We start from the raw sequence: 128,467 nt of genomic DNA on the forward strand, positions 1-128,467 counted from the left end.
CGCCATAGAACCCCTCTAGTGTGCTCTGGACCCCTCTTTTCCACAGAATGCAGCCCCCCAGCTATCTTCTGGCCCCTTAGACCCCCTCTAGTCTCCTCGCAAGTCCTTCAGATTGCTCCCTTCTTCCCCAGAGGCATTTCTTGACCGTGTCGACACCTTAGCACCCCTCTACTGCGCTCTGGACCCCTAAGGTGTTGACGTGGTCAAGAAATGCCTATGGGGAAGAAGGAAGCAATGTGGAGGGCTTCTGCGGAGACTACAGGGTGTCTTGGGGGTCTGGGGACCAAATGAGAGGTGGGGTCCCCACTTTGTGGAAAAGAGCACCCCTCTAGTGCCCTCTTGATCCCTCTGTTTAACGGAATAGGACCCCTAGCTCTCTTTTGGCCCCCCAGGCCCCTTAGACACCCTCTAGTCTCCTTGCCACACCTCCAGATTTCTCCCTTCTTCCCCAGAAGCATTTATGGACAGTGTAGAGGCCTTAGCACCCCTCTAGTGCGCTCTGGACCCCCCTTTTCCACATAATTGGGCCCACCAGATATCTTTCGGATCTCCAGACCCCTTAGACAGCCTCTAGTCTCCTTGCAACCCCTCCAGATTTCTCCCTTCTTGCTCAGAGCCATTTCTTCACAGCGTAGACACCTTAGCACCCCTCTAGTGCACTCTGGACCCCTCTTTTCCACAGAATTGGGCCCTCCTGCTCTCTTCGGGCCCCCCAGACCCCTTAGACACCCTCTAGTCTCCTCGCAACCCCTACAGATTTCTCCCTTCTTCCCTAGAGGCATTTCTGGACCATGTAGACGCCTTAGCACCCCTCTAGTGCACTCTGGACCCCACTTTTAAACAGAAGGGGGCCCCCCAGCTCTCTTTAGTCCCCCAGACCCCTTCTAGTCTCCTCGCAACCCCTCCAGATTTTTCCCTTCTTCCCCAGAAGCATTTATGGACAGTGTAGACGCCTTAGCACCCCTCTAGTGCACTCTGGACCCCTCTTTTCCATAGAATTGGGCCCCCCAGATATATTTGGAATCTCCAGGCCCCTTAGAAACCCTCTAGTCTCCTCGCAACCCCTCCAGATTTCTCCCTTCTTCCCCAGAAGCATTTATAGACAGTGTAGACGCCTTAGCACCCCTCTAGTGCACTCTGGACCCCTCTTTTCCACAGAATTGGGCCCCCCAGATATATTTGGAATCTCCAGGCCCCTTAGACCCCCTCTAGTCTCCTCGCAACCCCTCCAGATTTCTCCCTTCTTCCCCAGAGGCATTTTTTGACAGTGTAGACCCCTTAGTGTCCCTCTAGTGCACTCTGGACCCCTCTTATCCACAGAATGGGGCCCCCCAGCTCTCTTCTGGCCTCCCAAACCCCTTTAGGCAGCCTTTAGTGTGCTCGCAACCTCTCCAGATTTCTCCATTCTTCCCCAGAGGCATTTATGGACAGTGTACCTTAGCACCTCTCTACTTTGCTCTGGATCCCTCTTTTCCACAGAGTGGGCCCCCCCAGCTCTCTTCTGGGCCCCCAGTACCCTTAGACACCCTATAGTGTGCTCGCAACCCCTCCAGATTTCTCTCTTCTTCCCCAGAGCCATTTCTGGACAGTGTAGACGCCTTAGCACTCCTCTAGTGCGCTCTGGACCCCTCCTTTACACAGAATGGGCCCCCCAGCTCTCTTCTGACCTCCAGACTCCTTAGACCCCCTCTAGTCTCCTCGCAACCCCTCCAGATTTCTCCCTTCTTCCCCAGAGGCATTTCTTGACAGTGTTGACATCTTAGCACGTTAGCCAATTCTATGCCATGTAGATGCTTTAGCACCCCTCAAGTGCGCTCTGGACCCCTCTTTTCCACAGAATGGGGCCCCCCAGAACCCTTAGCCACCCTCTAGTCTCCTGGCAACCCCTCCAGATTTCTCCCTTCTTCCCCAGAGGCATATCTGGACCATGTAGATGTCTTAGCACCCCTCTATTGTGCTCTGGATCCCTCTTTTCCACAGAGTGGGGCCCCCCACCTCTCCTGTGGCACCCCAGAGCCCTTAGACACCCTGTAGTCTCCTCGCAATCCCTCCAGATTTCTCCCTTCTTCCCCGGAGGCATTTTTTGACTGTGTAGACGCCTTTGCACCCCTCTAGTGCGCTCTGGACCTCTCTTTTCCACAGAATTGGCCCCCCAGCTGTCTTCTGGCCCCCAGGCTGCTTTAGACACCCTCTAGTCTCCTCGCAACCCCTCCAGATTTCTCCCTTCTTCCCCAGAGGCATTTCTTGACTATGTAGATACCTTAGCACCCCTCTAGTGCGCTCTGGACCCCTCTTTTCCACAGAAATGTGGCCCCCCAGCTCTTTTGGTGCCCCCCCAAAACCTTAGCCACCCTCTAGTCTCCTCGCAACTCCTCCAGATTTCTCCCTTCTTCCCCAGAGGTATTTCTGGACCATGTAGATGTCTTAGCACCCCTCTAGTGCGCTGTGGACTCCTCTTTTCCACAGAATAGGGCACCGCAGATATCCTTGGGACCTCCAGGCACCTTAAACGTCCTCCACTCTCCTCGCAACCCCTCCAGATTTCGCCCTTCTTCCCCAGAGCCATTTCTTGACAGTGTAGATGCCTTAGCACCCCTCTAGTGCATTCTGGACCCCTCTTTTCCACAGAATGGGGCCCCCAGATATATTTGGAATCTCCAGGCCCCTTAGACAGCCTCTAGTCTCCTCGCAACCCCTCCAGATTTCTCCCTTCTTCCCCACAGGCATTTCTTGACAGTGTAGACGCCTTAGCACGCCTCTAGTGTGCTCTGGACCCCTCTTTTCCACAGAATGGGGCCCCCCAGCTCTCATCTGGCCGCCCAGACCCCTTAGACACCCTCTAGTCTTCTCGCAACCCCTCCAGCTTGTTTCCTTCCTCCCCAGAAGCATTTATGGACAGTGTAGACGCCTTAGCACCCCTCTAGTGCACTCTGGTCCCCCCTTTTCCACAGAATTGGGCCCAGCAGATATCTTTCAGATCTCCAGACGCTTTAGACACTCTCTAGTCTCCTCGCAACCCCTCCAGATTTCTCCCTACTTCCCCAGAGGCGTTTCTTGACAGTGTAGATGCCTTAGCAGCCCTCTAGTGCACTCTGGACCCCTCTTTTCCACAGAATTGGGCGCCCCAGATATCTTTGGAATCTCTAGCCCCCTTAGACACCCTCTAGTGTTTTAGCAACCCCTCCAGATTTCTCCCTTCTTCCCCAGTGCCATTTCTTCACAGCGTAGACACCTTACCACCCCTCTAGTGCGCTCTGGACCATTCTTTTCCACAGAATGGGTCCCCCCAGCTCTCATCTGGCCCCTCAGACCCCTTAGACACCCTCTAGTCTCCTTGCAACCCCTCCAGATTTCTGCCTTCTTCCCCAGAGACATATCTGGACCATGTAGACGCCTTAGCACCCCTCTAGTGCACTCTGGACCCCTCTTTTCCACAGAAGGGGGCCCCCCAGCTGTCTTATGGCCCCCAGACCGATTTAGACACCTTCTAGTCTACTCACAGTCCCTCCAGATTTCTGCCTTCTTCCCCACAGCTGTTTCTTGACAGTGTAGACGCCTTAGCACCCCTCTAGTGCGCTCTGGACCCCTCTTTTCCACAGAATGGGCCCCCCCAGATATCTTTGGGACCTCCAGACCCCTTTAGACACCCTCTAGTCTCCTCGCAACCCCTCCAGATTTTTCCCTTCTTCCCCAAAGGCATTTATGGACAGTGTAGACGCCTTAGCACCCCTCTAGTGCACTCTAGACCCCCCTTTTCCACATAATTGGGCCCACCAGATATCTTTCAGATCTCCAGACGCTTTAGACACCCTTTAGTCTCCTCGCAACACCTCCAGATTTCTCCCTTCTTCCCTAGAGGCATTTCTTGACAGTGTAGACGCCTTAGCACCCCTCTAGTGCACTCTGGACTCCTCTTTTCCACAGAATGGGCCCCCCCCAGCTCTCATCTGCCCCCCAGACCCCTTAGACACTCTCTAGTCTCCTCGCAACACTTCCAGATTTCTCCCTTCTTCCCCAGAGCCATTTCTTGACAGTGTAGACCACTTAGCACCCCTCTAGTGCACTCTGGACTCCTCTTTTCCACAGAATGGGGCCCCCCAGATATCTTTGGGACCTCCAGACCCCTTTAGACACCCTCTAGTCTTTTCGCAACACCTCCAGATTTCTCCTTACTTCCCCAGAGGCATTTCTTGACCATGTAGACCCCTTAGTGCCCCTCTAGTGCACTCTGGACCCCTCTTTTCCACAGAAGGGGGCCCCCCAGCTGTCTTCTGGCCCCCTATACCCATTAGACACCCTCTAGTCTCCTGGCAACTCCTCCAGATTTCTCCCTTCTTCCCCAGAGGTATTTCTGGACCATGTAGACGCCTTAGCACCCCTCTATTGCGCTCTGGACCCCTTTTTTCCACAGAATTGGGCCCCCCAGATATCTTTGGGACCTCCAGACCGCTTAGACACCCTCTAGTCTCCTTGCAAGTCCTCCAGATTTCTCCCTTCTTCCGCAGAGGCATTTCTTGACAGTGTAGACCCCTTACCACCCCACTAGTGTATTCTGCACCCCTCTTTTCCACAGATGGGCCCCCCAGATATCTTTTTCTCCCCCAGACCCCTTAGACTCCCTCTAGTCTCCTCGCAACCCCTCCAGATTTTTCCCTTCTTCCCCAGAGGCATTTCTTCACCGTGTCAACACCTTAGCACCCCTGTACTGCGCTCTGGACCCCTCTTTTCCACAGAATGGCCCCCCGCCAGCTTTCTTTTGGCCCCGCAGATTCCTTAGACACTCTCTAGTCTCTTCGCAACCCTTCCAGCTTGCTCCCTTCTTCCCCAGAAGCATTTATGGACAGTGTAGACGCCTTAGCACTCCTCTAGTGCACTCTGGACCCCCCTTTTCCACATAATTGGGCCCACCAGGTATCTTTCAGGTCTCCAGACGCTTTAGACACCCTCTAGTCTACTCGCAACCCCTCCAGATTTCTCCCTACTTCCCCAGAGGCATTTCTTGACAGTGTAGATGCCTTAGCACCCCTCTAGTGCACTCTGGACTCCTCTTTTCCACAGAATTGGGCCCCCCAGATATATTTGGGACCTTCAGGCCCCTTTAGACACCCTCTAGTCTCCTCGCAACCCCTCCAGATGTCTCCCTTCTTCCCCAGTGCCATTTCTTCACAGCGTAGACACCTTTGCACCCCTCTAGTGCACTCTGGACCCCTCTTTTCCACAGAATGGGGCCCCCCAGCTCTCATCTGGCCCCTCAGACCCCTTAGACACCCTCTAGTCTCCTCGCAAGCCCTCCAGGTTTCTCCCTTCTTCCCCAGAGGCATTTCTTGATTGTGTCAACACTTTAGCACCCCTCTACTGCGCTCTGGACCCCTAAGGTGTTGACGTGGTCAAGAAATGCCTATGGGGAAGAAGGAAGCAATGTGGAGGGCTTCTGCGCAGACTACAGGGTGTCTTGGGGGTCTGGGGACCAAATGAGAGGTGGGGTCCCCACTTTGTGGAAAAGAGCACCCCTCTAGTGCCCTCTTGATCCCTCTGTTCAACGGAATAGGACCCCTAGCTCTCTTTTGGCCCCCCAGACCCCTTAGACACCCTCTAGTCTCCTTGCAACTCCTCCAGATTTCTCCCTTCTTCCCCAGAAGCATTTATGGACAGTGTAGATGCCTTAGCACCCCTCTAGTGCGCTCTGGACCCCCCTTTTCCACATAATTGGGCCCACCAGATATATTTGGAATCTCCAGACCCCTTAGACAGCCTCTAGTCTCCTTGCAACCCCTCCAGATTTCTCCCTTCTTCCCCAGAGGCATTTCTTGAGCGTGTAGACACCTTAGCACCCCTCTAGTGCACTCTGGACCCCTCTTTTCCACAGAATGGGCCCCCCCGAGCTCTCTTTTGGCCCCCCAGACCCCTTAGACACCCTCTAGTCTCCTCGCAACACCTCCAGATTTCTCCCTTCTTCCCCAGAGGCATTTCTGGACCATGTAGACGCCTTAGCACCCCTCTAGTGCACTCTGGACCCCTCTTTTCCACAGAATGGGGCCCCCCCAGCTCTCTTGTGTGCCTCTAACCCCGTTAGACCCCCTCTAGTCTCCTCGCAACCCCTCCAGATTTCTCCCTTCTTCTCCAGAGGCATTTTTTGACAAAGTAAACCACTTAGCACCCCTCTACTGCGCTCTGGACCCCTCTTTTCCACAGAATTGGGCGCCCCAGATATCTTTGGAACCTCCAGACCCCTTAGACACCCTCTAGTCTCCTCGCATCCCCTCCAGATTTTTCCCTTCTTCCCCAGAGGCATTTCTTGACAGTGTAGATGCCTTAGCACCCCTCTAGTGTGCTCTGGACCCCTCTTTTCCACAGCATTGTGCCCCCCAGATATCTTTGGGACCTGCAGACCCCTTAGACACCCTCTAGTCTCCTCGCAACCCCTCCAGATTTCTCCTTTCTTCCCCACAGCCATGTCTTGACAGTATAGATGCCTTAGCACCCCTCTAGTGCACTCTGGACCCCTCTTTTCCACAGAATGGGGGCCCCGAGCTGTCTTCTGGCCCCCCAGACCAGTTAGACATCCTCTCGTCTGCTAGCAACCCCTACAGATTTCTCACTTCTTCCCCAGAGGCATTTATGGACAGTGTAGACCCCTTAGCACCCCTCTAGTGCGCTCTGGACCCCTCTTTTCCACAGAATTGGGTCCCCCAGCACTCTTCTGGCCCGCAGGCCACTTAGACATCCTCTAGTCTCCTCGCAACCCCTCCAGAATTCTTCTTTCTTCCCTAGAGGCATTTCTTGAGCGTGTAGACGCCTTAGCACCCCTCTAGTGCGCTCTGGACCCCCCTTTTCCACATAATTGGGCCCACCAGATATATTTGGAATCTCCAGACCCCTTAGACACCCTCTAGTCTCCTTGCAACCCCTCCAGATTTCTCCCTTCTTCCCCAGAGGCATTTCTTGACAGTGTAGACACCTTAGCACCCCTCTAGTGCACTCTGGACCCCACTTTCTACAGAATTGGGCGCCCCAGATATCTCTGGAACCTCCAGACTCCTTAGACACCCTCTAGTCTCCTCGCAACTCCTCCAGATTTCTCCCTTCTTCCCCAGTAGCATTTCTTCACAGCCTAGACACCTTAGCAGCCCTCTAGTGCACTCTGGACCCCTCTTTTCCAAAGAATGGGGCCCCCGAGCTCTCCTCTGGGCCCCCAGACCCCTTAGACACCCTCTAGTCTCTTTGCAACCCCACCAGATTTCTCCCTTCTTCCCCAGAGGCATATCTAGACCACGTAGGCACCTTAGCACCCCTCTAGTGTGCTTTGGACCACTCTTTTCCACAGAACTGGGCCCCGCAGCTCTCTTCTGGCCAGCCAGCCCCCTTAGACACTCTCTAGTCTCCTCGCAACCCCCTCCAGATTTCTCCCTTCTTCCCCAGAGGCATTTTTTGACAGTGTAGACGCCTTAGCACCCCTCTAGTGCGCTCTGGACCCCTCTTTTCCACAGAATTGGGCCCCCCAGATATCTTTGGGACCTCCAGACCCCTTAGACACCCTCTAGTCTCCTTGCAACCCCTCCAGATTTCTCCCTTCTTCCCCAGAGCCATTTCTTGACAGTGTAGACGCCTTGGCACCCCTCTAGTGCACTCTGAACCCGTCTTTTCCACAGAAGGGGGCCCCCTAGCTGTCTTCTGGCCTCCAGACCGCTTTAGACATCCTCTAGTCTCCTTGCAACCCCTCCAGATTTCTCCCTTCTTCCCCAGAGGTATTTCTGGACCATGTAGACACGTAAGCACTCCTCTAGTGTGCTCTAGATCCCTCTTTTCCACGGAATGCAGCCCCCCTAGCTATCTTCTGGCCCCCCAGGCCCCTTAGACACCCTCTAGTCTCCTTGCAACCCCTCCAGATTTCTCCCTTCTTCCCCACAGGCATTTCTAGCTCATGTAGACACGTAAGCACTCCTCTAGTGTGCTCTAGATCCCTCTTTTCCACAGAATTGGGCCCCGCAGATATCCTTGGGACCTCCCAGGCCCCTTAGACACCCTCTCGTCTCCTCGCCACTCCTCCAGATTTCTCCCTTCTTCCCCAGAGGCATTTCTTGACAGTGTAGACGCCTTAGCACTCCTCTAGTGCGCTCTGGACCCCTCTTTTCCACAGAATTGGGCCACCCAGATAACTTTGGGACTTCCAGACTCCTTCGACCCCCGCTAGTCTCCTGGCAATCCCTCCAGATTTCTCCCTTCTTCCCCAGAGGCATTTCTTGACCATGGAGACACCTTAGCACCCCTCTAGTGCGCTCTGGACCCCTCTTTTCCACAGAATTGGGCCCCCCAGCTCTCATCTGGCCCCCCAGACCCCTTAGACAACCTCTAGTCTCCTCGCAACCCGCTCCAGATTTCTCCCTTCTTCCCCAGAGGCATTTCTTGACCGTGTCAACACCTTAGCACCCCTCAACTGCGCTCTGGACCCCTAAGGTGTTGACGTGGTCAAGAAATGCCTATGGGGAAGAATGAAGCAATCTGGAGGGCTTCTGCGGAGACTACAGGGTGTCTTGGGGGTCTGGGGACCAAATGAGAGGTGGGGTCCCCACTTTGTGGAAAAGAGCACCCCTCTAGTGCCCTCTTGATCCCTCTGTTCAACGGAATAGGACCCCTAGCTCTCTTTTGGCCCCCCAGACCCCTTAGACACCCTCTAGTCTCCTTGCCACACCTCCAGATTTCTCCCTTCTTCCCCAGAAGCATTTATGGACAGTGTAGATGCCTTAGCACCCCTCTACTGTGCTCTGGACCCCCCTTTTCCACATAATTGGGCCCACCAGATATCTTTCGGATCTCCAGACGCTTTAGACAGCCTCTAGTCTCCTTGCAACCCCTCCAGATTTCTCCCTTCTTCCCCAGAAGCATTTCTAGCCCATGTAGACACCTTAGCACTCCTCTAGTGTGCTCTGGAACCGTCTTTTCCACAGAATTGGGTCCCGCAGCTCTCTTCTGGCCTCCCAGGCCCCTTAGACTCCTTTTAATCTCTTCGCAACCCCCTTCAGATTTCTCCCTTCTTTCCCAGAGGCATTTCTTGACAGTGTAGACCCCTTAGCATCCCTCTAGTGTGCTCTGGGCCCCTCTTTTCCACAGAATTGGGCCCCCTAGATATCTTAGGGGTCTCCACACCCCTTAGACACTGTCTAGTCTCCTCGCAACCCCTCCAGATTTCTCCCTTCTTCCCCAGAGCCATTTCTTGACAGTGTGGACCACTTAGCACCCCACTAGTGCACTCTGGACCCCTCTTTTCCACAGAATGGGGCCCCCCAGCTCTCTTGTGGGCCTCTAACCCCGTTAAACCCGCTCTAGTCTTCTCATAACCCCTCCAGATTTCTCCCTTCTTCCCCAGAGGCATTTCTTGACAAAGTAAACCACGTACCACCCCTCTAGTGCACTCTGGACCCCTCTTTTCTACAGGATTGTGCCCCCCAGATATCTTTAGGATCTCCAGGCCCCTTAGACACCCTCTAGTCTCCTCGCAACTCCTCCAGATTTCTTCTTTCTTCCCTAGAGGCATTATATGACAGTGTATACACTTTAGCACCCCTCTAGTGCGCTCTGGACTCTTTTTCTTCACAGAATTGGGCCCCCCAGATATATTTGGAATCTCCAGGCCCCTTAGACAGCCTCTAGTCTCCTCGCAACCCCTTCAGATTTTTCTGTTCATCCCCAGAGGCATTTCTTGACAGTGTAGACGCCTTAGCACCCCTCTAGTGCACTCTGGATCCCTCTTTTCCAGAGAATTGGGCCCCGCAGATATCCTTGGGACCTCCAGGCCCCTTAGACACCCTCTAGTCTCTTTGCAACCCCTCCAGATTTCTCCCTTCTTCCCCAGAGCCGTTTCGTGACAGTGTAGACCCCTTAGCATCCCTCTAGTGTGCTCTGGACCCCTCTTTTCCACAGAATTGGGCCCCACAGATATCTTTGGGACCTCCAGACCCCTTAGACACTCTCCAGTCTCCTCGCAACCCCTCCAGATTTCTCCCTTCTTCCCCAGAGGCATTTCTGGACCATGTAGACCCCTTAGCACCCCTCTAGTGCACTCTGGACCCCCCTTTTCCAAAGAATGGGGGCCCCCAGATATCTTTGGGGCCTCGAGACCCCTTAGACACCGTCTAGTCTCCTTGCAACCCCTCCAGATATCTCCCTTCTTCCCCAGAGGCATTTCTTGATAGTGTACACGCCTTAACACCCCTCTAGTGCACTCTGGACCCCTCTTTTCCACAGAATGGGCCCCCCCAGCCCTCTTGTGGGCCTCTAACCCCGTTAAACCCCCTCTAGTCTCCTCACAACCGCTCCAGATTTCTTCTTTCTTCCCCAGAGCCATTTCTTGACAAAGTAAACCACGTACCACCCCTCTAGTGCACTCTGGACCCCTCTTTGCCACAGGATTGTGCCCCCCAGATATCTTTGGGACCTCCAGGCCCCTTAGACACCCTCTAGTCTCCTCGCAACCCCTCCAGATTTCCTCTTTCTTCCCTAGAGGCATTATTTGATAGTGTATACAGTTTAGCACCCCTCTAGTGCGCTCTGGACCCCTCTTTTTCACAGAATTGGGCCCCCCAGCTTTGTTTGGAATCTCCAGGCCCCTTAAACAGCCTCTAGTCTCCTCGCAACCCCTTCAGATTTTTCTGTTCTTCCCCAGAGGCATTTCTTGAGCGTGTAGACGCTTTAGCACCCCTCTAGTGCACTCTGGACCCGTCTTTTCCACAGAATTGGGCCCCCCAGCTGTCTTTTGGCCCCCAGACCACTTTAGACACCCTCTAGTCTCCTTGCAACCCCTCCAGCTTTCTCCCTTCTTCCCCAGAGGCATTTCTAGGCTATGTAGACACCTTAACACTCCTCTAGTGCGCTCTGGACCCCTCTTTTCCACAGAATTGGGCCCCCCAGCTCTCTTCTGGCCCCCCAGACCCCTTAGACACTTTCTAGTCTCCTCTCAACCCCTCCAGATTTCTCCCTTCTTCCCCCGAGGTATTTCTTGACAGTGTAGACCCCTTAGCATCCCTCTAGTGTGCTCTGGACCCCTCTTTTCCACAGAATTGGGCCCCGCAGATATCCTTGGGACCTCTAGGCCGCTTAGACACTCTCTAGTCTCCTCGCAACTCCTCCAGATTTCTCCCTTCTTCCCCAGAGGCATTTCTAGTCCATGTAGACACGTAAGCACTCCTCTAGTGTGCTCTGGACCCCTTTTTTCCACAGAACGGGGCCCACCAGCCCTCGTCTGCTCCCCCAGACCCCTTAGACCCCCTCTAGTCTCCTCGCAACCCCTCCAGATTTCTCCCTTCTTCCCCAGAGGCATTTCTGGACCATGTAGACCCCTTAGCACCCCTCTAGTGCACTCTGGACCCCTCTTTTCCACAGAATGGGTCCCCCCGCCAGCTATCTTTTGGCCCCCCAGACGCCTTAGACACCCTCTAGGCTCCTCGCAACCCCTCCAGATTTCTCCCTTCTTCCCCAGAGCCATTTCTTGACTGTGTAGATGCCATAGAACCCCGCTAGTGTGCTCTGGACCCCTCTTTTCCACAGAATGCAGCCCCTCAGCTATCTTCTGGCCCCCCAGGCCACTTAGACACCCTCTAGTCTTCTCGCAACCCCTCCAGATTTCTCCCTTCTTCCCCAGAGGCATTTCTTGACCGTGTCGACACCTTAGCACCCCTCTACTGCGCTCTGGACCCATAAGGTGTTGACGTGGTCAAGAAATGCCTATGGGGAAGAAGGAAGCAATCTGGAGGGCTTCTGCGGAGACTACAGGGTGTCTTGGGGGTCTGGGGACCAAATGAGAGGTGGGGTCCCCACTTTGTGGAAAAGAGCACCCCTCTAGTGCCCTCTTGATCCCTCTGTTCAACGGAATAGGACCCCTAGCTCTCTTTTGGCCCCCCAGACCCCTTAGACACCCTCTAGTCTCCTTGCCACACCTCCAGATTTCTCCCTTCTTCCCCAGAGGCATTTCTAGCCCATGTAGACACGTAAGCACTCCTCTAGTGTGCTCTAGATCCCTCTTTTTCACATAATGGGGCCCCCCAGCTCTCTTCTGGCCCCCCAGACCCCTTAGACACCCTCTAGTCTCCTCGCAACCCCCTCCAGATTTCTCCCTTCTTCCCCAGAGGCATTTTTTGACAGTGTAGACGCCTTAGCACCCCTCTAGTGCGCTCTGGACTCCTCTTTTCCACAGAATTGGGCCCCCCAGATATCTTTGGGACCTCCAGACCCCTTAGACACCCTCTAGTCTCCTTGCAACCCCTCTAGATTTCTCCCTTCTTCCCCAGAGCCATTTCTTGACAGTGTAGACGCCTTGGCACCCCTCTAGTGCACTCTGAACCCGTCTTTTCCACAGAAGGGGGCCCCCTAGCTGTCTTCTGGCCTCCAGACCGCTTTAGACATCCTCTAGTCTCCTTGCAACCCCTCCAGATTTCTCCCTTCTTCCCCAGAGGTATTTCTGGACCATGTAGACACGTAAGCACTCCTCTAGTGTGCTCTAGATCCCTCTTTTCCACGGAATGCAGCCCCCCTAGCTAACTTCTGGCCCCCCAGGCCCCTTAGACACCCTGTAGTCTCCTCGCAACCCCTCCAGATTTCTCCCTTCTTCCCCACAGGCATTTCTAGCTCATGTAGACACGTAAGCACTCCTCTAGTGTGCTCTAGATCCCTCTTTTCCACATAATGGGGCCCCCCAGCTGTCTTCGGGCCCCCCAGACCCCTTAGACACCCTCTAGTCTTCTCGCAACCGCTCCAGATTTCTCCCTTCCTCCCCAGAAGCATTTATGGACAGTGTAGACGCCTTAGCACCCCTCTAGTGCGCTCTGGACCCCTCTTTTCCACAGAATTGGGCCACCCAGATAACTTTGGGACCTCCAGACTCCTTCGACCCCCGCTAGTCTCCTCGCAACCCCTCCAGATTTCTCCCTTCTTCCCCAGAGGCATTTCTTGACCATGGAGACACCTTAGCACCCCTCTAGTGCGCTCTGGACCCCTCTTTTCCACAGAATTGGGCCCCCCAGCTCTCATCTGGCCCCCCAGACCCCTTAGACAACCTCTAGTCTCCTCGCAACCCGCTCCAGATTTCTCCCTTCTTCCCCAGAGGCATTTCTTGACCGTGTCAACACCTTAGCACCCCTCTAGTGCACTCTGGACCCCTAAGGTGTTGACGTGGTCAAGAAATGCCTATGGGGAAGAAGGAAGCAATCTGGAGGGCTTCTGCGGAGACTACAGGGTGTCTTGGGGGTCTGGGGACCAAATGAGAGGTGGGGTCCCCACTTTGTGGAAAAGAGCACCCCTCTAGTGCCCTCTTGATCCCTCTGTTCAACGGAATAGGACCCCTAGCTCTCTTTTGGCCCCCCAGACCCCTTAGACACCCTCTAGTCTCCTTGCCACACCTCCAGATTTCTCCCTTCTTCCCCAGAAGCATTTATGGACAGTGTAGATGCCTTAGCACCCCTCTAGTGTGCTCTGGACCCCCCTTTTCCACATAATTGGGCCCACCAGATATCTTTCGGATCTCCAGACTCTTTAGACAGCCTCTAGTCTCCTTGCAACCCCTCCAGATTTCTCCCTTCTTCCCCAGAAGCATTTCTAGCCCATGTAGACACCTTAGCACTCCTCTAGTGTGCTCTGGAACCGTCTTTTCCACAGAATTGGGTCCCGCAGCTCTCTTCTGGCCTCCCAGGCCCCTTAGACTCCTTTTAATCTCTTCGCAACCCCCTTCAGATTTCTCCCTTCTTTCCCAGAGGCATTTCTTGACTATGTAGACACCTTAGCACTCCTCTAGTGCGCTCTGGACCCCTCTTTTCCACAGAATTGGGCCCCCTAGATATCTTAGGGGTCTCCACACCCCTTAGACACTGTCTAGTCTCCTCGCAACCCCTCCAGATTTCTCCCTTCTTCCCCAGAGCCATTTCTTGACAGTGTGGACCACTTAGCACCCCACTAGTGCACTCTGGACCCCTCTTTTCCACAGAATGGGGCCCCCCAGCTCTCTTGTGGGCCTCTAACCCCGTTAAACCCGCTCTAGTCTTCTCATAACCCCTCCAGATTTCTCCCTTCTTCCCCAGAGGCATTTCTTGACAAAGTAAACCACGTACCACCCCTCTAGTGCACTCTGGACCCCTCTTTTCCACAGGATTGTGCCCCCCAGATATCTTTAGGACCTCCAGGCCCCTTAGACACCCTCTAGTCTCCTCGCAACCCCTGCAGATTTCTCCCTTCTTCCCCAGAAGCATTTCTTGACAGTATAGACGCCTTTGGACCCCTCTTTTCCACAGAATGGGGCCCCCCGAGCTGTCTTCTGCCCCCCCAGACCAGTTAGATATCCTCTCGTCTGCTCGCAACCCCTTCAGATTTCTCCCTTCTTCCCCAGAGGCATTCCTTGACAGTGTTAGACCCCTTAGCACCCCTCTAGTGCGCTCTGGACCCCTCTTTTCCACATAATAGGGCACCGCAGATATCCTTGGGAACTCTAGGCCCCTTAAACACCCTCCACTCTCCTCGCAACCCCTCCAGATTTCTCCCTTCTTCTCCAGAGCCATTTCTTGACAGTGTAGACTCCTTAGCACCCCTCTAGTGCACCCTGGACCCCTCTTTTCCACAGAATTGGGCCCCCCAGATATCTTTGGGACCTCCAGACCCCTTAGACCCCCTCTAGTCTCCTCGCAACCCCTCCAGATTTCTCCCTTCTTCCCCAGAGGCATTTCTTGACCATGTAGACCCCTTAGTGCCCCTCTAGTGCACTCTGGACCCCTCTTTTCCACAGAATTGGGCGCCCCAGATATCTTTGGAACCTCCAGACCCCTTAGACACCCTCTAGTCTCCTCGCAACTCCTCCAGATTTCTCCCTTCTACCCCAGTGGCATTTCTTCACAGCGTAGACACCTTAGCACCCCTCTAGTGCACTCTGGACCCCTCTTTTCCACAGAATGGGGCCCCCGAGCTCTCCTCTGGGCCCCCAGACCCCTTAGACACCCTCTAGTCTCTTTGCAACCCCACCAGATTTCTCCCTTCTTCCCCAGAGGCATATCTGGACCATGTAGGCACCTTAGCATCCCTCTAGTGTGCTTTGGACCCCTCTTTTCCACAGAATGGGCCCCCGCCAGCTCTCTTCTGGCCCCCCAGACCCCTTAGACTCCCTCTAGTCTCTTTGCAACCCCTCCAGATTTCTCCCTTCTTCCCCAGAGGCATTTCTTGACAGTGTAGACGCCTTAGCACCCCTCTAGTGCGCTCTGGACCCCTCTTTTTCACAGAATTCGCCCCCCAGATATCTTTGGGACCTCCAGACCCCTTTAGACACCCTCTAGTCTCCTCGCATCTGCTCCAGATTTCTCCCTTCTACCCCAGAGCCATTTCTTCACAGTGTAGACGCCTTAGCACCCCTCTAGTGCGGTCTGGACCCCTCTTTTCCACAGAATTGGGACCCCCCAGCTCTCATCTGGCCCCCTAGGCCCCTTAGACCCCCTCTAGTCTCCTCGCAACCCCTCCAGATTACACTCTTCTTCCCCAGAGGCATTTCTAGCCCATGTAGACACCTTAGCACTCCTCTAGTGTGCTCTGGAACCGTCTTTTCCACAGAATTGGGTCCCGCAGCTCTCTTCTGGCCTCCCAGGCCCCTTAGACTCCTTTTAATCTCTTCGCAACCCCCTTCAGATTTCTCCCTTCTTTCCCAGAGGCATTTCTTGACTATGTAGACACCTTAGTACCCCTCTAGTGCGCTCTGGACCCCTCTTTTCCACAGAATTTGGCCCCCCAGATATCTTTGAGACCTCCAGACCCCTTAGAGCTCCTCTAGTCTCATTGCAACTCCTCCAGATTTCTCCCTTCTTTCCCAGAGGCATTTCTTGACTATGTAGACACCTTAGCACTCCTCTAGTGCGCTCTGGACCCCTCTTTTCCACAGAATTGGGCCCCTCAGCTCTCTTCTGGGCCCCCAGAGCCCTTAGACACCCTCTAGCCTCCTTGCAATCCCTCCACATTTCTCCCTTCTTCCCCAGAGGCATTTCTTGACAGTGTAGACCACTTAGCACCCCACTAGTGCACTCTGGACCCCTCTTTTCCACAGATTGGGGCCCCCCAGATATCTTTGGGGCCTCGAGACCCCTTAGACACCGTCTAGTCTCCTTGCAACCCCTCCAGATTTCTCCCTTCTTCCCCAGAGGCATTTCTTGATAGTATACACGCCTTAACACCCCTCTAGTGCACTCTGGACCCCTCTTTTCCACAGGATTGTGCCCCCCAGATATCTTTGGGACCTCCAGGCCCCTTAGACACCCTCTAGTCTCCTCGCAACCCCTCCAGATTATTCCCTTCTTCCCCACAGACATGTCTTGACAGTATAGATGCCTTAGCACCCCTCTAGTGCACTCTGGACCCTGTTTTCCACAGAATGGGGCCCCCCGAGCTGTCTTCTGGCCCCCCAAACCAGTTAGACATCCTCTCGTCTGCTCGCAACCCCTCCAGATTTCTCCCTTCTTCCCCAGAGGCATTTATGGGCAGTGTAGACCTCTTAGCACCCCTCTAGTGCGCTCTGGACCCCTCTTTTCCACAGAATTAGGTCCCCCAGCACTCTTCTGGCCCGCAGGCCACTTAGACACCCTCTAGTCTCCTCGCAACCCCTCCAGATTTCTTCTTTCTTCCCTAGAGGCAATATTTGACAGTGTATACACTTTAGCACCCCTCTAGTGCGCTCTGGACCCTTTTTTTTACAGAATTGGGCCCCCCAGATATATTTGGAATCTTCAGGCCCCTTAGACACCCTCTAGTCTCCTTGCAACCCCTTCAGATTTTTCTATTCTTCCCCAGAGGCATTTCTTGAGCGTGTAGACACCTTAGCACCCCTCTAGTGCACTCTGGACTCCTCTTTTCCACAGAATGGGGGCCCCCGAGCTCTATTCTGGCCCCCCAGACCAGTTAGACATCCTGTCGTCTGCTCGCAACCCCTCCAGATTTCTCTCTTCTTCCCCAGAGGCATTTATGGACAGTGTAGACCCCTTAGCACCCCTCTAGTGCGCTCTGGACCCCTCTTTTCCACAGAACTGGGTCCCCCAGCACTCTTCTGGCCCGCAGGCCACTTAGACACCCTCTAGTCTCCTCGCAACTCCTCCAGATATCTTCTTTCTTCCCTAGAGGCATTATATGACAGTGTATACACTTTAGCACCCCTCTAGTGCGTTCTGGACCCTTTTTTTTACAGAATTGGGCCCCCCAGATATATTTGGAGTCTCCAGGCCCCTTAGACACCCTCTAGTCTCCTCGCAACCCCTTCAGATTTTTTTGTTCTTCCCCAGAGGCATTTCTAGTCCATGTAGACACATAAGCACTCCTCTAGTGTGCTCTGGATCCCTTTTTTCCACATAATGGGGCTCCCCAACTCTCTTCTGGCCCCCCAGACCCCTTAGACAGCCTCTAGTCTCCTCACAACCCCTCCAGATTTCTCCCTTCTTCCCCAGAGGCATTTCTTGACAGTGTAGACGCCTTAGCACCCCTCTAGTGCACTCTGTATCCCTCTTTTCCACAGAATTGGGCCCCGCAGATATCCTTGGGACCTCCAGGCCCTTTAGACACCCTCTAGTCTCCTCGCAACCCCTCCATATTTCTCCCTTCTTCCCCAGAGCCGTTTCGTGACAGTGTAGACCCCTTAGCATCCCTCTAGTGTGCTCTGGACCCCTCTTTTCCACAGAATGGGCCCCACAGATATCTTTGGGACCTCCAGACCCCTTAGACACCCTCAAGTCTCCTTGCAACCCCTCCAGATTTCTCCCTTCTTCCCCAGAGGCATTTCTGGACCATGTAGACACCTTAGCACCCCTCTAGTGCACTCTGGACCCCTCTTTTCCACAGAATGGGTCCCCCCAGCTATCTTCTGGCCCCCCAGGACCCTTAGACACCCTCTAGTCTTCTCGCAACCCCTCCAGATTTCTCCCTTCTTCCCCAGAGGCATTTCTTGACCGTGTCGACACCTTAGCACCCCTCTACTGCGCTCTGGACCCCTAAGGTGTTGACGTGGTCAAGAAATGCCTATGGGGAAGAAGGAAGCAATCTGGAGGGCTTCTGTGGAGACTACAGGGTGTCTTGGGGGTCTGGGGACCAAATGAGAGGTGGGGTCCCCACTTTGTGGAAAAGAGCACTCCTCTAGTGCCCTCTTGATACCTCTGTTCAACGGAATAGGACCCCTAGCTCTCTTTTGGCCCCCCAGACCCCTTAGACACCCTCTAGTCTCCTTGCCACACCTCCAGATTTCTCCCTTCTTCCCCAGAAGCATTTATGGACAGTGTAGATGCCTTAGCACCCCTCTAGTGTGCTCTGGACCCCCCTTTTCCACATAATTGGGCCCACCAGATATATTTGGAATCTCCAGACCCCTTAGACACCCTCTAGTCTCCTTGCAACCCCTCCAGATTTCTCCCTCCTTCCCCAGAGGCATTTCTTGAGCCTGTAGACACCTTAGCACTCCTCTGGTGCACTCTGGACCCCTCTTTTCCACAGAATGGGCCCCCCCCAGCTCTCTTTTGGCCCCCCAGACTCCTTAGACACCCTCTAGTCTCCTTGCCACACCTCCAGATTTCTCCCTTCTTCCCCAGAGGAATTTCTAGCCCATGTAGACATGTAAGCACTCCTCTAGTGTGCTCTAGATCCCTCTTTTCCACATAATGGGGCCCCCCAGCTCTCTTCTGGCCCCCCAGACCCCTTAGACACTCTCTAGTCTCCTTGCAACCCCTCCAGATTTCTCCCTTCCTCCCCAGAAGCATTTATGGACAGTGTAGACGCCTTAGCACCCCTCTAGTGCGCTCTGGACCCCTCTTTTCCACAGAATTGGGCGCCCCAGATATCTTTGGAACCTCCAGACCCCTTAGACACCCTCTAGTCTCCTCGCATCCCCTCCAGATTTTTCCCTTCTTCCCCAGAGGCATTTATGGACAGTGTAGACCCCTTAGCACCCCTCTAGTGCGCTCTGGACCCCTCTTTTCCACAGAATTGGGTCCCCCAGCACTCTTCTGGCCCGCAGGCCACTTAGACACCCTCTAGTCTCCTCGCAAGCCCTCCAGATTTCTTCTTTCTTCCCTAGAGGCATTTCTTGAGCGTGTAGACGCCTTAGCACCCCTCTAGTGCGCTCTGGACACCTCTTTTCCACAGAAGGGGGCCCCCCAGTTGTCTTTTGGCCCCCAGACCGCTTTAGACACCCTCTAGTCTCCTCGCAACCCCTCCAGATTTCTCCCTTCTTCCCCAGAGGCATTTCTAGTCCATGTAGACACGTAAGCACTCCTCTAGTGTGCTCTGGACCCCTTTTTTCCACAGAACGGGGCCCACCAGCCCTCTTCTGCTCCCCCAGACCCCTTAGACCCCCTCTAGTCTCCTCGCAACCCCTCCAGATTTCTCCCTTCTTCCCCAGAGGCATTTCTTGACTGTGTAGATGCCATAGAACCCCGCTAGTGTGCTCTGGACCCCTCTTTTCCACAGAATGCAGTCCCCCAGCTCTCTTTTGGCCCCGCAGGACCCTTAGACACCCTGTAGTTTTCTCGCAACCCCTCCAGATTTCTCCTTTCTTCCCCAGAGGCATTTCTTGACCATGTCGACACCTTAGCACCCCTCTACTGCGCTCTGGACCCATAAGGTGTTGACGTGGTCAAGAAATGCCTATGGGGAAGAAGGAAGCAATCTGGAGGGCTTCTGTGGAGACTACAGGGTGTCTTGGGGGTCTGGGGACCAAATGAGAGGTGGGGTCCCCACTTTGTGGAAAAGAGCACCCCTCTAGTGCCCTCTTGATCCCTCTGTTCAACGGAATAGGACCCCTAGCTCTCTTTTGGCCCCCCAGACCCCTTAGACACCCTCTAGTCTCCTTGCCACACCTCCAGATTTCTCCCTTCTTCCCCAGAAGCATTTATGGACAGTGTAGACGCCTTAGCACCCCTCTAGTGCGCTCTGGACCCCCCTTTTCCACATAATTGGGCCCACCAGATATCTTTCGGATCTCCAGACGCTTTAGACAGCCTCTAGTCTCCTTGCAACCCCTCCAGATTTCTCCCTTCTTCCCCAGAAGCATTTCTAGCCCATGTAGACACCTTAGCACTCCTCTAGTGTGCTCTGGAACCGTCTTTTCCACAGAATTGGGCCCCCAAGTATCTTTGGGACCTCGAGACCCCTTAGACACCCTCTGGTCTCCTCGCAACCCCTCCAGATTGCTCCCTTCTTGCCTAGAGCCATTTCTTGACAGTGTAGACCCCTTAGCATACCTCCAGTGCGCTCTGGACCCCTTTTTTCTACGCAGTGGGCCCCCCAGCTGTTTGCTGGCCCGCCAGGCCCCTTAGACATCCTCTAGTCTCCTCGCAACCCCTCCAGATTACTCCCTTCTTCCCCAGAAACATTTTTTGACGGTGTATACACCTTAGCACCCCTCTAGTATGCTCTGGACCCCTCTTTTCCACAGAATTGGGTCCCCCAGCTCTCTTTCGGGGCCCCAGGCCCCATAGACCCCCTCTAGTCTCCTGGCCATATGTCCAGATTTCTCCCTTCTTCCCCAGAGGCATTTCTGGACAGTGTAGACATCTTGGCATCCCTCTAGTGCACTCTGGAGCCCTCTTTTCCACAGAATGGGCCCCCCAGCTCTCTTCTGGCTCCCCAGGCCGCTTAGACACCCTCTAGTCTCCTCGCAACCCCTCCAGATTTCTCCCTTCTTCCCCAGAGGCATTTTTGGACAGTGTAGACATCTTGGCACCCCTCTAGTGCACTCTGGACCCCTCTTTTCCACAGAATTGGGCCACCCAGATGTCTTTGGGACCTCCAGATCCCTTAGACACCCTCTAGTGTGTTCACAACTCCTCCAGATTTCTCCCTTCTTCCCCAGAGACATTGCTTGACCATGTAGATCCATTAGCACCACTCTAGTGCACTCTGGACCCCTCTTTTCCACAGAATGGGGCCCCCCGAGCTCTATTCTGGCCCCCCAGACCAGTTATACATCCTCTAGTCTTCTCGCAACTCCTCCAGATTTCTCCCTTCTTCCCCAGAGGCATTTATGGACAGTGTAGACCCCTTAGCACCTCTCTAGTGCGCTCTGGACCCCTCTTTTCCACAGAATTGGTTCCCCCAGTACTCTTCTGGCCCGCAGGCCACTTAGACACCCTCTAGTCTCCTCGCAACCCCTCCAGATTTCTTCTTTCTTCCCTAGAGGCATTATTTGACAGTGTATACAGCTTAGCACCCCTCTAGTGTGCTCTGGACCCTTTTTTTCCACAGAATTGGGCCCCCCAGATATATTTGGAATCTTCAGGCCCCTTAGACACCCTCTAGTCTCCCCGCAACCCCTTCAGATTTTTCCCTTCTTCCCCAGAGGCATTTCTTGAGCGTGTAGACGCCTTAGCACCCCTCTAGTGCACTCTGGACCCCTCTTTTCCACAGAATGGGGCCCCCCGAGCTCTCTTCTGGCCCCCCAGACCAGTTAGACATCCTCTCGTCTGCTCGCAACCCCTCCAGATTTCTCCCTTCTTCCCCAGAGGCATTTATGGACAGTGTAGACCCCTTAGCACCCCTCTAGTGCGCTCTGGACCCCTCTTTTCCACAGAATTGGGTCCCCCAGCACTCTTCTGGCCCGCAGGCCACTTAGACACCCTCTAGTCTCCTCCCAACTCCTCCAGATTTCTTCTTTCTTCCCTAGAGGCATTATTTGACAGTGTATACACTTTAGCACCCCTCTAGTGCGCTCTGGACCCTTTTTTTCCACAGAATTGGGCCACCCAGATATATTTGGAATCTCCAGGCCCCTTAGACACCCTCTAGTCTCCTCGCAACCCCTTCAGATTTTTCTGTTCTTCCCCAGAGGCATTTCTTGACAGTGTAGATGCCTTAGCACCCCTCTAGTGCACTCTGGACCTCTCTTTTCCACAGAATTGGCCCCTCAGTTCTCTTGTGGCCCTCAGGCCCCTTAGACATCCTCTAGTCTCCTTGCAACCCCTCCAGATTTCTCCCTTCTTCCCCAGAGCCATTTATGGACCATGTAGACGCCTTAGCACCCCTCTAGTGCGCTCTGTATCCCTCTTTTCCACAGAATGGGGCCCCCCAGCTCTCTTTTGGCCCCCTAGGCCCTTTAGACAGCCTCTAGTCTCCTCGCAACCCCTCCAGATTTCTCCCTTCTTCCCCAGAGGCATTTCTGGACCATGTAGACCCCCGTAGCCCCCCTCTAGTGTACTGTGGAGTTGCTTCTGTATTTGCTTTCAGCATTCCTCATTGTCCCTTGTGGTTCTTGTGCCAGGGCCTGTGTGCCTGGAGTGGGGAGATAGAGTTTCCATGGGGGTGGGGGGAGCCTGCAGGCACCATCCTGTCAGCTGCACTGAGTCCTGTGACATGCCTTATGACCCCTCTGGTGTGCCCTAAGCCCCTTTGTTTGTATTTTGGTTTGCCCCAGAGCCCTGCATTTGCCCTCTGATGCCCTCCGGAGCCCTCAATTCACATTTTGGGTTGCCCCCAAGGGCTCTGTGTGTCTTTTGTTGGGCCCTGTGGTTGTTTTGCAGCACACTGCAAAGTTCTCTGTTTAGCTTTCTCTCCTGTCCCAGAGTTTTCTGGGTGCTTCTTGGTGGTGCCCCCAGAGTCACTCTGTTTGCTCTGTCATTGCCTTTTTCTACTTTTGTTGTACCCAGAGCTCTCCATTTGTTCTCTTGTCCTCTGCATACTCCCCTTTCCCCTCTCTATACCCCAGGCCTCTCCCTTCAGCTTTCAGGAAGCTGCTCTCAGGAGTGGGGGTGCCTCTGCTGCCCTGGCAGCCCCAGTTGTCCCTGATGGGGCTGATGGCCATTCCCTCTCCCCAGTTCTTGATGGGCTGCAGCTGCAGGCCCTGGGGCTGGGATGAATGCCAGGTGGAGCTGGGTGGCAGGACAGGCCCCAGGTGGGGCTCCATGGCTGGGACAGGTGGGACAAGCCCCAGGTGGGGCTGATGGCAAGGGCGGGCACACGCCTGGGCTGGGGCTGCATTTGGGGGAAGCTCATGCTGGGGCTGGTTCTGGACGATGGAGCTGCTGCTGAGCACTGCTGCCTGGGACCGGCACGCGGCTGCCCTGCGGAGGAGGTGAGCGGGGCTGGGGGGGTGCGCGCTCCGGGCTGCAGGTCCCTCATGTGCCGGGGGTCCTGGTGGGTGGGAGTGTCCCGGGCAGCGCAGCACAACTGGGGTGCACTGGGGCCAGGGGAAACTGCACCGGGGCTAGGGAGGGTGGTGTGCTGGGGCAGTGGGGGCTGAGGATGTGGTGGGGAAGAGCAGTGCTCCGGGGCCATGGAGGTGGAGGGAGGGAGGAAGGGGGTGTGCCGAGGCTGTGGTGGTATGGGGGGGGTAAGGGGGTGCGTTGGGGTTCGGGGGGGGAGAAAGGAGGTGCGGTGGGTCTGCAGTGGTGCTGGGGGGGAAGAAGGGGGGTGCACCAGGATGGGGCAGGGGGGAAGGCAGGCGGTCCGCTGGGGCTGTGGTGCGGTTTATTGCGCAGTCGGAGGAGCACGGGGAGGGGGGGGGTGTCTCCTATGTCCGCTGGGGACCGCGTTGGGGAGGGGGAGGAGGGATCCCAGGGGAAGCGCAGGGAGGGTCGTGGGGGGAGGCAGGGGCAGTGTTGGAGTTGACCCGTAGCCGGCCGCGGCGGTGTCGGGGGAGCCCCGGGCCGGTGCTGGGGATCGCGGGGTCGCGCTCGGGGCTCTGCGGTGGATTCCGGGGAGACAGGGAGGAAAAGGGAACGGGGGCGGGACGGAAAGGAACGGAATCTCCACAGGGTTAAACTTCACCTAGCGCTACGGGGGGAGGGGGGGGGGTCCGGGGGGCGCCGCTGGCATGCCGGGAGCGGTAGTCTTCCGGCACCGGGCTTCCGGGAGGCCTTTTTTTTGTTTGAACGGCATGCCGGGAGATGTAGTCTTCCCGCATTGGGCTGCTCGGACAGCATGCTGTGCCTCTCGAGGCGGCCGGAGGGGCAGTCCTTTGCCAGCGGGGTTCTCACCAGCCGGCCACGTTATGCTCTGTGGCAGGCCAGGAGCTGCAGTTCCAGGTGCCGGTGCCTTCTCAGCCCTGCAGCAGTGGCCCGCTGGGTCTGTTCCTTACTGGACATGTGCCGCTCACGCAGGAGTCCCCATAGGTCATTGGGGACAGTGGCATTTCCCTGGTTTTCCCTGGTACAAGGCAGGAAGCATTTTCCATCTCTGGTGTGACCAGGCAGGCTTGCCCCCAGGGGCTGGGGCCGTCCCTCTTGGAAATGGGGAGGGCAGGGAGAGTAGGAGGGCGCTGCGGGCTCCTGGTAGTTGTAGCTTTGCTCAAGATTGGGGCCAATTAGGCAGCAGCTATGAGGAGTGGCAGTGCTGGGAGGGCACGGTGCAGAGCTGTCCTGCTGTGCAGCACAAGGGAAAGTCCTCAAGGAAATGAGAACAGCACTGTCTCTGTCCAAGGACCCCAAAACAGCCTGAGAGACCCTGGAACAGCCACCCCACAGCAGTACCGGGGACACCATGTCACTGCCTCCCAAGGGCACTGCGTTCAGCTACCTTTAACTGTGTGGAAAGAGCCTGCAGAGGAAGGAGCCCTGGCCACAGGTACAGAGAATCCCCGGTAGCCTGGAACTATATCTCTTTTCTTTACAAAGATGCCATCTCTTTGATGCCTTGCTGCTGCTTCCATCTTGCTCGGTGCCCAAGTCTACTACATTCAGATCCACCTTTCTTGCTGCCCTCTGCTCTGTCTGAGCTGCTTGCCAGATCAAAAGGCGTGTGCAGCTAAGAATTAGGCCAAGGTGTCTCAACTGCTTGCTATAGGACAACCGGGGGGTGAATCGGCAACAGGACAGGAAAGTACCTGTGGATGAGAAACAGCTGCTTTAGAGATCTAAGACGCAGGGGCAACTGAGAGGAGTGAAAGGAGCAGGGGAAAATGGTGATGAGGAAGGTGTGCTGTTAGAGGCAGTACAGTGCAGAAGAGAGGGAAAGCTTGCTCCTATGATGAAATAAAAACTGACCTTAAGAGAGATTTGCTTTTTGCTCTTCAGGTTATGAGTACGCGTGACTTCCTGAGAACTGTTCTGAGCATGCAGTGTTGCAGGTCACGACTGCCTGGGCAGCGATCCCCAACTTGTCTGCCGAGACTACGCAACAGCTCACAGCTGCCTGTGCAATGAAAGCAAAGGCCAACTTCTCAGAGGGAAGAAGCAGGCTCCACACAGGAAGATTATGGCAGGTGAGCTAATGCCCCAGAACCTTCAGTTTTCCTCCGCGTCCCCCCCAGGACTCACCCATTTGCTCCCTAGTTCCCTCAGGACCAATCCATTTGCTTTTAGGTATGCTCCAAGGCACTCCATTTGTTCTCTTGTCCCTTCAAAATTCTTTGCTTCTTTCTAGTTCCTGCAAGGTTATTCTGACATTTGGTGTCTGTAGGCCCTCTGGTAGCATCAAGACTCCTATGTTTGTCCTCTTGTCCTATTAAGTCCCCCCTCTTTTCCCTCTAGTCTCCTCAAAACCTCTCCGTTTGCCATTGGTGCGTCTCGGCGCCTTTGCTTTTCCCTCTAGTCCTCTCAGGATGCCTCTCTTTGCCCTCTGAGCCCCTTAGGGTCCATCTCCTAGCCCTTTAGCCCCATCAGAACCCCTCTGAGTGCCACACGCTGCCCTCAGGACGCCTTGGTTTGCCTTGGGGGTACCCCAGAACCCTATGCATTCATTGCGCCCTTTCAGTATGCCCTACAGCCCTTCTTTTCCATTGGCTGCACTGTAGAGTCCTCTCTATGCCCTATCGCTATGACCATTCCATGTGCCCTCTATCCCATCAGATCCCCTTTCCTTCCGCTCCCCTTTCCTTCCAGTCCCCTTAAGGCTCCTCTGTCTTCCTTGGTTGTGCCTCACATACCTCTATGCGTCCCCTAGTCTGCTCAAAATCCATCCCCTCCTGTCCCCTCAGAGCACCTCCTGAGGTCTTCCTTGTTAGCCAGTTCTCCTATTTTGGCTGTTTAGGCCCCTTAGGACCCCTCTGCTCTGCTGAGCATGCCTCCTGGGGTGCTGGTATGGCCCCAGAGCTGTTCTCTGGACCCCAGGCCTCCTAGAGAACAGCTGGTCTCCTCAGAAACCTTTCATATTTCGTCCTGGTTCCCCACAGTTGGGTTTTTGGCCACCTAGTCCCCTTAAAACTCCTCGCCTGCTCAGAACACCCCTACTGGGGTGCTTGCTGTGACCTGGAGCTGTCTTCGGCCCCCCCAGGCGCCTTAGACAGCCTCTAGTCTCCTCGCAACCCCTCCAGATTTCTCCCTTCTTCCCCAGAGGCATTTCTTGACAGTGTAGACCCCTTAGCACCCCTCTAGTGCACTTTGGATTCCTCTTTTCCACAGAATAGGGCCCCCCAGCTCTCTTTGGTCCCCCCAGACCCCTTAGACATCCTCTAGTCTCTTCGCAACCCCTCCAGATTTCTCCCTTCTTTCCCAGAGGTATTTCTGGACCATGTAGATGTCTTAGCACCCCTCTAGTGTGCTCTGGATTCCTCTTTTCCACAGAGTGGGGCCCCCCACCCCTCCTGTGGCACCCCAGACCCCTTAGACACCCTCTAGTCTCCTCGCAACCCCTCCAGATTTCTCCCTTCTTCCCCAGAGGCATTTCTGGACCATGTAGACACCTTACTACCTCTCTAGTGCACTCTGGATTCCTCTTTTCCACAGAGTGGGGCCCCCTCACTCTCTTGTGGCCCCCCAGGCCCCTTAGACACCCTCTAGTCTCCTCGGAACCCCTCCAGATTTCTCCCTTCTTCCCCAGAGGCATTTCTGGACCATGTAGACACCTTAGGGGTCCAGAGCGCACTAGAGGGGTGCTAAGGTGTCTACATGGTCAAGAAATGTCTCTGGGAAAGAAGGGAGCAATCTGGAGGCCTTCCGAGGAGACTAGAGGGTGTCTAAGTGGTCTAGGGGGCCATAAGAGAGCTGGGGGCCCAATTCTGTGGAAAAGAGGTGTCCAGAGCGCACTAGAGGGGGTGCTAAGGTGTCTACATCGTCCAGAAATGGCTCTGGGGAAGAAGGGAGAAATCTGGAGGGGTTGCGAAGAGACTAGAGGGTGTCTAAGGGGTCTGGGGGCCCAGAAGAGTGCTGGGGGGCCAAATTCTGTGGAACAGAGGGGTCCAGAGTGCGCTAGAGGAGTGCTCTTTTCCACAGAGTCTAGATCCCAGCTCTCTTCTGGTCCCCAGGCCCCTTAGACACCCTCTAGTCTCCTGGCAACCCCTCCAGATTTCTCCCTTCTTCCTCAGAGCCATTTCTTGACAGTGTAGACCCCCTAGCACCCCTCTAGCGCGCTCTGGACCCCTCTTCTCCACAGAATTGGGCCATCCAGATATCATTGGGACCTCCAGACCCCTTAAACACCCTCTAGTCTCCTCACAACCCCTCCAGATTTCTCCCTTCTTTCCCAGAGGCATTTCTTGACAGTGTAGATGCCTTAGCACCTCTCTAGTGCCTGCTGGACCTCTCTGTTCCACAGAATTGTGCCCCCCCAGCTCTCTTCTGGCCCCCCAGACCCCTTAGACACCCTCTAGTCTCCTCGCAACCCCTGCAGATTTCTCCCTTCTTTCACAGAGGCATTTCTGGACCATGTAGATGCCTTAGCACCCCTCTAGTGCACTCTGGACCCCTCTTTTCCATAGAATTGGGCCCCCCCAGCGCTCTTCTGGCTCCCCAGGCCCCTTAGACACCCTCTTGTCTCCTCGCAACCCCTCCAGATTTCTCCTTTCTTTCCCAGAGCCATTTCTTGACAGTGTAGACCCCTTAGCACCCCTCTAGTGCACTCTGGACCCCTCTTTTCTACGGAATGGGCCCCCCCAGCTCTCTTCTGGCCCCCCAGACGCCTTAGACACCCTCTAGTGTGCTCACAACCCTTCCAGATTTCTCCCTTCTTTCCCAGAGGCATTTCTTGACAGTGTAGATGACTTAGCACCCCTCTACTGCACTTTGGAGCCTTCTTTTCCACAGAATGGGGCCCCCCAGCTCTCTTGTGTCCCCCAGGCTCCTTAGACACGCTCTAATTTGCTAGAAGCTCCTCCAGACTGCTCCCTTCTTCCCCAGAGGCATTTCTTGACAGTGTAGACGCCGTAGCACCCCTCTAGTGCACTCTGGACCCCTCTTTGCCACAGAATTCGGCCCCCCAGCTGTCTGCTGGCCCCCCAGACGCTTTAGACACCCTCTAGTCTCCTCGCAACCTTTCCAGATTTCTCCCTTCTTCCCCGGAGGCATTTCTGGACCATGTAGACATCTTGGCACCCCTCTAGTGCGTTCTGGAGCCCTCTTTTCCACAGAATGGGCCCCCCAGCTCTCTTCTGGCTCCCCAGGCCCCTTAGACGCCCTCCAGTCTCCTCGCAACCCCTCCAGATTTCTCCCTTCTTCCCCAGAGGCATTTCTTGACAGTGTAGATGCCTTAGCACCCTTCTTCTGCACTCTGGACGCCTCTTTTCCACAGAATGGGGCCCCGCAGATATCTTCTGCTCCCCCAGACCCCTTAGACACCCTCTGGTGTGCTCGCAACTCCTCCAGATTTCTCCCTTCTTCCCCAGAGGCATTTCTTGACAGTGTAGATGCCTTGGCACCCCTCTAGTGCACTCTGGACCCCTCTTTTCCACAGAATGGGGCCCCCAGAGATCTTAGGGACCTCCACATCCCTTAGACACCCTCTAGTCTCCTGGCAACCCCTCCAGATTTCTCCCTTCTTCCCCAGAGCCATTTCAGGACCATGTAGACACCTTAGCACCCCTCTAGTGCGCTGTGGACCCCTCTTTTCCACAGAATGCCCCCCCCAGCTCTCTTCTGCCCCCCCAGACCCTTCAGACACGCTCTAATCTCCTCGCAACCCCTCCAGATTGCTCCCTTCTTCCCCAGAGGCATTTCTTGAAAGTGTAGACGCCTTAGCACCCCTCTAGTGCGCTCTGGACCTCTCTTTTCCACAGAATGGGGCCCCCTAGATGTCTTCTGGGCCCCCAGACCGCTTAGACACCCTCTAGTCTCCTCGCAGTCCTTCCAGATTTCTCCCTTCTTCCCCAGAGCCATTTCTTGACAGGTTGGATGCCATAGCACCCCTCTAGGGCACTCTGGACCCCTCTTTTATACACAATTGTGCCCCCCAGATATCTTCTGCTCCCCCAGACCCGTTAGACCCTCTAGCCCCCTCACAACCCCTCCAGATTTCTCCCTTCTTCCCCAGAGCCATTTCTTGACAGTGTAGACCCCTTAGCACCCCTCTAGTGTGCTCTGGACCCCTCTTTTCCACAGAATGGGGCCCCGCAGCTCTCTTCTGGGCTTCTAGCCCTGTTAGACACCCTCTAGTCTCTTTGCAATCCCTCCAGATTTCTCCCTTCTTCCCCAGAGCCATTTCTGGACCATGTGGACACCTTAGCACCCCTCTAGTGCACTCTGGACCCCTCTTTTCCACACAATTGGGCCACCCAGATATCTTTGGGCCCCCCAGCCCCCTTAGACACCCTCTAGCCTCCTCACAACCCCTCCAGATTTCTCCCTTCTTCCCCAGAGCCATTTCTTGACCAAGCAGAAGACTTAGCACCCCTCTAGTGCACTCTGGACCCCTCTTTGCCACAGATTGGGCCCCCAGCCCTCTTCTGGCCCCCCGGACCCTTTAGACACCCTCTAGTATCCTCGCAACCCCTCCAGATTTCTCCTTTCTTCCCCAGAGCCATTTCTTGACCCTGTAGACGCTTTAGTACCACTCTAGTGCGCTCTGGACCCCTCTTTTCCACAGAATTAGGCCCCCCAGCTCTCTTCTGGCCCCCCAGGCCCCTCTAGACCCTCTAATGTGCTAGAAACTCCTCCAGACTGCTCCCTTCTTCCCCAGAGGCATTTCTTGACAGTGTAGACACCTTAGCACCACTCTAGTGCACTCTGGACCCCTCTTTTCCACAGAATGGGGCCCCCCAGATCTCTTCTGGGCCCCCAGAGCCCTTAGACACCCTCTAGTCTCCTTGCAACCCCTCCAGATTTCTCCCTTCTTCCCCACAGCCATTTCTGGACCATGTAGACCCCTTAGCACCTCTCTAGTGCACTCTGGATCCCTCTTTTCCACAGAATTGGGCCATCCAGATATCTTTGGTACCTCCAGACCCTTTAGACACCCTCTAGTCTCCTTGCAACCCCTCCAGATTTCTCCCTTCTTCCCCAGAGCCATTTCTTGACCAAGTAGACGACTTAGCACCCCTCTAGTGCGCTCTGGGCCCTTCTTTTCCACAGAATTGGGCCCCCCAGCTCTCTTCTGGCCCCCCAGACCCCTTAAACACCCTCTAGTCTCCTCACAACCCCTCCAGATTTCTCCCTTCTTTCCCAGAGGCATTTCTTGACAGTGTAGATGCCTTAGCACCTCTCTAGTGCGTGCTGGACCTCTCTGTTCCACAGAATTATGCCCCCCCAGCTCTCTTCTGGCCCCCCAGACCCCTTAGACACCCTCTAGTTTCCTCGCAACCTCTCCAGATCTCTCCCTTCTTCCCCAGAGGCATTTCTGGACCATGTAGACGCCTTAGCACCCCTCTAGTGCGCTCTGGACCCCTCTTTTCCATAGAATTGGGCCCCCCCAGCTCTCTTCTGGCTCCCCAGACCCCTTAGACACCCTCTAGTCTCCTCGCAACCCCTCCAGATTTCTCCTTTCTTTCCCAGAGGCATTTCTTGACAGTGTAGACGCCTTAGCACCCCTCTAGTGCACTCTGGACCCCTTTTTTCTACGGAATGGGCCCCCCCCAGCTCTCTTCTGGCCCCCGAGACGCCGTAGACACCCTCTAGTCTCCTGGCAATCCCTCCAGATTTCTCCTTTCTTCCCCAGAGGCATTTCTTGACCAAGTAGACCCCTTAGCACCCCTCTAGTGCACTCTGGACCCCTCTTTTCCACAGAACTGGGCCCCCCTCAGCTCTCTTCTGGCCCCCGAGACGACGTAGACACCCTCTAGTCTCCTGGCAATCCCTCCAGATTTCTCCTTTTTTCCCCAGAGGCATTTCTTGACAGTGTAGACGCCTTAGCACCCCTCTAGTGCACTCTGGACCCCTCTTTTCCACAGATTGGGCCCCCCCAGATATCATTGGGATCTCCAAACCCCTTAGACACCCTCTAGTCTCCTCGCAACCCCTCCAGATTTCTCCCTTTTTCCCCAGAGGCATTTCTGGACCATGTAGACGCCTTACCACCCCTGTAGTGCGCTCTGGACCCCTCTTTTCCACAGAATGGGACCCCACACCTCTTTTCCGGCCCCTCAAACTCCTTAGACACCCTCTAGTCTCCTCACAACCCCTCTAGATTTCTCCCTTCTTCCTCAGAGCCATTTTTGGACAGTGTAGACCCCTTAGCACCCCTCTAGTGTGCTCTGGACCCCTCTTCTCTACACAGTTGTGCCCCCCAGATATCTCTGGGACCTTCAGCCCCCTTAGACACCCTCTAGTCTCCTGGCAACCCCTCCAGACTGCTCCCTTCTTCCCCAGAGACATTTCTTGACCAAGTAGACGCCTTAGCACCCCTGTAGTGCACTCTGGACCCCTCTTTTCCACAGAATGGGGCCCCCCAGATCTCCTCTGGCACCCCAGACCCCTTAGACACTCTCTAGTCTCCTCACAACCCCTCCAGATTTCTCCCTTCTTCCCCAGAGGCATTTCTGGACCATGTAGACGCCTTACCACCCCTGTAGTGCGCTCTGGACCCCTCTTTTCCACAGAATGGGGCCCCGCACCTCTTTTCCGGCCCCCCAGACCCCTTAGACACCCTCTAGTCTCCTGGCAACCCCTCCAGATTTCTCCCTTCTTCCCCAGAGGCATTTCTGGAGCATGTAGACGCCTTAGCATCCCTGTAGTGCGCTCTGGATCCCTCTTTTCCACAGAATGGGAACCCCAGCTCTCTTCTGTGCCACCAGACCCGTTAGACTGTCTCTAGTCCCCTCGCAATCCCTCCAGATTTCGCCCTTCTTCCCCAGAGGCATTTCTGGAGCATGTAGACCCATCAGCACACCTCTAGTGCGCTCTGGACCCCTCTCTGGCACAGAATGCCCCCCCCCCCCAGCTCTCTTGTGGGCCTCTAGCCCTCTTAGACAGCCTTTATGGTCCTCGCCAGCCCCTCCAGATTTCTCCCTTCTTCCCCAGAGCCATTTCTTGACAGTGTAGACACCTTAGCACCCCTCTAGTGCACTCTGGACCCCTCTTTTCCACAGAATGGGGCCCCCCAGATCTCTTCTGTCTCCCCGGACCCCTTAGACACCCTCTAGTCTCTTGGCAACCCCTCCAGATTTCTCCCTTCTTCCCCAGAGCCATTTCTTGACAGTGTAGATGCTTTAGCACCCCTTTAGTGTGCTCTGGACCCCTCTTTTCCACAGAATGCCCCCCCCAGCTCTCTTCTGGCTCCCCAGGCCCCTTAGACACCCTCTAGTCTCCTCGCAACCCCTCCAGATTGCTCCCTTTTTCCCCAGAGCCATTTCTCGACCATTTAGATGCCTTAGCACCCCTCTAGTGCACTCTGGACCCCTCTTTTCCACAGAATGGGGCCCCCCCAGCTCTCTTCTGCTCCCCCAGACCCCTTAGACACCCTCTAGGCTGCTCGCATCCCTTCCAGATTTCTCCTTTCTTCCCCAGAGGCATTTCTGGATAGTGTAGACACCTTAGTACCCCTCTAGTGCACTCTGGACCCCTCTTTTCCACAGAATGGGGCTCCCCCCAGGTCTTTTCTGTCCCCCCAGACTCCTTAGACGCCCTCTAGTGTGCTCGCAACTCCTCCAGATTTCTCCCTTCTTCCCCAGAGCCATTTCAGGACCATGTAGACACCTTAGCACCCCTCTAGTGCGCTCTGGATCCCTCTTTTCCACAGAATGGGGCCCCACAGCTCTCTTGTGTCCCCCAGGCCCCTTAGACACCCTCTAATGTGCTAGAAGCGCCTCCAGACTGCTCCCTTCTTCGCCAGAGGCATTTCTTGACAGTGTAGATGCCGTAGCACCCCTCTAGTGCACTCTGGACCCCTCTTTTCCACAGAATGGGGCTCCCCCCAGGTCTTTTCTGTCCCCCCAGACTCCTTAGACGCCCTCTAGTGTGCTCGCAACTCCTCCAGATTTCTCCCTTCTTCCCCAGAGCCATTTCAGGACCATGTAGACACCTTAGCACCCCTCTAGTGCGCTCTGGATCCCTCTTTTCCACAGAATGGGGCCCCACAGCTCTCTTCTGGCCCCCCAGACGCCTTGGACACCCTCTAGTGTGCTCACAACCCTTCCAGATTTCTCCCTTCTTTCCCAGAGGCATTTCTTGACAGTGTAGATGACTTAGCGCCCCTCTACTGCACTTTGGAGCCTTCTTTTCCACAGAATGGGGCCCCCCAGCTCTCTTGTGTCCCCCAGGCCCCTTAGACACCCTCTAATGTGCTAGAAGCGCCTCCAGACTTCTCCCTTCTTCGCCAGAGGCATTTCTTGACAGTGTAGATGCCGTAGCACCCCTCTAGTGCACTCTAGACCCCTCTTCGCCACAGAATTGGGCCCCGCAGATCTCTTCTGGCCCCCCAGACGCTTTAGACACCCTCTAGTCTCCTCGCCACCTTTCCAGATTTCTCCCTTCTTCCCCGGAGGCATTTCTGGACCATGTAGACATCTTGGCACCCCTCTAGTGCGTTCTGGAGCCCTCTTTTCCACAGAATGGGCCCCCCAGCTCTCTTCTGGCCCCCCAGATGCTTTAGACACCCTCTAGTCTCCTCGCCACCCTTCCAGATTTCTCCCTTCTTCCCCGGAGGCATTTCTGGACCATGTAGACATCTTGGCACCCCTCTAGTGCGTTCTGGAGCCCTCTTTTCCACAGAATGGGCCCCCCAGCTCTCTTCTGGCTCCCCAGGCCCCTTAGATGCCCTCCAGTCTCCTCGCAACCCCTCCAGATTTCTCCCTTCTTCCCCAGAGGCATTTCTTGACAGTGTAGATGCTTTAGCACCCCTCTAGTGCGCGCTGGACCTCTCTGTTCCACAGAATTGTGCCCCCCCAGCTCTCTTCTGCCCCCCCCAGACCCTTTAGACACCCTCTAGTCTCCTGGCAAGCCCTCCAGATTTCTCCCTTCTTCCCCAGAGGCATTTCTGGACCATGTAGACGCCTTAGCACCCCTCTAGTGCGCTCTGGACCCCTCTTTTCCATAGAATTGGGCCCCCCCAGCTCTCTTCTGGCCCCCCAGACCCCTTAGACACCCTCTAGTCTCCTCGCAACCCCTCCAGATTTCTCCTTTCTTCCCCAGAGACATTTCTTGACAGTGTAGACGCCTTAGCACCCCTCTAGTGCACTCTGGACCCCTCTTTTCTATGGAATGGCCCCACCCCAGCTCTCTTCTGGCCCCCGAGACGCCGTAGACACCCTCTAGTCTCCTCGCAACCCCTCCAGATTTCTTCTTTTTTCCCCAGAGGCATTTCTTGACAGTGTAGACGCCTTAGCACCCCTCTAGTGCACTCTGGACCCCTCTTTTCCACAGATTGGCCCCCCCCAGATATCATTGGGATCTCCAGACCCCTTAGACCCTCTCTAGTCTCCTCGCAACCCCTCCAGATTTCTCCCTTCTTCCCCACAGCCATTTCTGGACCATGTGGATGCCCTAGCACCCCTCTAGTGCACTCTGAACCCCTCTTTTCCACAGAATGGGGCCCCCCCAATCTCTTCTGCTCCCCCAGACCCGTTAGACACCCTCTAGTGTGCTCGCAGCCCCTCCAGATTTCTCCCTTCTTCCCCAGAGGCATTTCTTGACAGTGTAGACACCTTAGCACCCCTCTAGTGCGCTCTGGACCCCCCTTTTCCACAGAATGGGCCCCCTAGCTCTCTTCTGCCCCCCAGGCCCCTTAGACATCCTCTAGTCTCCTCGCAACCCCTCCAGATTTCTCCCTTCTTCCCCAGAGCTATTTCTGGACAATGTGGATGCTTTAGCAGCCCTCTAATGTGTTCTGGACCCCTCTTTTCCACAGAATTGGGCCCTCCAGATATTTTTGGAACTTCCAGACCCCTTAGATACTCTCTAGTCTCCTCACAACCCCTCCAGATTTCTCCCTTCTTCCCCAGAGGCATTTCTGGACCATGTAGACGCCTTACCACCCCTGTAGTGCGCTCTGGACCCCTCTTTTCCACAGAATGGGGCCCCGCACCTCTTTTCCGGCCCCTCAAACTCCTTAGACATCCTCTAGTCTCCTCGTAATCCCTCCAGATTTCTCCCTTCTTACCCCAGATATTTCTAGATCATGCAGACACCTTAGCACCCCTCTAGTGCACTCTGGACCCCTCTTTTCCACAGAATGGGCCCCCCAGCTCTCTTCTGGCCCCCCAGACCCCTTAGACACCCTCTAGTCTCCTGGCAACCCCTCCAGATTTCTCCCTTTTTCCCCAGAGGCATTTCTGGAGCATGTAGACACCTTAGCATCCCTGTAGTGCGCTCTGGACCCCTCTTTGCCACAGAATGGGAACCCCAGCTCTCTTCTGGGCCACCAGACCCGTTAGACCGTCTCTAGTCCCCTCGCAACCCCTCCAGATTTCGCCCTTCTTCCCCAAAGGCATTTCTGGAGCATGTAGACCCATCAGCACACCTCTAGTGCACTCTGGACCCCTCTTTGCCACAGAATGGCCCCCCCCCCCAGCTCTCTTGTGGGCCTCTAGCCCTCTTAGACAGCCTTTATGGTCCTCGCCAGCCCCTCCAGATTTCTCCCTTCTTCCCCAGAGCCATTTCTTGACAGTGTAGACACCTTAGCACCCCTCTAGTGCACTCTGGACCCCTCTTTTCCACAGAATGGGGCCCCCCAGATCTCTTCTGTCTCCCCGGACCCCTTAGACACCCTCTAGTCTCCTCGCAACCCCTCCAGATTGCTCCCTTCTTCCCCAGAGGCATTTCTTGACAGTGTAGATGCTTTAGCACCCCTTTAGTGTGCTCTGGACCCCTCTTTTCCACAGAATGCCCCCCCCAGCTCTCTTCTGGCTCCCCAGGCCCCTTAGACACCCTCTAGTCTCCTCGCAACCCCTCCAGATTGCTCCCTTTTTCCCCAGAGCCATTTCTCGACCATTTAGATGCCTTAGCACCCCTCTAGTGCACTCTGGACCCCTCTTTTCCACAGAATGGGGCCCCCCCGATCTCTTCTGCTCCCCCAGACCCCTTAGACACCCTCTAGGCTGCTCGCATCCCTTCCAGATTTCTCCTTTCTTCCCCAGAGGCATTTCTGGATAATGTAGACACCTTAGCACCCCTCTAGTGCACTCTGGACCCCTCTTTTCTGCAGAATTGGGCTCCCCCCAGGTCTTTTCTGTCCCCCCAGACTCCTTAGACGCCCTCTAGTGTGCTCGCAACTCCTCCAGATTTCTCCCTTCTTCCCCAGAGCCATTTCTGGACCATGTAGACACCTTAGCACCCCTCTAGTGCGCTCTGGATCCCTCTTTTCCACAGAATGGGGCCCCTAGCTCTCTTCTGCCCCCCAGGCCCCTTAGACAACATCTAGTCTCCTCGCAACCCCTCCAGATTTCTCCCTTCTTCCCCAGAGCTATTTCTGGACAATGTAGATGCCTTAGCAGCCCTCTAGTGTGCTCTGGACCCCTCTTTTCCACAGAATTGGCCCCTCCAGATATTTTTGGAACTTCCAGACCCCTTAGATACTCTCTAGTCTCCTCGCAACCCCTCCAGATTTCTCCCTTCTTTCCCAGAGGCATTTCTGGACCATGTAGACGCCTTACCACCCCTGTAGTGCGCTCTGGACCCCTCTTTTCCACAGAATGGGGCCCCGCACCTCTTTTCCGGCCCCTCAAACTCCTTAGACATCCTCTAGTCTCCTCGCAATCTCTCCAGATTTCTCCCTTCTTACCCCAGATATTTCTAGATCATGTAGACACCTTAGCACCCCTCTAGTGCACTCTGGACCCCTCTTTTCTGCAGAATTGGGCTCCCCCCAGGTCTTTTCTGTCCCCCCAGACTCCTTAGACGCCCTCTAGTGTGCTCGCAACTCCTCCAGATTTCTCCCTTCTTCCCCAGAGCCATTTCTGGACCATGTAGACACCTTAGCACTCCTCTAGTGAGCTCTGGATCCCTCTTTTCCACAGAATGGGGCCACACAGCCCTCTTCTGGCCCCCCAGGCCCCTTGGACACCCCCTAGTCTCCTGGCAACCCCTCCAGATTTCTCCCTTCTTCCCCAGAGGCATTTCTTGAGTGTGTAGACGCCTTAGCAGCCCTCTAGTGTGCTCTGGACCACTCTTTTCCACACAATGGGCCCCGACAGCTCTCTTCTGGCACCCCAGACGCCTTGGACACCCTCTAGTGTGCTCACAACCCTTCCAGATTTCTCCCTTCTTTCCCAGAGGCATTTCTTGACAGTGTAGATGACTTAGCGCCCCTCTACTGCACTTTGGAGCCTTCTTTTCCACAGAATGGGGCCCCTCAGCTCTCTTGTGTCCCCCAGGCCCCTTAGACACCCTCTAATGTGCTAGAAGCTCCTCCAGACTGCTCCCTTCTTCGCCAGAGGCATTTCTTGACAGTGTAGACGCCGTAGCACCCCTCTAGTGCACTCTAGACCCCTCTTTGCCACAGAATTCGGCCCCCCAGCTGTCTGCTGGCCCCCCAGGCGCCTTAGACACCCTCTAGTCTCCTCGCCACCCTTCCAGATTTCTCCCTTCTTCCCCGGAGGCATTTCTGGACCATGTAGACATCTTGGCACCCCTCTAGTGCATTCTGGAGCCCTCTTTTCCACAGAATGGGCCCCCCAGCTCTCTTCTGGCTCCCCAGGCCCCTTAGACGCCCTCCAGTCTCCTCGCAACCCCTCCAGATTTCTCCCTTCTTCCCCAGAGGCATTTCTTGACAGTGTAGATGCCTTAGCACCCTTCTTCTGCACTCTGGACCCCTCTTTTCCACAGAATGGGGCCCCGCAGATATCTTCTGCTCCCCCAGACCCCTTAGACACCCTCTGGTGTGCTCGCAACTCCTCCAGATTTCTCCCTTCTTCCCCAGAAGCATTTATGGACAGTGTAGACGCCTTAGCACCCCTCTAGTATGCTCTGGACCCTTCTTTTCCACAGAATCGGGCCCCCCAGCTCTCTTCTCGCCCCCCAGATGCTTTAGACACCCTCTAGTCTCCTCGCCACCCTTCCAGATTTCTCCCTTCTTCCCCGGAGGCATTTCTGGACCATGTAGACATCTTGGCACCCCTCTAGTGCGTTCTGGAGCCCTCTTTGCCACAGAATGGGCCCCCCAGCTCTCTTCTGGCTCCCCAGGCCCCTTAGATGCCCTCCAGTCTCCTCGCAACCCCTCCAGATTTCTCCCTTCTTCCCCAGAGGCATTTCTTGACAGTGTAGATGCCTTAGCACCCTTCTTCTGCACTCTGGACCCCTCTTTTCCACAGAATGGGGCCCCCCAGATATCTTCTGCTCCCCCAGACCCCTTAGACACCCTCTGGTGTGCTCGCAACTCCTCCAGATTTCTCCCTTCTTCCCCAGAGCCATTTCTTGACAGTGTAGATGCCTTGGCACCCCTCTAGTGCGCTCTGGACCCCTCTTTTCCACAGAATGGGGCCACCCAGAGATCTTTGGGACCTCCAGATCCCTTAGACACCCTCTAGTCTCCTGGCAACCCCTCCAGATTTCTGCCTTCTTCCCCAGAGGCATTTCTAGACCATGTAGACACCTTAGCACCCCTCTAGTGCGCTCTGGACCCCTCTTTTCCACAGAATGCCCCCCCCAGCTCTCTTCTGCCCCCCCAGACCCTTTAGACACGATCTAATCTCCTCGCAACTCCTCCAGATTGCTCCCTTCTTCCCCAGAGGCATTTCTTGACAGTGTAGATGCCTTAGCACCCCTCTAGTGCGCTCTGGACCCCTCTTTTTCACAGAATTGGGCCCCCCAGATATCCTTGGGATCTCCAGATCCCTTAGACACCCTCTAGTCTCCTCGCAACCCCTCCAGATTTCTCCCTTCTTCCCCAGAGGCATTTCTTGACAGTGTAGACCCCTTAGCACCCCTCTAGTGTGCTCTGGACCCCTCTTTTCCACAGAATTGGGCCCCCCAGATATCCTTGGGATCTCCAGGCCCCTTACACACTCTCTAGTCTCCTCGCTATCCCTCCAGATTTCTCCCTTCTTCCCCAGAGGCATTTCTAGACCATGTAGACTCCTTAGCACCCCTCTAGCACGCTCTGGAGCCGTCTTTTTTACAGAATGGGGCTCCCCAGATATCTTTGGGACCTCCAGACCCCTTAGATCCCCTCTAGTCTTCTTGGCACCCCTACAGATTTCTCCCTTCTTCCCCAGAGCCTTTTCTTGACTATGTAGACACCTTAGCACCCCTCTAGTGTGCTCTGGACCCCTCTTTTCCACAGAATTGGGCCACCCAGCTATCTTTGGGCCCCCCAGCCCCCTTAGATACCGTCTAGTCTCCTCACAACCCCTCCAGATTTCTCCTTTCTTCCCCAGAGCCATTTCTGGACCATGCAGACGACTTAGCACCCCTCTAGTGCGCTCTGGACCCCTCTTTTCCACAGAATTGGGCCCCCCAGCTCTCTTCTGGCCCCCCAGGCCCCTCTAGACCCTCTAATGTGCTAGAAACTCCTCCAGATTTCTCCCTTCTTCCCCAGAGCCATTTCTTGACTATGTAGACGCTTTAGCACCCCTCTAGTGCGCTCTGGACCCCTCTTTCCCACAGAATTGGGCCCCCCAGCTCTCTTCTGGCCCCCCAGGCCCCTTAGACAGCCTCTAGTCTCCTTGCAACCCGTCCAGATTTCTCCCTTCTTCCTCAGAGCCGTTTCTTGACAGTGTAGACCCCTTAGCACACCTCTAGTGCACTCTGGACCCCTCTTTTCCACAGAATTGGGCCATCCAGATATCTTTGGTACCTCCAGACCCTTTAGACACCCTGTAGTCTCCTTGCAACCCCTCCAGATTTCTCCCGTCTTCCCCAGAGCCATTTCTTGACCAAGTAGACGACTTAGCACCCCTCTAGTGCGCTCTGGGCCCTTCTTTTCCACAGAATTGGGCCCCCCAGCTCTCTTCTGGCCCCCCAGACCCCTTAAACACCCTCTAGTCTCCTCACAACCCCTCCAGATTTCTCCCTTCTTTCCCAGAGGCATTTCTTGACAGTGTAGATGCCTTAGCACCCCTCTAGTGCGCGCTGGACCTCTCTGTTCCACAGAATTGTGCCCCCCCAGCTCTCTTCTGCCCCCCCAGACCCCTTAGACACCCTCTAGTCTCCTCGCAACCCCTCCAGATTTCTCCCTTCTTCCCCAGAGGCATTTCTGGACCATGTAGACACCTTAGCACCCCTCTAGTGCGCTCTGGAACCCTCTTTTCCATAGAATTGGGCCCCCCCAGCTCTCCCCTGGCCCCCCAGACCCCTTAGACACCCTCTAGTCTCCTCGCAACCCCTCCAGATTTCTCCTTTCTTCCCCAGAGACATTTCTTGACAGTGTAGACGCCTTAGCACCCTTCTTCTGCACTCTGGACCCCTCTTTTCCACAGATTGGGCCCCCCCAGATATCATTGGGATCTCCAAACCCCTTAGACACCCTCTAGTCTCCTCGCAACCTCTCCACATTTCTCCCTTCTTCCCAAGAGGCATTTCTGGACCATGTAGATGCCTTAACACCCCTGTTCTGCACTCTGAACCCCTCTTTTCCACAGAATGGGGCCCCCGAGCTCTCTTCTGGCCCCCCAGTCCCCTTAGACACCCTCTAGTCTCTTCACAACCCCTCCAGATTTCTCCCTTCTTCCCCAGAGGCATTTCTGGACCATGTGGATGCCCTAGCACCCCTCTAGTGCACTCTGAACCCCTCTTTTCCACAGAATGGGGCCCCCCCGATCTCTTCTGCTCCCCCAGATCCCTTAGACACCCTCTAGTGTGCTCGCAGCCCCTCCAGATTTCTCCTTTCTTCCCCAGAGGCATTTCTTGACAGTGTAGACACCTTAGCACCCCTCTAGTGTGCCCTGGACCCCCCTTTTCCACAGAATGGGCCCCCTAGCTCTCTTCTGCCCCCCAGGCCCCTTAGACATCCTCTAGTCTCCTCGCAACCTCTCCAGATTTCTCCCTTCTTCCCCAGAGCTATTTCTGGACAATGTAGATGCTTTAGCACCCCTCTAATGTGTTCTGGACCCCTCTTTTCCACAGAATTGGGCCCTCCAGATATTTTTGGAACTTCCAGACCCCTTAGATACTCTCTAGTCTCCTCGCAACCCCTCCAGATTTCTCCCTTCTTTCCCAGAGGCATTTCTGGACCATGTAGACGCCTTACCACCCCTGTAGTGCGCTCTGGACCCCTCTTTTCCACAGAATGGGGCCCCGCACCTCTTTTCCGGCCCCTCAAACTCCTTAGACATCCTCTAGTCTCCTCGTAATCCCTCCAGATTTCTCCCTTCTTACCCCAGATATTTCTAGATCATGCAGACACCTTAGCACCCCTCCAGTGTACTCTGGACCCCTCTTTTCCACAGAATGGGCCCCCCAGCTCTCTTCTGGCCCCCCAGACCCCTTAGACACCCTCTAGTCTCCTGGCAACCCCTCCAGATTTCTCCCTTCTTCCCCAGAGGCATTTCTGGACCATTTAGACGCCTTAGCATCCCTGTAGTGCGCTCTGGACCCCTCTTTGCCACAGAATGGGAACCCCAGCTCTCTTCTGTGCCACCAGACCCGTTAGACCGTCTCTAGTCCCCTCGCAACCCCTCCAGATTTCGCCCTTCTTCCCCAGAGGCATTTCTGGACCATTTAGACACCTTAGCATCCCTGTAGTGCGCTCTGGACCCCTCTTTGCCACAGAATGGGAACCCCAGCTCTCTTCTGGGCCACCAGACCCGTTAGACCGTCTCTAGTCCCCTCGCAACCCCTCCAGATTTCGCCCTTCTTCCCCAGAGGCATTTCTGGACCATTTAGACACCTTAGCATCCCTGTAGTGCGCTCTGGACCCCTCTTTGCCACAGAATGGGAACCCCAGCTCTCTTCTGGGCCACCAGACCCGTTAGACCGTCTCTAGTCCCCTCGCAACCCCTCCAGATTTCGCCCTTCTTCCCCAGAGGCATTTCTGGAGCATGTAGACCCATCAGCACACCTCTAGTGCACTCTGGACCCCTCTTTGCCACAGAATGCCCCCCCCTCCCCCAGCTCTCTTGTGGGCCTCTAGCCCTCTTAGACAGCCTTTATGGTCCTCGCCAGCCCCTCCAGATTTCTCCCTTCTTCCCCAGAGCCATTTCTTGACAGTGTAGACACCTTAGCACCCCTCTAGTGCACTCTGGACCCCTCTTTTCCACAGAATGGGGCCCCCCAGATCTCTTCTGTCTCCCCGGACCCCTTAGACACCCTCTAGTCTCCTGGCAACCCCTCCAGATTGCTCCCTTCTTCCCCAGAGGCATTTCTTGACAGTGTAGATGCTTTAGCACCCCTTTAGTGTGCTCTGGACCCCTCTTTTCCACAGAATGCCCCCCCCCCCAGCTCTCCTCTGGCTCCCCAGGCCCCTTAGACACCCTCTAGTCTCCTCGCAACCCCTCCAGATTTCTCCCTTTTTCCCCAGAGCTATTTCTCGACCATTTAGATGTCTTAGCACCCCTCTAGTGCACTCTGGACCCCTCTTTTCCACAGAATGCCCCCCCCAGCTCTCTTCTGCCCTCCCAGACCCTTTAGACACGCTCTAATCTCCTCGCAACCCCTCCAGATTGCTCCCTTCTTCCCCAGAGGCATTTCTTGACAGTGTAGACGCCTTAGTACCCCTCTAGTGCGCTCTGGACCCCTCTTTTTCACAGAATTGGGCCCCCCAGATATCCTTGGGATCTCCAGATCCCTTAGACACCCTCTAGTCTCCTCGCAACCCCTCCAGATTTCTCCCTTCTTCCCCAGAGGCATTTCTTGACAGTGTAGACGCTTTAGCACCCCTCTAGTGTGCTCTGGACCCCTCTTTTCCACAGAATGGGGCCCCCAGCTCTCTTCTGGTCCCCCAGACCCCTTAGACACCCTCTAGCCTCCTCGCAACCCCTCCAGATTTCTCCCTTCTTCCCCAGAGCCATTTCTTGACAGTGTAGACCCCTTAGCACCCCTCTAGTGCGCGCTGGACCTCTCTGTTCCACAGAACTGTGCCCCCCCAGCTCTCTTCTGGCCCCCCAGACCCCTTAGACACCCTCTAGTCTCCTCGCAACCCCTCCAGATTTCTCCCTTCTTCCGCAGAGGCATTTCTTGACAGTGTAGACGCTTTAGCACCCCTCTAGTGCGCTCTGGACCCCTCTTTTCCACAGAATGGGGCCCCCCAGATCTCTTCCGGGCCCCCAGACCCCTTAGACACCCTCTAGTCTCCTCGCAACCCCTCCACATTTCTCCCTTCTTCCCCAGAGCCATTTCTTGACAGTGTAGACGCCTTAGCAACCCTCTAGTGTGCTCTGGACCCCTCTTTTCCACAGAATGGGCCCCCCCCCAGCTCTCTTCTGGCACCCAGACCCCTTAGACACCCTGTGGTGTGCTCGCAACCCCTCCAGATTTCTCCCTTCTTCCCCAGAGGCATTTCTGGACCATGTAGACACCTTAGCACTCCTCTAGTGCGCTCTGCACCCCTCTTTTCCACACAGTTGGGCCCCGCAGCTCTCTTCTGGCCCCCCAGGCCCCTTAGACACCCTCTAGTGTGCTCACAACCCTTCCAGATTTCTCCCTTCTTTCCCAGAGGCATTTCTTGACAGTGTAGACGCCTTAGCACCCCTCTAGTGCACTTTGGAGCCTTCTTTTCCACAGAATGGGGCCCCCCAGCTCTCTTCTGCTCCCCCAGAGCCCTTAGATCCCCTCCAGTCTCCTCGCAACTCCTCCAGATTTCTCCCTTCTTCCGCAGAGGCATTTCTTGACAGTGTAGATGCCTTAGCACCCCTCTAGTGCGCTCTGGACCCCTCTTTTCCACAGAATTGGGCCCCTCAGCTCTGTTCTGCTCCCCCAGGCCCCTTAGACACCCTCTAGTCTCCTCGCAACCCCTCCAGATTTCTCCCTTCTTCCCCAGAGCCATTTCTGGACCATGTAGACCCATCAGCACCCCTCTAGTGCGCTCTGGACCCCTCTTTGCCACAGAATGGCCCCCCCCCCAGCTCTCTTGTGGGCCTCTAGCCCTCTTAGACAGCCTCTATGGTCCTCGCCAGCCCCTCCAGATTTCTCCCTTCTTCCCCAGAGCCATTTCTTGACAGTGTAGACACCTTAGCACCCCTCTAGTGTGCTCTGGACCCCTCTTTTCCACAGAATGGGGCCCCGCACCTCTCTTCTGGGCTTCTAGCCCTGTTAGACATTCTCTAGTCTCCTTGCAATCCCTCCAGATTTCTCCCTTCTTCCCCAGAGGCATTTCTTGACAGTGTAGACCCATCAGCACCCCTCTAGTGTGCTCTGGACCCCTCTTTTCCACAGAATTGGGCCACCCAGATATCTTTTGGATCTCCAGGCCCCTTACACACCCTCTAGTCTCCTCGCTCTCCCTCCAGATTTCTCCCTTCTTCCCCAGAGGCATTTCTAGACCATGTAGACCCCTTAGCACCCCTCTAGCACGCTCTGGAGCCGTCTTTTTTACAGAATGGGGCTCCCCAGATATTTTTGGGACCTCCAGACCCCTTAGATCCCCTCTAGTCTTCTTGGCACCCCTACAGATTTCTCCCTTCTTCCCCAGAGCCTTTTCTTGACTATGTAGACACCTTAGCACCCCTCTAGTGTGCTCTGGACCCCTCTTTTCCACAGAATTGGGCCACCCAGATATCTCTGGGACCTCCAGACTCCTTAGACACGCTCTAGTCTCCTCGCAACCCCTCCAGATTTCTCCTTTCTTCCCCAGAGACATTTCTTGACAGTGTAGACGCCTTAGCACCCCTCTACTGCACTCTGGACCCCTCTTTTCCACAGATTGGGCCCCCCCAGATATCATTGGGATCTCCAAACCCCTTAGACACCCTCTAGTCTCCTCGCAACCTCTCCACATTTCTCCCTTCTTCCCAAGAGGCATTTCTGGACCATGTAGATGCCTTAACACCCCTGTTCTGCACTCTGAACCCCTCTTTTCCACAGAATGGGGCCCCCGAGCTCTCTTCTGGCCCCCCAGTCCCCTTAGACACCCTCTAGTCTCTTCACAACCCCTCCAGATTTCTCCCTTCTTCCCCAGAGGCATTTCTGGACCATGTGGATGCCCTAGCACCCCTCTAGTGCACTCTGAACCCCTCTTTTCCACAGAATGGGGCCCCCCCGATCTCTTCTGCTCCCCCAGATCCCTTAGACACCCTCTAGTGTGCTCGCAGCCCCTCCAGATTTCTCCTTTCTTCCCCAGAGGCATTTCTTGACAGTGTAGACACCTTAGCACCCCTCTAGTGTGCCCTGGACCCCCCTTTTCCACAGAATGGGCCCCCTAGCTCTCTTCTGCCCCCCAGGCCCCTTAGACATCCTCTAGTCTCCTCGCAACCTCTCCAGATTTCTCCCTTCTTCCCCAGAGCTATTTCTGGACAATGTAGATGCTTTAGCACCCCTCTAATGTGTTCTGGACCCCTCTTTTCCACAGAATTGGGCCCTCCAGATATTTTTGGAACTTCCAGACCCCTTAGATACTCTCTAGTCTCCTCGCAACCCCTCCAGATTTCTCCCTTCTTTCCCAGAGGCATTTCTGGACCATGTAGACGCCTTACCACCCCTGTAGTGCGCTCTGGACCCCTCTTTTCCACAGAATGGGGCCCCGCACCTCTTTTCCGGCCCCTCAAACTCCTTAGACATCCTCTAGTCTCCTCGTAATCCCTCCAGATTTCTCCCTTCTTACCCCAGATATTTCTAGATCATGCAGACACCTTAGCACCCCTCCAGTGTACTCTGGACCCCTCTTTTCCACAGAATGGGCCCCCCAGCTCTCTTCTGGCCCCCCAGACCCCTTAGACACCCTCTAGTCTCCTGGCAACCCCTCCAGATTTCTCCCTTCTTCCCCAGAGGCATTTCTGGACCATTTAGACGCCTTAGCATCCCTGTAGTGCGCTCTGGACCCCTCTTTGCCACAGAATGGGAACCCCAGCTCTCTTCTGTGCCACCAGACCCGTTAGACCGTCTCTAGTCCCCTCGCAACCCCTCCAGATTTCGCCCTTCTTCCCCAGAGGCATTTCTGGACCATTTAGACACCTTAGCATCCCTGTAGTGCGCTCTGGACCCCTCTTTGCCACAGAATGGGAACCCCAGCTCTCTTCTGGGCCACCAGACCCGTTAGACCGTCTCTAGTCCCCTCGCAACCCCTCCAGATTTCGCCCTTCTTCCCCAGAGGCATTTCTGGACCATTTAGACACCTTAGCATCCCTGTAGTGCGCTCTGGACCCCTCTTTGCCACAGAATGGGAACCCCAGCTCTCTTCTGGGCCACCAGACCCGTTAGACCGTCTCTAGTCCCCTCGCAACCCCTCCAGATTTCGCCCTTCTTCCCCAGAGGCATTTCTGGAGCATGTAGACCCATCAGCACACCTCTAGTGCACTCTGGACCCCTCTTTGCCACAGAATGCCCCCCCCTCCCCCAGCTCTCTTGTGGGCCTCTAGCCCTCTTAGACAGCCTTTATGGTCCTCGCCAGCCCCTCCAGATTTCTCCCTTCTTCCCCAGAGCCATTTCTGGACAGTGTAGACACCTTAGCACCCCTCTAGTGCACTCTGGACCCCTCTTTTCCACAGAATGGGGCCCCCCAGATCTCTTCTGTCTCCCCGGACCCCTTAGACACCCTCTAGTCTCCTGGCAACCCCTCCAGATTGCTCCCTTCTTCCCCAGAGGCATTTCTTGACAGTGTAGATGCTTTAGCACCCCTTTAGTGTGCTCTGGACCCCTCTTTTCCACAGAATGCCCCCCCCCCCAGCTCTCCTCTGGCTCCCCAGGCCCCTTAGACACCCTCTAGTCTCCTCGCAACCCCTCCAGATTTCTCCCTTTTTCCCCAGAGCTATTTCTCGACCATTTAGATGTCTTAGCACCCCTCTAGTGCACTCTGGACCCCTCTTTTCCACAGAATGCCCCCCCCAGCTCTCTTCTGCCCTCCCAGACCCTTTAGACACGCTCTAATCTCCTCGCAACCCCTCCAGATTGCTCCCTTCTTCCCCAGAGGCATTTCTTGACAGTGTAGACGCCTTAGTACCCCTCTAGTGCGCTCTGGACCCCTCTTTTTCACAGAATTGGGCCCCCCAGATATCCTTGGGATCTCCAGATCCCTTAGACACCCTCTAGTCTCCTCGCAACCCCTCCAGATTTCTCCCTTCTTCCCCAGAGGCATTTCTTGACAGTGTAGACGCTTTAGCACCCCTCTAGTGTGCTCTGGACCCCTCTTTTCCACAGAATGGGGCCCCCAGCTCTCTTCTGGTCCCCCAGACCCCTTAGACACCCTCTAGCCTCCTCGCAACCCCTCCAGATTTCTCCCTTCTTCCCCAGAGCCATTTCTTGACAGTGTAGACCCCTTAGCACCCCTCTAGTGCGCGCTGGACCTCTCTGTTCCACAGAACTGTGCCCCCCCAGCTCTCTTCTGGCCCCCCAGACCCCTTAGACACCCTCTAGTCTCCTCGCAACCCCTCCAGATTTCTCCCTTCTTCCGCAGAGGCATTTCTTGACAGTGTAGACGCTTTAGCACCCCTCTAGTGCGCTCTGGACCCCTCTTTTCCACAGAATGGGGCCCCCCAGATCTCTTCCGGGCCCCCAGACCCCTTAGACACCCTCTAGTCTCCTCGCAACCCCTCCACATTTCTCCCTTCTTCCCCAGAGCCATTTCTTGACAGTGTAGACGCCTTAGCAACCCTCTAGTGTGCTCTGGACCCCTCTTTTCCACAGAATGGGCCCCCCCCCAGCTCTCTTCTGGCACCCAGACCCCTTAGACACCCTGTGGTGTGCTCGCAACCCCTCCAGATTTCTCCCTTCTTCCCCAGAGGCATTTCTGGACCATGTAGACACCTTAGCACTCCTCTAGTGCGCTCTGCACCCCTCTTTTCCACACAGTTGGGCCCCGCAGCTCTCTTCTGGCCCCCCAGGCCCCTTAGACACCCTCTAGTGTGCTCACAACCCTTCCAGATTTCTCCCTTCTTTCCCAGAGGCATTTCTTGACAGTGTAGACGCCTTAGCACCCCTCTAGTGCACTTTGGAGCCTTCTTTTCCACAGAATGGGGCCCCCCAGCTCTCTTCTGCTCCCCCAGAGCCCTTAGATCCCCTCCAGTCTCCTCGCAACTCCTCCAGATTTCTCCCTTCTTCCGCAGAGGCATTTCTTGACAGTGTAGATGCCTTAGCACCCCTCTAGTGCGCTCTGGACCCCTCTTTTCCACAGAATTGGGCCCCTCAGCTCTGTTCTGCTCCCCCAGGCCCCTTAGACACCCTCTAGTCTCCTCGCAACCCCTCCAGATTTCTCCCTTCTTCCCCAGAGCCATTTCTGGACCATGTAGACCCATCAGCACCCCTCTAGTGCGCTCTGGACCCCTCTTTGCCACAGAATGGCCCCCCCCCCCAGCTCTCTTGTGGGCCTCTAGCCCTCTTAGACAGCCTCTATGGTCCTCGCCAGCCCCTCCAGATTTCTCCCTTCTTCCCCAGAGCCATTTCTTGACAGTGTAGACACCTTAGCACCCCTCTAGTGTGCTCTGGACCCCTCTTTTCCACAGAATGGGGCCCCGCACCTCTCTTCTGGGCTTCTAGCCCTGTTAGACATTCTCTAGTCTCCTTGCAATCCCTCCAGATTTCTCCCTTCTTCCCCAGAGGCATTTCTTGACAGTGTAGACCCATCAGCACCCCTCTAGTGTGCTCTGGACCCCTCTTTTCCACAGAATTGGGCCACCCAGATATCTTTTGGATCTCCAGGCCCCTTACACACCCTCTAGTCTCCTCGCTCTCCCTCCAGATTTCTCCCTTCTTCCCCAGAGGCATTTCTAGACCATGTAGACCCCTTAGCACCCCTCTAGCACGCTCTGGAGCCGTCTTTTTTACAGAATGGGGCTCCCCAGATATTTTTGGGACCTCCAGACCCCTTAGATCCCCTCTAGTCTTCTTGGCACCCCTACAGATTTCTCCCTTCTTCCCCAGAGCCTTTTCTTGACTATGTAGACACCTTAGCACCCCTCTAGTGTGCTCTGGACCCCTCTTTTCCACAGAATTGGGCCACCCAGATATCTCTGGGACCTCCAGACTCCTTAGACACGCTCTAGTCTTCTCGCAACCCCTCCACATTTCTCCCTTCTTCCCCAGAGGCATTTCTGGACCATGTAGACACCTTAGCACCCCTGTAGTGCGCTCTGGACCCCTCTTTTCCACAGAATTGGGCCACCCAGCTATCTTTGGGCCCCCCCAGCCCCCTTAGACACCCTCTAGTCTCCTCACAACCCCTCCAGATTTCTCCTTTCTTCCCCAGAGCCATTTCTTGACCCTGTAGACGCCTTAGCACCACTCTAGTACGCTCTGGACCCCTCTTTCCCACAGAATTGGGCCCCCCAGCTCTCTTCTGGCCCCCCAGGCCCCTCTAGACCCTCTAATGTGTTAGAAACTCCTCCAGATTTCTCCCTTCTTCCCCAGAGCCATTTCTTGACTATGTAGATGCTTTAGCACCCCTCTAGTGCGCTCTGGACCCCTCTTTTCCACAGAACTGGGCCCCCCAGCTCTCTTCTGGCCCCCCAGGCCCCTTAGACAGCCTCTAGTCTCCTTGCAACCCGTCCAGATTTCTCCCTTCTTCCTCAGAGCCGTTTCTTGACAGTGTAGACGCCTTAGCACCCCTCTACTGCACTCTGGACCCCTCTTTTCCACAGAATTGGGCCATGCGGATATCTTTGGTACCTCCAGACCCTTTAGACACCCTCTAGTCTCCTTGCAACCCCTCCAGATTTCTCCCTTCTTCCTCAGAGCCATTTTTGGACAGTGTAGACCCCTTATCACCCCTCTAGTGCGCTCTGGGCCCTTCTTTTCCACAGAATTGGGCCCCCCAGCTCTCTTCTGGCCCCCCAGACCCCTGAAACACCCTCTAGTCTCCTCGCAACCCCTGCAGATTTCTCCCTTCTTTCCCAGAGGCATTTCTTGACAGTGTAGATGCCTTAGCACCCCTCTAGTGCGCGCTGGACCTCTCTGTTCCACAGAATTGTGCCCCCCCAGCTCTCTTCTGCCCCCCCCAGACCCTTTAGACACCCTCTAGTCTCCTGGCAAGCCCTCCAGATTTCTCCCTTCTTCCCCAGAGGCATTTCTGGACCATGTAGACGCCTTAGCACCCCTCTAGTGCGCTCTGGACCCCTCTTTTCCATAGAATTGGGCCCCCCCAGCTCTCTTCTGGCCCCCCAGACCCCTTAGACACCCTCTAGTCTCCTCGCAACCCCTCCAGATTTCTCCTTTCTTCCCCAGAGACATTTCTTGACAGTGTAGACGCCTTAGCACCCCTCTAGTGCACTCTGGACCCCTCTTTTCTATGGAATGGCCCCACCCCAGCTCTCTTCTGGCCCCCGAGACGCCGTAGACACCCTCTAGTCTCCTCGCAACCCCTCCAGATTTCTTCTTTTTTCCCCAGAGGCATTTCTTGACAGTGTAGACGCCTTAGCACCCCTCTAGTGCACTCTGGACCCCTCTTTTCCACAGATTGGCCCCCCCCAGATATCATTGGGATCTCCAGACCCCTTAGACCCTCTCTAGTCTCCTCGCAACCCCTCCAGATTTCTCCCTTCTTCCCCAGAGCCATTTCTGGACCATGTGGATGCCCTAGCACCCCTCTAGTGCACTCTGAACCCCTCTTTTCCACAGAATGGGGCCCCCCCAATCTCTTCTGCTCCCCCAGACCCGTTAGACACCCTCTAGTGTGCTCGCAGCCCCTCCAGATTTCTCCCTTCTTCCCCAGAGGCATTTCTTGACAGTGTAGACACCTTAGCACCCCTCTAGTGCGCTCTGGACCCCCCTTTTCCACAGAATGGGCCCCCTAGCTCTCTTCTGCCCCCCAGGCCCCTTAGACATCCTCTAGTCTCCTCGCAACCCCTCCAGATTTCTCCCTTCTTCCCCAGAGCTATTTCTGGACAATGTGGATGCTTTAGCAGCCCTCTAATGTGTTCTGGACCCCTCTTTTCCACAGAATTGGGCCCTCCAGATATTTTTGGAACTTCCAGACCCCTTAGATACTCTCTAGTCTCCTCACAACCCCTCCAGATTTCTCCCTTCTTCCCCAGAGGCATTTCTGGACCATGTAGACGCCTTACCACCCCTGTAGTGCGCTCTGGACCCCTCTTTTCCACAGAATGGGGCCCCGCACCTCTTTTCCGGCCCCTCAAACTCCTTAGACATCCTCTAGTCTCCTCGTAATCCCTCCAGATTTCTCCCTTCTTACCCCAGATATTTCTAGATCATGCAGACACCTTAGCACCCCTCTAGTGCACTCTGGACCCCTCTTTTCCACAGAATGGGCCCCCCAGCTCTCTTCTGGCCCCCCAGACCCCTTAGACACCCTCTAGTCTCCTGGCAACCCCTCCAGATTTCTCCCTTTTTCCCCAGAGGCATTTCTGGAGCATGTAGACACCTTAGCATCCCTGTAGTGCGCTCTGGACCCCTCTTTGCCACAGAATGGGAACCCCAGCTCTCTTCTGGGCCACCAGACCCGTTAGACCGTCTCTAGTCCCCTCGCAACCCCTCCAGATTTCGCCCTTCTTCCCCAGAGGCATTTCTGGAGCATGTAGACCCATCAGCACACCTCTAGTGCACTCTGGACCCCTCTTTGCCACAGAATGGCCCCCCCCCCCAGCTCTCTTGTGGGCCTCTAGCCCTCTTAGATAGCCTTTATGGTCCTCGCCAGCCCCTCCAGATTTCTCCCTTCTTCCCCAGAGCCATTTCTTGACAGTGTAGACACCTTAGCACCCCTCTAGTGCACTCTGGACCCCTCTTTTCCACAGAATGGGGCCCCCCAGATCTCTTCTGTCTCCCCGGACCCCTTAGACACCCTCTAGTCTCCTGGCAACCCCTCCAGATTGCTCCCTTCTTCCCCAGAGGCATTTCTTGACAGTGTAGATGCTTTAGCACCCCTTTAGTGTGCTCTGGACCCCTCTTTTCCACAGAATGCCCCCCCCAGCTCTCTTCTGGCTCCCCAGGCCCCTTAGACACCCTCTAGTCTCCTCGCAACCCCTCCAGATTGCTCCCTTTTTCCCCAGAGCCATTTCTCGACCATTTAGATGTCTTAGCACCCCTCTAGTGCACTCTGGACCCCTCTTTTCCACAGAATGGGGCCCCCCCGATCTCTTCTGCTCCCCCAGACCCCTTAGACACCCTCTAGGCTGCTCGCATCCCTTCCAGATTTCTCCTTTCTTCCCCAGAGGCATTTCTGGATAATGTAGACACCTTAGCACCCCTCTAGTGCACTCTGGACCCCTCTTTTCTGCAGAATTGGGCTCCCCCCAGGTCTTTTCTGTCCCCCCAGACTCCTTAGACGCCCTCTAGTGTGCTCGCAACTCCTCCAGATTTCTCCCTTCTTCCCCAGAGCCATTTCTGGACCATGTAGACACCTTAGCACCCCTCTAGTGCGCTCTGGATCCCTCTTTTCCACAGAATGGGGCCCCTAGCTCTCTTCTGCCCCCCAGGCCCCTTAGACAACATCTAGTCTCCTCGCAACCCCTCCAGATTTCTCCCTTCTTCCCCAGAGCTATTTCTGGACAATGTAGATGCCTTAGCAGCCCTCTAGTGTGCTCTGGACCCCTCTTTTCCACAGAATTGGGCCCTCCAGATATTTTTGGAACTTCCAGACCCCTTAGATACTCTCTAGTCTCCTCGCAACCCCTCCAGATTTCTCCCTTCTTTCCCAGAGGCATTTCTGGACCATGTAGACGCCTTACCACCCCTGTAGTGCGCTCTGGACCCCTCTTTTCCACAGAATGGGGCCCCGCACCTCTTTTCCGGCCCCTCAAACTCCTTAGACATCCTCTAGTCTCCTCGCAATCTCTCCAGATTTCTCCCTTCTTACCCCAGATATTTCTAGATCATGTAGACACCTTAGCACCCCTCTAGTGCACTCTGGACCCCTCTTTTCTGCAGAATTGGGCTCCCCCCAGGTCTTTTCTGTCCCCCCAGACTCCTTAGACGCCCTCTAGTGTGCTCGCAACTCCTCCAGATTTCTCCCTTCTTCCCCAGAGCCATTTCTGGACCATGTAGACACCTTAGCACTCCTCTAGTGCGCTCTGGATCCCTCTTTTCCACAGAATGGGGCCACACAGCCCTCTTCTGGCCCCCCAGGCCCCTTGGACACCCCCTAGTCTCCTGGCAACCCCTCCAGATTTCTCCCTTCTTCCCCAGAGGCATTTCTTGAGTGTGTAGACGCCTTAGCAGCCCTCTAGTGTGCTCTGGACCACTCTTTTCCACACAATGGGCCCCGACAGCTCTCTTCTGGCACCCCAGACGCCTTGGACACCCTCTAGTGTGCTCACAACCCTTCCAGATTTCTCCCTTCTTTCCCAGAGGCATTTCTTGACAGTGTAGATGACTTAGCGCCCCTCTACTGCACTTTGGAGCCTTCTTTTCCACAGAATGGGGCCCCTCAGCTCTCTTGTGTCCCCCAGGCCCCTTAGACACCCTCTAATGTGCTAGAAGCTCCTCCAGACTGCTCCCTTCTTCGCCAGAGGCATTTCTTGACAGTGTAGACGCCGTAGCACCCCTCTAGTGCACTCTAGACCCCTCTTTGCCACAGAATCGGGCCCCCCAGCTCTCTTCTCGCCCCCCAGGCGCCTTAGACACCCTCTAGTCTCCTCGCCACCCTTCCAGATTTCTCCCTTCTTCCCCGGAGGCATTTCTGGACCATGTAGACATCTTGGCACCCCTCTAGTGCGTTCTGGAGCCCTCTTTTCCACAGAATGGGCCCCCCAGCTCTCTTCTGGCTCCCCAGGCCCCTTAGATGCCCTCCAGTCTCCTCGCAACCCCTCCAGATTTCTCCCTTCTTCCCCAGAGGCATTTCTTGACAGTGTAGATGCCTTAGCACCCTTCTTCTGCACTCTGGACCCCTCTTTTCCACAGAATGGGGCCCCCCAGATATCTTCTGCTCCCCCAGACCCCTTAGACACCCTCTGGTGTGCTCGCAACTCCTCCAGATTTCTCCCTTCTTGCCCAGAGCCATTTCTTGACAGTGTAGATGCCTTGGCACCCCTCTAGTGCGCTCTGGACCCCTCTTTTCCACAGAATGGGGCCCCCAGAGATCTTTGGGACCTCCAGATCCCTTAGACACCCTCTAGTCTCCTGGCAACCCCTCCAGATTTCTGCCTTCTTCCCCAGAGGCATTTCTAGACCATGTAGACACCTTAGCACCCCTCTAGTGCGCTCTGGACCCCTCTTTTCCACAGAATGCCCCCCCCAGCTCTCTTCTGCCCCCCCAGACCCTTTAGACACGATCTAATCTCCTCGCAACTCCTCCAGATTGCTCCCTTCTTCCCCAGAGGCATTTCTTGACAGTGTAGATGCCTTAGCACCCCTCTAGTGCGCTCTGGACCCCTCTTTTTCACAGAATTGGGCCCCCCAGATATCCTTGGGATCTCCAGATCCCTTAGACACCCTCTAGTCTCCTCGCAACCCCTCCAGATTTCTCCCTTCTTCCCCAGAGACATTTTTTGACAGTGTAGATGCTTTAGCACCCCTCTAATGTGTTCTGGACCCCTCTTTTCCACAGAATTGGGCCATGCAGATATTTTTGGAACTTCCAGACCCCTTAGATACTCTCTAGTCTCCTCACAACCCCTCCAGATTTCTCCCTTCTTCCCCAGAGGCATTTCTTGACCATGTAGACGCCTTACCATCCCTGTAGTGCGCTCTGGACCCCTCTTTTCCACAGAATGGGGCCCCGCACCTCTTTTCCGGCCCCTCAAACTCCTTAGACATCCTCTAGTCTCCTCGTAATCCCTCCAGATTTCTCCCTTCTTACCCCAGATATTTCTAGATCATGCAGACACCTTAGCACCCCTCCAGTGCACTCTGGACCCCTCTTTTCCACAGAACGGGCCCCCCAGCTCTCTTCTGGCCCCCCAGACCCCTTAGACACCCTCTAGTCTCCTGGCAACCCCTCCAGATTTCTCCCTTCTTCCCCAGAGGCATTTCTGGACCATTTAGACACCTTAGCATCCCTGTAGTGCGCTCTGGACCCCTCTTTTCCACAGAATGGGAACCCCAGCTCTCTTCTGGGCCAGCAGACCCGTTAGACCGTCTCTAGTCCCCTCGCAACCCCTCCAGATTTCGCCCTTCTTCCCCAGAGGCATTTCTGGACCATTTAGACACCTTAGCATCCCTGTAGTGCGCTCTGGACCCCTCTTTGCCACAGAATGGGAACCCCAGCTCTCTTCTGGGCCACCAGACCCGTTAGACCGTCTCTAGTCCCCTCGCAACCCCTCCAGATTTCGCCCTTCTTCCCCAGAGGCATTTCTGGAGCATGTAGACCCATCAGCACACCTCTAGTGCGCTCTGGACCCCTCTTTTCCACAGAATGCCCCCCCCCCAGCTCTCTTGTGGGCCTCTAGCCTTCTTAGACAGCCTTTATGGTCCTCGCCAGCCCCTCCAGATTTCTCCCTTCTTCCCCAGAGCCATTTCTTGACAGTGTATACACCTTAGCACCCCTCTAGTGCACTCTGGACCCCTCTTTTCCACAGAATGGGGCCCCCCAGATCTCTTCTGTCTCCCCGGACCCTTTAGACACCCTCTAGTCTCCTGGCAACCCCTCCAGATTGCTCCCTTCTTCCCCAGAGGCATTTCTTGACAGTGTAGATGCTTTAGCACCCCTTTAGTGTGCTCTGGACCCCTCTTTTCCACAGAATGCCCCCCCCAGCTTTCTTCTGGCTCCCCAGGCCCCTTAGACACCCTCTAGTCTCCTCGCAACCCCTCCAGATTGCTCCCTTTTTCCCCAGAGCCATTTCTCGACCATTTAGATGCCTTAGCACCCCTCTAGTGCACTCTGGACCCCTCTTTTCCACAGAATGGGGCCCCCCCGATCTCTTCTGCTCCCCCAGACCCTTAGACACCCTCTAGGCTGCTCGCATCCCTTCCAGATTTCTCCTTTCTTCCCCAGAGGCATTTCTGGATAGTGTAGACACCTTAGTACCCCTCTAGTGCACTCTGGACCCCTCTTTTCTGCAGAATTGGGCTCCCCCCAGGTCTTTTCTGTCCCCCCAGACTCCTTAGACGCCCTCTAGTGTGCTCGCAACTCCTCCAGATTTCTCCCTTCTTCCCCAGAGCCATTTCAGGACCATGTAGACACCTTAGCACCCCTCTAGTGCGCTCTGGATCCCTCTTTTCCACAGAATGGGGCCCCACAGCTCTCTTCTGGCCCCCCAGACGCCTTGGACACCCTCTAGTGTGCTCACAACCCTTCCAGATTTCTCCCTTCTTTCCCAGAGGCATTTCTTGACAGTGTAGATGACTTAGCGCCCCTCTACTGCACTTTGGAGCCTTCTTTTCCACAGAATGGGGCCCCCCAGCTCTCTTGTGTCCCCCAGGCCCCTTAGACACCCTCTAATGTGCTAGAAGCGCCTCCAGACTGCTCCCTTCTTCGCCAGAGGCATTTCTTGACAGTGTAGACGCCGTAGCACCCCTCTAGTGCACTCTAGACCCCTCTTCGCCACAGAATTGGGCCCCGCAGATCTCTTCTGGCCCCCCAGGCCCCTTAGACACCCTCTAGTCTCCTCGCAATCTCTCCAGATTTCTCCCTTCTTCCCCAGAAGCATTTATGGACAGTGTAGACGCCTTAGCACCCCTCTAGTATGCTCTGGACCCTTCTTTTCCACAGAATCGGGCCCCCCAGCTCTCTTCTCGCCCCCCAGATGCTTTAGACACCCTCTAGTCTCCTCGCCACCCTTCCAGATTTCTCCCTTCTTCCCCGGAGGCATTTCTGGACCATGTAGACATCTTGGCACCCCTCTAGTGCGTTCTGGAGCCCTCTTTGCCACAGAATGGGACCCCAGCTCTCTTCTGGCTCCCCAGGCCCCTTAGATGCCCTCCAGTCTCCTCGCAACCCCTCCAGATTTCTCCCTTCTTCCCCAGAGGCATTTCTTGACAGTGTAGATGCCTTAGCACCCTTCTTCTGCACTCTGGACCCCTCTTTTCCACAGAATGGGGCCCCCCAGATATCTTCTGCTCCCCCAGACCCCTTAGACACCCTCTGGTGTGCTCGCAACTCCTCCAGATTTCTCCCTTCTTGCCCAGAGCCATTTCTTGACAGTGTAGATGCCTTGGCACCCCTCTAGTGCGCTCTGGACCCCTCTTTTCCACAGAATGGGGCCCCCAGAGATCTTTGGGACCTCCAGATCCCTTAGACACCCTCTAGTCTCCTGGCAACCCCTCCAGATTTCTCCCTTCTTCCCCAGAGGCATTTCTAGACCATGTAGACACCTTAGCACCCCTCTAGTGCGCTCTGGACCCCTCTTTTCCACAGGATGCCCCCCCCAGCTCTCTTCTGCCCCCCCAGACCCTTTAGACACGCTCTAATCTCCTCGCAACCCCTCCAGATTGCTCCCTTCTTCCCCAGAGGCATTTCTTGACAGTGTAGATGCCTTAGCACCCCTCTAGTGCGCTCTGGACCCCTCTTTTTCACAGAATTGGGCCCCCCAGATATCCTTGGGATCTCCAGATCCCTTAGACACCCTCTAGCCTCCTCGCAACCCCTCCAGATTTCTCCCTTCTTCCCCAGAGCCATTTCTTGACAGTGTAGACGCTTTAGCACCCCTGTAGTGCGCTCTGGATCCCTCTTTTCCACAGAATGGGCCCCCCCAGCTCTCTTCTGGGCCCCCAGACCCCTTAGACACCCTCTAGCCTCCTCGCAACCCCTCCAGATTTCTCCCTTCTTCCCCAGAGCCATTTCTTGACAGTGTAGACCCCTTAGCACCCCTCTAGTGCGCGCTGGACCTCTCTGTTCCACAGAATTGTGCCCCCCCCAGCTCTCTTCTGGCCCCCCAGACCCCTTAGACACCCTCTAGTCTCCTGGCAACCCCTCCAGATTTCTCCCTTCTTCCGCAGAGGCATTTCTTGACAGTGTAGACGCTTTAGCACCCCTCTAGTGTGCTCTGGACCCCTCTTTTCCACAGAATGGGGCCCCCCCAGCTCTCTTCTGGCACCCAGACCCCTTAGACACCCTGTGGTGTGCTCGCAACGTCTCCAGATTTCTCCCTTCTTCCCCAGAGGCATTTCTGGACCATGTAGACACCTTAGCACTCCTCTAGTGCGCTCTGCACCCCTTTTTTCCACAGAATGGGGCCCCACAGCTCTCTTCTCGCCCCCCAGACCCCTTAGACACCCTCTAGTCTCCTCGCAACCCCTCCACATTTCTCCCTTCTTCCCCAGAGGCATTTCTGGACCATGTAGACACCTTAGCACCCCTCTAGTGCGCTCTGGACCCCTCTTTGCCACCGAATGGCCCCCCCCAGCTCTCTTCTGGACCCCAGACCCCTTAGACCCCCTTTAGTCTCCTCGCAACCCCTCCAGATTTCTCCCTTCTTTCCCAGAGGCATTTTTTGACAGTGTAGATGCCTTAGCACCCCTCTAGTGTTCTCTGGACCCCTCTTTTCCACACAGTTGGGCCCCGCAGCTGTCTTCTGGCCCCCCAGGCCCCTTAGACACCCTCTAGTCTCCTCGCAACTCCTCCAGATTTCTTCCTTCTTCCGCAGAGGCATTTCTTGACAGTATAGACGCCTTAGCACCCCTCTACTGCACTTTGGAGCCTTCTTTTCCACAGAATGGGGCCCCCCAGCTCTCTTCTGCTCCCCCAGAGCCCTTAGATCCCCTCCAGTCTCCTCGCAACTCCTCCAGATTTCTCCCTTCTTCCGCAGAGGCATTTCTTGACAGTGTAGATGCCTTAGCACCCTGTAGTGCGCTCTGGACCCCTCTTTTCCACAGAATTGTGCCCCTCAGCTCTCTTCTGCTCCCCCAGGCCCCTTAGACACCCTCTAGTCTCCTCGCAACCCCTCCAGATTTCTCCCTTCTTCCCCAGAGGCATTTCTAGACCATGTAGACTCCTTAGCACCCCTCTAGCACGCTCTGGAGCCGTCTTTTTTACAGAATGGGGCTCCCCAGATATCTTTGGGACCTCCAGACCCCTTAGATCCCCTCTAGTCTTCTTGGCACCCCTACAGATTTCTCCCTTCTTCCCCAGAGCCTTTTCTTGACTATGTAGACACCTTAGCACCCCTCTAGTGTGCTCTGGACCCCTCTTTTCCACAGAATTGGGCCACCCAGCTATCTTTGGGCCCCCCAGCCCCCTTAGATACCGTCTAGTCTCCTCACAACCCCTCCAGATTTCTCCTTTCTTCCCCAGAGCCATTTCTGGACCATGTAGACACCTTAGCACCCCTCTAGTGCGCTCTGGACCCCTCTTTTCCACAGAATTGGGCCCCCCAGCTCTCTTCTGGCCCCCCAGGCCCCTCTAGACCCTCTAATGTGCTAGAAACTCCTCCAGATTTCTCCCTTCTTCCCCAGAGCCATTTCTTGACTATGTAGACGCTTTAGCACCCCTCTAGTGCGCTCTGGACCCCTCTTTCCCACAGAATTGGGCCCCCCAGCTCTCTTCTGGCCCCCCAGGCCCCTTAGACAGCCTCTAGTCTCCTTGCAACCCGTCCAGATTTCTCCCTTCTTCCTCAGAGCCGTTTCTTGACAGTGTAGACCCCTTAGCACACCTCTAGTGCACTCTGGACCCCTCTTTTCCACAGAATTGGGCCATCCAGATATCTTTGGTACCTCCAGACCCTTTAGACACCCTGTAGTCTCCTTGCAACCCCTCCAGATTTCTCCCGTCTTCCCCAGAGCCATTTCTTGACCAAGTAGACGACTTAGCACCCCTCTAGTGCGCTCTGGGCCCTTCTTTTCCACAGAATTGGGCCCCCCAGCTCTCTTCTGGCCCCCCAGACCCCTTAAACACCCTCTAGTCTCCTCACAACCCCTCCAGATTTCTCCCTTCTTTCCCAGAGGCATTTCTTGACAGTGTAGATGCCTTAGCACCCCTCTAGTGCGCGCTGGACCTCTCTGTTCCACAGAATTGTGCCCCCCCAGCTCTCTTCTGCCCCCCCAGACCCCTTAGACACCCTCTAGTCTCCTCGCCACCCTTCCAGATTTCTCCCTTCTTCCCCGGAGGCATTTCTGGACCATGTAGACATCTTGGCACCCCTCTAGTGCATTCTGGAGCCCTCTTTTCCACAGAATGGGCCCCCCAGCTCTCTTCTGGCTCCCCAGACCCCTTAAACACCCTCTAGTCTCCTCGCAACCCCTCCAGATTTCTCCCTTCTTCCCCAGAGGCATTTCTTGACAGTGTAGATGCCTTAGCACCCTTCTTCTGCACTCTGGACCCCTCTTTTCCACAGAATGGGGCCCCGCAGATATCTTCTGCTCCCCCAGACCCCTTAGACACCCTCTGGTGTGCTCGCAACTCCTCCAGATTTCTCCCTTCTTCCCCAGAAGCATTTATGGACAGTGTAGACGCCTTAGCACCCCTCTAGTATGCTCTGGACCCTTCTTTTCCACAGAATCGGGCCCCCCAGCTCTCTTCTCGCCCCCCAGATGCTTTAGACACCCTCTAGTCTCCTCGCCACCCTTCCAGATTTCTCCCTTCTTCCCCGGAGGCATTTCTGGACCATGTAGACATCTTGGCACCCCTCTAGTGCGTTCTGGACCCCTCTTTGCCACAGAATGGGCCCCCCAGCTCTCTTCTGGCTCCCCAGGCCCCTTAGATGCCCTCCAGTCTCCTCGCAACCCCTCCAGATTTCTCCCTTCTTCCCCAGAGGCATTTCTTGACAGTGTAGATGCCTTAGCACCCTTCTTCTGCACTCTGGACCCCTCTTTTCCACAGAATGGGGCCCCCCAGATATCTTCTGCTCCCCCAGACCCCTTAGACACCCTCTGGTGTGCTCGCAACTCCTCCAGATTTCTCCCTTCTTCCCCAGAGCCATTTCTTGACAGTGTAGATGCCTTGGCACCCCTCTAGTGCGCTCTGGACCCCTCTTTTCCACAGAATGGGGCCCCCAGAGATCTTTGGGACCTCCAGATCCCTTAGACACCCTCTAGTCTCCTGGCAACCCCTCCAGATTTCTGCCTTCTTCCCCAGAGGCATTTCTAGACCATGTAGACACCTTAGCACCCCTCTAGTGCGCTCTGGACCCCTCTTTTCCACAGAATGCCCCCCCCAGCTCTCTTCTGCCCCCCCAGACCCTTTAGACACGATCTAATCTCCTCGCAACTCCTCCAGATTGCTCCCTTCTTCCCCAGAGGCATTTCTTGACAGTGTAGATGCCTTAGCACCCCTCTAGTGCGCTCTGGACCCCTCTTTTTCACAGAATTGGGCCCCCCAGATATCCTTGGGATCTCCAGATCCCTTAGACACCCTCTAGTCTCCTCGCAACCCCTCCAGATTTCTCCCTTCTTCCCCAGAGACATTTTTTGACAGTGTAGATGCTTTAGCACCCCTCTAATGTGTTCTGGACCCCTCTTTTCCACAGAATTGGGCCATGCAGATATTTTTGGAACTTCCAGACCCCTTAGATACTCTCTAGTCTCCTCACAACCCCTCCAGATTTCTCCCTTCTTCCCCAGAGGCATTTCTTGACCATGTAGACCCCTTAGCATCCCTGTAGTGCGCTCTGGACCCCTCTTTTCCACAGAATGGGAACCCCAGCTCTCTTCTGGGCCACCAGACCCGTTAGACCGTCTCTAGTCCCCTCGCAACCCCTCCAGATTTCGCCCTTCTTCCCCAGAGGCATTTCTGGACCATTTAGACACCTTAGCATCCCTGTAGTGCGCTCTGGACCCCTCTTTGCCACAGAATGGGAACCCCAGCTCTCTTCTGGGCCACCAGACCCGTTAGACCGTCTCTAGTCCCCTCGCAACCCCTCCAGATTTCGCCCTTCTTCCCCAGAGGCATTTCTGGAGCATGTAGACCCATCAGCACACCTCTAGTGCGCTCTGGACCCCTCTTTTCCACAGAATGCCCCCCCCCCAGCTCTCTTGTGGGCCTCTAGCCTTCTTAGACAGCCTTTATGGTCCTCGCCAGCCCCTCCAGATTTCTCCCTTCTTCCCCAGAGCCATTTCTTGACAGTGTATACACCTTAACACCCCTCTAGTGCACTCTGGACCCCTCTTTTCCACAGAATGGGGCCCCCCAGATCTCTTCTGTCTCCCCGGACCCCTTAGACACCCTCTAGTCTCCTGGCAACCCCTCCAGATTGCTCCCTTCTTCCCCAGAGGCATTTCTTGACAGTGTAGATGCTTTAGCACCCCTTTAGTGTGCTCTGGACCCCTCTTTTCCACAGAATGCCCCCCCCCAGCTTTCTTCTGGCTCCCCAGGCCCCTTAGACACCCTCTAGTCTCCTCGCAACCCCTCCAGATTGCTCCCTTTTTCCCCAGAGCCATTTCTCGACCATTTAGATGCCTTAGCACCCCTCTAGTGCACTCTGGACCCCTCTTTTCCACAGAATGGGGCCCCCCCGATCTCTTCTGCTCCCCCAGACCCTTAGACACCCTCTAGGCTGCTCGCATCCCTTCCAGATTTCTCCTTTCTTCCCCAGAGGCATTTCTGGATAGTGTAGACACCTTAGTACCCCTCTAGTGCACTCTGGACCCCTCTTTTCTGCAGAATTGGGCTCCCCCCAGGTCTTTTCTGTCCCCCCAGACTCCTTAGACGCCCTCTAGTGTGCTCGCAACTCCTCCAGATTTCTCCCTTCTTCCCCAGAGCCATTTCAGGACCATGTAGACACCTTAGCACCCCTCTAGTGCGCTCTGGATCCCTCTTTTCCACAGAATGGGGCCCCACAGCTCTCTTCTGGCCCCCCAGACGCCTTGGACACCCTCTAGTGTGCTCACAACCCTTCCAGATTTCTCCCTTCTTTCCCAGAGGCATTTCTTGACAGTGTAGATGACTTAGCGCCCCTCTACTGCACTTTGGAGCCTTCTTTTCCACAGAATGGGGCCCCCCAGCTCTCTTGTGTCCCCCAGGCCCCTTAGACACCCTCTAATGTGCTAGAAGCGCCTCCAGACTGCTCCCTTCTTCGCCAGAGGCATTTCTTGACAGTGTAGACGCCGTAGCACCCCTCTAGTGCACTCTAGACCCCTCTTCGCCACAGAATTGGGCCCCGCAGATCTCTTCTGGCCCCCCAGGCCCCTTAGACACCCTCTAGTCTCCTCGCAATCTCTCCAGATTTCTCCCTTCTTCCCCAGAAGCATTTATGGACAGTGTAGACGCCTTAGCACCCCTCTAGTATGCTCTGGACCCTTCTTTTCCACAGAATCGGGCCCCCCAGCTCTCTTCTCGCCCCCCAGATGCTTTAGACACCCTCTAGTCTCCTCGCCACCCTTCCAGATTTCTCCCTTCTTCCCCGGAGGCATTTCTGGACCATGTAGACATCTTGGCACCCCTCTAGTGCGTTCTGGAGCCCTCTTTGCCACAGAATGGGACCCCAGCTCTCTTCTGGCTCCCCAGGCCCCTTAGATGCCCTCCAGTCTCCTCGCAACCCCTCCAGATTTCTCCCTTCTTCCCCAGAGGCATTTCTTGACAGTGTAGATGCCTTAGCACCCTTCTTCTGCACTCTGGACCCCTCTTTTCCACAGAATGGGGCCCCCCAGATATCTTCTGCTCCCCCAGACCCCTTAGACACCCTCTGGTGTGCTCGCAACTCCTCCAGATTTCTCCCTTCTTGCCCAGAGCCATTTCTTGACAGTGTAGATGCCTTGGCACCCCTCTAGTGCGCTCTGGACCCCTCTTTTCCACAGAATGGGGCCCCCAGAGATCTTTGGGACCTCCAGATCCCTTAGACACCCTCTAGTCTCCTGGCAACCCCTCCAGATTTCTCCCTTCTTCCCCAGAGCCATTTCTAGACCATGTAGACACCTTAGCACCCCTCTAGTGCGCTCTGGACCCCTCTTTTCCACAGGATGCCCCCCCCAGCTCTCTTCTGCCCCCCCAGACCCTTTAGACACGCTCTAATCTCCTCGCAACCCCTCCAGATTGCTCCCTTCTTCCCCAGAGGCATTTCTTGACAGTGTAGATGCCTTAGCACCCCTCTAGTGCGCTCTGGACCCCTCTTTTTCACAGAATTGGGCCCCCCAGATATCCTTGGGATCTCCAGATCCCTTAGACACCCTCTAGCCTCCTCGCAACCCCTCCAGATTTCTCCCTTCTTCCCCAGAGCCATTTCTTGACAGTGTAGACGCTTTAGCACCCCTCTAGTGCGCTCTGGACCCCTCTTTTCCACAGAATGGGCCCCCCCAGCTCTCTTCTGGGCCCCCAGACCCCTTAGACACCCTCTAGCCTCCTCGCAACCCCTCCAGATTTCTCCCTTCTTCCCCAGAGCCATTTCTTGACAGTGTAGACCCCTTAGCACCCCTCTAGTGCGCGCTGGACCTCTCTGTTCCACAGAATTGTGCCCCCCCCAGCTCTCTTCTGGCCCCCCAGACCCCTTAGACACCCTCTAGTCTCCTGGCAACCCCTCCAGATTTCTCCCTTCTTCCGCAGAGGCATTTCTTGACAGTGTAGACGCTTTAGCACCCCTCTAGTGTGCTCTGGACCCCTCTTTTCCACAGAATGGGGCCCCCCCAGCTCTCTTCTCGCCCCCCAGACCCCTTAGACACCCTCTAGTCTCCTCGCAACCCCTCCACATTTCTCCCTTCTTTCCCAGAGGCATTTTTTGACAGTGTAGATGCCTTAGCACCCCTCTAGTGTTCTCTGGACCCCTCTTTTCCACACAGTTGGGCCCCGCAGCTGTCTTCTGGCCCCCCAGGCCCCTTAGACACCCTCTAGTCTCCTCGCAACTCCTCCAGATTTCTTCCTTCTTCCGCAGAGGCATTTCTTGACAGTATAGACGCCTTAGCACCCCTCTACTGCACTTTGGAGCCTTCTTTTCCACAGAATGGGGCCCCCCAGCTCTCTTCTGCTCCCCCAGAGCCCTTAGATCCCCTACAGTCTCCTCGCAACTCCTCCAGATTTCTCCATTCTTCCGCAGAGGCATTTCTTGACAGTGTAGATGCCTTAGCACCCCTGTAGTGCGCTCTGGACCCCTCTTTTCCACAGAATTGTGCCCCTCAGCTCTCTTCTGCTCCCCCAGGCCCCTTAGACACCCTCTAGTCTCCTCGCAACCCCTCCAGATTTCTCCCTTCTTCCCCAGAGGCATTTCTAGACCATGTAGACTCCTTAGCACCCCTCTAGCACGCTCTGGAGCCGTCTTTTTTACAGAATGGGGCTCCCCAGATATCTTTGGGACCTCCAGACCCCTTAGATCCCCTCTAGTCTTCTTGGCACCCCTACAGATTTCTCCCTTCTTCCCCAGAGCCTTTTCTTGACTATGTAGACACCTTAGCACCCCTCTAGTGTGCTCTGGACCCCTCTTTTCCACAGAATTGGGCCACCCAGCTATCTTTGGGCCCCCCAGCCCCCTTAGATACCGTCTAGTCTCCTCACAACCCCTCCAGATTTCTCCTTTCTTCCCCAGAGCCATTTCTGGACCATGCAGACGACTTAGCACCCCTCTAGTGCACTCTGGACCCCTCTTTTCCACAGAATTGGGCCCCCCAGCTCTCTTCTGGCCCCCCAGGCCCCTCTAGACCCTCTAATGTGCTAGAAACTCCTCCAGATTTCTCCCTTCTTCCCCAGAGCCATTTCTTGACTATGTAGACGCTTTAGCACCCCTCTAGTGCGCTCTGGACCCCTCTTTCCCACAGAATTGGGCCCCCCAGCTCTCTTCTGGCCCCCCAGGCCCCTTAGACAGCCTCTAGTCTCCTTGCAACCCGTCCAGATTTCTCCCTTCTTCCTCAGAGCCGTTTCTTGACAGTGTAGACCCCTTAGCACCCCTCTACTGCACTCTGGACCCCTCTTTTCCACAGAATTGGGCCATCCAGATATCTTTGGTACCTCCAGACCCTTTAGACACCCTGTAGTCTCCTTGCAACCCCTCCAGATTTCTCCCGTCTTCCCCAGAGCCATTTCTTGACCAAGTAGACGACTTAGCACCCCTCTAGTGCGCTCTGGGCCCTTCTTTTCCACAGAATTGGGCCCCCCAGCTCTCTTCTGGCCCCCCAGACCCCTTAAACACCCTCTAGTCTCCTCACAACCCCTCCAGATTTCTCCCTTCTTTCCCAGAGGCATTTCTTGACAGTGTAGATGCCTTAGCACCCCTCTAGTGCGCGCTGGACCTCTCTGTTCCACAGAATTGTGCCCCCCCAGCTCTCTTCTGCCCCCCCAGACCCCTTAGACACCCTCTAGTCTCCTCGCAACCCCTCCAGATTTCTCCCTTCTTCCCCAGAGGCATTTCTGGACCATGTAGACACCTTAGCACCCCTCTAGTGCGCTCTGGAACCCTCTTTTCCATAGAATTGGGCCCCCCCAGCTCTCCCCTGGCCCCCCAGACCCCTTAGACACCCTCTAGTCTCCTCGCAACCCCTCCAGATTTCTCCTTTCTTCCCCAGAGACATTTCTTGACAGTGTAGACGCCTTAGCACCCCTCTACTGCACTCTGGACCCCTCTTTTCCACAGATTGGGCCCCCCCAGATATCATTGGGATCTCCAAACCCCTTAGACACCCTCTAGTCTCCTCGCAACCTCTCCACATTTCTCCCTTCTTCCCAAGAGGCATTTCTGGACCATGTAGATGCCTTAACACCCCTGTTCTGCACTCTGAACCCCTCTTTTCCACAGAATGGGGCCCCCGAGCTCTCTTCTGGCCCCCCAGTCCCCTTAGACACCCTCTAGTCTCCTCACAACCCCTCCAGATTTCTCCCTTCTTCCCCAGAGGCATTTCTGGACCATGTGGATGCCCTAGCACCCCTCTAGTGCACTCTGAACCCCTCTTTTCCACAGAATGGGGCCCCCCCGATCTCTTCTGCTCCCCCAGATCCCTTAGACACCCTCTAGTGTGCTCGCAGCCCCTCCAGATTTCTCCCTTCTTCCCCAGAGGCATTTCTTGACAGTGTAGACACCTTAGCACCCCTCTAGTGTGCCCTGGACCCCCCTTTTCCACAGAATGGGCCCCCTAGCTCTCTTCTGCCCCCCAGGCCCCTTAGACATCCTCTAGTCTCCTCGCAACCTCTCCAGATTTCTCCCTTCTTCCCCAGAGCTATTTCTGGACAATGTAGATGCTTTAGCACCCCTCTAATGTGTTCTGGACCCCTCTTTTCCACAGAATTGGGCCCTCCAGATATTTTTGGAACTTCCAGACCCCTTAGATACTCTCTAGTCTCCTCGCAACCCCTCCAGATTTCTCCCTTCTTTCCCAGAGGCATTTCTGGACCATGTAGACGCCTTAGCACCCCTGTAGTGCGCTCTGGACCCCTCTTTTCCACAGAATGGGGCCCCGCACCTCTTTTCCGGCCCCTCAAACTCCTTAGACATCCTCTAGTCTCCTCGTAATCCCTCCAGATTTCTCCCTTCTTACCCCAGATATTTCTAGATCATGCAGACACCTTAGCACCCCTCCAGTGCACTCTGGACCCCTCTTTTCCACAGAATGGGCCCCCCAGCTCTCTTCTGGCCCCCCAGACCCCTTAGACACCCTCTAGTCTCCTGGCAACCCCTCCAGATTTCTCCCTTCTTCCCCAGAGGCATTTCTGGACCATTTAGACGCCTTAGCATCCCTGTAGTGCGCTCTGGACCCCTCTTTGCCACAGAATGGGAACCCCAGCTCTCTTCTGTGCCAGCAGACCCGTTAGACCGTCTCTAGTCCCCTCGCAATCCCTCCAGATTTCGCCCTTCTTCCCCAGAGGCATTTCTGGAGCATGTAGACCCATCAGCACACCTCTAGTGCGCTCTGGACCCCTCTCTGCCACAGAATCCCCCCCCCCCCAGCTCTCTTGTGGGCCTCTAGCCCTCTTAGACAGCCTTTATGGTCCTCGCCAGCCCCTCCAGATTTCTCCCTTCTTCCCCAGAGCCATTTCTTGACAGTGTAGACACCTTAGCACCCCTCTAGTGCACTCTGGACCCCTCTTTTCCACAGAATGGGGCCCCCCAGATCTCTTCTGTCTCCCCGGACCCCTTAGACACCCTCTAGTCTCCTCGCAACCCCTCCAGATTGCTCCCTTCTTCCCCAGAGGCATTTCTTGACAGTGTAGATGCTTTAGCACCCCTTTAGTGTGCTCTGGACCCCTCTTTTCCACAGAATGCCCCCCCAGCTCTCTTCTGGCTCCCCAGGCCCCTTAGACACCCTCTAGTCTCCTCGCAACCCCTCCAGATTGCTCCCTTTTTCCCCAGAGCCATTTCTCGACCATTTAGATGCCTTAGCACCCCTCTAGTGCACTCTGGACCCCTCTTTTCCACAGAATGGGGCCCCCCCAGCTCTCTTCTGCTCCCCCAGACCCCTTAGACACCCTCTAGGCTGCTCGCATCCCTTCCAGATTTCTCCTTTCTTCCCCAGAGGCATTTCTGGATAGTGTAGACACCTTAGTACCCCTCTAGTGCACTCTGGACCCCTCTTTTCCACAGAATGGGGCTCCCCCCAGGTCTTTTCTGTCCCCCCAGACTCCTTAGACGCCCTCTAGTGTGCTCGCAACTCCTCCAGATTTCTCCCTTCTTCCCCAGAGCCATTTCAGGACCATGTAGACACCTTAGCACCCCTCTAGTGCGCTCTGGATCCCTCTTTTCCACAGAATGGGGCCCCACAGCTCTCTTCTGGCCCCCCAGACGCCTTGGACACCCTCTAGTGTGCTCACAACCCTTCCAGATTTCTCCCTTCTTTCCCAGAGGCATTTCTTGACAGTGTAGATGACTTAGCGCCCCTCTACTGCACTTTGGAGCCTTCTTTTCCACAGAATGGGGCCCCCCAGCTCTCTTGTGTCCCCCAGGCCCCTTAGACACCCTCTAATGTGCTAGAAGCGCCTCCAGACTGCTCCCTTCTTCGCCAGAGGCATTTCTTGACAGTGTAGATGCCGTAGCACCCCTCTAGTGCACTCTAGACCCCTCTTCGCCACAGAATTGGGCCCCGCAGATCTCTTCTGGCCCCCCAGACGCTTTAGACACCCTCTAGTCTCCTCGCCACCTTTCCAGATTTCTCCCTTCTTCCCCGGAGGCATTTCTGGACCATGTAGACATCTTGGCACCCCTCTAGTGCGTTCTGGAGCCCTCTTTTCCACAGAATGGGCCCCCCAGCTCTCTTCTCGCCCCCCAGATGCTTTAGACACCCTCTAGTCTCCTCGCCACCCTTCCAGATTTCTCCCTTCTTCCCCGGAGGCATTTCTGGACCATGTAGACATCTTGGCACCCCTCTAGTGCGTTCTGGAGCCCTCTTTTCCACAGAATGGGCCCCCCAGCTCTCTTCTGGCTCCCCAGGCCCCTTAGACGCCCTCCAGTCTCCTCGCAACCCCTCCAGATTTCTCCCTTCTTCCCCAGAGGCATTTCTTGACAGTGTAGATGCCTTAGCACCCTTCTTCTGCACTCTGGACCCCTCTTTTCCACAGAATGGGGCCCCCCAGATACCTTCTGCTCCCCCAGACCCCTTAGACACCCTCTGGTGTGCTCGCAACTCCTCCAGATTTCTCCCTTCTTGCCCAGAGCCATTTCTTGACAGTGTAGATGCCTTGGCACCCCTCTAGTGCGCTCTGGACCCCTCTTTTCCACAGAATGGGGCCCCCAGAGATCTTTGGGACCTCCAGATCCCTTAGACACCCTCTAGTCTCCTGGCAACCCCTCCAGATTGCTCCCTTCTTCCCCAGAGCCATTTCTTGACAGTGTGGACCACTTAGCACCCCTCTAGTGTGCTCTGGACCCCTCTTTTCCACAGAATGGGGCCCCCCAGCTCTCTTGTGGGCCTCTAACCCCGTTAAACCCGCTCTAGTCTTCTCATAACCCCTCCAGATTTCTCCCTTCTTCCCCAGAGCCATTTCTGGACCATGTGGATGCCCTAGCACCCCTCTAGTGCACTCTGAACCCCTCTTTTCCACAGAATGGGGCCCCCCCAATCTCTTCTGCTCCCCCAGACCCGTTAGACACCCTCTAGACTCCTGGCAATCCCTCCAGATTTCTCCCTTTTTCCCCAGAGGCATTTCTGGACCATTTAGACACCTTAGCATCCCTGTAGTGCGCTCTGGACCCCTCTTTTCCACAGAATGGGAACCCCAGCTCTCTTCTGGGCCACCAGACCCGTTAGACCGTCTCTAGTCTCCTCGCAACCCCTCCAGATTTCTCCCTTCTTCCCCATAGCCATTTCTGGACCATGTGGATGCCCTAGCACCCCTCTAGTGCACTCTGAACCCCTCTTTTCCACAGAATGGGGCCCCCCCAATCTCTTCTGCTCCCCCAGACCCGTTAGACACCCTCTAGTGTGCTCGCAGCCCCTCCAGATTTCTCCCTTCTTCCCCAGAGGCATTTCTTGACAGTGTAGACACCTTAGCACCCCTCTAGTGCGCTCTGGACCCCCCTTTTCCACAGAATGGGCCCCCTAGCTCTCTTCTGCCCCCCAGGCCCCTTAGACATTCTCTAGTCTCCTCGCAACCCCTCCAGATTTCTCCCTTCTTCCCCAGAGCTATTTCTGGACAATGTGGATGCTTTAGCACCCCTCTAATGTGTTCTGGACCCCTCTTTTCCACAGAATTGGGCCCTCCAGATATTTTTGGAACTTCCAGACCCCTTAGATACTCTCTAGTCTCCTCACAACCCGTCCAGATTTCTCCCTTCTTCCCCAGAGGCATTTCTGGACCATGTAGACGCCTTACCACCCCTGTAGTGCGCTCTGGACCCCTCTTTTCCACAGAATGGGGCCCCGCACCTCTTTTCCGGCCCCTCAAACTCCTTAGACATCCTCTAGTCTCCTCGTAATCCCTCCAGATTTCTCCCTTCTTACCCCAGATATTTCTAGATCATGCAGACACCTTAGCACCCCTCCAGTGCACTCTGGACCCCTCTTTTCCACAGAATGGGCCCCCCAGCTCTCTTCTGGCCCCCCAGACCCCTTAGACACCCTCTAGTCTCCTGGCAACCCCTCCAGATTTCTCCCTTCTTCCCCAGAGGCATTTCTGGACCATTTAGACACCTTAGCATCCCTGTAGTGCGCTCTGGACCCCTCTTTGCCACAGAATGCCCCCCCCCCCCCCCAGCTCTCTTGTGGGCCTCTAGCCCTCTTAGACAGCCTTTATGGTCCTCGCCAGCCCCTCCAGATTTCTCCCTTCTTCCCCAGAGCCATTTCTTGACAGTGTAGACACCTTAGCACACCTCTAGTGCACTCTGGACCCCTCTTTTCCACAGAATGCCCCCCCCCCAGCTCTCTTCTGTCTCCCCGGACCCCTTAGACACCCTCTAGTCTCCTCGCAACCCCTCCAGATTGCTCCCTTCTTCCCCAGAGGCATTTCTTGACAGTGTAGATGCTTTAGCACCCCTTTAGTGTGCTCTGGACCCCTCTTTTCCACAGAATGCCCCCCCCAGCTCTCCTCTGGCTCCCCAGGCCCCTTAGACACCCTCTAGTCTCCTCGCAACCCCTCCAGATTGCTCCCTTTTTCCCCAGAGCTATTTCTCGACCATTTAGATGTCTTAGCACCCCTCTAGTGCACTCTGGACCCCTCTTTTCCACAGAATGCCCCCCCCAGCTCTCTTCTGCCCTCCCAGACCCTTTAGACACGCTCTAATCTCCTCGCAACCCCTCCAGATTGCTCCCTTCTTCCCCAGAGGCATTTCTTGACAGTGTAGATGCCTTAGCACCCCTCTAGTGCGCTCTGGACCCCTCTTTTTCACAGAATTGGGCCCCCCAGATATCCTTGGGATCTCCAGATCCCTTAGACACCCTCTAGTCTCCTCGCAACCCCTCCAGATTTCTCCCTTCTTCCCCAGAGGCATTTCTTGACAGTGTAGAGGCTTTAGCACCCCTCTAGTGCACTCTGGACCCCTCTTTTCCACAGAATGGGGCCCCCAGCTCTCTTCTGGGCCCCCAGACCCCTTAGACACCCTCTAGCCTCCTCGCAACCCCTCCAGATTTCTCCCTTCTTCCCCAGAGCCATTTCTTGACAGTGTAGACGCTTTAGCACCCCTCTAGTGCGCTCTGGACCCCTCTTTTCCATAGAATGGGGCCCCCCAGATCTCTTCCGGGCCCCCAGACCCCTTAGACACCCTCTAGTCTCCTCGCAACCCCTCCACATTTCTCCCTTCTTCCCCAGAGCCATTTCTTGACAGTGTAGACGCCTTAGCAACCCTCTAGTGTGCTCTGGACCCCTCTTTTCCACAGAATGGGCCCCCCCCCAGCTCTCTTCTGGCACCCAGACCCTTTAGACACCCTGTGGTGTGCTCGCAACCCCTCCAGATTTCTCCCTTCTTCCCCAGAGGCATTTCTGGACCATGTAGACACCTTAGCACTCCTCTAGTGCACTCTGCCCCCCTCTTTTCCACAGAATTGGACCCCCAGCTCTCTTCTGGACCCCAGACCCCTTAGACCCCCTTTAGTCTCCTCGCAACCCCTCCAGATTTCTCCCTTCTTCCCCCAGAGGCATTTCTGGACCATGTAGACACCTTAGCACCCCTCTAGTGTGCTCTGGACCCCTCTTTTCCACACAGTTGGGCCCCGCAGCTCTCTTCTGGCCCCCCAGGCCCCTTAGACACCCTCTAGTCTCCTCGCAACTCCTCCAGATTTCGCCCTTCTTCCGCAGAGGCATTTCTTGACAGTGTAGACGCCTTAGCACCCCTCTAGTGCACTTTGGAGCCTTCTTTTCCACAGAATGGGGCCCCCCAGCTCTCTTCTGCTCCCCCAGAGCCCTTAGATCCCCTCCAGTCTCCTCGCAACTCCTCCAGATTTCTCCCTTCTTCCGCAGAGGCATTTCTTGACAGTGTAGATGCCTTAGCACCCCTGTAGTGCGCTCTGGACCCCTCTTTTCCACAGAATTGGGCCCCTCAGCTCTGTTCTGCTCCCCCAGGCCCCTTAGACACCCTCTAGTCTCCTCGCAACCCCTCCAGATTTCTCCCTTCTTCCCCAGAGCCATTTCTGGACCATGTAGACCCATCAGCACCCCTCTAGTGCGCTCTGGACCCCTCTTTGCCACAGAATGGCCCCCCCCCCAGCTCTCTTGTGGGCCTCTAGCCCTCTTAGACAGCCTTTATGGTCCTCGCCAGCCCCTCCAGATTTCTCCCTTCTTCCCCAGAGCCATTTCTTGACAGTGTAGACACCTTAGCACCCCTCTAGTGCACTCTGGACCCCTCTTTTCCACAGAATGGGGCCCCCCAGATCTCTTCTGTCTCCCCGGACCCCTTAGACACCCTCTAGTCTCTTGGCAACCCCTCCAGATTTCTCCCTTCTTCCCCAGAGGCATTTCTTGACAGTGTAGATGCTTTAGCACCCCTTTAGTGTGCTCTGGACCCCTTTTTTCCACAGAATGCCCCCCCCCAGCTCTCTTCTGGCTCCCCAGACCCCTTAGACACCCTCTAGTCTCCTCGCAACCCCTCCAGATTGCTCCCTTTTTCCCCAGAGCCATTTCTCGACCATTTAGATGCCTTAGCACCCCTCTAGTGCACTCTGGACCCCTCTTTTCCACAGAATGGGGCCCCCCCAGCTCTCTTCTGCTCCCCCAGACCCCTTAGACACCCTCTAGGCTGCTCGCATCCCTTCCAGATTTCTCCTTTCTTCCCCAGAGGCATTTCTGGATAGTGTAGACACCTTAGTACCCCTCTAGTGCACTCTGGACCCCTCTTTTCCACAGAATGGGGCTCCCCCCAGGTCTTTTCTGTCCCCCCAGACTCCTTAGACGCCCTCTAGTGTGCTCGCAACTCCTCCAGATTTCTCCCTTCTTCCCCAGAGCCATTTCAGGACCATGTAGACACCTTAGCACCCCTCTAGTGCGCTCTGGATCCCTCTTTTCCACAGAATGGGGCCCCACAGCTCTCTTCTGGCCCCCCAGACGCCTTGGACACCCTCTAGTGTGCTCACAACCCTTCCAGATTTCTCCCTTCTTTCCCAGAGGCATTTCTTGACAGTGTAGATGACTTAGCGCCCCTCTACTGCACTTTGGAGCCTTCTTTTCCACAGAATGGGGCCCCCCAGCTCTCTTGTGTCCCCCAGGCCCCTTAGACACCCTCTAATGTGCTAGAAGCGCCTCCAGACTGCTCCCTTCTTCGCCAGAGGCATTTCTTGACAGTGTAGATGCCGTAGCACCCCTCTAGTGCACTCTAGACCCCTCTTCGCCACAGAATTGGGCCCCGCAGATCTCTTCTGGCCCCCCAGACGCTTTAGACACCCTCTAGTCTCCTCGCCACCTTTCCAGATTTCTCCCTTCTTCCCCGGAGGCATTTCTGGACCATGTAGACATCTTGGCACCCCTCTAGTGCGTTCTGGAGCCCTCTTTTCCACAGAATGGGCCCCCCAGCTCTCTTCTCGCCCCCCAGATGCTTTAGACACCCTCTAGTCTCCTCGCCACCCTTCCAGATTTCTCCCTTCTTCCCCGGAGGCATTTCTGGACCATGTAGACATCTTGGCACCCCTCTAGTGCGTTCTGGAGCCCTCTTTTCCACAGAATGGGCCCCCCAGCTCTCTTCTGGCTCCCCAGGCCCCTTAGACGCCCTCCAGTCTCCTCGCAACCCCTCCAGATTTCTCCCTTCTTCCCCAGAGGCATTTCTTGACAGTGTAGATGCCTTAGCACCCTTCTTCTGCACTCTGGACCCCTCTTTTCCACAGAATGGGGCCCCCCAGATACCTTCTGCTCCCCCAGACCCCTTAGACACCCTCTGGTGTGCTCGCAACTCCTCCAGATTTCTCCCTTCTTGCCCAGAGCCATTTCTTGACAGTGTAGATGCCTTGGCACCCCTCTAGTGCGCTCTGGACCCCTCTTTTCCACAGAATGGGGCCCCCAGAGATCTTTGGGACCTCCAGATCCCTTAGACACCCTCTAGTCTCCTGGCAACCCCTCCAGATTTCTCCCTTCTTCCCCAGAGCCATTTCTTGACAGTGTGGACCACTTAGCACCCCACTAGTGCACTCTGGACCCCTCTTTTCCACAGAATGGGGCCCCCCAGCTCTCTTGTGGGCCTCTAACCCCGTTAAACCCGCTCTAGTCTTCTCATAACCCCTCCAGATTTCTCCCTTCTTCCCCAGAGCCATTTCTGGACCATGTGGATGCCCTAACATCCCTCTAGTGCACTCTGAACCCCTCTTTTCCACAGAATGGGGCCCCCAAATCTCTTCTGCTCCCCCAGACCCGTTAGACACCCTCTAGACTCCTGGCAATCCCTCCAGATTTCTCCCTTTTTCCCCAGAGGCATTTCTGGACCATTTAGACACCTTAGCATCCCTGTAGTGCGCTCTGGACCCCTCTTTTCCACAGAATGGGAACCCCAGCTCTCTTCTGGGCCACCAGACCCGTTAGACCGTCTCTAGTCTCCTCGCAACCCCTCCAGATTTCTCCCTTCTTCCCCATAGCCATTTCTGGACCATGTGGATGCCCTAGCACCCCTCTAGTGCACTCTGAACCCCTCTTTTCCACAGAATGGGGCCCCCCCAATCTCTTCTGCTGCCCCAGACCCGTTAGACACCCTCTAGTGTGCTCGCAGCCCCTCCAGATTTCTCCCTTCTTCCCCAGAGGCATTTCTTGACAGTGTAGACACCTTAGCACCCCTCTAGTGCGCTCTGGACCCCCCTTTTCCACAGAATGGGCCCCCTAGCTCTCTTCTGCTCCCCCAGAGCCCTTAGATCCCCTCCAGTCTCCTCGCAACTCCTCCAGATTTCTCCCTTCTTCCGCAGAGGCATTTCTTGACAGTGTAGATGCCTTAGCACCCCTGTAGTGCGCTCTGGACCCCTCTTTTCCACAGAATTGGGCCCCTCAGCTCTCTTCTGCTCCCCCAGGCCCCTTAGACACCCTCTAGTCTCCTCGCAACCCCTCCAGATTTCTCCCTTCTTCCCCAGATGCATTTCTTGACAGTGTAGACCCATCAGCACCCCTCTAGTGCGCTCTGGACCCCTCTTTGCCACAGAATGGCCCCCCCCCCAGCTCTCTTGTGGGCCTCTAGCCCTCTTAGACAGCCTTTATGGTCCTCGCCAGCCCCTCCAGATTTCTCCCTTCTTCCCCAGAGCCATTTCTTGACAGTGTAGACACCTTAGCACCCCTCTAGTGCACTCTGGACCCCTCTTTTCCACAGAATGGGGCCCCCCAGATCTCTTCTGTCTCCCCGGACCCCTTAGACACCCTCTAGTCTCTTGGCAACCCCTCCAGATTTCTCCCTTCTTCCCCAGAGCCATTTCTTGACAGTGTAGATGCTTTAGCACCCCTTTAGTGTGCTCTGGACCCCTCTTTTCCACAGAATGCCCCCCCCCAGCTCTCTTCTGGCTCCCCAGGCCCCTTAGACACCCTCTAGTCTCCTCGCAACCCCTCCAGATTGCTCCCTTTTTCCCCAGAGCCATTTCTCGACCATTTAGATGCCTTAGCACCCCTCTAGTGCACTCTGGACCCCTCTTTTCCACAGAATGGGGCCCCCCCAGCTCTCTTCTGCTCCCCCAGACCCCTTAGACACCCTCTAGGCTGCTCGCATCCCTTCCAGATTTCTCCTTTCTTCCCCAGAGGCATTTCTGGATAGTGTAGACACCTTAGTACCCCTCTAGTGCACTCTGGACCCCTCTTTTCCACAGAATGGGGCTCCCCCCAGGTCTTTTCTGTCCCCCCAGACTCCTTAGACGCCCTCTAGTGTGCTCGCAACTCCTCCAGATTTCTCCCTTCTTCCCCAGAGCCATTTCAGGACCATGTAGACACCTTAGCACCCCTCTAGTGCGCTCTGGATCCCTCTTTTCCACAGAATGGGGCCCCACAGCTCTCTTCTGGCCCCCCAGACGCCTTGGACACCCTCTAGTGTGCTCACAACCCTTCCAGATTTCTCCCTTCTTTCCCAGAGGCATTTCTTGACAGTGTAGATGACTTAGCGCCCCTCTACTGCACTTTGGAGCCTTCTTTTCCACAGAATGGGGCCCCCCAGCTCTCTTGTGTCCCCCAGGCCCCTTAGACACCCTCTAATGTGCTAGAAGCGCCTCCAGACTGCTCCCTTCTTCGCCAGAGGCATTTCTTGACAGTGTAGATGCCGTAGCACCCCTCTAGTGCACTCTAGACCCCTCTTCGCCACAGAATTGGGCCCCGCAGATCTCTTCTGGCCCCCCAGACGCTTTAGACACCCTCTAGTCTCCTCGCCACCTTTCCAGATTTCTCCCTTCTTCCCCGGAGGCATTTCTGGACCATGTAGACATCTTGGCACCCCTCTAGTGCGTTCTGGAGCCCTCTTTTCCACAGAATGGGCCCCCCAGCTCTCTTCTCGCCCCCCAGATGCTTTAGACACCCTCTAGTCTCCTCGCCACCCTTCCAGATTTCTCCCTTCTTCCCCGGAGGCATTTCTGGACCATGTAGACATCTTGGCACCCCTCTAGTGCGTTCTGGAGCCCTCTTTTCCACAGAATGGGCCCCCCAGCTCTCTTCTGGCTCCCCAGGCCCCTTAGACGCCCTCCAGTCTCCTCGCAACCCCTCCAGATTTCTCCCTTCTTCCCCAGAGGCATTTCTTGACAGTGTAGATGCCTTAGCACCCTTCTTCTGCACTCTGGACCCCTCTTTTCCACAGAATGGGGCCCCCCAGATACCTTCTGCTCCCCCAGACCCCTTAGACACCCTCTGGTGTGCTCGCAACTCCTCCAGATTTCTCCCTTCTTGCCCAGAGCCATTTCTTGACAGTGTAGATGCCTTGGCACCCCTCTAGTGCGCTCTGGACCCCTCTTTTCCACAGAATGGGGCCCCCAGAGATCTTTGGGACCTCCAGATCCCTTAGACACCCTCTAGTCTCCTGGCAACCCCTCCAGATTTCTCCCTTCTTCCCCAGAGCCATTTCTTGACAGTGTGGACCACTTAGCACCCCACTAGTGCACTCTGGACCCCTCTTTTCCACAGAATGGGGCCCCCCAGCTCTCTTGTGGGCCTCTAACCCCGTTAAACCCGCTCTAGTCTTCTCATAACCTCTCCAGATTTCTCCCTTCTTCCCCAGAGCCATTTCTGGACCATGTGGATGCCCTAGCATCCCTCTAGTGCACTCTGAACCCCTCTTTTCCACAGAATGGGGCCCCCCAATCTCTTCTGCTCCCCCAGACCCGTTAGACACCCTCTAGACTCCTGGCAATCCCTCCAGATTTCTCCCTTTTTCCCCAGAGGCATTTCTGGACCATTTAGACACCTTAGCATCCCTCTAGTGCACTCTGGACCCCTCTTTTCCACAGAATGGGAACCCCAGCTCTCTTCTGGGCCACCAGACCCGTTAGACCGTCTCTAGTCTCCTCGCAACCCCTCCAGATTTCTCCCTTCTTCCCCAGAGCCATTTCTGGACCATGTGGATGCCCTAGCACCCCTCTAGTGCACTCTGAACCCCTCTTTTCCACAGAATGGGGCCCCCCCAATCTCTTCTGCTCCCCCAGACCCGTTAGACACCCTCTAGTGTGCTCGCAGCCCCTCCAGATTTCTCCCTTCTTCCCCAGAGGCATTTCTTGACAGTGTAGACACCTTAGCACCCCTCTAGTGCGCTCTGGACCCCCCTTTTCCACAGAATGGGCCCCCTAGCTCTCTTCTGCCCCCCAGGCCCCTTAGACATTCTCTAGTCTCCTCGCAACCCCTCCAGATTTCTCCCTTCTTCCCCAGAGCTATTTCTGGACAATGTGGGTGCTTTAGCACCCCTCTAATGTGTTCTGGACCCCTCTTTTCCACAGAATTGGGCCCTCCAGATATTTTTGGAACTTCCAGACCCCTTAGATACTCTCTAGTCTCCTCACAACCCCTCCAGATTTCTCCCTTCTTCCCCAGAGGCATTTCTGGACCATGTAGACGCCTTACCACCCCTGTAGTGCGCTCTGGACCCCTCTTTTCCACAGAATGGGGCCCCGCACCTCTTTTCCGGCCCCTCAAACTCCTTAGACATCCTCTAGTCTCCTCGTAATCCCTCCAGATTTCTCCCTTCTTACCCCAGATATTTCTAGATCATGCAGACACCTTAGCACCCCTCTAGTGCACTCTGGACCCCTCTTTTCCACAGAATGGGCCCCCCAGCTCTCTTCTGGCCCCCCAGACCCCTTAGACACCCTCTAGTCTCCTGGCAACCCCTCCAGATTTCTCCCTTCTTCCCCAGAGGCATTTCTGGAGCATGTAGACGCCTTAGCATCCCTGTAGTGCGCTCTGGATCCCTCTTTTCCACAGAATGGGAACCCCAGCTCTCTTCTGTGCCACCAGACCCGTTAGACCGTCTCTAGTCCCCTCGCAATCCCTCCAGATTTCTCCCTTCTTCCCCAGAGGCATTTCTGGACCATTTAGACACCTTAGCATCCCTGTAGTGCGCTCTGGACCCCTCTTTGCCACAGAATGCCCCCCCCCCCCAGCTCTCTTGTGGGCCTCTAGCCCTCTTAGACAGCCTTTATGGTCCTCGCCAGCCCCTCCAGATTTCTCCCTTCTTCCCCAGAGCCATTTCTTGACAGTGTAGACACCTTACCACCCCTGTAGTGCGCTCTGGACCCCTCTTTTCCACAGAATGGGGCCCCGCACCTCTCTTCTGGGCTTCTAGCCCTGTTAGACACTCTCTAGTCTCCTTGCAATCCCTCCAGATTTCTCCCTTCTTCCCCAGAGGCATTTCTTGACAGTGTAGACCCCTTAGCACCCCTCTAGTGTGCTCTGGACCCCTCTTTTCCACAGAATTGGGCCACCCAGATATCTTTTGGATCTCCAGGCCCCTTACACACCCTCTAGTCTCCTCGCTCTCCCTCCAGATTTCTCCCTTCTTCCCCAGAGGCATTTCTAGACCATGTAGACCCCTTAGCACCCCTCTAGCACGCTCTGGAGCCGTCTTTTTTACAGAATGGGGCTCCCCAGATATTTTTGGGACCTCCAGACCCCTTAGATCCCCTCTAGTCTTCTTGGCACCCCTACAGATTTCTCCCTTCTTCCCCAGAGCCTTTTCTTGACTATGTAGACACCTTAGCACCCCTCTAGTGTGCTCTGGACCCCTCTTTTCCACAGAATTGGGCCACCCAGATATCTCTGGGACCTCCAGACTCCTTAGACACGCTCTAGTCTTCTCGCAACCCCTCCACATTTCTCCCTTCTTCCCCAGAGGCATTTCTGGACCATGTAGACACCTTAGCACCCCTCTAGTGCGCTCTGGACCCCTCTTTTCCACAGAATTGGGCCCCCCAGCCCTCTTCTGGCCCCCCGGACCCTTTAGACACCCTCTAGTATCCTCGCAACCCCTCCAGATTTCTCCTTTCTTCCCCAGAGCCATTTCTTGACCCTGTAGACGCCTTAGCACCACTCTAGTACGCTCTGGACCCCTCTTTTCCACAGAATTGGGCCCCCCAGCTCTCTTCTGGCCCCCCAGGCCCCTCTAGACCCTCTAATGTGTTAGAAACTCCTCCAGATTTCTCCCTTCTTCCCCAGAGCCATTTCTTGACTATGTAGACGCTTTAGCACCCCTCTAGTGCGCTCCGGACCCCTCTTTTCCACAGAACTGGGCCCCCCAGCTCTCTTCTGGCCCCCCAGGCCCCTTAGACAGCCTCTAGTCTCCTTGCAACCCGTCCAGATTTCTCCCTTCTTCCTCAGAGCCGTTTCTTGACAGTGTAGACGCCTTAGCACCCCTCTAGTGCGCTCTGGACCCCTCTTTTCCACAGAATTGGGCCCCCCAGCTCTCTTCTGGCCCCCCAGACCCCTGAAACACCCTCTAGTCTCCTCGCAACCCCTGCAGATTTCTCCCTTCTTTCCCAGAGGCATTTCTTGACAGTGTAGATGCCTTAGCACCCCTCTAGTGCGCGCTGGACCTCTCTTTTCCACAGAATTGTGCCCCCCCAGCTCTCTTCTGCCTCCCCGGACCCCTTAGACACCCTCTAGTCTCCTGGCAAGCCCTCCGGATTTCTCCCTTCTTCCCCAGAGGCATTTCTGGACCATGTAGACGCCTTAGCACCCCTCTAGTGCGCTCTGGACCCCTCTTTTCCATAGAATTGGGCCCCCCCAGCTCTCTTCTGGCCCCCCAGCCCCCTTAGACACCCTCTAGTCTCCTCGCAACCCCTCCAGATTTCTCCTTTCTTCCCCAGAGACATTTCTTGACAGTGTAGACGCCTTAGCACCCCTCTAGTGCACTCTGGACCCCTCTTTTCTATGGAATGGCCCCACCCCAGCTCTCTTCTGGCCCCCGAGACGCCGTAGACACCCTCTAGTCTCCTGGCAATCCCTCCAGATTTCTCCTTTTTTCCCCAGAGGCATTTCTTGACAGTGTAGACGCCTTAGCACCCGTCTAGTGCACTCTGGACCCCTCTTTTCCACAGATTGCCCCCCCCCAGATATCATTGGGATCTCCAGACCCCTTAGACCCTCTCTAGTCTCCTCGCAACCCCTCCAGATTTCTCCCTTCTTCCCCAGAGCCATTTCTGGACCATGTGGATGCCCTAGCACCCCTCTAGTGCACTCTGAACCCCTCTTTTCCACAGAATGGGGCCCCCCCAATCTCTTCTGCTCCCCCAGATCCCTTAGACACCCTCTAGTCTCCTGGCAACCCCTCCAGATTTCTCCCTTCTTCCCCAGAGCCATTTCTAGACCATGTAGACACCTTAGCACCCCTCTAGTGCGCTCTGGACCCCTCTTTTCCACAGGATGCCACCCCCAGCTCTCTTCTGCCCCCCCAGACCCTTTAGACACGCTCTAATCTCCTCGCAACCCCTCCAGATTGCTCCCTTCTTCCCCAGAGGCATTTCTTGACAGTGTAGATGCCTTAGCACCCCTCTAGTGCGCTCTGGACCCCTCTTTTTCACAGAATTGGGCCCCCCAGATATCCTTGGGATCTCCAGATCCCTTAGACACCCTCTAGCCTCCTCGCAACCCCTCCAGATTTCTCCCTTCTTCCCCAGAGCCATTTCTTGACAGTGTAGACGCTTTAGCACCCCTCTAGTGCGCTCTGGACCCCTCTTTTCCACAGAATGGGGCCCCCCAGCTCTCTTCTGGCCCCCCAGACCCCTTAGACACCCTCTAGCCTCCTCGCAACCCCTCCAGATTTCTCCCTTCTTCCCCAGAGGCATTTCTTGACAGTGTAGACCCCTTAGCACCCCTCTAGTGCGCGCTGGACCTCTCTGTTCCACAGAATTGTGCCCCCCCCAGCTCTCTTCTGGCCCCCCAGACCCCTTAGACACCCTCTAGTCTCTTGGCAACCCCTCCAGATTTCTCCCTTCTTCCCCAGAGGCATTTCTTGACAGTGTAGACGCTTTAGCACCCCTCTAGTGTGCTCTGGACCCCTCTTTTCCACAGAATGGGGCCCCCCCAGCTCTCTTCTGGCACCCAGACCCCTTAGACACCCTCTAGTCTCCTCGCAACCCCTCCACATTTCTCCCTTCTTCCCCAGAGGCATTTCTGGACCATGTAGACACCTTAGCACCCCTCTAGTGCGCTCTGGACCCCTCTTTGCCACCGAATGGCCCCCCCCAGCTCTCTTCTGGACCCCAGACCCCTTAGACCCCCTTTAGTCTCCTCGCAACCCCTCCAGATTTCTCCCTTCTTTCCCAGAGGCATTTTTTGACAGTGTAGATGCCTTAGCACCCCTCTAGTGTTCTCTGGACTCCTCTTTTCCACAGAATGCCCCCCCCCCAATCTCTTCTGCTCCCCCAGACCCGTTAGACACCCTCTAGTGTGCTCGCAGCCCCTCCAGATTTCTTCCTTCTTCCGCAGAGGCATTTCTTGACAGTGTAGACGCCTTAGCACCCCTCTACTGCACTTTGGAGCCTTCTTTTCCACAGAATGGGGCCCCCCAGCTCTCTTCTGCTCCCCCAGAGCCCTTAGATCCCCTCCAGTCTCCTCGCAACTCCTCCAGATTTCTCCCTTCTTCCGCAGAGGCATTTCTTGACAGTGTAGATGCCTTAGCACCCCTGTAGTGCGCTCTGGACCCCTCTTTTCCACAGAATTGTGCCCCTCAGCTCTCTTCTGCTCCCCCAGGCCCCTTAGACACCCTCTAGTCTCCTCGCAACCCCTCCAGATTTCTCCCTTCTTCCCCAGAGGCATTTCTTGACAGTGTAGACGCCTTAGCACCCCTCTAGTGCGCTCTGGACTCCTCTTTTCCACAGAATGCCCCCCCCCCAGCTCTCTTCTGCTCCCCCAGACCGCTTAGACACCCTCTAGTCTCCTCGCAACCCCTCCAGATTTCTCCCTTCTTCCCCAGAGGCATTTCTTGACAGTGTAGACCCCTTAGCACCCCTCTAGTGCGCTCTGGACCCCTCTTTGCCACAGAATGGCCCCCCCCCAGCTCTCTTGTGTGCCTCTAGCCCTCTTAGACAGCCTCTATGGTCCTCGCCAGCCCCTCCAGATTTCTCCCTTCTTCCCCAGAGGCATTTCTTGACAGTGTAGACGCCTTAGCACCCCTCTAGTGCGCTCTGGACTCCTCTTTTCCACAGAATGCCCCCCCCCCAATCTCTTCTGCTCCCCCAGACCCGTTAGACACCCTCTAGTGTGCTCGCAGCCCCTCCAGATTTCTCCCTTCTTCCCCAGAGGCATTTCTTGACAGTGTAGACACCTTAGCACCCCTCTAGTGCGCTCTGGACCCCCCTTTTCCACAGAATGGGCCCCCTAGCTCTCTTCTGCCCCCCAGGCCCCTTAGACATCCTCTAGTCTCCTCGCAACCCCTCCAGATTTCTCCCTTCTTCCCCAGAGCTATTTCTGGACAATGTGGATGCTTTAGCACCCCTCTAATGTGTTCTGGACCCCTCTTTTCCACAGAATTGGGCCCTCCAGATATTTTTGGAACTTCCAGACCCCTTAGATACTCTCTAGTCTCCTCGCAACCCCTCCAGATTGCTCCCTTTTTCCCAGAGCCATTTCTCGACCATTTAGATGCCTTAGCACCCCTCTAGTGCACTCTGGACCCCTCTTTTCCACAGAATGGGGCCCCCCCGATCTCTTCTGCTCCCCCAGACCCCTTAGACACCCTCTAGGCTGCTCGCATCCCTTCCAGATTTCTCCTTTCTTCCCCAGAGGCATTTCTGGATAGTGTAGACACCTTAGCACCCCTCTAGTGCACTCTGGACCCCTCTTTTCTGCAGAATTGGGCTCCCCCCAGGTCTTTTCTGTCCCCCCAGACCCCTTAGACACCCTCTAGGCTGCTCGCATCCCTTCCAGATTTCTCCTTTCTTCCCCAGAGGCATTTCTGGATAGTGTAGACACCTTAGCACCCCTCCAGTGCACTCTGGACCCCTCTTTTCTGCAGAATTGGGCTCCCCCCAGGTCTTTTCTGTCCCCCCAGACTTCTTAGACGCCCTCTAGTGTGCTCGCAACTCCTCCAGATTTCTCCCTTCTTCCCCAGAGCCATTTCAGGACCATGTAGACACCTTAGCACCCCTCTAGTGCGCTCTGGATCCCTCTTTTCCACAGAATGGGGCCCCACAGCCCTCTTCTGGCCCCCCAGGCCCCTTGGACACCCTCTAGTCTCCTGGCAACCCCTCCAGATTTCTCCCTTTTTCCCCAGAGGCATTTCTTGAGTGTGTAGACGCCTTAGCACCCCTCTAGTGCGCTCTGGACCCCTCTTTTCCACAGAATGGGCCCCCCAGCTCTCTTCTGGCCCCCCAGACCCCTTAGACACCCTCTAGTCTCCTGGCAACCCCTCCAGATTTCTCCCTTCTTCCCCAGAGGCATTTCTGGAGCATGTAGACGCCTTAGCATCCCTGTAGTGCGCTCTGGACCCCTCTTTGCCACAGAATGGGAACCCCAGCTCTCTTCTGGGCCACCAGACCCGTTAGACCGTCTCTAGTCCCCTCGCAATCCCTCCAGATTTTGCCCTTCTTCCCCAGAGGCATTTCTGGACCATTTAGACACCTTAGCATCCCTGTAGTGCGCTCTGGACCCCTCTTTGCCACAGAATGGGAACCCCAGCTCTCTTCTGGGCCACCAGACCCGTTAGACCGTCTCTAGTCCCCTCGCAACCCCTCCAGATTTCGCCCTTCTTCCCCAGAGGCATTTCTGGAGCATGTAGACCCATCAGCACACCTCTAGTGCACTCTGGACCCCTCTTTGCCACAGAATGCCCCCCCCCCAGCTCTCTTGTGGGCCTCTAGCCTTCTTAGACAGCCTTTATGGTCCTCGCCAGCCCCTCCAGATTTCTCCCTTCTTCCCCAGAGCCATTTCTTGACAGTGTAGACACCTTAGCACCCCTCTAGTGCACTCTGGACCCCTCTTTTCCACAGAATGGGGCCCCCCAGATCTCTTCTGTCTCCCCGGACCCCTTAGACACCCTCTAGTCTCCTGGCAACCCCTCCAGATTGCTCCCTTCTTCCCCAGAGGCATTTCTTGACAGTGTAGATGCTTTAGCACCCCTTTAGTGTGCTCTGGACCCCTCTTTTCCACAGAATGCCCCCCCCAGCTCTCTTCTGGCTCCCCAGGCCCCTTAGACACCCTCTAGTCTCCTCGCAACCCCTCCAGATTGCTCCCTTTTTCCCAGAGCCATTTCTCGACCATTTAGATGCCTTAGCACCCCTCTAGTGCACTCTGGACCCCTCTTTTCCACAGAATGGGGCCCCCCCGATCTCTTCTGCTCCCCCAGACCCCTTAGACACCCTCTAGGCTGCTCGCATCCCTTCCAGATTTCTCCTTTCTTCCCCAGAGGCATTTCTGGATAGTGTAGACACCTTAGCACCCCTCTAGTGCACTCTGGACCCCTCTTTTCTGCAGAATTGGGCTCCCCCCAGGTCTTTTCTGTCCCCCCAGACCCCTTAGACACCCTCTAGGCTGCTCGCATCCCTTCCAGATTTCTCCTTTCTTCCCCAGAGGCATTTCTGGATAGTGTAGACACCTTAGCACCCCTCTAGTGCACTCTGGACCCCTCTTTTCTGCAGAATTGGGCTCCCCCCAGGTCTTTTCTGTCCCCCCAGACTTCTTAGACGCCCTCTAGTGTGCTCGCAACTCCTCCAGATTTCTCCCTTCTTCCCCAGAGCCATTTCAGGACCATGTAGACACCTTAGCACCCCTCTAGTGCGCTCTGGATCCCTCTTTTCCACAGAATGGGGCCCCACAGCCCTCTTCTGGCCCCCCAGGCCCCTTGGACACCCTCTAGTCTCCTGGCAACCCCTCCAGATTTCTCCCTTTTTCCCCAGAGGCATTTCTTGAGTGTGTAGACGCCTTAGCAGCCCTCTAGTGTGCTCTGGACCACTCTTTTCCACAGAATGGGCCCCGACAGCTCTCTTCTGGCACCCCAGACGCCTTGGACACCCTCTAGTGTGCTCACAACCCTTCCAGATTTCTCCCTTCTTTCCCAGAGGCATTTCTTGACAGTGTAGATGACTTAGCGCCCCTCTACTGCACTTTGGAGCCTTCTTTTCCACAGAATGGGGCCCCCCAGCTCTCTTGTGTCCCCCAGGCCCCTTAGACACCCTCTAATGTGCTAGAAGCTCCTCCAGACTGCTCCCTTCTTCGCCAGAGGCATTTCTTGACAGTGTAGACGCCGTAGCACCCCTCTAGTGCACTCTAGACCCCTCTTTGCCACAGAATTCGGCCCCCCAGCTGTCTGCTGGCCCCCCAGACGCTTTAGACACCCTCTAGTCTCCTCGCCACCCTTCCAGATTTCTCCCTTCTTCCCCGGAGGCATTTCTGGACCATGTAGACATCTTGGCACCCCTCTAGTGCATTCTGGAGCCCTCTTTTCCACAGAATGGGCCCCCCAGCTCTCTTCTGGCTCCCCAGGCCCCTTAGACGCCCTCCAGTCTCCTCGCAACCCCTCCAGATTTCTCCCTTCTTCCCCAGAGGCATTTCTTGACAGTGTAGATGCCTTAGCACCCTTCTTCTGCACTCTGGACCCCTCTTTTCCACAGAATGGGGCCCCCCAGATATCTTCTGCTCCCCCAGACCCCTTAGACACCCTCTGGTGTGCTCGCAACTCCTCCAGATTTCTCCCTTCTTCCCCAGAGCCATTTCTTGACAGTGTAGATGCCTTGGCACCCCTCTAGTGCACTGTGGACCCCTCTTTTCCACAGAATGGGGCCCCCAGAGATCTTTGGGACCTCCAGATCCCTTAGACACCCTCTAGTCTCCTGGCAACCCCTCCAGATTTCTCCCTTCTTCCCCAGAGCCATTTCTAGACCATGTAGACACCTTAGCACCCCTCTAGTGCGCTCTGGACCCCTCCTTTCCACAGAATGCCCCCCCCCGCTCTCTTCTGCCCCCCCAGACCCTTTAGACACGCTCTAATCTCCTCGCAACCCCTCCAGATTGCTCCCTTCTTCCCCAGAGGCATTTCTTGACAGTGTAGATGCCTTAGCACCCCTCTAGTGCGCTCTGGACCCCTCTTTTTCACAGAATTGGGCCCCCCAGATATCCTTGGGATCTCCAGACCCCTTAGACACCCTCTAGCCTCCTCGCAACCCCTCCAGATTTCTCCCTTCTTCCCCAGAGCCATTTCTTGACAGTGTAGACCCCTTAGCACCCCTCTAGTGCGCTCTGGACCTCTCTGTTCCACAGAACTGTGCCCCCCCAGCTCTCTTCTGGCCCCCCAGACCCCTTAGACACCCTCTAGCCTCCTCACAACCCCTCCAGATTTCTCCCTTCTTCCCCAGAGCCATTTCTGGACCATGTAGATTCCCTAGCACCCCTCTAGTGCACTCTGAACCCCTCTTTTCCACAGAATGGGGCCCCCCCAATCTCTTCTGCTCCCCCAGACCCGTTAGACACCCTCTAGTGTGCTCGCAGCCCCTCCAGATTTCTCCCTTCTTCCCCAGAGGCATTTCTTGACAGTGTAGACACCTTAGCACCCCTCTAGTGCGCTCTGGACCCCCCTTTTCCACAGAATGGGCCCCCTAGCTCTCTTCTGCCCCCCAGGCCCCTTAGACATCCTCTAGTCTCCTCGCAACCCCTCCAGATTTCTCCCTTCTTCCCCAGAGCTATTTCTGGACAATGTGGATGCTTTAGCACCCCTCTAATGTGTTCTGGACCCCTCTTTTCCACAGAATTGGGCCCTCCAGATATTTTTGGAACTTCCAGACCCCTTAGATACTCTCTAGTCTCCTCGCAACCCCTCCAGATTTCTCCCTTCTTCCCCAGAGGCATTTCTGGACCATGTAGACGCCTTACCACCCCTGTAGTGCGCTCTGGACCCCTCTTTTCCACAGAATGGGGCCCCGCACCTCTTTTCCGGCCCCTCAAACTCCTTAGACATCCTCTAGTCTCCTCGTAATCCCTCCAGATTTCTCCCTTCTTACCCCAGATATTTCTAGATCATGCAGACACCTTAGCACCCCTCTAGTGCACTCTGGACCCCTCTTTTCCACAGAATGGGCCCCCCAGCTCTCTTCTGGCCCCCCAGACCCCTTAGACACCCTCTAGTCTCCTGGCAACCCCTCCAGATTTCTCCCTTCTTCCCCAGAGGCATTTCTGGAGCATGTAGACGCCTTAGCATCCCTGTAGTGCGCTCTGGACCCCTCTTTGCCACAGAATGGGAACCCCAGCTCTCTTCTGTGCCAGCAGACCCGTTAGACCGTCTCTAGTCCCCTCGCAATCCCTCCAGATTTCACCCTTCTTCCCCAGAGGCATTTCTGGACCATTTAGACACCTTAGCATCCCTGTAGTGCGCTCTGGACCCCTCTTTGCCACAGAATGGGAACCCCAGCTCTCTTCTGGGCCACCAGACCCGTTAGACCGTCTCTAGTCCCCTCGCAACCCCTCCAGATTTCGCCCTTCTTCCCCAGAGGCATTTCTGGAGCATGTAGACCCATCAGCACCCCTCTAGTGCACTCTGGACCCCTCTTTGCCACAGAATGCCCCCCCCCCCAGCTCTCTTGTGGGCCTCTAGCCCTCTTAGACAGCCTTTATGGTCCTCGCCAGCCCCTCCAGATTTCTCCCTTCTTCCCCAGAGCCATTTCTTGACAGTGTAGACACCTTAGCACCCCTCTAGTGCACTCTGGACCCCTCTTTTCCACAGAATGGGGCCCCCCAGATCTCTTCTGTCTCCCCGGACCCCTTAGACACCCTCTAGTCTCCTGGCAACCCCTCCAGATTGCTCCCTTCTTCCCCAGAGGCATTTCTTGACAGTGTAGATGCTTTAGCACCCCTTTAGTGTGCTCTGGACCCCTCTTTTCCACAGAATGCCCCCCCCCAGCTCTCTTCTGGCTCCCCAGGCCCCTTAGACACCCTCTAGTCTCCTCGCAACCCCTCCAGATTGCTCCCTTTTTCCCAGAGCCATTTCTCGACCATTTAGATGCCTTAGCACCCCTCTAGTGCACTCTGGACCCCTCTTTTCCACAGAATGGGGCCCCCCCGATCTCTTCTGCTCCCCCAGACCCCTTAGACACCCTCTAGGCTGCTCGCATCCCTTCCAGATTTCTCCTTTCTTCCCCAGAGGCATTTCTGGATAGTGTAGACACCTTAGCACCCCTTTAGTGCACTCTGGACCCCTCTTTTCTGCAGAATTGGGCTCCCCCCAGGTCTTTTCTGTCCCCCCAGACCCCTTAGACACCCTCTAGGCTGCTCGCATCCCTTCCAGATTTCTCCTTTCTTCCCCAGAGGCATTTCTGGATAGTGTAGACACCTTAGCACCCCTCTAGTGCACTCTGGACCCCTCTTTTCTGCAGAATTGGGCTCCCCCCAGGTCTTTTCTGTCCCCCCAGACCCCTTAGACACCCTCTAGGCTGCTCGCATCCCTTCCAGATTTCTCCTTTCTTCCCCAGAGGCATTTCTGGATAGTGTAGACACCTTAGCACCCCTCTAGTGCACTCTGGACCCCTCTTTTCTGCAGAATTGGGCTCCCCCCAGGTCTTTTCTGTCCCCCCAGACTTCTTAGACGCCCTCTAGTGTGCTCGCAACTCCTCCAGATTTCTCCCTTCTTCCCCAGAGCCATTTCAGGACCATGTAGACACCTTAGCACCCCTCTAGTGCGCTCTGGATCCCTCTTTTCCACAGAATGGGGCCCCACAGCCCTCTTCTGGCCCCCCAGGCCCCTTGGACACCCTCTAGTCTCCTGGCAACCCCTCCAGATTTCTCCCTTTTTCCCCAGAGGCATTTCTTGAGTGTGTAGACGCCTTAGCAGCCCTCTAGTGTGCTCTGGACCACTCTTTTCCACAGAATGGGCCCCGACAGCTCTCTTCTGGCACCCCAGACGCCTTGGACACCCTCTAGTGTGCTCACAACCCTTCCAGATTTCTCCCTTCTTTCCCAGAGGCATTTCTTGACAGTGTAGATGACTTAGCGCCCCTCTACTGCACTTTGGAGCCTTCTTTTCCACAGAATGGGGCCCCCCAGCTCTCTTGTGTCCCCCAGGCCCCTTAGACACCCTCTAATGTGCTAGAAGCTCCTCCAGACTGCTCCCTTCTTCGCCAGAGGCATTTCTTGACAGTGTAGACGCCGTAGCACCCCTCTAGTGCACTCTAGACCCCTCTTTGCCACAGAATTCGGCCCCCCAGCTGTCTGCTGGCCCCCCAGACGCTTTAGACACCCTCTAGTCTCCTCGCCACCCTTCCAGATTTCTCCCTTCTTCCCCGGAGGCATTTCTGGACCATGTAGACATCTTGGCACCCCTCTAGTGCATTCTGGAGCCCTCTTTTCCACAGAATGGGCCCCCCAGCTCTCTTCTGGCTCCCCAGGCCCCTTAGACGCCCTCCAGTCTCCTGGCAACCCCTCCAGATTGCTCCCTTCTTCCCCAGAGGCATTTCTTGACAGTGTAGATGCTTTAGCACCCCTTTAGTGTGCTCTGGACCCCTCTTTTCCACAGAATGCCCCCCCCCAGCTCTCTTCTGGCTCCCCAGGCCCCTTAGACACCCTCTAGTCTCCTCGCAACCCCTCCAGATTGCTCCCTTTTTCCCAGAGCCATTTCTCGACCATTTAGATGCCTTAGCACCCCTCTAGTGCACTCTGGACCCCTCTTTTCCACAGAATGGGGCCCCCCCGATCTCTTCTGCTCCCCCAGACCCCTTAGACACCCTCTAGGCTGCTCGCATCCCTTCCAGATTTCTCCTTTCTTCCCCAGAGGCATTTCTGGATAGTGTAGACACCTTAGCACCCCTTTAGTGCACTCTGGACCCCTCTTTTCTGCAGAATTGGGCTCCCCCCAGGTCTTTTCTGTCCCCCCAGACCCCTTAGACACCCTCTAGGCTGCTCGCATCCCTTCCAGATTTCTCCTTTCTTCCCCAGAGGCATTTCTGGATAGTGTAGACACCTTAGCACCCCTCTAGTGCACTCTGGACCCCTCTTTTCTGCAGAATTGGGCTCCCCCCAGGTCTTTTCTGTCCCCCCAGACCCCTTAGACACCCTCTAGGCTGCTCGCATCCCTTCCAGATTTCTCCTTTCTTCCCCAGAGGCATTTCTGGATAGTGTAGACACCTTAGCACCCCTCTAGTGCACTCTGGACCCCTCTTTTCTGCAGAATTGGGCTCCCCCCAGGTCTTTTCTGTCCCCCCAGACTTCTTAGACGCCCTCTAGTGTGCTCGCAACTCCTCCAGATTTCTCCCTTCTTCCCCAGAGCCATTTCAGGACCATGTAGACACCTTAGCACCCCTCTAGTGCGCTCTGGATCCCTCTTTTCCACAGAATGGGGCCCCACAGCCCTCTTCTGGCCCCCCAGGCCCCTTGGACACCCTCTAGTCTCCTGGCAACCCCTCCAGATTTCTCCCTTTTTCCCCAGAGGCATTTCTTGAGTGTGTAGACGCCTTAGCAGCCCTCTAGTGTGCTCTGGACCACTCTTTTCCACAGAATGGGCCCCGACAGCTCTCTTCTGGCACCCCAGACGCCTTGGACACCCTCTAGTGTGCTCACAACCCTTCCAGATTTCTCCCTTCTTTCCCAGAGGCATTTCTTGACAGTGTAGATGACTTAGCGCCCCTCTACTGCACTTTGGAGCCTTCTTTTCCACAGAATGGGGCCCCCCAGCTCTCTTGTGTCCCCCAGGCCCCTTAGACACCCTCTAATGTGCTAGAAGCTCCTCCAGACTGCTCCCTTCTTCGCCAGAGGCATTTCTTGACAGTGTAGACGCCGTAGCACCCCTCTAGTGCACTCTAGACCCCTCTTTGCCACAGAATTCGGCCCCCCAGCTGTCTGCTGGCCCCCCAGACGCTTTAGACACCCTCTAGTCTCCTCGCCACCCTTCCAGATTTCTCCCTTCTTCCCCGGAGGCATTTCTGGACCATGTAGACATCTTGGCACCCCTCTAGTGCATTCTGGAGCCCTCTTTTCCACAGAATGGGCCCCCCAGCTCTCTTCTGGCTCCCCAGGCCCCTTAGACGCCCTCCAGTCTCCTCGCAACCCCTCCAGATTTCTCCCTTCTTCCCCAGAGGCATTTCTTGACAGTGTAGATGCCTTAGCACCCTTCTTCTGCACTCTGGACCCCTCTTTTCCACAGAATGGGGCCCCCCAGATATCTTCTGCTCCCCCAGACCCCTTAGACACCCTCTGGTGTGCTCGCAACTCCTCCAGATTTCTCCCTTCTTCCCCAGAGCCATTTCTTGACAGTGTAGATGCCTTGGCACCCCTCTAGTGCACTGTGGACCCCTCTTTTCCACAGAATGGGGCCCCCAGAGATCTTTGGGACCTCCAGATCCCTTAGACACCCTCTAGTCTCCTGGCAACCCCTCCAGATTTCTCCCTTCTTCCCCAGAGCCATTTCTAGACCATGTAGACACCTTAGCACCCCTCTAGTGCGCTCTGGACCCCTCCTTTCCACAGAATGCCCCCCCCCGCTCTCTTCTGCCCCCCCAGACCCTTTAGACACGCTCTAATCTCCTCGCAACCCCTCCAGATTGCTCCCTTCTTTCCCAGAGGCATTTCTTGACAGTGTAGATGCCTTAGCACCCCTCTAGTGCGCTCTGGACCCCTCTTTTTCACAGAATTGGGCCCCCCAGATATCCTTGGGATCTCCAGACCCCTTAGACACCCTCTAGCCTCCTCGCAACCCCTCCAGATTTCTCCCTTCTTCCCCAGAGCCATTTCTTGACAGTGTAGACCCCTTAGCACCCCTCTAGTGCGCTCTGGACCTCTCTGTTCCACAGAACTGTGCCCCCCCAGCTCTCTTCTGGCCCCCCAGACCCCTTAGACACCCTCTAGCCTCCTCGCAACCCCTCCAGATTTCTCCCTTCTTCCCCAGAGCCATTTCTGGACCATGTGGATTCCCTAGCACCCCTCTAGTGCACTCTGAACCCCTCTTTTCCACAGAATGGGGCCCCCCCAATCTCTTCTGCTCCCCCAGACCCGTTAGACACCCTCTAGTGTGCTCGCAGCCCCTCCAGATTTCTCCCTTCTTCCCCAGAGGCATTTCTTGACAGTGTAGACACCTTAGCACCCCTCTAGTGCGCTCTGGACCCCCCTTTTCCACAGAATGGGCCCCCTAGCTCTCTTCTGCCCCCCAGGCCCCTTAGACATCCTCTAGTCTCCTCGCAACCCCTCCAGATTTCTCCCTTCTTCCCCAGAGCTATTTCTGGACAATGTGGATGCTTTAGCACCCCTCTAATGTGTTCTGGACCCCTCTTTTCCACAGAATTGGGCCCTCCAGATATTTTTGGAACTTCCAGACCCCTTAGATACTCTCTAGTCTCCTCGCAACCCCTCCAGATTTCTCCCTTCTTCCCCAGAGGCATTTCTGGACCATGTAGACGCCTTACCACCCCTGTAGTGCGCTCTGGACCCCTCTTTTCCACAGAATGGGGCCCCGCACCTCTTTTCCGGCCCCTCAAACTCCTTAGACATCCTCTAGTCTCCTCGTAATCCCTCCAGATTTCTCCCTTCTTACCCCAGATATTTCTAGATCATGCAGACACCTTAGCACCCCTCTAGTGCACTCTGGACCCCTCTTTTCCACAGAATGGGCCCCCCAGCTCTCTTCTGGCCCCCCAGACCCCTTAGACACCCTCTAGTCTCCTGGCAACCCCTCCAGATTTCTCCCTTCTTCCCCAGAGGCATTTCTGGAGCATGTAGACGCCTTAGCATCCCTGTAGTGCGCTCTGGACCCCTCTTTTCCACAGAATGGGAACCCCAGCTCTCTTCTGTGCCAGCAGACCCGTTAGACCGTCTCTAGTCCCCTCGCAATCCCTCCAGATTTCACCCTTCTTCCCCAGAGGCATTTCTGGACCATTTAGACACCTTAGCATCCCTGTAGTGCGCTCTGGACCCCTCTTTGCCACAGAATGGGAACCCCAGCTCTCTTCTGGGCCACCAGACCCGTTAGACCGTCTCTAGTCCCCTCGCAACCCCTCCAGATTTCGCCCTTCTTCCCCAGAGGCATTTCTGGAGCATGTAGACCCATCAGCACACCTCTAGTGCACTCTGGACCCCTCTTTGCCACAGAATGCCCCCCCCTCCCCCAGCTCTCTTGTGGGCCTCTAGCCCTCTTAGACAGCCTTTATGGTCCTCGCCAGCCCCTCCAGATTTCTCCCTTCTTCCCCAGAGCCATTTCTTGACAGTGTAGACACCTTAGCACCCCTCTAGTGCACTCTGGACCCCTCTTTTCCACAGAATGGGGCCCCCCAGATCTCTTCTGTCTCCCCGGACCCCTTAGACACCCTCTAGTCTCCTGGCAACCCCTCCAGATTGCTCCCTTCTTCCCCAGAGGCATTTCTTGACAGTGTAGATGCTTTAGCACCCCTTTAGTGTGCTCTGGACCCCTCTTTTCCACAGAATGCCCCCCCCAGCTCTCTTCTGGCTCCCCAGGCCCCTTAGACACCCTCTAGTCTCCTCGCAACCCCTCCAGATTGCTCCCTTTTTCCCCAGAGCCATTTCTCGACCATTTAGATGCCTTAGCACCCCTCTAGTGCACTCTGGACCCCTCTTTTCCACAGAATGGGGCCCCCCCGATCTCTTCTGCTCCCCCAGACCCCTTAGACACCCTCTAGGCTGCTCGCATCCCTTCCAGATTTCTCCTTTCTTCCCCAGAGGCATTTCTGGATAGTGTAGACACCTTAGCACCCCTCTAGTGCACTCTGGACCCCTCTTTTCTGCAGAATTGGGCTCCCCCCAGGTCTTTTCTGTCCCCCCAGACCCCTTAGACACCCTCTAGGCTGCTCGCATCCCTTCCAGATTTCTCCTTTCTTCCCCAGAGGCATTTCTGGATAGTGTAGACACCTTAGCACCCCTCCAGTGCACTCTGGACCCCTCTTTTCTGCAGAATTGGGCTCCCCCCAGGTCTTTTCTGTCCCCCCAGACTTCTTAGACGCCCTCTAGTGTGCTCGCAACTCCTCCAGATTTCTCCCTTCTTCCCCAGAGCCATTTCTTGACAGTGTAGATGCCTTAGCACCCCTCTAGTGCGCTCTGGACCCCTCTTTTTCACAAAATTGGGCCCCCCAGATATCCTTGGGATCTCCAGACCCCTTAGACACCCTCTAGCCTCCTCGCAACCCCTCCAGATTTCTCCCTTCTTCCCCAGAGCCATTTCTTGACAGTGTAGACCCCTTAGCACCCCTCTAGTGCGCTCTGGACCTCTCTGTTCCACAGAACTGTGCCCCCCCAGCTCTCTTCTGGCCCCCCAGACCCCTTAGACACCCTCTAGCCTCCTCGCAACCCCTCCAGATTTCTCCCTTCTTCCCCAGAGCCATTTCTGGACCATGTGGATTCCCTAGCACCCCTCTAGTGCACTCTGAACCCCTCTTTTCCACAGAATGGGGCCCCCCCAATCTCTTCTGCTCCCCCAGATCCGTTAGACACCCTCTAGTGTGCTCGCAGCCCCTCCAGATTTCTCCCTTCTTCCCCAGAGGCATTTCTTGACAGTGTAGACACCTTAGCACCCCTCTAGTGCGCTCTGGACCCCCCTTTTCCACAGAATGGGCCCCCTAGCTCTCTTCTGCCCCCCAGGCCCCTTAGACATCCTCTAGTCTCCTCGCAACCCCTCCAGATTTCTCCCTTCTTCCCCAGAGCTATTTCTGGACAATGTGGATGCTTTAGCACCCCTCTAATGTGTTCTGGACCCCTCTTTTCCACAGAATTGGGCCCTCCAGATATTTTTGGAACTTCCAGACCCCTTAGATACTCTCTAGTCTCCTCGCAACCCCTCCAGATTTCTCCCTTCTTCCCCAGAGGCATTTCTGGACCATGTAGACGCCTTACCACCCCTGTAGTGCGCTCTGGACCCCTCTTTTCCACAGAATGGGGCCCCGCACCTCTTTTCCGGCCCCTCAAACTCCTTAGACATCCTCTAGTCTCCTCGTAATCCCTCCAGATTTCTCCCTTCTTACCCCAGATATTTCTAGATCATGCAGACACCTTAGCACCCCTCTAGTGCACTCTGGACCCCTCTTTTCCACAGAATGGGCCCCCCAGCTCTCTTCTGGCCCCCCAGACCCCTTAGACACCCTCTAGTCTCCTGGCAACCCCTCCAGATTTCTCCCTTCTTCCCCAGAGGCATTTCTGGAGCATGTAGACGCCTTAGCATCCCTGTAGTGCGCTCTGGACCCCTCTTTGCCACAGAATGGGAACCCCAGCTCTCTTCTGTGCCAGCAGACCCGTTAGACCGTCTCTAGTCCCCTCGCAATCCCTCCAGATTTCACCCTTCTTCCCCAGAGGCATTTCTGGAGCATGTAGACCCATCAGCACACCTCTAGTGCACTCTGGACCCCTCTTTGCCACAGAATGCCCCCCCCTCCCCCAGCTCTCTTGTGGGCCTCTAGCCCTCTTAGACAGCCTTTATGGTCCTCGCCAGCCCCTCCAGATTTCTCCCTTCTTCCCCAGAGCCATTTCTTGACAGTGTAGACACCTTAGCACCCCTCTAGTGCACTCTGGACCCCTCTTTTCCACAGAATGGGGCCCCCCAGATCTCTTCTGTCTCCCCGGACCCCTTAGACACCCTCTAGTCTCCTGGCAACCCCTCCAGATTGCTCCCTTCTTCCCCAGAGGCATTTCTTGACAGTGTAGATGCTTTAGCACCCCTTTAGTGTGCTCTGGACCCCTCTTTTCCACAGAATGCCCCCCCCAGCTCTCTTCTGGCTCCCCAGGCCCCTTAGACACCCTCTAGTCTCCTCGCAACCCCTCCAGATTGCTCCCTTTTTCCCAGAGCCATTTCTCGACCATTTAGATGCCTTAGCACCCCTCTAGTGCACTCTGGACCCCTCTTTTCCACAGAATGGGGCCCCCCCGATCTCTTCTGCTCCCCCAGACCCCTTAGACACCCTCTAGGCTGCTCGCATCCCTTCCAGATTTCTCCTTTCTTCCCCAGAGGCATTTCTGGATAGTGTAGACACCTTAGCACCCCTCTAGTGCACTCTGGACCCCTCTTTTCTGCAGAATTGGGCTCCCCCCAGGTCTTTTCTGTCCCCCCAGACCCCTTAGACACCCTCTAGGCTGCTCGCATCCCTTCCAGATTTCTCCTTTCTTCCCCAGAGGCATTTCTGGATAGTGTAGACACCTTAGCACCCCTCCAGTGCACTCTGGACCCCTCTTTTCTGCAGAATTGGGCTCCCCCCAGGTCTTTTCTGTCCCCCCAGACTTCTTAGACGCCCTCTAGTGTGCTCGCAACTCCTCCAGATTTCTCTCTTCTTCCCCAGAGCCATTTCAGGACCATGTAGACACCTTAGCACCCCTCTAGTGCGCTCTGGATCCCTCTTTTCCACAGAATGGGGCCCCACAGCCCTCTTCTGGCCCCCCAGGCCCCTTGGACACCCTCTAGTCTCCTGGCAACCCCTCCAGATTTCTCCCTTTTTCCCCAGAGGCATTTCTTGAGTGTGTAGACGCCTTAGCAGCCCTCTAGTGTGCTCTGGACCACTCTTTTCCACAGAATGGGCCCCGACAGCTCTCTTCTGGCACCCCAGACGCCTTGGACACCCTCTAGTGTGCTCACAACCCTTCCAGATTTCTCCCTTCTTTCCCAGAGGCATTTCTTGACAGTGTAGATGACTTAGCGCCCCTCTACTGCACTTTGGAGCCTTCTTTTCCACAGAATGGGGCCCCCCAGCTCTCTTGTGTCCCCCAGGCCCCTTAGACACCCTCTAATGTGCTAGAAGCTCCTCCAGACTGCTCCCTTCTTCGCCAGAGGCATTTCTTGACAGTGTAGACGCCGTAGCACCCCTCTAGTGCACTCTAGACCCCTCTTTGCCACAGAATTCGGCCCCCCAGCTGTCTGCTGGCCCCCCAGACGCTTTAGACACCCTCTAGTCTCCTCGCCACCCTTCCAGATTTCTCCCTTCTTCCCCGGAGGCATTTCTGGACCATGTAGACATCTTGGCACCCCTCTAGTGCATTCTGGAGCCCTCTTTTCCACAGAATGGGCCCCCCAGCTCTCTTCTGGCTCCCCAGGCCCCTTAGACGCCCTCCAGTCTCCTCGCAACCCCTCCAGATTTCTCCCTTCTTCCCCAGAGGCATTTCTTGACAGTGTAGATGCCTTAGCACCCTTCTTCTGCACTCTGGACCCCTCTTTTCCACAGAATGGGGCCCCCCAGATATCTTCTGCTCCCCCAGACCCATTAGACACCCTCTGGTGTGCTCGCAACTCCTCCAGATTTCTCCCTTCTTCCCCAGAGCCATTTCTTGACAGTGTAGATGCCTTGGCACCCCTCTAGTGCACTGTGGACCCCTCTTTTCCACAGAATGGGGCCCCCAGAGATCTTTGGGACCTCCAGATCCCTTAGACACCCTCTAGTCTCCTGGCAACCCCTCCAGATTTCTCCCTTCTTCCCCAGAGCCATTTCTAGACCATGTAGACACCTTAGCACCCCTCTAGTGCGCTCTGGACCCCTCTTTTCCACAGAATGCCCCCCCCCGCTCTCTTCTGCCCCCCCAGACCCTTTAGACACGCTCTAATCTCCTCGCAACCCCTCCAGATTGCTCCCTTCTTCCCCAGAGGCATTTCTTGACAGTGTAGATGCCTTAGCACCCCTCTAGTGCGCTCTGGACCCCTCTTTTTCACAGAATTGGGCCCCCCAGATATCCTTGGGATCTCCAGACCCCTTAGACACCCTCTAGCCTCCTCGCAACCCCTCCAGATTTCTCCCTTCTTCCCCAGAGCCATTTCTTGACAGTGTAGATGCCTTAGCACCCCTCTAGTGCGCTCTGGACCTCTCTGTTCCACAGAACTGTGCCCCCCCAGCTCTCTTCTGGCCCCCCAGACCCCTTAGACACCCTCTAGCCTCCTGGCAACCCCTCCAGATTTCTCCCTTCTTCCCCAGAGGCATTTCTTGACAGTGTAGACCCCTTAGCACCGCTCTAGTGCGCTCTGGACCTCTCTGTTCCACAGAATTGTGCCCCCCCAGCTCTCTTCTGGCCCCCCAGACCCCTTAGACACCCTCTAGTTTCCTGGCAACCCCTCCAGATTTCTCCCTTCTTCCGCAGAGGCATTTCTTGACAGTGTAGACGCTTTAGCACCCCCCTAGTGCGCTCTGGACCCCTCTTTTCCACAGAATGGGGCCCCCCAGATCTCTTCTGGGCCCCCAGACCCCTTAGACACCCTCTAGTCTCCTCGCAACCCCTCCACATTTCTCCCTTCTTCCCCAGAGGCATTTCTTGACAGTGTAGACTCCTTAGCACCCCTCTAGTGTGCTCTGGACCCCTCTTTTCCACAGAATGGGGCCCCCCCAGCTCTCTTCTGGCACCCAGACCCCTTAGACACCCTGTGGTGTGCTCGCAACGTCTCCAGATTTCTCCCTTCTTCCCCAGAGGCATTTCTGGACCATGTAGACACCTTAGCACCCCTCTAGTGCGCTCTGGACCCCTCTTTGCCACAGAATGGGCCCCCCAGCTCTCTTCTGGACCCCAGACCCCTTAGACCCCCTTTAGTCTCCTCGCAACCCCTCCAGATTTCTCCCTTTTTCTCCAGAGACATTTCTTGACAGTGTAGATGCCTTAGCACCCCTGTAGTGCGCTCTGGACCCCTCTTTTCCACAGAATTGGGCCCCGCAGATCTCTTCTGGCCCCCCAGGCCCCTTAGACACCCTCTAGTCTCCTCGCAACCCCTCCAGATTTCTCCCTTCTTCCCCAGAGCCATTTCTGGACCATGTAGACCCATCAGCACCCCTCTAGTGCGCTCTGGACCCCTCTTTTCCACAGAATGGCCCCCCCCATCTCTCCTGTGGGCCTCTAGCCCTCTTAGACAGCCTCTATGGTCCTCGCCAGCCCCTCCAGATTTCTCCCTTCTTCCCCAGAGCCATTTCTTGACAGTGTAGATGCCTTAGCACCCCTCTAGTGCGCTCTGGACCCCTCTTTGCCACAGAATGCCCCCCCCCAGCTCTCTTCTGCTCCCCCAGACCGCTTAGACCCCCTTCTAGTCTCTTGGCAACCCCTCCAGATTTCTCCCTTCTTCCCCAGAGGCATTTCTTGACAGTGTAGACGCCTTAGCACCCCTCTAGTGTGCTCTGGACCCCTCTTTTCCACAGAATGGGTCCCCGCACCTCTCTTCTGGGCTTCTAGCCCTGTTAGACACTCTTTAGTCTCCTTGCAATCCCTCCAGATTTCTCCCTTCTTCCCCAGAGGCATTTCTTGACAGTGTAGACCTCTTAGCACCCCTCTAGTGTGCTCTGGACCCCTCTTTTCCACAGAATTGGGCCACCCAGATATCTTTGGGATCTCCAGGCCCCTTACACACCCTCTAGTCTCCTCGCTATCCCTCCAGATTTCTCCCTTCTTCCCCAGAGGCATTTCTAGACCATGTAGACCCCTTAGCACCCCTCTAGCACGCTCTAGAGCCGTCTTTTTTACAGAATGGGGCTCCCCAGATATCTTTGGGACCTCCAGACCCCTGAGATCCCCTCTAGTCTTCTTGGCACCCCTACAGATTTCTCCCTTCTTCCCCAGAGCCTTTTCTTGACTATGTAGACACCTTAGCACCCCTCTAGTGTGCTCTGGACCCCTCTTTTCCACAGAATTGGGCCACCCAGATATCTCTGGGACCTCCAGACTCCTTAGACACGCTCTAGTCTTCTCGCAACCCCTCCACATTTCTCCCTTCTTCCCAGAGGCATTTCTGGACCATGTAGACACCTTAGCACCCCTCTAGTGTGCTCTGGACCCCTCTTTTCCACAGAATTGGGCCACCCAGCTATCTTTGGGCCCCCCAGCCCCCTTAGACACCCTCTAGTCTCCTCGCAACCCCTCCAGATTTCTCCCTTCTTCCCCAGAGCCATTTCTGGACTATGTAGACACCTTCGCACCCGTCTAGTGCATTCTGGACCCCTCTTTGCCACAGAATGGCCCCCCACCCAGCTCTCTTGTGGGCCTCTAGCCCTCTTAGACACCCTCTATGGTCCTCGCAATCCCTCCACATTTCTCCCTTCTTCCCCAGAGCCATTTATTGACCGTGTAGACGCCTTAGCTCCCCTCTAGTGCACTCTGGACCCCTCTTTTCCACAGAATGGGGCCCCCCAGATCTCTTCTGGCCCCCCAGACCGCTTAGCCACCCTCTAGTCTCCTCGCAACCCCTCCAGATTTCTCCCTTCTTCCCCAGAGGCATTTCTTGACAGTGTAGATGCTTTAGCACCCCTTTAGTGCGCTCTGGACACCTCTTTTGCACAGAATGCCCCCCCCCCCCAGCTCTCTTCTGGCCCCCCAGGCGCCTTAGACACCCTCTAGTCTCCTGGTAACCCCTCCAGATTGCTCCCTTTTTCCCCAGAGGCATTTCTCGACCATTTAGATGCCTTAGCATCCCTCTAGTGCACTCTGGACCCCTCTTTTCCACAGCATTGGGCCCCCCAGATTTCCTTGGGATCTCCAGACCGCTTAGACACCCTCTAGTCTCCTCGCAACCCCTCCAGATTTCTCCCTTCTTCCCCAGAGGCATTTCTGGACCATGTAGACGCCTTAGCACCCCTCTAGTGCGCTCTGCACCCCTCTGTTCCACAGAATGGGGCTGCCCAGCTGTCTTCTGGCCCCCCAGACCCCTTAGACACTCTCTAGTGTGCTCGCAACCCCTCCAGATTTCTCCCTTCTTCCCCAGAGGCATTTCTGGACTACGTAGACGCCTTAGCATCCCTGTACTGCGGTCTGGACCCCTTTTTGCCACAGAATGGGAACCCCAGCTCTTTTCTGGGCCACCAGACCCGTCAGACTCTCTCTAGTCTCCTCGCAACCCCTCCAGATTTCTCCCTTCTTCCCCAGAGCCATTTCTTGACAGTGTAGACCCCTTAGCACCCCTCTAGTGCACTCTGGACCCCTCTTTTCCACAGAACTGGGCCCCCCAGGTCTCTTCTGGCCCCTCAGACCCCTTAGACCCCCTCTAGTCTCCTCGCAACCCCTCCACATCTCTCCCTTCTTCCCCAGAGGCATTTCTTGACAGTGTAGACGCCTTAGCAACCCTCTAGTGTGGTCTGGACCCCTCTTTTCCACAGAATGGGGCCCCCCAGCTCTCTTCTGGCCCCCAGACCCCTTAGACACCCTGTGGTGTCTCCTCGCAACGTATCCAGATTTCTCCCTTCTTCCCCAGAGGCATTTCTGGACCATGTAGACACCTTAGCACCCCTCTAGTGCACTCTGGACCCCTCTTTTTCACAGAATGGGGCCCCCCAGGTCTCTTCTGGCCCCTCAGACCCCTTAGACACCCTCTAGTCTCCTCGCAACCCCTCCAGATTTCTCCCTTCTTCCCCAGAGGCATTTCTTGACAGTGTAGACACCTTAGCACCGCTCTGGTGTGCGCTGGACCTCTCTGTTCCACAGAATGGGCCCCCCCAGGTCTCTTCTGGCCCCCCAGACCCCTTAGACACCCTCTCGTCTCCTCGCAACCCCTCCAGATTTCTCCCTGCTTTTCCAGAGCCATTTCTTGACAGGGTAGATGCCTTAGCACCCCTCTAGTGTGCTCTGGAGCCCTCTGTTCCACAGAATGGGCCCCCCAGCTCTCTTCTGGCCCCCCAGGCCCCTTAGACATCCGCTAGTCTCCTAGCAATGCCTCCAGATTTCTCCCTTCTTCCTCAGAGCCATTTCCTGACAGTGTAGACCCCTTAGCACCCCTCTAGTGCACTCTGGACCCCTCTTTTCCACAGAATTGGGCCATCCAGATATATTTGGGATCTACAGACCCTTTAGACACCCTCTAGTCTCCTGGCAACCCCTCCAGATTTCTCCCTTCTTCCCCAGAGCCATTTCTTGACAGTGTAGATGCCTTAGCACCCCTCTAGTGTGCTCTGGACCCCTCTTATCCACAGAATTGGGCACCCCATATATCTTCGGGATCTCCAGCCCCCTTAAACACCCTCTAGTCTCCTCACAACCCCTCCAGATTTCTCCCTTCTTCCCCAGAGGCATTTCTAGACCACACAGACGCCTTAGCGCCCCTCTAGTGCGCGCTGGACCTCTCTGTTCTACAGAATGGGGCCCCCCAGCGATCTTCTGGGCCCCCAGACCCCTTAGACACCCTCTAGTCTCCTCGCAACCCCTCCAGATTTCTCCCTTCTTTCCCAGAGGCATTTCTGGACTATGTAGACGCCTTAGCACCCCTCTAGTGCACTCTGGACCCCTCTTTTCCACAGAATTGGCCCCCCAGCTCTCTTCGAGCTGCCCAGGCCCCTTAGACACGCTGTAGTCTCATCACAATCCCTCCAGATTTCTCCCTTCTTCCCCAGAGGCATATATGAACCATGTAGATGCCTTAGCACACCTACAGTGCGCCCTGGACCCCTCTTTTCCACAGAATGGGGACCTGCAGCTCTCTTCTGGCCCCCCAGACCCTTTAGACACCCTCTAGTCTCCTCGCAACCCCTCCAGATTTCTCCCTTCTTCCTTAGAGCCATTTCTTGACAGTGTAGACACCTTAGCACCCCTCTAGTGCGCTCTGGACCCCTCTTTTCCACAGAATTGGCCCCCCAGCTCTTTTCTGGGCCCCCAGACCCCTTAGACTCCCTCTAGTCTCCTCACAACCCCTCCAGATTTCTCCCTTCGTCCCCAGAGACATTTCTTGACAGTGTAGACCCCTTAGCACCCCTCTAGTGCACTCTGGACCCCTCTTTTCCACAGAATAGGGCCCCCCAGCTCTCTTCTGGTCCCCCAGACCCATTAGACACCCTCTAGTCTCCTTGCAACCCCTCCAGATTTCTCCCTTCTTCCCCAGAGGCATTTCTAGACCATGTAGACCTGTTAGAACTCCTCTAGTGCGCTCTGGACCCCTCTTTTCCATACAGTTGTGTCCCCCGGATATCTTTGGGACCTCCACACCCCTAAGACACCCTCTAGTCTACTCGCAACCCCTCCAGATTTCTCCCTTCTTCCCCAGAGCCATTTCTTGACAGTGTACACGCCTAAGCACTCCTCTAGTGCGCTCTGGACCCCTCTTTTCCACAGAATTGGCCCCCCAGCTCTCTTCTGGGCCCCCAGACCCCTTAGACACCCTCTAGTCTCCTCACAACCCCTCCAGATTTCTCCCTTCTTCCCCAGAGCCATTTCTAGACCATGCACACACCTTAGCACCCGTCTATTGCGCTCTGGACCCTTCTTTTCCACATAATGGGGCCTCCCAGATATCTTTGGAACCTCCAGCCCCCTTACACTCCTTCTAGTCTCCTGGCAACGTCTCCAGATTTCTCCCTTCTTCCCCAGAGGCATTTCTGGACCATGTAGACGCCTTAGCACCCCTCTAGTGTGCTCTGGACCCTTCTTTTCCACAGAATGAGGTCCCCCAGCTCTCTTCGAGCCGCCCAGGCCCCTTACACACCCTCTAGTCTCCTCGCAACCCCTCCAGCTTTCTCCCTTCTTCCCCAGAGCCATTTCTTGAATACCTACATGCCTTAGCACCCCTCTAGTGCGCTCTGCACCCCTCTTTTCTACACAATTGTGCCCCCCAGATATCTTTGGGACCTGCAGACCCCTTAGACACCCTCTAGTCTCCTCGCAACTCCTCCAGATTTCTCCCTTCTTCCCAGAGGCATTTCTGAACCATGTAGACGCCTTAGCACCCCTCTAGTGTGCTCTGGACTCCTCTTTTCCACAGAATGGGCCCCCCAGCTCTCTTCTGGCCCCCATGCCCCTTAGACACCTTCTAGTCTCCTTGCAGTTCCTCCAGATTTCTCCCTTCTTCCCCAGAGACATTTCTGAACCATGTAGATGCCTTAGCACCGCTCTAGTGCACTCTGGACCCCTCTTTTCCCCAGAATGCCCCCCCCCAGCTATCTTCGGGCCCCCCAGGCCCCTTAGACACCCTCTAGTCTCCTCGCAACCCCTCCAGATTTCTGCCTTCTTCCCCAGAGGCATTTCTTGACAGTGTAGACACCTTAGCACCCCTCTAGTGCGCTCTGGACCCCTCTTTTCCACAGAATAGGGCCCCCCAGCTCTCTTCTGGCCCCCCAGACCCCTTAGACACCCTCTAGTCTCCTGGCAACCCCTCCAGATTTCTCCCTTCTTCCTCAGAGGCATTTCTGGACAGTGTAGACCACTTACCACCCCTCTAGTACACTCTGGACCACTTTTTTCCACAGAATGGGGACCCCAGCTGTCTTCGGGCCCCCCAGACGCCTTAGACACCCTCTAGTCTCCTCGCAACCCCTCCAGATTTTTCCCTTCTTGCTCAGAGCCATTTCTTGACAGTATAGATGCCATAGCACCCCTCTACTGCGCTCTAGACCCCTCTTTTCTACACAGTTGTGCCCCCTAGATATCTTTGGGACCTCCAGACCCCTTAGACACTCTCTAGTGTCCTCGCAACTCCTCCAGATTGCTCCCGTCTTCCCCAGAGCCATTTCTGGACAGTGTAGACACCTTAGCACCCCTCTAGTGAGCTCTGGACCCCTCTTTTCCACAGAATGGGCCCCCCCAGCTCTCCTCTGGGCCCCCAGACCCCGTAGACACCCTCTAGTCTCCTGGCAACTCCTCCAGATTTCTCCCTTCTTGCTCAGAGCCATTTCTTGACAGTGTAGATGCCTTAGCACCCCTCTAGTGTGCTCTGGACTCCTCTTTTCCTCAGAATTGGGCCCCCCAGTTCTCTTCTGGCCCCCCAGACCCCTTAGACACCTTCTAGTCTCCTCGCAACCCCTCCAGATTTCTCCCTTCTTCCCCAGAGCCATTTCTAGACCATGCACACACCTTAGCACCCGTCTATTGTGCTCTGGACCCCTCTTTTCCACATAATGGGGCCTCCCAGATATCTTTGGGACCTCCAGCCCCCTTACACTCCTTCTAGTCTCCTGGCAACCCCTCCAGATTTCTCCCTTCTTCCCCAGAGGCATTTCTGGACCATGTAGACGCCTTAGCACCCCTCTAGTGTCCTCTGGACCCCTCTTTATCACAGAATTGGGCCCTCCAGATTTCTTTGGGCCCTCCAGACTCCTTAGACTCCCTCTAGTCTCCTCGCAACCCCTCCAGATTGCTCCCTTCGTCCCCAGAGGCAGTTCTTGACAGTGTAGATGCCTTAGCACCCCTCCAGTGCGCTCTGGAGCCCTCTTTATCACAGAATTGGGCCCCCCAGCTCTCTTCTGGGCCCCCAGACCCCTTAGACACTCTCTAGTCTCCTCGCAACCCCTCCAGATTTCTCCCTTCTTCCCCAGAGGCATTTCTTGACAGTGTAGATGCCTTAGCACCCCTCTAGTGTGCTCTGGACTCCTCTTTTCCACAGAATGGGCCCCCCCAGCTCTCTTCTGCCCCCCATGCCCCTTAGACACCCTCTAGTCTCCTTGCAGTCCCTCCAGATTTCTCCCTTCTTCCCCAGAGGCATTTCTGAACCATGTAGATGCCTTAGCACCGCTCTAGTGCACTCTGGACCCCTCTTTTCCCCAGAATGCCCCCCCCAGCTATCTTCTGGCCCCTAGAGCCCTTAGACACCCTCTAGTCTCCTCACAACCCCTCCAGATTTCTCCCTTCTTCCTCAGAGGCATTTCTGGACAGTGTAGACCACTTACCACCCCTCTAGTACACTCTGGACCATTTTTTTCCACAGAATGGGGACCCCAGCTGTCTTCGGGCCCCCCAGGCCCCTTAGACACCCTCTAGTCTCCTCGCAACCCCTCCAGATTTCTCCCTTCTTGCTCAGAGCCATTTCTTGACAGTATAGATGCCATAGCACCCCTCTACTGCGCTCTAGACCCCTCTTTTCTACACAGTTGTGCCGCCCAGATATCTGTGGGACCTCCAGACCCCTTAGACACTCTCTAGTGTCCTCGCAACTCCTCCAGATTGTTCCCGTCTTCCCCAGAGCCATTTCTGGACAGTGTAGACACCTTAGCACCCCTCTAGTGCACTCTGGACCCCTCTTTTCCACAGAATGGGGCCCCCCAGCTCTCTTCTGGCCCCCCAGACCCCGTAGACACCCTCTAGTCTCCTGGCAACCCCTCCAGATTTCTCCCTTCTTCCTCAGAGCCATTTCTTGATAGTGTAGATGCCTTAGCACCCCTCTAGTGCACTCTGGACCCCTCTTTTCCACAGAATGGGGCCCCCCAGATATCTTTGGGACCTCCAGCCCCCTTAGACACCCTCTAGTCTCCTGGCAACCCCTCCAGATTTCTCCCTTCTTCGCCAGAGGCATTTCTTGGCAGTGTAGACGCCTTAACACCCCTCTAGTGTTCTCTGTACTCCTTTTTTTCACAGAATTGGGACCCCCGCATATCTTCTCGGCCTGTACCCCATTGGACAACCTCTAGTCTTCTCGCAACCCCTCCATATTTCTCCCTTCTTCCCCAGAGGCATTTCTGGACAGTGTAGATGCCTTAGCACCCTTCTAGTGCCCTCCGGAGCCCTCTTTTCCACAGAATGGGCCCCCTAGCTCTGGTCAGGCGCCCCAGGCCCCTTAGACACCTTCTAGTCTCCTCGCAACCCCTCCAGATTTCTCCCTTCTTCCCCAGAGGCATTTCTAGACCATGTAGACCTGTTAAAACACCTCTAGTGCACTCAGGACCCCTCTTTTCTATACAGTTGTGTCCCCCAGATATCTTTGGGACCTCCAGACCCCTTAGACCCCTTCTAGTCTACTAGCAACCCCTCCAGATTTCTCCCTTCTTCCCCAGAGGCATTTCTTGACAGTGTACACGCCTAAGCACCCCTCTAGTGCACTTTGGATCCCTCTTTTCCACAGAATTGGGACCCCCAGCTGTCTTCGGGCCCCCCAGACCCCTTAGACACCCTCTAGTCTCCTCGCAACCCCTCCAGATTTCTGTCTTCTTGCTCAGAGCCATTTCTTGACAGTGTAGATGCCATAGCATCCCTCTAGTTCGCTCTGGACCCCTCTTTTCTACACAGTTGTGCCCCCCAGATATCCTTGGGATCTCCAGCCCCCTTAGACATTCTCTAGTCTCCTGGCAACCCCTCCAGATTTCTCCCTGCTTCTCCAGAGGCATTTCTGAACCATGTAGACGCCTTAGCACCCCTCTAGTGCACTATGGACCCCTCTTTTCCACATAATTGGGCCCCCCAGCTCTCTTCTGGGCCCCCAGACCCCTGAGACACCCTCTAGTCTCCTGGCAACCCCTCCAGATTTCTCCCTTCTTCCTCAGAGGCATTTCTGGACAGTGTAGACCACTTACCACCCCTCTAGTACACTCTGGACCACTTTTTTCCACAGAATGGGGACCCCAGCTGTCTTCGGGCCCCCCAGACGCCTTAGACACCCTCTAGTCTCCTCGCAACCCCTCCAGATTTTTCCCTTCTTGCTCAGAGCCATTTCTTGACAGTATAGATGCCATAGCACCCCTCTACTGCGCTCTAGACCCCTCTTTTCTACACAGTTGTGCCCCCTAGATATCTTTGGGACCTCCAGACCCCTTAGACACTCTCTAGTGTCCTCGCAACTCCTCCAGATTGCTCCCGTCTTCCCCAGAGCCATTTCTGGACAGTGTAGACACCTTAGCACCCCTCTAGTGCACTCTGGACCCCTCTTTTCCACAGAATGGGGCCCCCCAGCTCTCTTCTGGCCCCCCAGACCCCGTAGACACCCTCTAGTCTCCTGGCAACCCCTCCAGATTTGTCCCTTCTTCCCCAGAGGCATTTCTTGACATTGTAGACACCTTAGCACTACTCTAGTGTGCGCTGGACCTCTCTATTCCACAGAATGCCCCCCCCCCCAGCTCTCTTCTGGCCCCCCAGACCCCTTAGACACCCTCTAGTCTCCTCACAACCCCTCCAGATTTCTCCCTGCTTCTCCAGAGCCATTTCTTGACAGGGTAGATGCCTTAGCACCCCTCTAGTGTGCTCTGGAGCCCTCTGTTACAGAGAATTGGGCCCCCCAGCGCTCTTCTGGGCCCCCAGACCCCTTAGACACCCTCTAGTCTCCTCACGACCCCTCCAGATTTCTCCTTGCTTCTCCAGAGCCATTTCTTGACAGGGTAGATGCCTTAGCACCCCTCTAGTGTGCTCTGGAGCCCTCTGCTCCACAGAATAGGGCCCCCCAGCTCTCTTCTGGCCCCCCAGACCCCTTAGACACCCTCTAGTCTCCTGGCAACCCCTCCAGATTTCTCCCTTCTTGCTCAGAGCCATTTCTTGACAGTGTAGATGCCATAGCACCCCTCTAGTGCGCTCTGGACCCCTCTTTTCTACACAGTTGTGCCCCCCAGATATCTTTGGGACCTCCAGACCCCTTAGACATCCTCTAGTCTCCTTGCAACCCCTCCAGATTTCTCCCTTCTTCCGCAGAGGCATTTTAGACCATGCACACACCTTAGCACCCCTCTAATGTGTTCTGGACCCCTCTTTTCCACATAATTGTGCCCCCCAGATATCTTTGGGACCTCCAGACCCCTTAGACACTCTCTAGTGTCCTCGCAACCTCTCCAGATTGCTCCCGTCTTCCCCAGAGCCATTTCTGGATAGTGTAGACACCTTAGCACCCCTCTAGTGAGCTCTGGACCCCTCTTTTCCACAGAATGGGGCCCCCCAGCTCTCTTCTGGCCCCCCAGACCCCGTAGACACCCTCTAGTCTCCTGGCAACTCCTCCAGATTTCTCCCTTCTTCCCCAGAGGCATTTCTTGACAGTGTAGATGCCTTAGCACCCCTCTAGTGTGCTCTGGACTCCTCTTTTCCTCAGAATTGGGCCCCCCAGTTCTCTTCTGGCCCCCCAGACCCCTTAGACACCTTCTAGTCTCCTCGCAACCCCTCCAGATTTCTCCCTTCTTCCCCAGAGCCATTTCTAGACCATGCACACACCTTAGCACCCGTCTATTGTGCTCTGGACCCCTCTTTTCCACATAATGGGGCCTCCCAGATATCTTTGGGACCTCCAGCCCCCTTACACTCCTTCTAGTCTCCTGGCAACCCCTCCAGATTTCTCCCTTCTTCCCCAGAGGCATTTCTGGACCATGTAGACGCCTTAGCACCCCTCTAGTGTCCTCTGGACCCCTCTTTATCACAGAATTGGGCCCTCCAGATTTCTTTGGGCCCTCCAGACTCCTTAGACTCCCTCTAGTCTCCTCGCAACCCCTCCAGATTGCTCCCTTCGTCCCCAGAGGCAGTTCTTGACAGTGTAGATGCCTTAGCACCCCTCCAGTGCGCTCTGGAGCCCTCTTTATCACAGAATTGGGCCCCCCAGCTCTCTTCTGGGCCCCCAGACCCCTTAGACACTCTCTAGTCTCCTCGCAACCCCTCCAGATTTCTCCCTTCTTCCCCAGAGGCATTTCTTGACAGTGTAGATGCCTTAGCACCCCTCTAGTGTGCTCTGGACTCCTCTTTTCCACAGAATGGGCCCCCCCAGCTCTCTTCTGCCCCCCATGCCCCTTAGACACCCTCTAGTCTCCTTGCAGTCCCTCCAGATTTCTCCCTTCTTCCCCAGAGGCATTTCTGAACCATGTAGATGCCTTAGCACCGCTCTAGTGCACTCTGGACCCCTCTTTTCCCCAGAATGCCCCCCCCAGCTATCTTCTGGCCCCTAGAGCCCTTAGACACCCTCTAGTCTCCTCACAACCCCTCCAGATTTCTCCCTTCTTCCTCAGAGGCATTTCTGGACAGTGTAGACCACTTACCACCCCTCTAGTACACTCTGGACCATTTTTTTCTACAGAATGGGGACCCCAGCTGTCTTCGGGCCCCCCAGGCCCCTTAGACACCCTCTAGTCTCCTCGCAACCCCTCCAGATTTCTCCCTTCTTGCTCAGAGCCATTTCTTGACAGTATAGATGCCATAGCACCCCTCTACTGCGCTCTAGACCCCTCTTTTCTACACAGTTGTGCCCCCCAGATATCTGTGGGACCTCCAGACCCCTTAGACACTCTCTAGTGTCCTCGCAACTCCTCCAGATTGTTCCCGTCTTCCCCAGAGCCATTTCTGGACAGTGTAGACACCTTAGCACCCCTCTAGTGCACTCTGGACCCCTCTTTTCCACAGAATGGGGCCCCCCAGCTCTCTTCTGGCCCCCCAGACCCCGTAGACACCCTCTAGTCTCCTGGCAACCCCTCCAGATTTCTCCCTTCTTCCTCAGAGCCATTTCTTGATAGTGTAGATGCCTTAGCACCCCTCTAGTGCACTCTGGACCCCTCTTTTCCACAGAATGGGGCCCCCCAGATATCTTTGGGACCTCCAGCCCCCTTAGACACCCTCTAGTCTCCTGGCAACCCCTCCAGATTTCTCCCTTCTTCGCCAGAGGCATTTCTTGGCAGTGTAGACGCCTTAACACCCCTCTAGTGTTCTCTGTACTCCTTTTTTTCACAGAATTGGGACCCCCGCATATCTTCTCGGCCTGTACCCCATTGGACAACCTCTAGTCTTCTCGCAACCCCTCCATATTTCTCCCTTCTTCCCCAGAGGCATTTCTGGACAGTGTAGATGCCTTAGCACCCTTCTAGTGCCCTCCGGAGCCCTCTTTTCCACAGAATGGGCCCCCTAGCTCTGGTCAGGCGCCCCAGGCCCCTTAGACACCTTCTAGTCTCCTCGCAACCCCTCCAGATTTCTCCCTTCTTCCCCAGAGGCATTTCTAGACCATGTAGACCTGTTAAAACACCTCTAGTGCACTCAGGACCCCTCTTTTCTATACAGTTGTGTCCCCCAGATATCTTTGGGACCTCCAGACCCCTTAGACCCCTTCTAGTCTACTAGCAACCCCTCCAGATTTCTCCCTTCTTCCCCAGAGGCATTTCTTGACAGTGTACACGCCTAAGCACCCCTCTAGTGCACTTTGGATCCCTCTTTTCCACAGAATTGGGACCCCCAGCTGTCTTCGGGCCCCCCAGACCCCTTAGACACCCTCTAGTCTCCTCGCAACCCCTCCAGATTTCTGTCTTCTTGCTCAGAGCCATTTCTTGACAGTGTAGATGCCATAGCATCCCTCTAGTTCGCTCTGGACCCCTCTTTTCTACACAGTTGTGCCCCCCAGATATCCTTGGGATCTCCAGCCCCCTTAGACATTCTCTAGTCTCCTGGCAACCCCTCCAGATTTCTCCCTGCTTCTCCAGAGGCATTTCTGAACCATGTAGACGCCTTAGCACCCCTCTAGTGCACTATGGACCCCTCTTTTCCACATAATTGGGCCCCCCAGCTCTCTTCTGGGCCCCCAGACCCCTGAGACACCCTCTAGTCTCCTGGCAACCCCTCCAGATTTCTCCCTTCTTCCTCAGAGGCATTTCTGGACAGTGTAGACCACTTACCACCCCTCTAGTACACTCTGGACCACTTTTTTCCACAGAATGGGGACCCCAGCTGTCTTCGGGCCCCCCAGACGCCTTAGACACCCTCTAGTCTCCTCGCAACCCCTCCAGATTTTTCCCTTCTTGCTCAGAGCCATTTCTTGACAGTATAGATGCCATAGCACCCCTCTACTGCGCTCTAGACCCCTCTTTTCTACACAGTTGTGCCCCCTAGATATCTTTGGGACCTCCAGACCCCTTAGACACTCTCTAGTGTCCTCGCAACTCCTCCAGATTGCTCCCGTCTTCCCCAGAGCCATTTCTGGACAGTGTAGACACCTTAGCACCCCTCTAGTGCACTCTGGACCCCTCTTTTCCACAGAATGGGGCCCCCCAGCTCTCTTCTGGCCCCCCAGACCCCGTAGACACCCTCTAGTCTCCTGGCAACCCCTCCAGATTTGTCCCTTCTTCCCCAGAGGCATTTCTTGACATTGTAGACACCTTAGCACTACTCTAGTGTGCGCTGGACCTCTCTGTTCCACAGAATGCCCCCCCCCCCAGCTCTCTTCTGGCCCCCCAGACCCCTTAGACACCCTCTAGTCTCCTCACAACCCCTCCAGATTTCTCCCTGCTTCTCCAGAGCCATTTCTTGACAGGGTAGATGCCTTAGCACCCCTCTAGTGTGCTCTGGAGCCCTCTGTTACAGAGAATTGGGCCCCCCAGCGCTCTTCTGGGCCCCCAGACCCCTTAGACACCCTCTAGTCTCCTCACGACCCCTCCAGATTTCTCCTTGCTTCTCCAGAGCCATTTCTTGACAGGGTAGATGCCTTAGCACCCCTCTAGTGTGCTCTGGAGCCCTCTGCTCCACAGAATAGGGCCCCCCAGCTCTCTTCTGGCCCCCCAGACCCCTTAGACACCCTCTAGTCTCCTGGCAACCCCTCCAGATTTCTCCCTTCTTGCTCAGAGCCATTTCTTGACAGTGTAGATGCCATAGCACCCCTCTAGTGCGCTCTGGACCCCTCTTTTCTACACAGTTGTGCCCCCCAGATATCTTTGGGACCTCCAGACCCCTTAGACATCCTCTAGTCTCCTTGCAACCCCTCCAGATTTCTCCCTTCTTCCGCAGAGGCATTTTAGACCATGCACACACCTTAGCACCCCTCTAATGTGTTCTGGACCCCTCTTTTCCACATAATTGTGCCCCCCAGATATCTTTGGGACCTCCAGACCCCTTAGACACTCTCTAGTGTCCTCGCAACCTCTCCAGATTGCTCCCGTCTTCCCCAGAGCCATTTCTGGATAGTGTAGACACCTTAGCACCCCTCTAGTGCACTCCGCACCCCTCTTTTCCACAGAATGGGGCCCCCCAGCTCTCTTCTGGCCCCCCAGACCCCTTAGACACCCTCTAGTCTCCTGGCAACCCCTCCAGATTTCTCCCTTCTTCTTCAGAGCCATTTCTTGACAGTGTAGATGCCTTAGCACCCCTCTAGTGCACTCTGGACACCTCTTTTCCACAGAATTAGGCCCCCCAGCTCTCTTTTGGCCCCCCAGGCCCCTTAGCCACCCTCTAGTCTCCTTGCAACCCCTCCAGATTTCTCCCTTCTTTCCCAGAGCCATTTCTTGACAGTGTAGACGCCTTAACACCCCTCTAGTGTGCTCTGGACTCCTCTTTTCCACAGAATTAGGCCCCCCAGCTCTCTTTGGGCCCCCCAGGCCCCTTAGCCACCCTCTAGTCTCCTTGCAACCCCTCCAGATTTCTCCCGTCTTCCCCAGAGGCATTTCTAGACCATGTAGACGCCTTAGCACCCCTCTAGTGCGCTCTGTACCCCTCTTTTCTATACAGTTGTGCCCCCCAGATATCTTTGGGACCTCCAGACCCCTTAGACCCCCTCTAGTCTCCTCTCAACCCTCCAGATTTCTCTCTTCTTCCCCAGAGCCATTTCTTGACAGGGTAGATGCCTTAGCACCCCTCTAGTGCACTCTGGACCCCTCTCTTAAACACAATTGGGCCCCCCAGCTGTCTTCTGGTTCCCCAGTCTCCTTAGACTCCCTCTAGTCTCCTCGCAACCCCTCCAGATTTCTCCCTTCTTCCCCAGAGGCATTTCTTGACAGTGTACACGCCTAAGCACCCCTCTAGTGCACTTTGGACCCCTCTTTTCCACAGAATCGGGCCCCTAGCTCTCTTGTGGCCCCCAGACCCCTTAGACACCTTCTAGTCTCCTGGCAACCCCTCCAGATTTCTCCCTTCTTCCCCAGAGGCATTTCTTGACAGTGTAGACGCCTTAGCACCACTCTAGTGTGCGCTGGAGCCCTCTGTTACAGAGAATTGGGCCCCCAGCACTCTTCTGGGCCCCCAGAGCCCTTAGACACGCTCTAGTCTCCTTGCAACCCCTCCAGATTTCTCCCTTTTTCCCCAGAGGCATTTCTGGACCATGTAGACTCCTTAGCACTCATCTAGTGCGCTCTGGAGTCCTCTTTTCCACAGAATAGGGCCCCCCAGCTCTCTTGTGGACCCCCAGAGCCCTTAGACTCCCTCTAGTCTTCTGGCAACCCCTCCAGATTTTTCCCTTCTTCCCCAGAGGCATTTCTTGACAGTGTAGACACCTTAGCACCGCTCTAGTGTGAGCTGGACCTCTCTGTTCCACAGAATGGCCCCCCCCAGCTCTCTTCTGACCCCCCATGCCCCTTAGACACCCTCTAGTCTCCTTGCAACCCCTCCAGATTTCTCCCTGCTTCTCCAGAGCCATTTCTTGACAGGGTAGATGCTTTAGCTCCCCTCTAGTGCACTCTGGAGCCCTCTGTTACAGAGAATTGGGCCCCCCAGCTATCTTCTGGGCCCCCAGACCCCTTAGACACCCTCTAGTCTCCTCGCAACCCCTCCAGATTTCTCCCTTCTTCCCCAGAGGCATTTATGGACCATGTAGATGCCTTAGCACCCCTCTAGTGCACTCTGGATCCCTCTTTTCCACAGAATGCGGCCCTCCACCTCTCTTCTGGTCCCGCAGCCCCCTTAGACACCCTCTAGTCTACTCGCAACCCCTCCAGATTTCTCCCTTCTTGTCCAGAGGCATTTCTTCACAGTGTAGATGCCTTAGCACCCTTCTACTGCGCTCTCAACGACTCTTTTCCACTGAATTGGGCCACCTGGCTGTCTTCGAGCCCTAATCCAATTAACCTTTTTTTTGCCTCAGAGCTCCATTTTGGATATCTAGAGTACTTTAGGACCGTGTTAGAAGCCTCAGAATTCCTGTTGAGCTTTTCTTCATGCTGTGGAGCCCTTTTTTGTTCCCCTACCAGACTTAGCAGCCCTCTGTTCTGCTTTGGCCTCATCTCTTGTGCTTTTATTTTTCCGTGCAGAGCTCTCTTTGTCCTCCAGACCCCTCAGCACCCCTCCAGTCCCCTCAGCAGGCTTGTAAAGGCCTTTGTCATGATCCAAAGCTGTGTTTTGGATCTCCAGTTCCCTTAGGACCCCTATAGTGCACTGAGAACCCACCTGGAGGCCTTTGTTGTGCCCCACAGCCCTGTTTTGGTCATCTGCATAGTATAAGAGCCTTCCTGTCTCCTCAGAGCACCTCCTGAGGTCAGTCACGTTAGCCAGTTTTGGGTTTTTTGCCTTTTAGTCCCCTTAGGAGCCTTCTGGTCTGCTCAGAACCACTCCTGGGGTGTGGTGCTTGTTCTGCACCAGAGCTGTCCTCTGGCTGCACAGCCCCCTTTGGAATTCTCTAGTCTCCTCAGAAGCCCTTCAGATTTCTTCCTTGTTCTCCAGAGTCATTCCTTGGCCATGCGGGCTGCTTAGCACCTCTCTAGTGGCCTCTGGACTACTCTTTTGTCCTTCCTTGTTCCCTAGATCTGTCTTTTGGCTATTTCCTTTAGGAGTTATTTAGTGGTCTCAGAATTCTTCCTGAGCCCTCTCTTATGCCCTAGAGTGCTGTTTTCATTGTTTAGGTGCCTGAGTACCCATGTTTTCTTCTGAACCCCTTTGGAGGCTTTACTTGTTCTCTTCTGCCTTCTTTTAGTTGCTCTCTACTCTGCGTAAGAGATATCTAATCTGCTCTGGATTCTTCTTTAGAGCTTTGTTGTGCTGCATAGACCTCTATTGGTCCTGTAGAGCTCTGAGGAACCCCTTTATTTTACTCTGGACTACTCTGTCAGCCTTTCTTTTGTGCCTGAGCTCTGTTTTGGCCCTTTAGTCCTTGTGTGACCGCTGTCATCCATTCATAACTGCTTCTGGAAGCCTTTGTTGTGCCCCAGAGCCCTGCGTGGGTTCTCCAGCCCTCTTAGCATCCCTCTTCCCTCCTCGTGCGAGTCCTCCACTTAGGCATACAGAGGTAGTATTCCCGTGGGGAACTCTCCATTCCACCCAGTGGCCCCTTTTTCTAAGCACTCTAGGTACTATACAGGAAATACCCCTGTTTGGAAGTACTCACATTACAGAAGCAGCGTTGTTCCGGGGGGTTATTTAGATATCTTGGTTTGCCCTAGAGGAAATGCTGTCTTCCTACAACAGCTGTATTCAATACAGGTGTGAAGCAATTAGAGCAGTGTGGTGTAGCGTTCCCTTTATAGGTTATGTGGAATCTTGTAGTTTTCTTTCTAAGCCTAAGCAGAACTGATTTCTAGTTTTCAGTGTAAAGGCTAGTGCTAGTTAGGGTAAAAGAATTTAATAACAGACCTCCTGGTATTATGGATACAGTATATGAAGTCTTAGTAACAAAGAAGATGGTCCATTTTATCCAAGAGGTCTGTTTAGCCTTTCTGTGCTCTGCAGCCTAGCTACAGAGTGGAAGCAAAAGCCTTGCTCTTCCCTAGCCCTCTGTCTTTATGGCTGGCAGTGCTTTGCCCCTCCCCTTCCCAGGGCTTGTGGGTAGGGCAGTGGGCGGGGCTAGGGGTACATAAACCGAGGGCCTGGTGGCAGGGAGTTCATTCTGCGTTTGCTGTCCTTTGGGGTTAGTGGTCTGAACTTGTCTCGGCGAATAGCAGCATTTGCAGAAGCAAAGGTATCCAGGAAGAGTTATTGCTGCATTTGGAGATGCAAAGGCTGTTCCTTAAGATTAGAGCAACGGGATGGCTGAAGGTGGAGCCGTAAGCCTGCCAGAAAAATCGCTTAAAGCAGGCAGTTTCGGTTTTGTGTCGGTGTCTCGGCGCGGGGCGTTCAGGGATGGAAGAGGGCTTCCGCGTCTGCAGTCGTATCTTTTGTTAACCATCAGTATTGTTTTGTTGCGTTTCTGTGTTTATTGCGGAAGGGATGCAGCTTCATCGCTCGGCTCTTTGAAGATGATGACACTCGAAGAATTGTTTGTCCCTCAGCTGGATTGCAGAGAAAAGGACAGAACAGGGGTCCCCGGAAAACATTTCCATCTACGTTTCTGCTCTACGTAGTGCTTGTGTGCCTTATGTCCAGTAATGTGGATGCATGTGAGATATCGTTCTCGTCAGCTACTGTGGTTTCCGGCTTGCTTGCCGGATGTTCTGCTGCTCCTCAGAAATATTGTCAGCTCTGTTCCAAGAGGAAGTGAGTAAGTTTTTTTTGTAGTATGCAGAGTTATGGAAGAGTCTAGACTTTATGTGAAGAGTGTGAAGAGCCAAGTGAGCATTCTTCCTGCCTGGAAGTGCAGTATGATGAGAAAGGAAGTCACATCTTTGGAAACTAAGTGCAGCTGTGAGTAAGTCCATGTGTCTGAAGGGGTCAAAAAGCAACCTGCTGCAAGCTAACGAATTCACCTCTTTTCTTGTCCAAGCCTCAGTGCTGAGAGAGGAAAAAAAACTGCTGGCCTTCTCGGGACCGGCAGGAAGCAGTTTGCAGTCTCGCCCGGCAGCTCTTTTCTTTCATCTGTGCCTGCGAACCCACTGCCATCTGCTCTTTTGTGGCTCTGCTTCTGACTCCTACCGTGGCTTCTGGGGCTGTCCGCTTTGCTTTTTCAGATACCTTGCGGGCCTTTTCCAGGCATGCCTGAGGATTTGAGGTGAGGTAGAATGGGTGAGTGTAATGGCGTGTCAGTTGTTGTAGGGCTAGTCCGCAGTGCCTAGGAGAAGAGTAATTTTGTTGTTTTGTTTTTTGCAGGTGTCATGGGATTACTTTCAGTCAGGATGTGGGAGTATCGCTTTGGCGCGGTGCAGGTGAATGGAGCGACAACGGCGGTTTGGAGAGGCACGCTCTTGCAGATGAGCATGGAGGTGCCCGGCATGGGGTGTGACTGCTTGCGCTCTGGTTTGGCAGGTGATGAAGGTGAGCAAAGGAAGATTAGAGAGGATGTGGCTGCCATTGAGTGATGCCTCTTAAGGATCAAAAGTGACTTGACCGCCCCCCCCGCCCCCAGCCCTGGAAAAGCTAAGGTGAGGGGCAAAGGGTGTTGGGGTTGTCTTCATTCTGTGCATGCATGCTGATATTCAGTGTAGTAGGGAGGGCTGCTCTGGATGAGTGGTGTGTGAGGCAGAGGTGGTGGGGTGCCCATGGCAGAAAGTGAGGGTGTGGTACGTAGGGCAGCTCCAGCCTGTGTCTGTGTTGTGTAGTCTATGTGGTGTGTGTTATAGCTGTGCTATCTTTTGCTCAGGTCTTGATGTTGCTCTTGCTCTTTGTGCTCAAGGAGCACAGCCCACGCTCCACAGCGCCATCGCGGCAGGCATCCGCCGTCTTTTGCCTGGCCTCAGTCATTGGCATCGCTCCAGCGGATTGCGTCTCGTCCTGTGCGGGCAGCCGAAAGGGGCGGTCCGTCGCTCCGGCTTTGCATTGTGACCATTTGTGGCCGCTCATCTTCGGGGCCATTGTCGAGGCCTTTTTGCCTGCCCCTCTTCTGTTTCTGCTCTTGTTTTTCATCTTCTTGGCATGCTTTCAGGGTTCTTCCCTGTATCGCCGCAGCCTCGGGTCTTCCCGGCCGGGTGCTTCGGCATCGGTCGTCCCAGCTTTGCGGGCCGCTTTCCATCCCGGGCAGTGGCGTTTGACTCTTTTCTGGGCTCATCCGGAGCAGCAGAGCTGCACGGTCATGGCATCGTAGGGCTTTCTGGCTGGTAGCATCTTATGCGTGGGAATAGTTCTTTTTGCGTACGGCTTTCCTGCATGTTTGTGTCTGATGCTTGTACCTATGTGTGTTTGTTTTGTGTCTAATGCTTGTCTGTGTGTGGGGGGCTGGAGCTGCTTTGCCTGCGGTTATTAGCAATGGTAGCGTATGGAGTGTGGCAGTGATGGCCCGGAATGGTGATCGGTCAGTGTCTGTGTGCTCCAGTTTATGTTGCTTTTTGCAGATGCAGAGCAGTGTTCCAAGTGGGTGCAAGGGAGCTGGAAGGAAGGGGCATGCCCCAAGAAGGTGAGCTAGAGATTTGGTTTTGGAAGGAGAGTGTTGCGGTCAGTGGGTTGCCCGGTTAATTTTTGCTTTGTGCTTGTAGGTGTGGAGCCTTGGGGGGAGCAGGTCGCTCACATCCAGGAGGAGCTGGGCGAGGTGAGCATCAGTCTGGGTGAGGACGTAGAGCCCGGCGTAGGGCCGTCATCTCATCGGCGTCGTCCCCATCGCCCGGCGCCGTTCCTGTTTTACAGGTGTGTGGCAGACCTCGGCGTGGGGAGCCGTAGCCCGGCAGTTGGGATGGGAGAGCGGAGCAGGTAAAGGTGTTGTAGCGAGGTAATGTTGTGCATGGGGTGTGGTTTTTTGGCATGACCTCAAGGTGTGGTCTTCTCGCTGGTTTTGCAGGCATTGCAGGAAGTTTTGGAGAGGAGAAGCTGAGCGGCAACGAGGAGCCTGAGCAGGTGAGAAGGGAAGCTTGTCTGCCTGAGTTTTATTATGCGGTAGGGTGCTGCTGGGCTGCCTCTCGGTGATGTGTTTTGCTCTGCTTTTTCAGGTACGGTGCGGGCCTTTCCCAGGCGAGGCTGAGGATTTGAGGTGAAGTGGAATGGGTGCGTATAATGGTGTGGCAGTAGTTGTAGGGCTAGTCCACACTGCCTAGCAGAAGAGTAGTTTTGTTGTTTTGCGTTTTCCAGATGCCACGGGCAGCGTCACAGCCACAATGCTGGAGCGTGGCTTTGGCACAGTACAGGTGAGTGCGATGACAATGGTGGTTTGGAGGAGGGTGCTCTCGCAGATGTGGCTGGAGCTGACCGTCAAGGGGGTCACTGCTTGTGCTCTGGTTTGGCAGGTGATAAAGGCAACTGTGGTGACTGAAGGGAGATCAGCGCGGATGCGGCTGCCATTGAGGATGGCTCTTGAGGAGCGATGGTGATGGCCAGCATTTGAACAGTTAAGTTGAGGGGCAAAGGGTATCAGGGGTGTCTTAACTCTGTGTGTGTGTGTGTGTGTGTGTGTGCACGCTGATGTTCAGTGTAGAGCAGAGGGCTGTTCTGGATGAGTGGGGTATGTGTGAGGCAGAGGTGCTGAGGTGCGCATGGCAGAAAGTGAGGGTGCGGTAGGCGGGGCAGCTCCAGCCTGTGTGTGTGTTGTTGTGTAGTCTATGTGGTGTGTGTTGTAGCTGTGCTATCTTTTGCTCAGGTCTTGATGTCGCCCTTGCTCTTTGTGCTCAAGGAGCATGGCCTACACTGTGGAGCGCTAGCATTGTAGGCCTCTGTCATGTTTTGCTGGCTTGACTCATCAGTATCGCACCCACGGACGGTGTCTCGTCACGTGCAGGCAGCCGAAGGGGGCGGTCCGTGCCTCCGGCTTTGCATCGTGCCCATCGATCTTTGCGGCCACGGTCGAGGCCTTGTCGGCCGCTCTTGTTCCGAGGCCGGTCTTGTTTTGCGTCTCACCGGTGCCCTTTCAGGGTTTTCTTCCCTGCGTCATCACGGCCTCAGGTCTTCCTCGCTGGCCTCTTCCGCATGGCCGTTCCTCGCTTTGCCGGCCGCTTTCCATCCCGGGCGTTGACATCTTAGTCTTTTCTGGGCTCGTCCAGAGCATCAGAGCCGCAGGGCTGTGGTGTCATCAGATACCATGTGGAACGCATTGGAATAGTTCTTTTTGCATAGGGCTTTCCTTCATGTTTGTGTCTAATGTTTTTTTTTTTTTGGTCTGTCTGTGTGTGTTTGGAGCTGCCTTGCTTGTGGGTGTTAGGAATGGTGGTGTGCGGAGTGTGTCAGTGATGGACTGGAATGGTGATTTGTCAATGTCTGTGTGCTCCACTTTATGTTGTTTTGTTTTGTTGTTTTTTGCAGATGCTGAGCAGTGTTCTGAGTGGGCCCAAGGGAGCTGGAGGAAGAAAGGGGCATGCCCCAAGAAGGTGAGCTAGAGATTTGGTGTTGGAAGGAGAGTGTTGCAGTCAGTGGGTTGCGCGGTTAATTTTTGCTTTGTGCTTGTAGGCGTGGAGCCTTGCGGGGAGCAGGTCGCTCACATCCAGGAGGAGCAGGGTGAGGTGAGCATCAGTCCGGGAGTGGACATAGAGCCCGGCGTAGGGCCATCACCTCGTCGGCGCTGTCCCCGTCGCCCAGCGCCGTTCCTGTTTTACAGGTGTGTGGCGGACCTCGGTGTGGGGAGCTATAGCCCAGCAGTTGGGATGGGAGAGTGGAGCAGGAAAAGGTGTGGGAGCGAATGCCTGATGTGGATGGGCTGTGGTGTTGCGGGCATCGCCTGAGCACGTGATTTCTCTCTGTGCTTGCAGGTTTTGCGGGAAGTTGTGGAGAGAAGCAGCTGAGTGCTGAGAAGAGCCTGAGCAGGTGAGCGGGGGAGCTTGTTGGGTCTGATTTTATTGTGGGGTGGGTGGTGTTGGGCTGCCTCTTGGTGATGCCTTTTGCTCTGCTTTTTCAGGTCTGCTGTGGGCCTTTCCCAGGCGTGGCTGAGACTTTCAGGTGAGTGGATTGGAGCTGGATGTTGTAGGGCTGGTGAGCGCTGCCTGGCAGAAGAGTCACTTTGTTATTTTGTTTTTTTCCAGGTGCCACGGGCTTCCCCCCGGGCAGGATGTTGGCGTTTGGAGTTGTTGCGGTGCAGGTGAGTGGAGCGCCGATGGCGCTTTGGTGGAGGGTGCCCTTGCAGATGGGGATGGAGCTGACTGGCAAGGGGGTGACTGCTTGTGCTCTGGTTTGGCAGGTGATGAAGGCAAATGTGGTGAGCAAAGGAAGATCAGTGTGGATGCGGCTGCTGCTGAGGATGGCTCTTGAGGACCGGTGACCTACAGCACTGCCACAGTTAAGTTGAGGGGCAAAGGGTGTTGGGGCATCCTCAGTTTCTGTGTATGTGTGTGTGCGTGCTGATGTTCAGTGTAGAGTGGAGGGTTGTTCTGGATGAGTGGTGTGTGTGAGGCAGAGGCAGTGGGGTGTGCATGGCAGAAAGCGAGGGTGGGTGTCAGGCAGGGCAGCTCCAGCCTGTGTCTGTGTTGTTGTGTAGTTTATGTGGTGTGTGTTGTAGCTGTGCTATCTTTTGCTCAGGTCTTGATGTTGCTCTTGCTCTTTGTGCTCAAAGAGCACAGCCTATGCTCTGCAGCGGTAGCGTGGCAGGCATCCATTGTCTTTTGCCTGGCCAGACTCATCAGCGTTGCTCCAATGGACTACATCTTGTTCTGCACAGGCAGCTGAAAGGGGCAGTCTGTCACTGTGACTCTGCATTGTGGCCGTTTGCAGTGTAGTCATAGTCGAGGCCTCCTCGGCCGCACCTCTTCCGGGGCCGCTCTTGTTTTGCGTCTCGCTGGCGCCCTTTCAGGGTTTCCTTCCCTGCGTCATCATGGCCTCGGGTCTTTCTCGCCGGCCTCCTCTGCGTCAGTCTTCTGAGCTTTGCCGGTGCCTTTCCATCCTGGGCATTGACGTTTGACTCTTTTCTGGGCTCGTCCAGAGCCTAGGCCCTACGATGCCACCACTGTGTGGCTCTTCCTGGCCAGTAGTGTCTTATGTGTGGGAACAGGTTTTTTTTGTGTAGGGCTGTCCTCTGTGTTTGTGTCTGCTGTTTGTTTGTCTGTGTGTTTTTGGGGCTGGAGCTGCCTTGCCTGTGGGTGTTAGCCATGGTGGTGTGTGGAGTGTGTCCGTGATGGACTGGAGTGGTGGTGTTGCGGGCATCGTCTGAGTGTGTGATTTCTCTCTGTGCTTGCAGGTTTTGCGGGAAGTTGTGGAGAGAAGCAGCTGAGTGCTGAGAAGAGCCTGAGCAGGTGAGCGGGGGAGCTTGTTGGGTGTGATTTTATTGTGGTGTGGGTGGTGTTGGGCTGCCTGTCGGTGATGCCTTTTTCTCTGTTTTTTCAGGTCTGCTGTGGGCCTTTCCCAGGCGTGGCTGAGACTTTCAGGTGAGTGGATCGGAGCTGGATGTTGTAGGGCTGGTGAGTGCTGCCTGGCAGAAGAGTCACTTTGTTATTTTGTTTTCTTCCAGGTGCCACGGGCTTCCTCCCCAGGCATTGGAGTTGTTGTGGTGCAGGTGAGTGGAGTGCCGATGGCGCTTTGGTGGAGGGTGCCCTTGCAGATGGGGATGGAGCTGACTGGCAAGAGAGTGACTGCTTGTGCTCTGGTTTTGCAGGTGATGAAGGCAAATGTGGTGAGCAAAGGAAGATCAGTGTGGATGCGGCTGCTGCTGAGGATGGCTCTTGAGGACCGGTGACCTACAGCACTGCCACAGTTAAGTTGAGGGGCAAAGGGTGTTGGGGCATCCTCAGTTTCTGTGTATGTGTGTGTGCGTGCTGATGTTCAGTGTAGAGTGGAGGGTTGTTCTGGATGAGTGGTGTGTGTGAGGCAGAGGCAGTGGGGTGTGCATGGCAGAAAGTGAGGGTGGGTGTCAGGCAGGGCAGCTCCAGCCTGTGTCTGTGTTGTTGTGTAGTCTATGTGGTGTGTGTTGTAGCTGTGCTATCTTTTGCTCAGGTCTTGATGTTGCTCTTGCTCTTTGTGCTCAAGGAGCACAGCCTATGCTCTGCAGCAGTAGTGTGGCAGGCATCCATTGTCTTTTGCCTGGCCAGACTCATCAGCATTGCTCCAATGGACTACGTCTTGTTCTGCATAGGCAGCTGAAAGGGGTGGTCTGTGACTCTGACTGTGCATTGTGGCCGTTTGCGGTCCGTCATAGTCGTGGCCACCGTTGAGGCCTCATCGGCCACACCTCTTCCGGGGCCGCTCTTGTCTTGCGTCTCGCTGGCGCCCTTTCAGGGTTTCCTTCCCTGTGTCATCATGGCCTTGGGTCTTTCTCGCCGGCCTCCTCTGCGTCAGTCTTCTGAGCTTTGCCGGTCCCTTTCCATCCTGGGCATTGACGTTTGACTCTTTTCTGGGCTTGTCCAGAGCCTCGGCCCTACGACGCCATGACCGTGCGGCTCTTTCTGGCCGGCAGTCTTATGTGTGGGAATAGGGTTTTTTTTGTGTAGGGCTGTCCTCTGTGTTTGTGTCTGCTGTTTGTTTGTCTGTGTGTTTTTGGGGCTGGAGCTGCCTTGCCTGTGGGTGTTAGCCATGGTGGTGTGTGGAGTGTGTCCGTGATGGACTGGAGTGGTGGTGTTGCGGGCATCGTCTGAGTGTGTGACTTCTCTCTGTGCTTGCAGGTTTTGCGGGAAGTTGTGGAGAGAAGCAGCTGAGTGCTGAGAAGAGCCTGAGCAGGTGAGTGGGGCAGCCTGTTGGGTGTGATTTTATTGTGGTGTGGGTGGTGTTGGGCTGCCTGTCGGTGATGCCTTTTTCTCTGTTTTTTCAGGTCTGCTGTGGGCCTTTCCCAGGCGTGGCTGAGACTTTCAGGTGAGTGGATCGGAGCTGGATGTTGTAGGGCTGGTGAGCGCTGCCTGGCAGAAGGGTCACTTTGTTATTTTGTTTTTTTCCAGGCGCCACGGGCTTCCCCCCAGGCAGGATGTTGGCGTTTGGAGTTGTTGCGGTGCAGGTGAGTGGAGTGCCGATGGCGCTTTGGTGGAGGGTGCCCTTGCAGATGGGGATGGAGCTGACTGGCAAGGGGGTGACTGCTTGTGCTCTGGTTTGGCAGATGATGAAGGCAAATGTGGTGAGCAAAAGAAGATCAGAGGGTGTGGCTGCTGCAGAGGATGTGTCTGCTGTTGAGGATGCCTCTTGAGGAGCAACAGTGATGCAGAGCACTGCAAAAGCGAAGTGCATGGGCAAAGGGTGTTGCGGGGGGTGTGTGTGTGTGTGGGTGGGTGTGTGTGTGTGTGTGGCAGAGGCAGTGGGGTGTGCATGGCAGAAAGTGAGGGTGGGTGTCAGGCAGGGCAGCTCTAGCCTGTGTCTGTGTTGTTGTGTAGTGTATGTGGTGTGTGTTGTAGCTGTGCTATCTTTTGCTCAGGTCTTGATGTTGCCCTTGCTCTTTGTGCTCAAGGAGCACAGCATATGCTTTGTAGTGCTAGTGCAACAGGCATCTGCTGTCTTTTGTCTGGTCTTGACCGACTCATCTGTGTTGCTCCAATGATCATCTTGTTCTGTGCAGGCAGCTGAAAGCAGCAGTCTGTCACTGTGATTCTGCATTGTTTCTGGCCAATCATCTTGGCAGCCATCATTCAGGTCTTGTTGGTTGTGTGTTTTCTGAGGCCTCTCTTATTTTGCATCCTCCTGGTGCCCTTTCAGGGTTTTCTTCCCTGTGTCATCAGAGCCTCGGGTCTTTCTTGCCGGCCTCTTCTGCATGGCCGTTCCTCGCTTTGCCGGCCCCTTTCCATCACAGATGGTGGCATCTGACTCTTTTCTGGTCTTGTGGAGAGCACCAGAGCCGCACGGTCGTGGCATTGTAGGGCTTTCTGGCTGGCAGCATCTTGTGTGCTGGCATTGTTTTTTGCATGGAGGGTGTGTGTACGTGTCTGTGTGTACGTGTCTGTGTGTACGTGTCTGTGTGTACGTGTCTGTGTGTACGTGTCTGTGTGTACGTGTCTGTGTGTGTGTTTGGAGCTGCCTTGCCTGTGGGTGTAGTAATGGTAGTTGCCAGAGCAGAATAATGTATCTATGAAACACTTATTTTGTTTTTTCTTTTTTTTTTTGGGGGGGGGGGGGTTGTGTCAGTAAGAGATAAAAGTAGGTTTTTTTCTTTAATTTTTTTTATTGGGATGGCCATTTTGGGGGCGGGGGGGGGGGGTTCTATTCATGCCAGGATAGTGTTATCTTTAAATAAGGATGGAAGCATGTGGTTTTGTTAGTAGCTGTGATGACTGTCTGTGGTGGGAGTGTGTGGGCAGTTGGGTGGGCTTGGTGGTGCGTGTGTCTAACCTTGTATGCATGTGTTTTTCTTTTTCCAGGTTGTAGTTAGAATTTATTTTAAAATAATTTAAAAAAAAACCCCAGCTGGGGGATTTTTTTTTTTTCCCCCGGCTGGGTTTTTTTTCCCCCGGTCCCGGCCGCTCTGCGAGGCGATGATCATCGCCAATGTTGGTGCGGAGCTGTGGCTGGGGACTGGGGGTTTTGTAGGCAGGGCAGTTTTTGGAGGTGTCCAGTAATGCTGTTACTGGGAGCTGTCCAAAAGACTGGAGGCGCTTGCCTGTTACTGTAGGGAGGTAGAATGATTGTGGTGGGAGTGAGTGGGCAGCTGTGTGGTTGTTGGGTGGGCTTGGTGGTGAGTGTGTCTAACTTTGTATGCATGTGTTTTTCTTTTTCCAGGTTGTAGTTAGAATTTATTTTAAAATAATTAAAAAAAACCCCAGCTGGGGGATTTTTTTTTTTTCCCCCGGCTGGGTTTTTTTCCCCCCGGTCCCGGCCGCTCTGTGAGGCGATGATCATCGCCAATGTTGGTGCGGAGCTTTGGCTGGGGACCGGGGGTTTTGTAGGCAGGGCAGTTTTTGGAGGTGTCCAGTAACGTTGTTACTGGGAGCTGTCCAAAAGACTGGAGGCGCTTGCCGACTGATGAGAGTAGTAGCGGTGAGAATGTAGAGGTGAATGCTGAAGAGTGTGTGCAGCTCTTGTAGAGTGTGGGCTTGTTATGGTTTGTATGTTGTGATGATGATTTTTTTTGTGCAATAAAACAATAAAGATGGTGGTGTGTGTGTCTCCTTTCAAATAAAGATGGTTTTGCTGTTTGTTTCTGTTGTCTTATTTGAATTGCATGCGCCACACATTTGCTCTTACCCTTTTCCTCTTTGCTCTTGCTCTTTTGACCTTTTAAAATAAGAAGAAGGCAGAAGTTTTTGTCTTGTTCTTATTTTAATTTTTTGGTCCTCTGTTCTGTTTCCTATTCTTTTTTCTTTGTCTGTCTCTTATGCCTTTTTCTTCTCCTTTTCCCTGATTGTCTATGTTCACTTTGTCCAGGTTTCTCTCTACCTTTCTCTGTCTTTACTATTTACTCTTTCAGTCTGCCTGCACTGTGGTGCTCTGCTCTCTGTGCTTTTCTCTGTATTCTGCGCTCTGCCCTCAGCTTTGTGTTTTCTGCTTTGCTCTCTGTGTTCTGCTGTGTTCTGCTTTGCTCTGTATTTTCTGTTTTGCTGTGCTCTTTGCTGTGCTTTTTGCTTTGTTCTGTTCTCTGTGTTCTGCTCTTTTCTCTGTTCTGCTCTCTCAGCTCTCCTGTGTGTGCTTTTTGCTCTGTTCTCTGTTTTCTCTGTTGTTTTCTGTGCTTTCTGTCTTCTCTCTGGTTGTCTTTGTTCTCTCTGGTTGTCTTCTCTGTTGTCTTTTTTCTGTTTGTTGTCTCTGTTGTTCTGTCTTTGTCCTCTGTTGTCCTGTCTTTGTCCTCTGTTGTCTTTGTCTTTGTTTGTTGTCTTTGTCCTCTGTTGTTCTGTGTTTGTCCTGTGTTTGTCTTTTGTTGTTTGTCTTGTCTCTGTTTGTCTTTGTCTTGTCTCTGTTTGTCTTTGTCTTGTCTCTCTTTGTCTTTGTCTTGTCTCTCTTTGTCTTTGTCTCTCTTTGTCTTTGTCTCTCTTTGTCTTTGTCTCTCTTTGTCTTTGTCTCTCTTTGTCTTTGTCTCTCTTTGTCTTTGTCTCTGTCTCTCTTTGTCTCTGTCTCTCTTTGTCTCTGTCTCTCTTTGTCTCTGTCTCTCTTTGTCTCTGTCTCTCTTTGTCTCTGTCTCTCTTTGTCTCTGTCTCTGTCTCTCTTTGTCTTTGTCTTCTGTTTCCTCTTCCTCTTCTCCTCTCTTCCTCTTCTCCTCTCTTCCTCTTCTCCTCTCTTCCTCTTCTCCTCTCTTCCTCTTCTCCTCTCTTCCTCTTCTCCTCTCTTCCTCTTCTCCTCTCTTCCTCTTCTCCTCTCTTCCTCTTCTCCTCTCTTCCTCTTCTCCTCTCTTCCTCTTCTCCTCTCTTCCTCTTCTCCTCTCTTCCTCTTCTTTTTTCTAGCATACTGGCTGGGAGCAAATAATAATAATTTAACCATTTAAAAAAAAAATTATTTGCTCCCAGCCAGTATCCTACCCCTGCTACTGAATTCATTAAATATGCAAATTAAGCCTTTCTATACTTATTATTTTTTCTTTCTTTTTATATATACTATATACTCACTATACATACCACATGTACACACTGTACATACATACATACTATACACATACACAGCTATTACCTAGGGTGCATATGCTCACACCAAATAGCATTAGCATTAGGGAGCCCCC

The 128,467-nt window shown here is 55.2% G+C and overlaps 3 long non-coding RNA genes across 3 annotated transcripts; all 3 read left to right on the forward strand.

Annotated features, from left to right (window-relative positions):
* The first annotated feature begins 25,088 nt into the window (after positions 1-25,088).
* Positions 25,089-118,360, forward strand: LOC135324798 (uncharacterized). The gene is made up of 5 exons (XR_010386057.1): positions 25,089-25,180; positions 117,347-117,762; positions 117,842-118,080; positions 118,165-118,220; positions 118,321-118,360. It is a non-coding gene; the product is annotated as an uncharacterized LOC135324798 (long non-coding RNA).
* A 1,284-nt stretch (positions 118,361-119,644) lies between these two features.
* Positions 119,645-121,541, forward strand: LOC135324790 (uncharacterized). The gene is made up of 7 exons (XR_010386052.1): positions 119,645-119,694; positions 119,783-119,838; positions 119,931-119,985; positions 120,070-120,125; positions 120,225-120,325; positions 121,234-121,298; positions 121,378-121,541. It is a non-coding gene; the product is annotated as an uncharacterized LOC135324790 (long non-coding RNA).
* A 930-nt stretch (positions 121,542-122,471) lies between these two features.
* Positions 122,472-124,065, forward strand: LOC135324861 (uncharacterized). Its single transcript, XR_010386097.1, has 4 exons — positions 122,472-123,149; positions 123,241-123,281; positions 123,365-123,409; positions 123,509-124,065. It is a non-coding gene; the product is annotated as an uncharacterized LOC135324861 (long non-coding RNA).
* Positions 124,066-128,467: the final 4,402 nt, after the last annotated feature.

Source organism: Dromaius novaehollandiae, chromosome Z (assembly GCF_036370855.1).
Source record: "Dromaius novaehollandiae isolate bDroNov1 chromosome Z, bDroNov1.hap1, whole genome shotgun sequence".
Lineage (NCBI taxonomy): Eukaryota > Metazoa > Chordata > Aves > Casuariiformes > Dromaiidae > Dromaius > Dromaius novaehollandiae.